General features: G+C 36.7%; 2 protein-coding genes across 3 annotated transcripts; one reads left to right on the top strand and one right to left on the bottom strand.

Annotated features, from left to right (window-relative positions):
* Positions 1 to 9,853: 9,853 nt before the first annotated feature.
* LOC149835098 (autophagy-related protein 101-like) lies at positions 9,854 to 30,930 on the top strand. 2 transcript variants are annotated; one of them, XR_016432817.1, is made up of 9 exons: positions 9,868 to 10,011; positions 10,134 to 10,182; positions 13,196 to 13,232; positions 13,376 to 13,461; positions 28,300 to 28,395; positions 29,463 to 29,625; positions 29,727 to 29,886; positions 30,005 to 30,077; positions 30,572 to 30,634. XR_016432817.1 is itself a non-coding variant. In XM_090011692.1 (8 exons), exons 2-8 carry the CDS (start codon positions 10,150 to 10,152, stop codon positions 30,645 to 30,647), a joined length of 651 nt encoding a protein of 216 aa, XP_089867818.1. In that variant the 5' UTR covers positions 9,854 to 10,011; positions 10,134 to 10,149; the 3' UTR covers positions 30,648 to 30,930. The 2 variants fall into 2 exon arrangements, 1 of the variants encoding a protein (XP_089867818.1); XM_090011692.1 differs by lacking the exon at positions 30,005 to 30,077 and having other exon boundaries at positions 9,854 to 10,011; positions 30,572 to 30,930.
* Positions 30,931 to 32,483: 1,553 nt separating this feature from the next.
* LOC149835097 (putative N-acetyl-gamma-glutamyl-phosphate reductase, chloroplastic) lies at positions 32,484 to 89,559 on the bottom strand. The gene is made up of 15 exons (XM_090011691.1): positions 89,498 to 89,559; positions 89,043 to 89,120; positions 88,729 to 88,917; positions 87,714 to 87,821; positions 86,823 to 86,909; positions 86,610 to 86,660; positions 86,434 to 86,505; positions 85,226 to 85,345; positions 84,256 to 84,316; positions 79,864 to 79,944; positions 61,168 to 61,247; positions 60,953 to 61,042; positions 33,139 to 33,267; positions 32,879 to 33,013; positions 32,484 to 32,794 (listed from the first exon to the last, which is right to left on the bottom strand). Exons 2-14 carry the CDS (start codon positions 89,094 to 89,096, stop codon positions 32,906 to 32,908), a joined length of 1,230 nt encoding a protein of 409 aa, XP_089867817.1. The 5' UTR covers positions 89,097 to 89,120; positions 89,498 to 89,559; the 3' UTR covers positions 32,484 to 32,794; positions 32,879 to 32,905.
* Between the last annotated feature and the right edge of the window lie 23,339 nt (positions 89,560 to 112,898).

Below are 112,898 nucleotides of genomic sequence, written 5' to 3'. Positions count from 1 at the left end.
AAACATAAAAAAAAAATTGCTAAATGTTTCTTGTTGGATAGGTTTGGAAGGTTTTCTATTGGATAGGTTTACATTTTTCCGTTTTGACATTATGCAAAAAGTAATAAAGTATGAGATCTATCCAATGGATGTGACCTCAGCATGGTTTGTTTATGAGAAATGCTAATGGTTTATGATTGGGAGAATCCGGTGGGATCTAATTCTAGGAATTAAATTCCTGGAATTTAACTCCTATAGATTCCAATTTTTTAGTTTGGATTAGTTCATGAAATGGAATTGGATTCCAACACCATTGTTTGTATTCAATTATAAAGATGGAATCCCATTCCTGTTTTGACTTTTAAACATTACACAAGGCTGTCAATAGGCTGGTCTTGCGTCCGGCCTAGGTGGGTCAGGGCTTAGACCTGACACCAAGGTGCTGACAGCGATACCAACCTGGGTTCATGCCCAACTCGACCTAGCATAGATAGAACTCAGCAGTACAAATCCAAACTCGCCAAATACGATATAGAACTGCTCCAACTCTATGGATCCTAATCCAATGTTGATGGTTATAGTTCGTCTCTCTCTCTCTCTCTCTCTCTCTCTCTCTCTCTCTCTCTCAAAACACATAATTCCATCCAAAAATCTCTCAAAACACATAATTCCATCCAAAAAACAAATAAACATTGTATCTTAGGATCCAAATTGAGCAATGTACTAGATTTGAATCACAAGTCCTATTGGATCCAATCCATTTGCACTATTGGTTTAGACTATGCATGTTTGTAGCTTTGTCCAATTTAAACTACTTATACCAATGTAAGCAGCATTCAACTGATTAAAATAATAAAAATACTATTAGTAGTAGTTTTTTTAGATAGGCATGCTGGGGTTTAGGTAGACCCCAAATTTACTATAGGGATTTGAGCTTGCAACATCGCAACACAAGGTGACATGCACTCTCTGCTCCTAGGAAACAAGTGGAAGATATAAAGTTATGAAAAGAAAATACTTTCAATTTTCATGCTAAATTACTAAAGCAAACCTTTATTGTTTTTGAAGAATTGTATTTTAACTTTTTTTTGTTTTTCCACCATAACAATAACTTAATCTACCAACGGAAGTAAATGCATATCTAAAAAAAACTATTATTTTCAAAGCATTTGGGTCATTACAAACAGTTGAACACTGACAGCACTAATATAAACGGTTTAAAGTTAAATTAACTATAAGGTGAATGTTGATTATTATGAAGAGACATACTAATTAATAGAAAACACTATTTCTTGTATTTTTTACAATTTTTTAAAACAGACTTTATAAATATAGTATACATGATCTGCTTAGTAGAAAATGAGCTTTGGATCATGTTTGCAACATGTCAACAGATTTTTGAAATGCTTTAAAAATCAACAGCTCACAATGTAATTTATGCATATTCAGCAGTATATCATCAGGTACCAATGGGGGTTTCGCTTGTCTGGCAGGAGCAGCTAGTGCACGTCACCTTGTGTTGGGATGTTGAAGGTTCAAAACCCAATGGTATAGTTGTATAACTGGTAGAGGTACGCTTAACCCCAGCTTGCCTTTAAAAAAAAAACAAATTGTGACAAAAGATATAAAAACACAATTCATGATTCATAATATATAATATATGATGAATACAACTATGCTTCATAAACAACTAATAATAATAATATAATCTTAGTCTTATAAAGACTAAAGTGTTCATCCATAAAGAGGGATTGCTTTACCCAACACTCTTTTTTTATAATAAGGTAGAGTCCCCAAATTCATCTGGAATGAGAAGAATGAAGCTTTAGCGCTCTTTTTTTTCTTTCCTAAAATAAATGATTGTGAAGTTGGTAAAGTCCCGCCCCTTGTTTTAATGAGAATTAGTTTCCGAGGCCCTCAGAACATTTGCTCTGCCCTTTTCTTTTCGCAGAAACTGAATTGGGTCACCCTTCACGAGAACCCTTTCCTCTGAAAGTAGGGGAGTCCTGTGTATTTTGGGCTCTTTTTCCTCTAGAAAAATGAGTACTCAGTTTGTTTGGTCACGGTGGGGATCGCAGAAACGCCCGTCCATGCATTTTCGCGAAAAACTCCCACTTTTCGTGACAAACAAACGGGCCCTAAAGGATCGCAATGCATGCATATTTTACATTCTAGTGCAACTGTTTCTTTATATTTATGTGGAAAAACTGCCCCTGGGATCAAAGATTTAGTTGTGTTGACTTTGCCTGCGTTGCGTAGCTGTCGTGACCATGTAAAACTTTGTAGGCTTACCCCTTGCCCTAGTGAAATTGATTCAACTTTGGCTTTGAAATATAGGACTCTTTAAAAAACTTCAAAAACACATAACAAAAATTATAATAACTTTAAGTATTTAGAAGGGGCATTACTATTGTTGAAATATTGTAATACAAACAAGATTTTTGAAAAAAAAAAAGAATTCATAATATTATGATTTTAACTTGACTTGGTTTCTTAAATATATATAGTGACGAAGCCACCTTGTTTTCAAAATTTTGCTGATATTTATGTTGACTATGGTTATAAGTAGGGTAGGCAATGGGTCAGTCGACTAGGCCTTTGACCTGGCATGGCTGGTTAAAGCTAGGGGTGGCAATCGGGTCGTGTTGGTGGGTTGGGTTAACGGGTTGGCAGGTCAGAATACCTCAACACAAACACGACCCATTTATTAAACGGGTCAGATGTGGCAAACACGAACACGACCCATTTATTGAACGGGTAACCCGACACGACACGGTTAACCTGTTTAATAAACGGGTCGGATCGACACGACATGATTACACGACACGACGACCCGTTTATTAAACGGGTCAACCCGATAACATAGACACGATAACCGACCTGAGTAACCCAAATAACACAATTAGAAACACAAAAAAAAATACATATTATACTTTTTTTTTGGCAAATCTCAATATGAAATTGTACTACCAACATTAACATAAAACTTTAACATAAAGTCATAAACATAAAGACAACATCAACATAATTGTCTTACAAGTTACAACCATACTGCAAACATATCCATCAAGTTGTCTTACAATCATCAAGATAAACATAAATAATTAAACGGGTTGACCCGCCCGCCTAACCTATTTATTAAACGGGTCAAATGGGTTGGCGGGTTGCCATACCCCTAACACGAACACAACCCATTTACGACATGAACCCGTTTAAGCCAAACCCTAACCCGGCTAAGAAGCGGGTTGGCGAGTCGGGTCAAATTTTGCCACCCTGAGTTAAAGCGGCTCATTGGCAAATACTCAGCCCACAACTGTTCATTAGGTCGTTGGGCTGGTTAGGTATATATATATATATATAATTAAATTAATATTAAATTATTCAACTTTATAAAATGATTAAAACATCTTTAAAGCATGGTTGCATGGTTGTTTAAGGTAATTGAAAAGTCAAACACTTTTTTTTTAAAAAAAAACTTTATAAATTCATTAAATTTATCTTTTTACCTCAAAAAATAATCATATATTTTAAAAAATATCACTGATTTAAAAGTATTTTAATCATTTTAATATAATTTAATTTATCTAATGTTAAATACATCTAGTTTAATGTTATATATATATATATATACACAACAACAACAACGACGCCTTCATCCCAAAACAATTGGGGTCGACGATATGAACCAACAAAGAAAATCATTCTGGGTCTTCCACATGAATCCTTCTCCTCCATTCATTTTTATCCAATGTCATGTCCTCGGTGAGGTTCAAAGCATTCATATCATTTCCTATCACCTCCATCCATGTCTTCCTAGGCCTACCCCGACCTCTTTTAACTAATATATTTTCCCATTTATCCATCGTTCTAACTGGAGCATCATTAGGCCTTCGTCAAATATGTCCAAACCACCGTAAATGATTCTCTCTCATCTTATTTTCAATAGGTGCAACGCCTACCTTTTTATGTATCTCCTCGTTCCGAATCTTATCTTTTATTGTATTTCCACACGTCCATCTCAGCATACACATCTCAGCTACACTCATTTTTTGAATATGATGTCTCTTGGCAGCCCAACATTCTGTACTATATAGTAAAGCGGGCCTAATAGTCGTCCTATAAAACTTTCCCTTCAACCGCAATGGCATTCTACGATTGCACAACACTCCAGTTGCACTCTTCCATTTCATCCACCCAACCTTTATCCTATGATTTACATCTCCATCAATTTCTTCATACTTTTGAATGATAGATCCCAAATATTTGAAAGAATCATCCACCGGTATTTCTTGATCACCAAGCTTCACTACACTCTCATCACTACTTCGTTGCTTACTAAATCGACATTTCATGTATTCTGTCTTACTCTTACTCAACTTAAAACCTCTTGCTTCCAATGTCTGTCTCCATAATTCTAACTTAGCATTAACCCCAGCTCTAGACTCATCAATCAAAACAATATCATCAGCAAACAACATACACCACGGCACATTTTCTTGAATTGATCTCGTAAGCTCATTCATCACTATAGCAAATAGGAAAGGGTTTAAAGCAGATCCTTGATATAACCCAACCGTTATAGGAAAATTGGTTGTCACCCCTCCACAAGTGCGGACATTGGTTACTACTCCTTCATACATATCTTTAATTATACTAATGTACTTGAGAGAAACACCTTTCTTCATCATTGTCCACCAGAGAACGTCCCTAGGTACTCTATCGTAAGCATTCTCCAAATCAATAAAAACCATATGTAAATCTTTGTTCATCTCTCTATTTCTCTCAATAAGTTGTCTAAGAAGATGTATAGCTTCCATAGTTGATCTTCCAAGCATAAAACCAAATTGATTCTCTGATATCATGACAACCTTCCTCAACCTAGACTCAATCACCCTCTCCCAAAGTTTCATAGTATAACTCATGAGTTTTTTACCACGATAGTTTGTGTAATCTTGTATATCACCCTTATTCTTATATAGAGGCACCAAAGTACTCTTCCTTCACTCATTAGGCATCTTATTTGTCCACCAAATATTGTTAAAAAGATTTGTCAACCATTCTAAACCTTTCTCTCCCAAACATTTCTAAGCCTCGATAGGTATACCATCTGGGCCAACTGTTCTTCTTGATTTCATTTTCTTCAAAGCCTTTGCAATTTATTTCTTTTGAATCTTGCTCATGAAGTCACAATTCATCTCATGAAAAGGAATGGAAAAATCTGCAAGATCCTGAGCATGACTTTCATTAAATAGCTTATGAAAATAATTTTTCCATCTCTCCTTAATCTCCTCATCTTTGACTAAAACCCTTTGTGTTTCATCTTTGATACATCTAACCATACCCAGATCCCTCGATTTCCTATCTCTCATCTTTGCAAGCCTATAAATATCCTTTTCGCCCTCTTTGGTATCCAACTTGTCATAAACCTCCTTATATACCTTATCCCTTGCGTTCGCGTTCTGAACTACTTTTTTAGCTTCCTTCTTTGCTATCATATACTTCTCCAAATTCTCATTATCACGACTTTTACTTAGATTTCTATATCACTCTCTTTTAACCTTAATAGCTAATTTGACATCCTTGTTCCACCATGATATATCCTTACCTAGCGGTGCACCGTCTTTAGACTCACCAAATACCTTCTTAGCCACCTTTCTCATGCCACCCGCTATCTTGTTCCACATAGATTCTGAATCCTCCTCGAGACACCAATCAACTTCCTTAACTACCCGCTCTACAAACATTCCTTGTTTAGCTCCTTTCAGTGCCCACCACTTAATTCTATGATCTATCCTATGTCTATCCCTTTTGCGGCATTGTCTAATTCTAAGATCTAAAATTAAGACTCTATGTTGTGTAGCTGCACTTTCGTCCGGTATAACCTTACAATCGATGCAACAACCCCTATCTCTTTTTCTAAGTAGGAAAAAATCTATCTGACTCGTATTAACCCCACTTTTAAATGTTACTAGGTGAGACTCCCTCTTCCTAAACCAAGTGTTTTCTAAGATCATATCATAGGACAAACCAAAATCTAAAATCCTTTCTCCACTTTTGTTTTTTTCTCCTATACCATAGCCTTCATGGATACTTTCAAATCCATCCCTACTAATGCCTACATGCCCATTCAGGTCACCGCCGATAAAAAGCCTTTCTCCATAAGATATCCCTTGTACTACTCCATCTAAATCTTCTCAAAATTGACGCTTAATAGAATCATCTAAACCTACTTGAGGTGCATAAACACAAATAATATTAATAATATCAGTACCTAATACTAATTTAATAAGTAAAATCTTATCACCCTTCCTACGGACCTCAACTATATTATCTATAAACTCACGACTCATAACAATCCCTACTCCATTCCTATTCCTATTTATTCCTGTATACCAAATCTTATATCCATTAAGCATGATAGAATTTTACTTATTAAATTAGTATTAGGTACGGATATTATTAATATTATTAGTGTTTATGCACCTCAAGTAGGTTTAGATGATTCCATTAAGCATCAATTTTGGGAAGATTTAGATGGAGTAGTACAAGAGACATCTTATGGAGAAAAGCTTTTCATCGGCGGTGACCTTAATGGACATGTAGGCATTAGTAGGGAGGGATTTGAGAATATCCATGGAGGATATGGTATAGGAGAAAGAAATGAAAGTGGAGAAAGGATTTTAGATTTTTGTTTGTCCTATGATATGATCTTAGCAAACACTTGGTTTAGGAAGAGGGAGTCTCACCTAGTATCATTTAAAAGTGGGGTTAATACGAGTCAGATAGATTTTTTCCTACTTAGAAAGAGAGATAGGGGTTGTTGCATCGATTGTAAGGTTATACCAGGAGAAAGTGTAGCTACACAACATAGAGTCTTAATTTTAGATCTTAGAATTAGACAATGCCGCAAAAGGGATAGACATAGGATAGATCCTAGAATTAAGTGGTGGGCACTGAAAGGAGCTAAACAAGGAATGTTTGTAGAGCAGGTAGTTAAGGAAGTTGATTGGTGTCTCGAGGAGGATTCAGAATCAATGTGGAATAAGATAGCGGGTGGTATGAGAAAAGTAGCTAAGGAGGTATTGGGTGAGTCTAAAGGCGGTGCACCACTAGGTAAGGATACATCATGGTGGAACGAGGATGTCAAATTAGCTATTAAGGTTAAAAGAGAGTGTTATAGAAATCTAAGTAAGAGTCGTGATAATGAGAATTTGGAGAAGTATATGATAGCAAAGAAGGAAGCTAAAAAAGTTGTTCGAAACGCGAGGGCTAAGGTATATAAGGAGGTTTATGACAAGTTGGATACCAAAGAAGGCGAGAAGGATATTTATAGGCTTGCAAAGATGAGAGATAGGAAATCGAAGGATTTGGGTATGGTTAGATGTATCAAAGATGAAACGCAAAGGGTTTTAGTCAAAGATGAGGAGATTAAGGAGAGATGGAAAGATTATTTTGATAAGCTATTTAATGATAGTCATGCTCAAGATCTTGGAGACTTCTCCATTCCTTTTCATGAGATAAATCGTGACTTCATGCGCAAGATTCAAAAGAAAGAAATTGCAGAGGCTTTGAAGAAAATGAAATCAAGAAGGGCAGTTGGCCCAGATGGTATACCTATCGAGGCTTGGAAATGCTTGGGAGAGAAAGGTTTAGAATGGTTGACAAATCTTTTTAACTTGATTTGGCGAACAAATAAGATGCCTAATGAGTGGAGGAAGAGTACTTTGGTGCCTTTATATAAGAATAAGGGTGATATGCAAGATTGCACAAACTATCGTGGTATAAAACTCATGAGTCATACTATGAAACTTTGGGAGAGGGTGATTGAGTCTAGGTTGAGGAAGGTTGTCATGATATCGGAGAATCAATTTGGTTTTATGCCTGGAAGATCAACTATGGAAGCTATACATCTTCTTAGACAACTTATTGAAAGATATAGAGAGAGGAACAAAGATTTGCATATGGTTTTTATTGATTTAGAGAAGGCATACGATAGAGTACCTAGGGACGTTCTCTGGTGGACAATGATGAAGAAAGGTGTTTCTCTCAAGTACATTAGTATAATTAAAGATATGTATGAAGGAGTAGTAACCAATGTCCGCACTTGTGGAGGGGTGACAACCAATTTTCCGATAACGGTTGGGTTACATCAAGGATCTGCTTTAAGCCCTTTCCTATTTGCGATAGTGATGGATGAGCTTACGAGATCAATTCAAGAAAATGTACCGTGGTGTATGTTGTTTGCTGATGATATTGTTTTGATTGATGAGTCTAGAGCTGGGGTTAATGCTAAGTTAGAATTATGGAGACAGACATTGGAAGCTAGAGGTTTTAAGTTGAGTAAGAGTAAGACTGAATATATGGAATGTCGGTTTAGTAAGGAACGAAGTAGGGATGGGAGTGTAGTGAAGCTTGGTGAGCAAGATATACCGGTGAATGATTATTTCAAATATTTGGGATCCATCATTCAAAAGTATGGAGAAATTGATGGAGATGTAAATCATAGGATAAAGGTTGGGTGGATGAAATGGAAAAGTGCTACTGGAGTGCTGTGCGATCGTAGAATGCCATTGCGGTTGAAGGGAAAGTTTTATAGGACGACTATTAGACCCGCTTTACTATATGGTACGGAATGTTGGGCTGCCAAGAGACATCATATTCAAAAAATGAGTGTAGCTGAGATGCGGATGCTTAGATGGATGTGTGGAAATACAATAAAAGATAAGATTCGGAACGAAGAGATACGTAAGAAGGTAGGTGTTGCACCCATTGAAAATAAGATGCGAGAGAATCGTTTACGGTGGTTTGGACATATTCGGCGAAGGCCTAATGATGCTCCAGTTAGAAGGTTGGAGAAATGGGAAAATATATTAGTTAAAAGAGGTCGGGGTAGGCCTAGGAAGACTTGGATGGAGATGATAGGAAAGGATATGAATGCTTTGAACCTCACCGAGGACATGGCGTTGGATAGAAATGATTGGAGGAAAATGATTCATGTGGAAGACCCAAAATGAATTTCTTTTTTGGTTCATATCGCTGACCCCATAGGTTTTGGGATGAAGGCGTAGTTGTTGTTGTATACCAAATCTTATATCCCCAAGGTTCTATCACTTTTGCTTTCTCACCTACCCATTTGGTCTCTTGTAGATATAAAATATCAATCTTTCTCCTACACATAACATCTACTAACTCTACCAACTTACCAGTTAAAGATCCTATGTTCCAAGTGGCTAACCTAATTTTATGGTCTTGGACTAACTTCTTTACTCCCACCCGTCCAACAAAGTGAGGGAACCCTTGCCTATTTGACACCACACCCGGGCGCCGGTGTGACGCTTCGCTTCCGGGCGACGACCTAGCAACCCTTGCCCATTTATCACTGTCTTCGGGCTTATAGAGTACAGTGCGTCGCTCAGTAGGGAACGCCCCAACGAAATTCTCATATTGGTTTATATTCATAGGGTATGACTAAGTTTTTATGATGGCTGTCATAGGCCTACCGCAACCCTCCTCCTTTATCCGAGCTTGGGACCGGCACTGTATAACTAAACAGTTTTACACAGGCAGAGTTCATATATATATACTGCTGACGTAGATTCCTGGATTAGCCTCTGTTGAACCAGTTTGGATTGGGGAGCAGTCCAAACTTGATTGCTCATGACACATCTGTGGGCCTATGGGGCTGGTGCCCCCACCTCTAGTTATAAGTGTGAGTATAAACGAAGACCCATTTGCGTATGCAGAGGATGGATCCAGATGAGAAAACGTAAAAACCGACGGCCCAAAAACTATTTTGATCTAAATCCTTAAAGTTTACTAATCGGATTTGAATCGATCGAATATCCGACCCAAATCCCTACCATATACATCCCTAGTTGGGAAAGGAAAAGGGAGTTGCCTGCAATTCTCGGGAAAAATCAACGGCCCAAACGCTTGATAGAGCTCTCCTTCGCTTTCCCCTCTCTTGCAGATCGTGTTAAATTCCCGTTCAATTCCGCCGGAATATTCTCCCCACCCCTTGCTTTCTCTCAGGTAAAATTTTCCCTTATTCGCTTTTCCCCGTGTTGGATTTCCACGGTAAGTTGGCTTAATCTTCGTATAATTATCTTCCACATGATCCTTTTTCTCATGAGTTCTCGTTTTTTTATCGCTAGAGAGAGGTGAGGAGCTATGAATTGTGAGGTTTGCCATCTTAAAGAACTGGTACGGCGCGGATCAATTTCTCCTTTTCCTCTTCTCATTCTTTCATGAATTTTTGGGAGTTCTATTTGTGGGTATTTCGAGTTTCTGATTTTGTGTTCGTCTTCGTCAGTTGGTCCTGGTTGTTGAATGACCTTACGTTTAATTGCTGAGCTGAGTAATAATCGAAATTCCGGTGTCGCTAGTGTATCGGACACTTAGCCCAAAATTAATATATAAAGCAGTCAATTTAGGGTTCAATCGACATCACTTGAATGTGCAGCTTCCCATAAATTTCAATGCATAGCGTGTTTGATCCGTGTTATTCAAGTTTTTGTTGTGAATTTTGTGAATGCACAATCTACAATCTACAATTTTTGAAGAAAGAGCACAATCCTGTTTTCTCTAAGGATTCTTCTTCCCGCTTTTTGCGGGACAGGAGTTTTGTGTATCAAAACAAAATTCTGACTCCACTGAATTGGCTTTCAGTTCCACGAACAAAAGAGGACTAAAGTATATATATATATATATATATGTGTGTGTGTGTGTGTGTGTGTGTGTGTGTGTGTGTGTGTGTGTGTTACTAGTCCAGGTTTGAATTTGTAATAGGCCTTTTTCTATATTTAGATCGTTGTTATCATTGTCAATATCGTCATAGTAGGGTCAAATGTGATAGTTGGATTGGTAAAAGTTGCACCAGCCAAGGGATCTTGGAATACTATCTGGGGACTGGGGTCATCTCCAACTTCTGAAGGCATGGTATAGGATCATTTGCTTTATCATGTACTAATGATGTTTCGGTGTCTAGAGCTTGAACACTGCACTCGTGTAGATACAAAGGTTGATGGTTGTGTTGGTGAAAGGATGCACCAGAAAAGGGGGAAACTTACCAAGATTAGTACGGAAAGTTGTGATTTTATGAGAGGGGGTCAGGGTGGGAGGGTTAATCTCCTTGGAAGTTGTAGTCATAATGTCTGTATCTTTTCTAGCATGGAATGCAATAAAAAAAAATGGCTGTTTGAGAAGAAGTGCAAGTGGAAACTTGAATCTTTAGTATTTTTTATGGTGGATGAGTCAAATTAAATCTTTGGTCGATAACACAAGCATATTTATTTGAGGGAGAGGTTTGGTGGGATGTTTAGCATAAAGTTCTATTCATCGCAGGTACTTGTCTTTCATAAGAGCATTGCTGTTAAAAGCGCCCCTTGAGGCGCAAAAGGCGTGCCTCGCCTTGAGACGAGGCCCTCTGCGTCTCAAGGCACCAGCCTGAGGCATGAACAAAGTATTATATTTTTCAGAAGAAGAAGTTTTTCAGTTATATAATTAGTTTTCAGATATTTTTCAGTTATATAATTAGTTTAAGAAGAAGAAGTTATATTATATTTTTTAGAAGAAGAAGTTTTCAGTTATGTAATTATTTTTCAGATAATTTTCAGTTATATAATTAGTTTTCAGATATTTTTTGTTATATAATCAGTTTCTTAGTTACTTTTATATGTTAATCTCATATTTTTTAGTATTTATTTGAGATTTTTGAAGAAGTTATATTTTTCAGTTATATAATTAGTTTTCAGATATTTTTCAGTTATATAATTTGTTTATATAATTAGTTTTCAGATATTTTTTGTTATAACTTTTTTATGTTAATCTCATATTTGTTAGTATTTATTTGAGATTTTCGAAGAAGTTATATTTTTCAGTTATATAATTAGTTTTTAGATATTTTTCAGTTATATAATTAGTTTTCAGATATTTTTCGTTATATAATCAGTTTCTTAGTTACTTTTATATGTTAATCTCATATTTTTTAGTATTTATTTGAGATTTTCGAAGAAGTTATATTTTTCAGTTATATAATTAGTTTTAAGATATTTTTCAGTTATATGTTTTGTTTATATAATTAGTTTTCAGATATTTTTCATTATATAATCAGTTTCTTAGTTATTTTTATATGTTAATCTCATATTTTTTGGTATTTATTTGAGATTTTCAAAAAAGAAGTTATATTTTTCAGCTATGTAACACAGACTCTTCTAACAGGGCAGCACACCCGCATCGCACCTGCACTTAGGCGGGTGCGACACTTGAACACAACTTCCTTTGTGTTAGGTGAAGTCAACCACATTGAGGTCTATTTCTATCCAAAAGTAGATTCAGTTATCCGTAATCAAGTTCATTTTTATCTATCTATCTATCTATCTATCTATCTATATATATATATATACCCTCCCCACACCCCTGCACCCAAGTTTTTTTAAAGTGCCGCATCCGTACCCGTACCCGCACCCGCACCCGCACCCGCACCCGCACCCACACCTATGTGACATAGTTTTTCAGTTATGTAATTACTTTTCAGATATTTTTCAGTTATATAATTAGTTTTCATATATTTTTCGCTATATAATCTGTTTCTTAGTTACTTTTATATGTTAATCTCATATTTTTTAGTATTTATTTAAGATTTTCGAAAAAGAAGTTTTATTTTTCAGTTATATAATTAGTTTTCAGATATTTTTCAGTTATATAATTAGTTTATATAATTAGTTTTCAGATATTTTTCATTATATAATCAGTTTCTTAGTTACTTTTATATGTTAATCTCATATTTTTTAGTATTTATTTGAGATTTTCTATTTTTTATTGGTTGTTGCTTCATCAATAAAACATTTTTTTATTTATTTGTATTTTTAGATATATTTTTATATTTTTTTTAAGTTTTCAATTTTTTTTGAGGCTTACGCTTTACGCCTCGCCTCAGTTTTTGGTGGAGTGCCTCGCTACGCCTCAACGCTTTTCATAACACTGCATAAGAGAATGGTGGTAGTTGAACAATTGTCTGAGAACAGGTGGTAGTTGCAACTTTATCTCATTCTATCTGTATGAACAGGATGCTTTGCATTATTGCATGTATGTCTTAGATTTCTAAAGTCTTCTGATTCTTCTCTTTTCTGCCTATTTCTTACTGTAGACTCTTGCAATGGTGCTCATATGCTGTATGTATGGAATACTTTATGAAATGTTTGATCTGTGTTTGTAGGAGGTGGAGGCAGTTGAGATCCCAGAAGTTTTACGATGTAAGTCACATCATTAGCCCTATATATATGGGGAGTGCCTTTAATATGCATTTGTCTTCTCTGATTACTATGATGCACCTAATTAATGTATGTTCTCATTATTTAGTATTCTGTTATGACAATGTGTATGAAATCTGTTGCAGGTATACTTCACACAATTGTGTTTCATAGAGCTTTAGGGCTCGTTCGGCCAAAAGATGTTGATTCTGAACTCTTTGATCTTACTTATGTAAGTTTCATATTGCCCTGCACATTTCTGTGTGTTTGATCTGAAAGCTAGTTCATTTATTTTACTTGTTTGCATCCTGAGATATGGAAAATATGTGATGAAACTGAAGAAAGAAAGTTTCTGGCTTTCAGATCTATTGGTCGGTATTGTGTATATCATGAATGTTAAAATATGTACACTCATATATATATATATATATATATATATATATATATATATATATATATATATATATATATATATATATATATATATATATATACCGAAATACCCATCAAGGGTATTTCGGTCTTTTCACTGTAATAGGCATCAGCCCATTAGGGTCTGACAACTTGTTTTTCTTTTGTTTTTTTTGTAACTTTTATTCTGTTTTTTTGTACCTTTTGGAGCAGCTCCAAAGTGACTGTTGGAGCTGCTCCCAACAGTCATAAATATGACGGTTGAGCAGCCCAACAGCCACTTTGGGTTGCTCTCTTTGAGGTTCCTGTGTTATAAATAGGCCTCAAGAGGCCATTGTATTTCTTAACTCATTTTTGAGTGTCTCTATGCAATAAAAAATTTGTTAGACCCTGTGTGGGTGGTTTGATGATTCAATCAAGCTACTTGATTGAATGTGTGTTCTTGCATGTTTATTGGATTCAATCCATTTCATTACATGGCATTAGAGCTTTGGTGGTACAAAAACAATTCTTTAGAGGAAAGATCGTGATAGTATTAAGAGGAAGATCGTGAGCTTGACATATACAACGAATCATTGATTGTTGCATCGAGAAGCATGTCATCTCTTAAGCAAGTCTTGTATTACGTTCTCTTTCTCCTTTTCTCTTTGCTCTCTCTTTCTCTACCTTTTTTCTTCACATTGTAAAGAAATGGAGAATGAGAGAGAATAGTCTCTATTCTCGTACGCCTAAATGATAAAAACTATGTGATGCGCTCATCCATAGTGAAACGCAAAATATGAGAAAAAAGACTTGGGGTTCGGTGGATGGCACCAAAAAAGAGCCTAAACTCATTCTTAGAAAATTTGAGAATGAGAAAGAAGTAGCTCTTCAAGGAGAGAAAATGGGTAAAACCGTTTCCGACTATGAAAAAAGATGGAAAGAATGGAGGATGGGTCATTCCAAGATAATTGAATGACTCATCAATAGTGTAGACATTCACAAGTGTTCTAGTTTGGCGAAATTTGATTTCGTTAGTGATGGTTAGAAATATCTTAAAGACATGTATAGTCTTAAAGATATTGCACACATATGTAATGTTCAAAACAAGGTAAGAACCATGACTCAAGGAGAGATGAGCATTAAGGAATACTACAATGCACTCTCTCTTCTTTGGGATGAATTGACTCTTCTAGAGCCAAAATGGCATTGCCCACAAGATGTAGAACTCTGTGAAAACCAAATTAAAACAGAGCATTTCTACCAATTTATTAATGGGCTTAGACCCGAATTTGAAGGAATCAAGTCGGCTCTCCTTCATAGAGGAGGTATATCATCCATAGTGGAAACTCTTGAAGAATTGACTATGAAGGAAAATAGATTGAAGAAGCATTTCGCTTCAAAAGATGAAGAATCCGTGCTTACCATGTCAAAGCCTGGTAATCATACTTGAAGCTACAAACTTTCTCATTTTGTAAAAAATGAGAATGAAAGAAACTCCAACAACTATGAGAGGAATGAAAAGAGGGGTGATCATGAATACCAAAAAGGTTAAAAGATAATTTGTTATCATTGTTACGAACCGAGACATATCAAGCCTTTTTGTCTCAAAAGAAAGAAGGATGATCATACAGAAAGAGTTGCTTCAGTTGAAATGAGTGATATATACGACTCCAAGTGCATTGACTCAACTAATGGATGCGCTACAACCCGTGCTTAAATCTCAAGCTCTCTCTTTTTCGGGAGCAACCATATCTATAAGTAGTAACCATGGTAAGACCTCTTAGATCCTTGACTCCGGTGCTTCTTTTCATATGACACCAAATGAGTTCATATTATCATAATGTAAGTTTAACCCAAATGACTCTTATGTTTCAAGTGTCGATGGAACATTCTTGAAAATCAAAAGTTTTGAATTTTTTCAAAAACATCTAATATTTCACATACCAAATATTAGGGTAGTACCAAAATTAAATTTAAATCTTTTATCGGTTTCTCAAATTACGGACCATGGTTGCAAAGTACTATTTTCATCTAATGATTGTCTAATACAGGATCTCCAGTTCAAGAAGCCGATTGGGCGAGGCCATAGAAGAGGAGATCTCTATGTCGTGGACAATATTGAGTTACCAAAACAATCATTTTGTAATTTTGTGCAAAAGAAAAATATAGAAATTTGGCATAAAAGACTAGGACATCCTAGCGTGACCAAACTACACTTGTTTTATTTCTTTCAAATTATAAAGAAAGAGATTTTGTGTGTGAAGATTACATTCTTGGCAAAATGAAGTCTTTGCGCTTTGGATCAAGACATTTAATAACTAAGAACCCATTTGAGTTAGTACATTCGGATGTACGAGGGTTGACTCCAGTCGTATCCAAAATAGGGGTATCCTATTATGTTGTGTTTGTAGATGACTATAGTAGACATTCTTGGATATTTTTTCTAAAACAAAAATCGGAAGTATTTGAGTGTTTTAAAAAATTTCATTGTTATATTAAGAATCAATTTAAAACTAATATTCAAATCTTTAGAACCGATAATGGGGGAGAATTTGTGTCAAAAGAATTCGAAAATTATCTTGACCTAAATTAGATTATTCACAAAAAATCGTGTCCATATACTCCTTAACAAAATGGACTAGCCGAGAGCATAGACACATTATTGAATCCACTATAATACTTTTTGTGTCTATAAATGTTTCAAAAGCTTTTTGGGCTGAAGCCGCCCTTACGGCAATCTATTTGATAAATAGAATGCCTTTCAAAAATATTGAAAATATCTCTCCTATTGAAAAACTTTTTAAAATAACTACCGATTATAAAAGGTTAAGGGTCTTTGGATGCAAATGTTATCTCCTTACCAATAACAATGACAAATTTTCTCCAAAAGCAATCTCTTGTGTTTTTTTAGGCTATGGCGAAAGCCAAAAGGGATATAAATGTTATGACATTGAAAGAAACAAAATGTATGTTTCTCGAAATGTCACTTTTCTTGAAAATGAAATTGGTTTTTGCAAGGAAAAAATTCAAGAAAGTTGTGACTACTCGTTTTTTTTTTACCTTGTCAATGAACATGAACGACGTGAAATTATTCATGACACACATGAGAGTAGAAATGAAGACATGCATAATGCAAGTGAGAGTGTGAATGGGGGTCCTAATGATAGACCCATCTCACAATGATATACAAACCTATGCTCGACGTACCGAAGATCATCCACCATGTACTTTAAAAAGATATTCTCAAAATTAAGAAGTAGATTCTTCTAGTCTTAGAAAATCCATAAGAATTTCAAAACCCCTGATGTCTTCTTTATAATCGTTGTAAATTTTTAAAAGATTTTTATATGTAAAACATGTGAAAACCAGACATCAAATAATAAAAACCGGTTCTCACTAGTGAATGAGACCGGGTCGAACTCAGGGAACGAGAATATTTCGTATTCAAACACACAATTCTAAACTATTTCTTTATTGCCAAATTATAAAATGTAAAAAGTACGAGAAAAGTAAAAACAACTAACTATTACAACAAATGAATACCCTTCGCAGAGGGCGTAAAAGCGATATTTACAAACCCAATTAAATGCCTAAATTCTAAAATAAAAGAAAAACATCTTCTATTCTTGCACTTCTGTATCACAAATGCGCTTTAGCTCCACTCCTATGCGATCCTGCACAAATCACAAGCACACGAGCAGTACAAGAGATAGAAGAAAAAAACTATACTAAACACAATTTATGCTAATTCAATGCTAAAACAAAACAGGAATTGGGATAAGTAAAATGCAGATGGACGATACTAAAATGCAGAAAATAGAAACTCCAAATTACGAATAGAATGCTAAGGGAGTTACAAAATGATAAAGGTAAAATACTAGACTTGTTATATGCTATTTGAGATTGTTTCGGATCAACTGACTTGGAGTGGAGCGAAAGGCATATGCATGCCTATATGACATTGCAGCATAAACATGAATTTGTTGATTCAATGTTACCACAGCTACATAGCAGATGAAGATGAAGCAATATCAACTTTGAAGATTGGATTTGAACATATAGCAGAGCATTAAAGATGATGCTATTCACCGAGGCATATGCAAATAATATTCATGTTCCAGTTGCTGTGCTAAGCAGATGAACGTGATGCACATATGATGGACAAAAATCAGCTGCTCTACAAACAAGTCACTGAGAATCTGTAAAAACAGAGAATCTACTAATGGAATTATTAACAGTAACTGTTGTAAAAGCAGATACTCTACTGAACAAAAATCAGATCCAATGTCATGCTTCCTTGCATAGGTAATATGCTCAGGTACACAGTGTTGGTGCAGAGAATCATTAAATGCCTAAAGTGTAATTGATGCAGATGCTACTCATTCTGATCCAACTCAGTAGATGCTTCACCGTTGAAGTATCTGTTAATGTTTATAGATGCTGTAATGAGCGGATCTGAGAAGATAAGCAATGCAATTGACACAACACAACAAACACCTTATGCATCCAATGATCAAATGAACTTCAGCCGATCACACTTTGCTAGGCATTGGATGGGTCAAACCACCTCAGATCGGACTCTGCTGTTTAGATAAACAGCCGATTGATATATTTTTTTCTTGCTGGACCGATATACACTAGATCGGCTCACAGTAGAGCACAAAATTCCTGTGAATAAACTTTGCTGGTGAATTCACAATGCTTGGATTCAACTTTTCTGCTGCTTCAGACTCAATTCAACGAAAAAAATTATATCAGATGATCTCAATCACAATTTTATTAACTAATGATCTACATTCAGACTAGAAATTGAATCAACATGGACAATCAAAGCAAAAATTGCTTACAGTGAACTCAAAACGAAATTGCAGGATTAAGAAAACAAGGATAGGGAACCGAAGATGCAGAAATCAATAGCTGAGTTACATTTTTTTCTTTCTTAAAACAGATTCACTAATCTACAACACGATTAGACACAGAGAAGCAAAAGAGTAGAAAAAGGGATTTAGGAAAAGAAGATTAGGAAGAAGAAGAAGAAGAAGAAGAAGAAGAAGAAGAAGAAGAGGAAGAAGAATTACCGTACCTTAGAGGGATTAGAAAAGAGGTGGCCGGCCTCCTCCCGTACGCCGCCGCCGTTGCTGGAAATCTCTCCACCGGAAACAGGGAAGAAGAGAGAAAGAAGGAGAAGGGGAAGAAGAGATAAGGAGAAGTGGAGAGGAAGGAGAAGAAGAGAGGGCTATAGCACAGGAAGGGGGAGACGATTGAAAATTTTTCGTTTTTGGGTTTTAAAAAAAATCAAATCGGTTCACCGGTTTGTAACAATTTTTCTTGGTTATTTTTTTTAAAAATTAAACCGGTTAAACCGGTTTATAACAGAATATTTTCAGCTTTAAAAATCAAAAACCTTATAAACCGGTTTATTATAAAATTTTCAAAAGTTAAAAAATATTTAAAAAGAAACTCAAAATAAAACTATTCTAACTAATATTTTTTTTTCTTCTTCTTTTCTAAAAAACAAACACTTAAAATGAATATAAAACTATTTTTCTCCATTTTTTATTTTTTTGTTTTTATTTTTATTGAAAACTAAAACTAAAATACTATGTTAATATCAAACATTAAAATATGTACTAAAATATACAAATAAAGCTATTTTTCATACATTTTCTGTTTTGAAATCATTTTAGCTCATTTAACGAAAACTAGCATAAACTTGGGTTTTTAAAACATTTTTTTCATAAAATCATGCATATTTTAATGTTAATTTTCCTTGAAATATATGCATGATCAAATACCCCCATGCTTATGTTTTGCTAGTCCTCGAGCAAACTAGAAAAATGCATGAAATGAAAACTATCACCTAACTCACTTTCGTAGGAATCACGGTTGCATTTAGCTCATGCAACAAGCCCTTTCAACCCCTGGGTTACCCCAGTGGACGAGTAAGGTCTCGTGAGGGTTTGCAGTGATGCTACCCACAAACATCTCTGTCATGTATGCAAAATATTACACATCTTCATAAGTAGTAGGTAATCAAAAACTTTATTTTCACAAATATTTCCTGTTATTTCAAAATCACAATATAATTAGAGTCTTTTATATATCACCACAGAAAAAGAATTTCTTTCACTTTTTTAAATATCACAATTATTTATGTTTAATTCTTAGAAAATCCAATAAAAACATATTATTATTTACTTATCCTCACTTATATGTTTTCTGCACAGGTTTTCTCAATCACACTTCTAAGCACTGAACTTTTCTTTCTTTTTCAGTTTTTTTTTCTTTTCACGCTTTTTCTTTTTGCGTATTCATTCTTCTATTATAGCTTGCGTGTGGTCTGCTTTTATGCCTTGTGCAATGTCAATATCTTCTATACTTTTTCAATGCATACCAAAAGATATCAACTAAGACATAAAAGTGACTTCCTTCATTCACCCTTATAACATGAGAGTCAAACATTTTAACTTGTATCTGTTCTCAGCTACTTAGGATCACGAAGTTTTCTACTCTCCTTTTCGAAATGGAATTAAAAGTTTCAACTTACATCTAAGTTCCATCTACTAAGGATTGTGGAATTATCCAAACAACCTAACGCATGCTTCTTTTTTTTCACTTTTTGAGCTCATTTTTACGCTTTTGTTCATTTGCTTAGTTTTTCAAAAATACAACTGTGCATATTCATATTTGCAATTCAAAATAAATTCTAACATGTATCTATCATCATTTCTTTAAGATCCGCATAAACAACTATAATTTTTAGATCTATGTCAGAATTTTTTTTCGTGGGGCTTAAAAATCCTCTAAAAATATCAGATTTGAAATAACATTCATATAAGTTCAAACTCTTTCTTTAAAAACCTACTTTTCATGAGAAATGTGTAAACATGTGCAAGAACGTAAACAGAAATATCAAGGTGTGCAAACTACACCCTCTCCCATGCTTGAATGACACTGTCCCAGTGGCACTCCCCCATGCTTATATGAAACTACGTGAATGCACATGAGAGAAATAAATGAGGGAAAAAAGTAGAATGACCTGACATGAATTAAAAATGCATGTTTTATGAATGTAATGAATGCAATGTATACATGACAAAACATGAAACTCATAGAAAAAGATAGAAAACGAAAAATAAAACCAAATAAAACCTACAAATCCTAACAACAAATGTAATACTGTACAAAATATGGGTTGCCTCCCATAAAGCGCTAAGTTTCACGTCCCCAGCCAGACGGATCCCTGGAAAAACCTTCATCGTCCATGAGATCAATGGACATGAAGTCAGACTCAACCGGGCTCTATGTAGAAAAGAGTGTAATCTGTGACACTACGCATTGTGTTTCCATCCCTTCTACCTCTAAATGTAGTATCATGACTCTCTCGACATGAAGAACAAAGATTAGTCTCATCTGAGAGATTGGTCAAAAATGAGAGTCTAGGACCGACCGACTATCAATGAATGCAACTTCAGACAAGTGGTGAATATGATCTGGCTTGACTTGGTCAAGCACCTTCTGCTTCTGTACCTCTTGCTTACTAAAAACAATCGGTGATCCTAAAAGCTGAAAAAATTGGGATTTATGTGAAGACTGTAACAACTGAGGGCCTTGCCCCTTCTGCTGAGGTATAACGGAAATCGACTCGACAGTGGAAATGATATGGGGCTCATGAGTCGATTCCTGAATAGGATGATACACCTTCCCACTCTGAAGGGATGTATCAGATTTGACTTGCTCATGATGTGAAGCAGTGGGATGCAAGTCAAATGATATGGAATTCTCTCCCTTTGAGACAACAGAATTATTAGATGGGTTCCCCTCGCTTTGCCTACTGAAGGTCTCAACCAGCTATCCCATTTGAGTCTCTAGCTTGGCTATTGACTGCGTATGGGAGCTCAAAACTTGTAATATCCTATCTTGGAAGGATTGACTAGGTGAAGGCTCATGAGAATGGGGTTGAGTATAAGCATGTTGGGCTGGGGGATGAACCTGTGGAAAAATGGGATGCGAGTAACCTTGTGAAGGGTTACTGGGTCTATATTGTGTCTGGGAGGGCTGATGGGATGGGGAAATGGACTGGTTTCGCCAACCTGGGTTATATGATGGTGTAAATGAATCAGACATGAGTTTAGCGAAACCTTGGGCAGCATTCACCTGCTCCTGAACGAATTCAGGATATAGCGGTGCTGCCGGACAATCCGCAACACAGTGTGCAGGGCTAGCACATAGCTCGCACACTCTTCCTATTGGATTTCTCGAGGAATTGGCTAGGAATTGATCTAACTTCCTAGTCAACTGGTCAACCTTGGTACGCAATTCTAACTCGGACCCAACTTCGGAAATCCCAATTTCCCTAGGACCACTAGACAAATATGTAGTCCTATCGAGCCGTGAAGACAAAGCATGATGCATCATGTTTTCACTCAAAGTCTCGAATAGAGACCACACCTCGTCCTCACTCTTGAGCATAAAAGTGCCCCCACAAGACGAATCAACCATTTGATGATGCTTTTCAGTAAGCCCGTCATAAAAATACTGCACCAACTGCCAACGAGGCACCTGGTGATGGGGACACTTGCGGAGAAGATCTTTCAATCTCTCCCAAGACTCGTGAAACTGTTCTCCCTCAATTTGAGAAAAACTGGTTATAGCTTTACGAAACTGATTCGTTTTACCAATTGGGAAGTACTTTTTGAGAAATTCGCGCTGCATTCCTTCCCAAGTAGTAATACGAACCGTCTCAAAAGATTTTAGCCAGTGCTTGGCTTTATCTTTGAGAGAGAACGGAAACAAAGTCAACCTCATAGCGTCGTCTCCAAAATTATTGATTCGCACTGTCGAGCAAATCTCAAGGAATTCGTCGAGATGACGATATGGGTCTTCATTGCTAAGGCCATAAAATGAAGGTAACATTTGAATCACACTGGCCTTAATCTCAAAATGGCTCGCTCCTACATCAGGTCTCGTGATGCAGGAGGCGGGAGTATACGTATTTGGCATGAAGTACTCCCTCAAAGGACGGATCAATTGATGATCGTCAGCCATTGCGTACACCTTGGAGTAGACCGGTGTAGCACACGTCCTAACTTTGGGTTTTCTACCTAACTAACGCACTAAGCGACCAAACCACGCAAACCACAAAGCGAGTAGATTAAAAACAACAAAAACTAAACAAACACCACGTAGTTACACATAACAGAGATTATGCAAAAGAAATATAAAATCTATGTGTACGGTACCAATCGTACACAGTCACCTCTAAGGGGCTCCTAGTAGGTGGGCTGTGCAGAAAAGTAAGCTCGTCTCTAAGATATGCACATACGTGGTTCTAAACCTAAATGCAAACAAACACTTGGCAATAAAGCGAATACTAATATTACGCCGTTCTCCGACAACGGCGCCAAAAATTTGATGTCTTCTTTATAATCGTTGTAAATTTTTAAAAGATTTTTATATGTAAAACATGTGAAAACCAGACATCAAATAATAAAAACCGGTTCTCACTAGTGAATGAGACCGGGTCGAACTCAGGGAACGGGAATATTTCGTATTCAAACACACAATTCTCAACTATTTCTTTATTGCCAAATTATAAAATGTAAAAAGTACGAGAAAAGTAAAAACAACTAACTATTACAACAAATGAATACCCTTCGCAGAGGGCGTAAAAGCGATATTTACAAACCCAATTAAATGTCTAAATTCTAAAATAAAAGAAAAACATCTTCTATTCTTGCACTTCTGTATCACAAATGCGCTTTAGCTCCACTCCTATGCGATCCTGCACAAATCACAAGCACACTAGCAGTACAAGAGATAGAAGAAAAAAACTATACTAAACACAATTTATGCTAATTCAATGCTAAAACAAAACAGGAATTGGGATAAGTAAAATGCATATGGACGATACTAAAATGCAGAAAATAGAAACTCCAAATTACGAATAGAATGCTAAGGGAGTTACAAAATGATAAAGGTAAAATACTAGACTTGTTATATGCTATTTGAGATTGTTTCAGATCAACTGACTTGGAGTGGAGCGAAAGGCATATGCATGCCTATATGACATTGCAACATAAACATGAATTTGCTGATTCAATGTTACCACAGCTACATAGCAGATGAAGATGAAGCAATATCAACTTTGAAGATTGGATTTGAACATATAGCAGAGCATTAAAGATGACGCTATTCACCGAGGCATATGCAAATAATATTCATGTTCCAGTTGTTGTGCTAAGCAGATGAACGTGATGCACATATGATGAACAAAAATCAGCTGCTCTACAAACAAGTCACTGAGAATCTGTAAAAACAGAGAATCTACTAATGGAATTATTAACAGTAACTGTTGTAAAAGCAGATACTCTACTGAACAAAAATCAGATCCAATGTCATGCTTCCTTGCATAGGTAATATGCTCAGGTACACAGTGTTGGTGCAGAGAATCATTAAATGCCTAAAGTGTAATTGATGCAGATGCTACTCAATCTGATCCAACTCAGTAGATGCTTCACCGTTGAAGTATCTGTTAATGTTTATAGATGTTGTAATGAGCGGATCTGAGAAGATAAGCATTGCAATTGACACAACACAACAAACACCTTATGCATCCAATGATCAAATGAACTTCAGCCGATCACACTTTGCTAGGCATTGGATGGGCCAAACCACCTCAGATCGGACTCTGCTGTTTAGATAAACAGCCGATTGATATATTTTTTTCTTGCTGAACCGATATACACTAGATCGGCTCACAGTAGAGCACAAAATTCCTGTGAATAAACTTTGCTGGTGAATTCACAATGCTTGGATTCAACTTTCCTGCTGCTTCAGACTCAATTCAACGAAAACAAATTATATCAGATGATCTCAATCACAATTTTATTAACTAATGATCTACATTCAGACTAGAAATTGAATCAACATGGACAATCAAAGCAAAAATTGCTTACAGTGAACTCAAAACGAAATTACAGGATTAAGAAAACAAGGATAGGGAACCGAAGATGCAGAAATCAATAGCTGAGTTACATTTTTTTCTTTCTTAAAACAGATTCACTAATCTACAACACGATTAGACACAGAGAAGCAAAAGAGTAGAAAAAGGGATTTAGGAAAAGAAGATTAGGAAGAGAGAAGAAGATGCAGAGGAAGAAGAAGAAGAGGAAGAAGAATTACCGTACCTTAGAGGGATTAGAAAAGAGGTGGCCGGCCTCCTCCCGTACGCCGCCGCCGTTGCTGGAAATCTCTCCACCGAAAATAGGGAAGAAGAGAGAAAGAGGGAGAAGGGGAAGAAGAGATAAGGAGAAGTGGAGAGGAAGGAGAAGAAGAGAGGGCTGTAACGCAGGAAGGGGGAGACGATTGAAAATTTTTCGTTTTTGGGTTTTAAAAATAATCAAACCGGTTCACCGGTTTGTAACAATTTTTCTTGGTTATTTTTTTAAAAATTAAACCGGTTAAACCGGTTTATAACAGAATATTTTCAGCTTTAAAAATCAAAAACCTTATAAACCGGTTTATTATAAAATTTTCAAAAGTTAAAAACTATTTATAAAGAAACTCAAAATAAAACTATTCTAACTAATATTTTTTTTTTCTTCTTCTTTTCTAAAAAACAAACACTTAAAATGAATATAAAACTATTTTTCTCCATTTTTTTATTTTTATTTTTATTGAAAACTAAAACTAAAATACTATGTTAATATCAAACATTAAAATATGTACTAAAATATACAAATAAAGCTATTTTTCATACATTTTCTGTTTTGAAATCATTTTAGCTCATTTAACGAAAACTAGCATAAACTTGGGTTTTTAAAACATTTTTTTCATAAAATCATGCATATTTTAATGTTAATTTTCCTTGAAATATATACATGATCAAGCCCCTAGTAGGTTTGTATCATATGATTCCTTTGAACCAAGGTATAGATCATGCCTAATGAACATACACTCATATTTTGAACCACAATCTTATTATGAGGTTAAATATCATTTAGAATGGATTAAGGCCATGAATGATGAATTAGAAGCCTTGAAACAAGCAAAAACTTGGGAAATCCAAACATTACCTAAAGGAAGGAAAACTATAGGATGTAGATGGGTGTCCAATATAAAAAACCAAATGCGACGGAACATTAGAATGATACAAAGTTAGGTTTGTAGCTAAGGGATACAGTCAAGAATATGGAATTGACTACGATGAGACATTTGCCTCAATTGCTCGAATGACAACTGTTAGAACTCTCATTGTTATAGCCTCGATTAAAAAATGGCTCAAATTTTAAATGGATGTAAAAAATGCATTTTTGAATGGTAATCTGGATGAGGAGGTCTACATGGATCCCTCATTAGGCTTGAACCTAGCACATGAAAAAACTCTTCGGTTACGCAAAGCCTTGTATGACTTAAAACAAGCTCTCAAAGCTTGGTATGATAGGTTTAGTAATGTGATAACACAACTTCATTTTAAATCTTGTTTTACTGACATTGCGTTATGTGTTAAGTCTTCCAATGCAGGGATGGTGATCTTATTACTTTACGTAGATGACATGATAATCACAGGAGGTGATACATGGGGAGTTAATCATATCAAAGATGTGCTTAAAGCCAACTTTGATATGACAAATCTTGGCTTTTTGTGGTATTTTCTTGGAATAAAAGCTGCCTACTCACCTTGTGGTTATTTTTTGTCATCTATGTCACATAGGTGCGGGTTCTGGTTCGGGTGCGGCGATGCGGCACTTTAAAAAAACTTGGGTGTGCGGGGAGGGTATATATATAATTTTTAACAATTTTAAGTTAACACTATGTATGTCTGTGCATTTATGTATATATGTATATAATATAGATAAAAATTGACTTGATTAGGGTTAACTTAACCTTAATGTGGTTGACTTCACCTAACACAAAGGAAGCTATGTCCAAGTGTCACACCTGCCTGGGTGCGGGTGCGGTGCCCTGTTATAAGAGTCCGTGTGATATAGTTTGTCATAGACTAAGTATGCAGCAAAGATCATTAAACAATCAGAACTTTCGGATGAAAAACGGGTTGATACTCCGGAGGTCATAAATGCCAAAATGAAGAAAGATGATGGCGAGCATTTATAAGATCTAACCCCCTACAGACAAATGATTGGAGTTTTGTCTTATCTTTCCATTACTCGTTCTGATATATCTCATGTTATTCATTCTGTTATCTAATTTCAACATGCTCTCACTACACTACATATGAGTGTTGTAATGAGAATTGTTAGATATATTAAGAATTCTATTAATCATGAATTATTTTTATTATCCTCTTTCTCGTTAAAAATCATTGCATATTCTGATTTTGACTGAGGAAGGGATGTAAATGATAGACGCTCAACCACTGGTTTATGTGTGTTTGTAGGTGATTCCTTAATTTCATGGTGATATAAGAAGCAACAGAAGGTGTCGGTTTTCTCTACTGAAGCTGAGTATCGTGACATGGCAACAATCACATCTGAGTTAGTATGGTTACGACAACTACTAAAAGACCTTGGGAATTCACATTACAAAACCCTCCAGACTATGCTGTGACAACAAGAATGTCGTCTACATTGCAAGCAATTATACATTTAATGAGAGGACAAAACATATTGAAATGAATTGCTATTATGTTCATGAAGAATTTCTGAAGAAGACCATCACATTGTCGTACGTTCCCGCGGAATACCAACTAGCGCACTTCTTCACTAAAGCGCTTCTGTTACCTAGATTCCAAAAACTCTCGGTTGTCCTACCATGTGTTTGAGGGGGGGTGTTAAAATATGTACTCTCTCTCTCTCTATATATATACACACTGAAATAACCTGTTTTTTCTTTTGTTTTTTTTGTAACTTTTATTTTCTGTTTGTTTGTACCTTTTGGAGCAGCCTAACAGACACTTTGGGCTGCTCTCTTTGAGGTTCCTGTGTTATAAATAGGCCTCAAGAGGCCATTGTATTTCTTAACTCATTTTTTAGTGTCTCTATGCAATAACAAATTTGTTAGACCCTTGTGTGGGTGGTTTGATGATTCAATCAAGTATTTTACTTGATTGAATGTGTGTTCTTGCATGTTTATTGGATTCAATCCATTTCATTACAATGAATTCTAAAACAAATTTGAATTAGCTAGATTTCAAGGAAGCCTATGTGTATCAGTTTGTGTATCATGAAATTTCTTGACGTGAACAGTTAATTCTTTTGAAAATATTTCCAATATTTTTTGAAAATACAAGAATATCACTGTACGTTTTTTAGTATCACCAGCTCATACATTTTATGTTATATAGAGATAACTGAACATCAGCCTTGAATCAGCATAAACACAAATGAAAGAAAATTGTGTGTTTTCATGATACTTCGATAATATGGTGAGAATTTTGCGTATGTTACCAATTATGGGAACATGAAAGAATTTAATCCAAATAGCACTTATTCCTCTTTGTTTATTGTGTTTTTTTCCAAGAAAAAAAGGTTTTCAAGGTCTCTTAGATATCTATTCCCTTTGCCATGAGTTTCTCATGAAACAGTTGTGCCATTTTCTTGTTCCCGTCTGGTTATATGATTCATGTCCGTTGTTTTCTCATGTCTATTGTTAGTGTTATTTACAGTCTGGTTTTATTTGCATTTTTTAATAATGTAACCTTGCCTTGTCAATTAAGGTACAATGTGGAGATGCTGACCTGGAAAAGAAGATAGAGGAAAAGATTGATCAGTTCATTGCATGGGTGGAGAAGCACCCAAACAAGAAAAGCCAGGTGAGTCCTATTGTTATCTTTACATTGCATTTTCAATTTTCTTCGATCTTTGGATTCTCAAAATTCCTTCATTTCATTATGCTTCTTTACTGAATGATAACTAAATTTTAGCTGCTTGCTGAGAAGTGAGAAGCTATGCATTTTTAGTGTTGACAACATTTTTTATGAAGCTCGACTCTGAGTCTCTTTCAGTTAATATGTCTGAGGAGTTTCAGAAAATGAATGCTTGTTTATTGATCAAGAGGCATCTTAAAGAATGATTGAGAGGCCCATCTAGTTATGCCTTCTAGTGCAATTTTCAAGTTTGATCAGGAAAACCTGGGGGTGAACATGAGGCTGTGTTTCCCAGCCTGGGATCAGCAGGCTTGGCCAAGTTTTTGCACCAAGCCTGACACCTGGGTCTAGAGCAGTAGTGCACATACGTCAAACCTTTTTGTTTTTCGTTTTCTTCTTGTCTTTTCTTATGGAAGGGGAGTAGAGATAGTTAACCTAATGGTTTGAGGTTCGCAGAGATTTCGTATTTGTTGAAGGGGGCTGCCTCCATGTCTTTGCATCCTTTGAGATTGCACGTGGTTTCTTTAGCAGATTCTTCATTATTATGCTTAAGAATCCGAATAATTTAGTCACAGGATTATATGTTGGAGATGACATGAACATTGTGAATTATACATGCAGAAAACTAGCTAACTAGTAGAGGATCGTCTTTGAGAAAGCCATATTATGAAGTGGACCTTCAGTTGTCAAGATGGCCTTATTGTCCATTCATTCTCTCTTTTTATGTATCATCATCATCCTTTCTTATTTTCATCTTGACTCTATGACAAATAATCATCAACAGATGGGGGGACATTGAAAGCTTAGTCGTGGGCTTATCCTGTTCTCCTTTTGCTTTAATGCATAGCTGGTGCTATTTCTTGTTTCAATTCTCCTTTTTTCTTTTGTTTTTCTTACTATTGGATTTGACCCAACTTAACTTCTATTTCTTTTGTTTTTCTTACTATTGGATTTGACCCAACTTAACTTCTATGCTGGAGACTTTTATAATGAACTTGTCTTGAATGATGCAGATATCTCTATCCTTCTATGAGATAAAAAACAAACAGGCAACATGGTTCAGTAACAAAATTGAGCGCTTGTATTGGGAGCAGTGGTTTATTTATATGAATGTAGTACCATCAAAATGCCATACTGGAAAATCTCACCATGCCAAAACTCGTAGAGATTCAGCTGGTATGACATGCCCTTTTGTTCCAAGGCTTTTTTTTCAGTTGAATCATTTAATAGGTAGTTCTTCATGTGAACGGACATATTTCCTGTTTGTTTGGTTACAGAGAGTGCAGAAGAAAGAACTGCACACCGTGCTTCTTTGGAGACATCCCTTCGTGAAGTGTTGTTTCAAATTATAAAATTTGTTAATGAAAAGAAGGATCACATTCCTCCTGTTCCAAGTTTGGAGGGTGTCTCATTTCCTTACGAAATTACATTCCCAAGGTAACTCTTCGATATATCTGTTCCCATTATGATTGTTGGTGGTTATATTTTTGCAACTTCATTGCTATGATTGGTTTTCTTTCATGTTACTCTGATGGGACCGTTTTGCTTGCGGTAGGTGATCATTGGTGTTTATGCATGTCTCAACCCATTGTCACCTCGTATACTTGTCACATTCCTGTTCTTGGGAGGTTAGGTCTACACTATTTTGTCTTCTCTTTGTTCAGTCAATATGACGTAGCTTATGCTTCTGGGTCTACTCTCGGCTATTAGCTTTGAATGCTTTAAAGTGATGCCGCTTTTCTGTTTATGTATGCATGAACTATGATCTAATTTATTGTTCTTACCTTATCTCTGTAACAAGGCCCTTTATGCATCACTGCTTTTTATTGCACCTTTTTCTTTTTCCCTTTCACGTTTGCCTGTTTCCATCCCAGTGTGGTGGTTCACTATAGGGAGATGCTTAAAGAATGAAGTCATTTTCTTTGTTCCTTGTTCAAGCTTTAGTTTGACTCCCTATCTTAACAAAAACATGTGTCTATCTAATCAATAATTATTTGTTTTATTTATAAAATGAGATGAACTTTGTTTAGATCTAATCAATATGTATATGTTTATGCTGTGGAAACTTTATATTTTAATCATATGTTGAGGATATGCTGACTCTATGCTCCCTCATAACTAGTGCCTCGGACTCTTCATTCGGCATGGATATGATCAAGAGGATGCTTCAAACTGGACATCCGACCATGCTCAGTTGATCATCTCTACTGGTAACGGCTTCTGCTGGTTTGTACATAATGGATTATGAGAAAACGTGAAAAGGCACTTATTTAGTTTCAAGTTGCCTTGTAAATAATAGTACATTCAGCTAACTAGATGAAATGGACTTCTATACAGTTCCACATCCTCTCTCTCTCATTTGTTTGATAACGGATCTATTTTCGCGCTTCTCCAATAGCAATGGAAAAAGTGCAAATCGCCTTCATGTCTTGTTCAAGAATTTGAATGAACAAGAGCACCAAATAATGTTTTTTTCTCAATCTCCGTTTAGACTTGTTGTCAAGACTATTAAGTGTGTCTTTTTTGCTGGTCTGACATCAGTGAGCCTGGTCTGCAAATTTTTTTTTTCAAAAAGGCCATGGTCTGCAAGTTCTTCTCAAGGTAATTATAGAACCTGGTGCTTGAGTCTTCTTGGGTGTACTTCATTGTTTTCTCGAAGCACCATCCATCATATTTGGAATGCATATTGCCTTTAACGCGTCACTGAATTTAAAATCCTCCATCAAAATAAGGTTTTGCTTGGGAGCCGGTGTTGGAGAAGAAATGAAAGGGTGATGGGAGTGGAGTTATCAACTACTCAAAATAGGAAGATGGGAGGCCATCTCCAATCACATCTCCCAAATCTGGGCTCCCAAATAGCAGCGGGAGGGATTTCCATCACCCTCTCCAACCGACTAATAATCTCACATAAAATGGAAACAAAACCTGTGATTAGTCTGAACAAAAGCTTGATTTCGGGATTCTTTATCTCCAACTAGCAATAAGCTACTTGCGACATGAATTCATTACGTGTATTAACATTGTGGGCTTCTGTGATTAACTTGTGTTGGTAAAATACAGTTTTAAGTTTTAGTCCACCTGTTGGGGACTATTTGTTCTTCATTGCCCGAACATCCAGAAATATCCCAACGCCCTCAATGTCACTATTATTATTGCTCCTAAACACGTCCTCTCCTTCCAACTATAGCTTTTGAACGTAAAGAATCACACGACTCGTGGCTCAAGTTCCTCGCTCAACTCAATTATCAGACAATAGGACATAACCCGAGTTTTTTCATAAAGGATGTGTGGAACCACCCTCGGCATAGGAGACCTAGTCACGCTAGCTCAGCCTGCCATACTTGCAGTCACCTTCTGAGAGTGTAAACCCGTGGTGAACCCCTTGCTTACAAGGAGTCACCCTGTTTCGGCTGAGCAAGGGCTTATCCCTTACCCTCATTTTTCTTTTTTGAGAGGAAGACAAAATCCTTGCCCTCATTGATGCAAGGGGTTTGCCACTCGTGAGAATGGAACCCTGACCACCCGTCTTGCAGCCAAAGCCCCCTCCACTGCAATAAAACCTTGGGGCTATACATAACCCAAGAGAGAGTTAGCAGACGCATCTTTCGGGCGCTTCCACCCAATTAGAGACTACGTGAAGATTCACATAAGAAGACAAACTAGGCTTTGATATACCAGTATAGGCTTATCCACAGAAATTAAGGGCTTAGATCATGGGTTAACGACTGGAAGAACAATTTGACCAGCTTTTATGGCTCAATCATAAATCCTGGAGACCCAAACATGAACCATCAACTACCCAGATCCATCTAACCAGAGTTTCCACCTACCCCGCATAGTAAGTTGGCCAGGAGATACCAGGGGGACTCCGCTCGTCTGGTAGGAGCAGTTAGGGAACGTCACATTGTGTTGGGGATGTTGTAAGCTCAAAACCCAATGGTATGGTTGCATAACTGGTTGGGGTCGGACTAACCCCAACTAGACTATCAAAAAACAAATGTTGGCCAGGAGATTATTAAGCATGTGCACCAATATTTTTAAGGCGGTACAGTCTTGTCTTTTTTCTTTGTTATACCTTAAATTTCTCTCTAACCACCCAGAAGAGTTGAGTTTCATAATGCAGGCAGCTGCGTTGCATTCCCAGTTCGTGTACAAGTCCCTTACTAAGGGTTTGATAAGTTACACATGGCCATTCAAATACTAAGACAACAAAGACTTCTTGACTGAAGAACCAAATCTTATCCAGATCAACCACTTTTTCTTATACTTCCCTGTGCGCCTCTTGGAAGGTGAATGTGCGCTTACCTTTGTAGTTTGTACTGCACTTATTTTACCCCTTCATTTGCTGCTTATAGAGATAAAAAAGGAAATCAGCACGTAAGGATATTCAACAGTTCATGAGAATTAGAAGGCGAAAATTTCAGCCTACCTACATGTTAAGTCTAAATAAATGATCTCATGGAAACAATGGTTGATAACGTAATCCGGTGCTCTCAGGATAACCCATCATCAGATTAAGGTTTTGGAGTGCTTGCCCTGAAGCTCCTTTCACCAAATTATCGATCTGCATTTGAGCGAAGTTCGGTCAAACATGACTACAACACATGGAAACCAAACTACTGGTTGACATTTTATGCATGTTCAGATATGCAAATATACTTGCAACTGGATACCAATATATAAACTTACAACAGACACTATTATTGCTCTTCCAGTGATCCGATCATCAAATACATTCATGAAGCAGTAATTCGATCCTCGGACATTTCGAGTATGAGGTATAGCACCTTTCTCCAACAAAACAACAAATTCTTCACTCTGAAACACGTCAGGAATGAAACACAAAAGTCATTATCTCCATGGCATACACTCTCAATGATGTAACGTCAAATTTTCTACTTCAGTAAGCATGGAGTCCCAAAATCCTCTGGATGCATTGAAGCATGACAAATACAATGTAATCAACGATACAACACAAAAGGAAAAAGCGAGTCTAAAAGGATCCATGGGTAGTAAATACTACAATATGGAAGATAACCATTGGCATACATTCATACTTTTTCTTTTGAATAGAGCAAGCAACTAACATCTCATATTTTCCACAAAATCCACAATTGGTTTTATGTGTTGAGAGGTTCATAGAAACTTCATACTATAGTTGAGCAACGAACTGGGTCCTTTGGGAGCTACCTGAGTTGAGTTTGATAAGAGTTAGCTTCAAGCTTGTTTGTTTGAGTAAGCAAACCAAACTCAAACGCTTCGGGGGCATTTGTTTCAGGCGTGAGAAATAGAAACACAAATCTCTTGAAATTTGTATTTCACATGATAGTAGAATCCTGTCAAATAATTTTCATAAGAGACAAACTTGTTTTTTGCTTTTTTCATGTTAAGTTGGAAACTCACAAGGTAAGGTCGGTCCCACATACAAAAAGTAACTTTTTGCATTTATTATGACTTACAGCAAGAGGTGTGCTCTCATTTTGAACGAGAGAGAGTCAGTTAATCGGTCCCTCATGCAAAAAAGTATGCTTTTGCATTTATGAAAGGAGCCCATTGTCAGACAAGATGGTGGGAAATTTGATCCAGAGCAGGGGGCGGAAACATATGGAATGGATTTCATATGAAACCCACAGTCAACGTTATTTTGGCATTTCCGGGCCCCACCAAATCCCAAGCTTCAGCATGTTTGTTTCACCCGCCTCAGAAAATGTTTATTTTCATATGAAAATAGCATGAAACAAATGCCCCCTTAGGTTTGTTAAGAGTCAAATAAGTGCATTAAGTGTGTGCACTGTTAAGACGAATGTATTATTTGTGTATATATATATATATATATATATATATATATATATATATATATATATATATATATATATTGTATCTTAGTCAACCTAGGTTGACTAAGACTTAGTCAACATATATATGTTTTAGCCTCTTTAATGTTATATGCCATTGTTGCCTCATAATAGACCTGTAATCTAGATTGAGTTATCTTTCTATATAGCTTGTTTGTATTGACCATGCATATGATTGCATCAATTGACATATTGTTGTGCATATGATTGCACTATATTCATTCTAAGTTTTCGTCTACCTTTATTGGATTTGATTTGAAACTTTGTTTTCTTCAAATCGGTACTTTTATATGAACTCACTTATTTGGAAATTGATTTTCGTAAGCTTTTATGGCATCCTTATGGCATTAGTTTTTTGTCCATCACATAATTTTATCTAATGTATCATATTGGCCTTGTTGTTGTTGGGTCAGAGTTAGCTGTTGAGGTGAGTTATGTGTGCACCTCATGTCATCTTATCAATATGGATTCCCAATGGTTATGAAAGATGTGTTGTCACTTGTCTTGGGTCTGATTGATGATTGATTGACTTCTAGATCCATGTTGCTTTTGTTGAACTAGAGATGTTTGTTAGGGTGAGTTGTGTGCACCTCGGTTTTTTGTCAGTTTATAGTTTGGCTCTAACAAACGACAGTTATTTGATCTCTGGTTCTGTGAGTGTGTTGTATCACTCATTTGTTTATTTGGACATTGTTATTATAGATACTTATAATTATGTTTATCTGTGATGGCCATCTATTTTTGAAACCATGGTATTTCAAAAGATTGTTAAAATTGATATCCTTGTTTTTTTTTTTTACATTAGTTTGTTTTCATTACAAGCTCTCCCGTCTCGTGCGTTTCTTCCTATCATGCCTCTTATTTAAGTGTCATTTTATGTAGACGAGATGTTTTAAAATGTAGTGTGTTGTGTAGACTCATTGATATTATTTACAGTTTTACAATCATTTGTGAGGTGACGTATGTGCTGTAATGAAATATGCGGAAAAGCAAAGAGTGCATTAAGCACTTGCAACATCCACTAATGAACAAATAAAAGGGCTAACACCCAAACCCACAAGAGACAACACAACATAAAAATATAAATGTCTCTTATTGAAAAGAGAGCGAGTTCTCTTAAGTGAAAAATACAAGAGGGGTTCACCCCTATTTATACACAAAAGAAGGAGAGGGGGGATGGCCAAAAGGCCTTAAAAGGAGAGCCACCTAGGGGCTCCCCATGTAGTCGTTGGGAGCCCCCAACGGTCACAAATGTGACCGTTGGGGGCCCCATCGACTCCATGGTGGGGCCCCTTTGTGTGAGCAAAAAAACATAAAATAAAAAAATTTAAATTACAAAAACAAAAAGGAAAATAAAAGAAGAAAAACAAGTACCCCTATCGGGTACTTGTGAAATGACTAAAATACCCCTATCGGGTATTTTAGACATATATATATATATATATGAATTACATGTATTTTAACACCCTCCCTCAAGCTTTACGGGGATATAACCAAAAGCTTGTTAAGGAGAAACAAAAAACGGGGAGCAGCAAGGGCCTTAGTGAAGAAGTCCGCCAACTGGTACTCAGATGTGACGTAAGGTAGTGTTATGGTTCCTCTTAGGTATTCATTGTTAAAATATATGTAATACCTATATTTATATATATATATATATATATATATATATATATATATATAATATAGTTCTCATTCACTACCTGATAAGGGGTAGTTTTGTAATCTCGCCCAATAGGGGCATTTTAGACTTTTTCCTTTTCTTCTTTTTTCCTTTTTCTTTTTCTATTTTTTCCTTTTTCTTTTTTGTCTTTTTTTATTTCTTTTTGTGCATTTAATGCACATCCATTGGGGGCCCCAACAAAGAGTCGTTGGGCCCCCAACGGTCACAATTGTGACCGTTGGGAGCCCAACGACTCCTTGTTGGGACTCCCAATGGTCCCTCTCTCTTGCTTTTCTCTAACTCTCCCTCACTCCTCTCTTGCCTATAAATAAGTGGGGTCTCCCCCTTTGTAATGTGTGGCTTCTTCAAGCCCTTTTGTGCATTTATAAGATTTTATGCTTTCTAGCCATTATTGGCTTTTGTGTATGTCCTCTTTTTGGACTTGTTCTTTGATTTCTATGTGTGAATGTCCATTGTAGGACATACATTTCTTTTCCGCATATTTCATTACATGGTATCAGAGCCTTGGTTGTGCTCTTGATTCATATTACTAGTTGTCTTGTTTTATCTCTCTTTGTTTGTCCTCCATTCTTGATTATATAATGGAAGGATAACAAAAGATTGATCTCTCCTTCAAGCTCAATGGTACTAACTACATGATGTGGGCCGCCGCCATGGAGAACAACCTCAAAGGTAAAAAGCTTTGGGGATACGTTATGGGCACCATTAGGGAACCTCAACTTCAACTTACGAAAATTGATGGTGATCAAGAAAAAGCTCTAGAAGGAAATGCTCGCATGAAAGCTATTGAAGATCACCAATCCAAGGTAGAAGATTGGGAAAGTAAGCATGCAAAAATTCTTGCATGGTTCATGAACAACGTGGAGTTAAAGATTTGCGCCAACATTGCTAAATTCCGCCTAGCAAATGAAACATGGTTCTTTATGAAAGGTATGTATACCCAAAAAGACCTTGCTTGTCAATTCTTCATCCAAGAAAAAATTCGTACCATTAAGCAAGGTGAAATGAGTGTAAGAGATTACTATAGCACTCTTGGCCCTTTGTGGGATGAGCTATCCCTTCTTGAACCCAAATGGGTATCAAGTGAAGATGTTGAAATGAGGAGAGAACAAATGGAGAAAGAACACTTTTTCCAATTTTTACATGGGCTTAGGCCCGAATATGAACAAGTTAGGTCCTCCCTCCTTCATAGATCCAAACCACTTCCATTGGAAGATTCCATAGCCGAAATATGCCAAGAAGAAACACGTCTTGGCATGATTAAAGGAGGAGATGAAGTTCTTGCCGTGTCTAAACCCGGCAATCATATGAAAGCATATAAGCCTCCACACTTTGGGAGGCAAAATAACTATAATGGCAATTATAGGAAAGCCATTTGCCATCATTGTCAAGAACCGGGTCATATAAGACCTAATTGTCCAAAGATAAATGAACCTCCAAAAGGTAAAGTTGCTATTATTGAAGAAATCCCACAAAAGAAGGAGGAGACAATGAAAGGGAAAGAGTCCTTCTCCCTTGCTCAACTATCCGAAGCACTACAAATTCTACTCAAGTCGCCATCAACTTCGGGAGCCGCCATTGCCTCTTCTTCTCCTCCAGGTACGCCTTCTTGGATCCTTGACTCTGGAGCATCTTTTCATATGACCCCTATTGAAAATGGACTATCCAATGTATGTAGCAACTCCAAAAATTCCTTTGTTTCCACCGCCGATGGTACCTCTTTACAAGTTAAAAGTTTTGGAACCTTAGATTTTTCAAAAGATTTTTTTGTGCCAAATGTAAGAGTAGTACCTCAACTTAATTTAAATCTTTTATCGGTCTCCCAAATATGTGATCATGGATGTGAAATCTCCTTCTCAACCAAGGATTGTTCTATACAGGATCTCCAGTCCGGGAAGCGGATTGGGCAAGGCCATAGGAGGGGAGATCTCTACTACATGACCCACTTGAAACTTCCTACTAACTCATTTTGTAATCATGTCCAAGATAAAAATATAGAAACTTGGCATCAAAGACTTGGACATCCAAGCTTCTAAAAAATGTACTCCTTTCCCTTTGGAAAGAAATTTTGTAATGAGAAACATTTTGTTTGCAAGAGTTGTATTTTTGGAAAAATGAAATCCACCCCATTTCCAAAGAGAACATTTGTGTCAAAAAGACCCTTTTGAATTAGTTCATTCGGATGTTTGGGGTCCTTCTCCGGTCATATCAAAAGGAGAATACTCATATTATGTTACTTTCATTGATGATTTCACTCGATATGTGTGGATCTATTTTCTCAATCTAAAATCCGAAGTTTTTAACTTCTTTAAAAAATTTCATATGATTGTCAAAAATCAATTTTCAACTAATATCTCCATTCTTCGATCCGACTCCGGTGGAGAATATCTATCAAATGAATTTCAAGAATATTTGGAAACCAATGGAATTTGTCATCAAAGGTCATGTCCTAGGACTCCCCAACAAAACGGTCTAGCCGAAAGAAAGCATAGACACATCTTGGAAACCACTAGGACTCTCCTTATTTTCAAAGAAATTCCAAAATGCTATTGGGCCGAAGCCGCCTTAACCTCCACTTATTTGATAAATAGAATGATATCCTCATCCCTACAAAATATATCTCCATATGAAAAACTTTTTGAAAGAACACCCGATTTTAATAGATTAAGAATTTTTGGGTGTAAGTGCTTTGTCCTTACACATAAAAGAGATAAGTTATCTCCCAAGGCTATCGAATGTGTGTTCTTAGGATACGGAGAAAATCAAAAGGGTTTTAGGTGCTTCGATCCCAAAAGCAACAAACTATATGTATCCAAAGATGTTACATTTTTAGAAAATGAGAACGGTTTTGAGAAAAATAAAGATATTGATGAAAGCGAATATGCTTTCTTATTTGATCTTCTCTCTCAAGAAGATGTGACTCCTCACGAAGAGGATGTTCCTAATGATTTAGAGGATACTCCTCTTAGTAATGTTGAAAATGCAAGTAATGATGTTGAAAATAGGTCCATTCAAACCTATGCTAGGCGTGGTCAAGAAACTCCCATTAGCGCTTTAGAAAAATATTCTCAAAATTCCAACATAGAAGAAACCTCTTTAAGGAGATCTAGCCGGATCTCCAATCCTCCTAATAGGTTTGTTTCCTATGAGTCCCTAACACCTAAATATAGGGCATGCCTAATTGCATTACACTCTTATCATGAACCGTCACACTATAATGAAGCCAAAAACATTCCTCAATGGGTTGAAGCCATGAAACTTGAACTTAGTGCCCTTGAAAAGGCTAAAACTTGGGAAATAACCTCATTACCCACTGGAAAGAAGTCTATTGGATGTAGATGGGTCTTCAAAATTAAAACTAAAAGTGATGGGTCATTAGAACGTTATAAAGCTAGGTTGGTAGCCAAAGGATATGCTCAAGAGTACGGAATAGACTATGAAGAAACCTTTGCTCCCGTAGCTAGAATGACTAGTGTTAGGACTCTTATTGCGGTTGCATCCGTTAAAAAATGGCCTATCTATCAATTGGATGTTAAGAACGCATTTCTTAATGGCGAACTAAGTGAAGAGGTCTATATGGATCCTCCACCAGGAGTATCTATTGGTGAAAACAAAATTCTTAAACTAAAAAAGGCACTATATGGGTTAAAACAAGCTCCGAAAGCTTGGCATGACAGATTTAGTACTGTAATGACTAGCTTAAATTTTCGTTCATGTTATACTGACACTGCGTTATTTGTGAAAAGTGCAGGGTCCTCTGTAGTTATTCTACTACTATATGTTGATGATATGATCATCACTGGAAGTGATGAGCAAGGAATCCATGATATTAAGAAAATTTTAAAAGAAAATTTTGACATGTCTGACCTTGGTTTCTTAAGATATTTTCTAGGTATTGAAGTTGCATATTCACCTCGAGGGTACATCCTCTCTCAGATGAAACTTGCTGCTGACATCTGTGCCAAGTCTGGAATTTCGGATGATAAGAAGACAGAAACCCCTGAGGTTATCAATGCAAAGCTGAGACTGGAAGATGGGACACTTTTTGAGAATCCTACTCCCTACCGTCAACTCGTTGGGTCTCTGACATACTTATCCATCACTCGGCCAGACATAGCTCATGCAGTTCACTCCGTCAGTCAGTTTCAACATGCACCTACAACTGTGCACATGAATGCAGTCTTAAGAATTGTCAGATATATTAAAAACACCATAACTAAGGGAGTTTTTCTTTCCTCTTCATCATCCCTTGATTTAATTGCTTATACAGATGCTGATTGGGGAGGAAATCCCAATGATAGAGTCTTAACCACTGGTTTTTGTGTTTTCCTAGGTGACTCTATGATTTCTTGGAGATGCAAGAAGCAGCATAAAGTATCATTGTCCTCAACTGAAGCGGAATATCGTGCAATGGCCACTACAACCATGGAGCTTGTGTGGCTTAGAAGTCTCCTCTGTGATATGGGCATCGTCATCTCAATTCCTTCGAAGATGTGTTGCGATAACAAGAGTGCTATCTATATTGCAAGCAACCACACCTTCCACGAGCGTACTAAACACATTGAGATGGATTGCCACTATGTTCGAGATGAATACCTAAAAGGAACCATAGCACTGCCCTATGTCACATCCGAGTACCAGTTGGCGGACTTTTTCACCAAAGCTCTTGCTGCTCCTCGTTTCATGTTTCTTCTCAACAAGCTTTCCGTTGTATCCCCGTAAAGCTTGAGGGAGGGTGTTAAAATATATGTAATACCTATATATATATAATATAGTTCTCATTCACTACCCAATAAGGGGTAGTTTTGTAATCTCGCCCAATAGGGGCATTTTAGACTTTTTCCTTTTCTTCTTTTTTCCTTTTTCTTTTTCTATTTTTTCCTTTTTCTTTTTTGTCTTTTTTTATTTCTTTTTGTGCATTTAATGCACAGCCATTGGGGGCCCCAACAAAGAGTCGTTGGCCCCCCAACGGTCACAATTGTGACCGTTGGGAGCCCAACGACTCCTTGTTGGGACTCCCAATGGTCCCTCTCTCTTGCTTTTCTCTAACTCTCCCTCACTCCTCTCTTGCCTATAAATAAGTGGGGTCTCCCCCTTTGTAATGTGTGGCTTCTTCAAGCCCTTTTGTGCATTTATAAGATTTATGCTTTCTAGCCATTATTGGCTTTTGTGTATGTCCTCTTTTTGGACTTGTTCTTTGATTTCTATGTGTGAATGTCCATTGTAGAACATACATTTCTTTTCCGCATATTTCATTACATTCATCACGTACGTAATGGAAGTCCATCTCAATATGCTTAGTACGCTCATAGAAGGTGTGATTGCTTGCAATATAGATTGCACTTTTGTTGTCACAACACATCTTCGAAGGAGTAAAGATGACAATGCCCATATCACTAAGGAGACTTCTTAGCCACACAAGTTCCATGGTTGTAGAAGCCATAACACGATATTCCGCTTCCGTTGAGGACAAGGATACTTTGTGTTGCTTCTTGCATCTCCAAGAAATCATAGTCACCTAAGAAAACACAAAATCCCGTAGTTGAGACTCGGTCATTGGGATTTCATCCCCAATCTGCATCAGTATAAGCAATTAAATCAAGTGACGAGGCAGAGGAAATAAAAACTCCCTTAGTTATGGTGTTTTTGATATATCTGACGATCCTTAAGACTGCACTCATGTGCACGGTTGTAGGTGCATGTTGAAACTGACTGACAGAGTGGACGACATGAGCTATGTCTGGCCGAGTGATGGATAAGTAGGTTAGAGACCCAACAAGTTGTCGGTAGGGAGTAGGATTCTCGAGAGGTGCTCCATCTTCCAACCTTAATTTTGCATTGATGACTTCTGGGGTTTCTGTCTTCTTATCATCGGAGATACCAGATTTGGAACAGATGTCGGCAACAAGTTTCATCTGAGAGAGAATGTACCCTCGAGGAGAGTACGTCACTTCAATCCCTAAAAAATATCTTAAGAAACCAAGGTCAGACATGTCAAAATTTTCTTTCAAAACTTTCTTAATATCATTAAAGCCTTGCTCATCACTTCCTGTGATGATCATATCATCAACATAATGTAATGAAATGGTGGTCTTCAACAAATGCACAAATAACTCACAAACAAGTGTCTATTGGAGACACTACAAGCATGACCCTTGAAAGGGTATAAAAGGAAGAACACTTGAAAAATAAATAATACTTTATTCATGAACAAAATGCTTAAGAAGCATGGTTGTTTACATTGAAGGGGTTCACCCCTATATATACAAAAAAGTGGAAGAGAGAGGAGAGCTCATTTTGAGCTCTCTAAAAGAGACGTTGGATTCCAACGTCTCTTAATATAGCTGTTGGACAGTCCAACAACATTTATTATTATAGCTGTTGGACTATAGTCCAACAACATTTATTATAGCTGTTGGACTGACTACAGTCCAACAACTATTTGCATAATCAAGTTCCAACAGGAACTTGACTGGATCAAATATCTAGTTTCTATTGAACTAGATGCTAAAAAAGAAAATAAAGAAAAATAGAAAAAGAAAATAATAAAAGAAAATATAATAATATTAAATAATATATATATATATATATATATATATTAAAGTTTATATTTTAACACTCCCCCTCAAACTTACGGTACAATGAGCGAAAGTTTGTCTAAGAGGAAGTGAAATTTGGGAGCAGCGAGAGGCTTGGTGAAGAAGTCTGCTAATTGATATTCTGATGTAACATATGGCAGATCAATGGTTCCATGTAAGTATTCCTCTCTGACATAGTGACAGTCCATCTCAATGTGTTTAGTGCACTCATGGAATGTCCGGTTGCTTGCAATGTAGATCGCACTTTTGTTGTCACAGCACATCTTTGAAGCTTGCGTTGTTTTAGCTCCCATATCCGCTAGCAATCGTCTGAGCCAAACAACCTCCATAGTGGTGGTTGCCATGGCTCTGTATTCAGCTTCGGTGGAGGAAAGAGAGACTTTCTGCTGCTTCTTGCACCTCCACAAAATTAAGGTTTCACATAGAAACACACAAAAACCAGTAGTTGAGTGTCTATTATTGGGATCACCACGCCAATCAGCATCAGTATATGCAATTAAATTTAATGAAGATGAAGCAGACAAGAAGAGTCCTCGTGAAAGAGAGGATTTTAAGTATCTAATAATACGCAAAATCGCTCTCATGTGCACAGAGGTGGGAGCATGCTGAAACTGACTGACTGTATGAACCGCATGAGTTATATCTGGCCTAGTAATGGAAAAATAAGAAAGAGCTCCAACAAGCTGTCTATAAGGAGTAGGATCATCAAGAAGTTCTCCATCATGAATTTTCATTTTAACATTGACAACTTCTGGAGTGTCTACTTTCTTATCATCTGTAATTCCAGACCTGGAAACGATATCAAGAGCAAATTTAGATTGAGATATCAAATACCCCCGAGGGGAATAAGCAACTTCAATGCCTAAAAAATATCTTAATAAACCTAAGTCAGTCATTTCAAAGTGAGTTTTAAGAAGAGATTTGATATTTGCAACTCCCTGTTTGTCGCCTCCGATGATGATCATATCGTCCACATAGAGAAGAAGAATAATGATGCCTGCATCAGATTTCTTAACAAACAAAGCAGTGTCAGTTAAACAAGGTTGAAAACCAATATCAAGCATAACATGACTAAATCGGTCATACCAGGCTTTTGGAGCCTGTTTAAGATCATAAAGAGCTTTTTCTAGACGAAGAGCTTCTTTACCCTTAGGGATACTAATACCAGGTGGGGCTTCCATGTATACTTCTTCAACGAGATTCTCATTCAAGAAAGCATTTTTGACATCTAATTGAAAGATAGGCCATGTTCTAATGGAGGCCAAGACTATTAAAGTTCTAACAGTGGTCATACGGGCCACAGGAGCAAATGTTTCTTCATAATCGATGCCATACTCTTGGGCATATCCTTTTGCTACTAAACGGGCCTTATATCTTTCCAGGGTCCCATCACTTTTGGTTTTGACTTTGTATACCCACCTACAACTTATAGGTTTCTTACCCGGAGGAATATCTTGTATCGTCCAAGTATTGGCCTTTTCTAGTGCATCCAATTCTATTTTCATGGCTTCTATCCATTCTATATGATTTTTTGCTTGAGAATAGGATGATGGTTCAACATATGATTGTATTAATGTAATGGCGGCCCTATACGTGGGTGAAAAAGATTCATAAGACACAAATTTTTCTAGAGGTTTAGAGATTCTAGACGTTCTTCTAGGTGAGACTTCAGAGTATTTTTGTAATGCACATGGAAGATTTTGCTCTCTACGTCTTGAATATTGTAGACTAACATCCCTATGGATTTGCTCTTCATTATCATCATTTTCAACAACAATAGGACTTTGATCATTGTCAAGGTCACATCCAACATCACATTTATTGGATTTTGAAGTTGGATCAATTAAAAACGAGTATTCAGTGACATCCTTGGATTTTTCAAATTCAAAGAAGCTTTCTTTTTCCAAAAAAAATACATTTCTTGACACATAATTTGTCATTTTGAAAATCGAAACACCTGTAGCCTTTTTTATTATCAGCATATCCTAAAAAGGCACATGGGATTGCACGAGGAGAGAGTTTGTCATTTCTGTTGGTGAAAACAAAACATTTGCATCCAAAGATTCTTAATCTAGAATAATCTGGAGTTAAATTAACAAGCTTTTCTATTGGAGTTGTATTCTTTAATGAGGAAGATGGCATCCTATTAATGAGGTAGGTGGCAGTTAGGACCGCTTCAGCCCAAAAACTTTTTGGAACTTGATTTGCAATTAGCAATGTCCTAGTAGTTTCAATAATGTGTCGATGTTTGCGTTCGGCTAGGCCATTCTGTTGTGGAGTGTGTGGACATGATCTTTGATGTGTAATACCATGTAAATTGAGATAGTCTTTGAATTCGTTGGACATAAATTCTCCCCCTGAATCAGTGCGAAAAACAGAAATATAATTTTGAAACTTATTTTTAACCATTTTATGAAATATTTGAAAGTTAAAAAGACATCAGATTTATGTTTAAGAAAATAAATCCAAGTATGTCTAGAAAAGTCATCAACAAAAATGACATAATATGTATAACCACCTTTGGAAATAACTGGTGCGGGGCCCCAAACATCCGAATGTATTAACTCAAGTGGTCGTGAGGAAACAAAACTTCTACTAAGAAATGGTAACCTTTTCATTTTGCCAAGAATGCAGTCTTTACAAGAAAAATTTTCAGAATTACAAAATTTTTCCAAACTTGGAAAATATTGAATTTTAGACATATGAGGATGGCCAAGCCTTTTGTGCCATAAATCCAATTCTAATTTCTGAATATTATAACAAAATGCATTCTTGGGTAATTCCAAAAAGTCCATGTAATAAAGTCCTCCTTCTCTATGGCCTTCCCCAATCAGCTTCCCTGACTGGCGATCCTGTACTCAACAACCATGAGAAGAGAAGAAGATATTACATCCATAATCAGATATTTGCGAGACCGATAAGAGATTCAAATTAAGTTTAGGGATATATCTAACTTCTGAGATAAAAAATCTTTTGGATTTTTGAAGATTTTCAAAACATCCTATTCCTTTTACTTCAAGAGATGTGCCATCGGCTGTAAAAACCTTTGACAAACTTGAGTTATTTTTAAGACATTCGGATAGACTATTAACATTTAGGGTCATATGAAAAGAAGCACCAGAATCTAAAAGCCAAGGAAAGTTACCTGGACCGGAGAAAGATGCAACTGTCGCTCCAGTTGAGGCTTCGGTTGAGGAAGATACCCCTTTGAGAAGAGGTTGAAGGATTTCCATCAGTTGAGCCATAGACACAGGTGTATCTTGATCTTTTGACTCAGATTCAACAGATGCAACTCTTTTTTCTTCTCTTCTTTTTAACTTTGGACATTGAGGCCTATAGTGCCCCGGTTCATGACAATGATGAAAAATAACTTTTCTTTTATCAAAGTCGTCGTTTTGCCTTCCAAAATGAGGCGGCTTGTAAGTACGAGTATGATTTCCCGGTCTAGATACAACTAAAACGGAGTCATCATCAACTTTTGGAGTACTTTTTCTAAGTCTATTTTCCTCCATAGTGAGCTCTTCTATAGTATCAACAATAGAAGGAATTTTTCCACGATGTAAAAGGGCCGATTTGGTGGATTCAAACTCCGGCCTTAGACCATTCACAAATTGATAGAAATGTTCCATATCGAGTTGCTTTTGGCGAAGCTCGATGTCTTCGGCACAATGCCATTTGGGCTCAAGAAGAGCAAACTCTTCCCAAAGTTCGGACAACTCATTATAATATTCTCGAATAGTTTTATCTTTTTGAGTCATTGTTCGAACTTTATCTTGTAAATTGCATACATGTGCAATATCTTTAAGGGAATACATGTTTTTGAGGTATTCCCAAGTCTTATCGGCATGCTCAAACTTAGCTAGACTAGAGCATTTTTTAATGTCTATGCTATTGATGAGCCATGACATAATTTTTGCATGCCCTATCCTCCATTCTTTCCATTTCTTTTCATAAGTGGCTAACGCCTTACTCTTCTCTTCTTCCGTTAGAGGAACCTCTTTATCACCCTCTTTCTTGGTAAGAGATAGTTTAGGTTCCAAATCGGAACCATCCACTATACTCCATAAACCTTTTCCCCAAATGTGGTGCTTCATAATCGAAGCCCACATTACATAGTTAGTATCATTTAGCTTCATAGGAATGATGGTGATCTTATCATTGTCATCCATCTTTTACAAGGGTAAGAGAGGAATAAATAGGAGGAGAGAGAAAAAAATAAAAAGAAAAGAAAAAGAGTAGACAAAGGAATAAGAGAGGATACAAAACCAAAATTTATTGTAGCACAAGTTCGCCATTCTTCAAACAAATCTTCTTGAGCCAAGAACAAGGTGATGAAACACCTTTTGTAAATGTGGCACGGAAATCGAGGCAGAAGCACTTCAAGATCTAAGGATTTCGTAGCTCTGATACCATGTAATGAAATGGTGGTCTTCAACAAATGCACAAATAACTCACAAACAAGTGTCTATTGGAGACACTACAAGCATGACCCTTGAAAGGGTATAAAAGGAAGAACACTTGAAAAATAAATAATACTTTATTCATGAACAAAATGCTTAAGCATGGTTGTTTACATTGAAGGGGTTCACCCCTATATATACAAAAAAGTGGAAGAGAGAGGAGAGCTCATTTTGAACTCTCCAAAAGAGACGTTGGATTCCAACGTCTCTTAATATAGCTGTTGGACTACAGTCCAACAACATTTATTATTATAGCTGTTGGACTACAGTCCAACAGCTATTTGCACAGTCAAGTTCCTGTTTGGAACTTGACTGGATCAAATATCTAGTTTCTATTGAACTAGATGCTAAAAAAGAAAATAAAGAAAAATAGAAAAATAAAATAATAAAAGAAAATATAATAATATTAAATAATATATATATATTATAGTTTACATTTTAACACATAAAGTAGTAAAATAACTACTGAAGACCCTGCACTTTTCACAAAGAAAGCAGTGTCAGTATAACATGAACGAAAATTCAAACTTATCATTACATTACTAAATCTATCATGCAAAGCCTTTGGGGCTTGTTTTAAACCATATAATGCCTTCTTAAGTTTGAGAATTTTATCTTTACCAATACACACTCCTGGTGAAGGATCCATATAAACTTCTTCAGTTAATTCACCATTTAAGAAAGCATTCTTAACATCTAGTTGATAGATAGGTCATTTTTTAACAGATGCTACGGCGATAAGAGTCCTAACACTAGTCATTCTAGCAACAGGTGCGAATGTTTCTTCATAATCTATACCATATTCTTGAGAATATCCTTTAGCTACTAATCGTGCTTTATAACGTTCTAATGAACCATCACTCTTTGTTTTAATTTTGAAGACCCATCTACATCCAATTGATTTCTTTCCAGTGGGTAACGAAGTTATTTCCCAAGTTTTTGCCTTTTCAAGGGCACTAAGCTCTAAGTTCATGGCTTCAACCCATTGGGGAATGTTTTTGGCCTCATTATAGTGTGAAGGTTCATGAAATGAGTGCAATGCAATTAGACACGCTCTATATCTTGGAGTTAGGGACTCATAGGAAACAAACCTATTAGGAGGATTGGAAATCCGACTGGATCTCCTTAAAGAGGTTTCTTCTATGTTGGATCCTTGAGAGTATTTTTCTAAGGCGCTCATTTGAGTTTGTTGACCACGCCTAACCAAGGTTTTAAAACCCGTGACTCGAAACTCGACTCGTTCTTTATTGACTCGTGACTCGGCGGGCTAACTCGGTGACTCGGACCGGGTTTTGTTAACTTTTGATTTTAAAAGAAAAACAATATATAATTTGTCTGAAACCATGTTTTTGAGTAAACATAGTATCCAAATGTCTGTAAGAATATAAAAACAACTGCAAAGAGCTATAGAGGTTTGCTTGAATAATTGAATTTGATATCTATACAAGCACTTTGACTAATTCATGACTTGAATTAGATGATTTGGTCACCATGAGTTCAGTTTGCAACTACCTAAGGTTCCTAAAATGGCCAATCATATATGCTAGCTTGTTTTAAAAGTTTTAATTCCCTCTCTAACAAATCCATAAATGTAAAACAGGGATATATGTGCATATTGAAAGTTTACAGAATGCCCAATATCAACATAAATAAGCAATTTTCTCATGTATAAAACTATGCAAGAAATATATTAATGGCACAACTATAAAAAGACTACTAATATTTGAATATGTACAATGCTTGTTCACATAACAAATGGATGATGAAACCTAAATGTGACTTCCCATAGGCACAGTTGACCCACCATATATAGTGAGAATCATTTCTTTAAAATATTTTGCTAGAATAAGTTGATAACACAGGGTGAACAGTAGTTCGAACAACATGGCGATTTTATTCTATGGATTTAAATGCTTTTTTATCTTTAAATGATTTTTATTTTCTTTTTTATACAAAATCTGGGGGTAATCCTTGTTAAAATATATGTACTTGTATATTTCGAAACTGTAATTTGAAATTCAAAAACCAAATTTCAAACATACCAAAACTCGCCAGAGTCAGGCCGAGTCAAGCCGAGTCAGGCCGAGTCAAGCCGAGTCAAGCCGAGTCAGGTCGAGTCAAGCCCGAGTTTTGGCAAACCGAGTTTGCCTTGCCGGGTTGACTCGCTGGAAGGGCGAGCCGAGTCAGCCGAGTCAACGAGTTGACTCGGCGAGTTTTAAAACACTGCGCCTAACATAGGTTTGGATTGGTCTATCGCTTTCATCTATAACATTGTCAAGAGGAATATCCTCTAGGTCATTCAAAGACTCATTAGAGATTTCCTCTTCTTGAGGAGTCTCATCTTCTTGAGATAGAAGATCAAATAAAAAAGCATATTCACTTTCGTCAATATCTTTAGTTTTCACAAAACCATTTTCATTTTCCAAAAAGGTTACATCTTTGGATACATAGAGTTTGTTATTTTTCAAGTCAAAACATCTAAAACCCTTTTGATTTTCTCCATATCCCAAGAAAACACATTCAATAGCTTTAGGAGATAATTTGTCCCATTTATGTGTAAGGACAAAACATTTACATCCAAAAATTCTTAATCTATTGAAATTGGGTGTTCTTTCAAATAGTTTTTCATATGGAGATGTATTTTGTAAAGATGAAGATATCATTCTATTTATTAAGTAAGTTGAGGTTAAGGCCGCTTCGGCCCAAAAACTCTTTGGAATTTCTTTGGAAATAAGGAGTGTCCTAGTGGTTTCCATGATGTGTCTATGCTTTCTTTCGGCCAAGCCGTTTTGTTGGGGAGTCCTAGGACACGATCTTTGATGACAAATTCCATTTACTTCTAAATAGTTTTGAAATTCATTTGATAAATATTTTCCACCCGAATCGGATCTAAGAGTAGAGATATTACTTTAAAATTGATTTTTAACTATCATGTGAAATTTTTTGAAGAAGTCAAAGACTTCGGATTTTAAATTAAGAAAGTAGATCCATACATACCTAGTGTAGTCATCAATGAAAGTAACGTAATAGGAGTACCCTCCTTTAGACATAACCGGGGAAGGACCCCAAACGTCCGAATGGACTAACTCAAAAGGTCTTTTGGACACAAAAGTTCGGTTTGGAAAATGAGTAGATTTCATTTTGCCAAAAATACAATTCTTGCAAACAAAATGTTTCTCATTACAAAATTTCTTTCCAAATGGAAAGGAGTACATTTTTGAGAAACTTGGATGTGTCTTTGATGCCAAATTTCAATATTTTTATCTTGGACATGGTTATAAAAAGAGTTAGTGGGGAGTTTCAAGTTGCTCATGTAATAGAGATCTCCCCTCCTATGGCCTTGCCTAATCTGCTTCCCGGACCGGAGATCCTGTATAGAGCAATCCTTAGTTGAGAAGGAGATTTCACATCCATGATCACATATTTGAGCAACAGAGAGAAGATTTAAATTAAGTTGAAGTACAACTCTCACGTTTGGCACAAAGAAATCTTTTGAAAAGTTTAAAGTTCCAAAACTTTTTACTTGTAAAGATGTACCATCGGCAGTTGAAATATACGAGTTTTTATAATTATTACATAAATCGGAAAGCTCATTTTCAAGTGGGGTCATATGAAAGGAAGCACCAGAGTCAAGGATCCAAGAAGACATACCTGGAGGAGAGGAAGAAGCTATGGCGGCACCTGAGGTTGATGGTATCTTGAGTAGAGTTTGTAGTGCTTCCGATAGTTGAACAAGAGAAAAAGATTCCTTCCCTTTGGTGGTTTCCTCTTTCTTTTGAGTAGCTTCTTCAACGGAAGCAACCTTATTTTTAGGTGCTTCATTCAACTTAGGGCAATTAGGTCTTATATGACCCGACTCTTGACAATGATGGCAAATGACTTTTCTATAGTTGCCATTATAATTATTTTGCCTTCCAAAATGTGGAGGTTTGTAAGCTTTCATATGGTTGCCGGGTTTTGATACGGCCAAAACATCATCTCCTCCTTTAATCATGCCAAGACGAGTTTCTTCTTGGCATATTTCGGCTATGGCATCTTCCAAGGGAAGAAGCTTAGATCTATGTAGGAGAGAAGATCTAACTTGTTCATATTCGGGCCTAAGCCCATGTAAAAATTGGAAAAAGTGTTATTTTTCCATTTGTTCTCTCCTTAATTCCACATCCACACTAGAAACCCATTTTGGTTCTAGTAAAGATAGTTCATCCCATAGGGGACCAAGAGTGCTAAAGTAATCCCTTACACTCATTTCTCCTTGCTTGATAGTCCGGATTTTTTCTTGAAGAAAGAATTGACGAGCAAGGTCTTTTTGAGTAAACATACCTTTCATAAAGAACTATGCTTCATTCGCCATCCGAAACTTGGCAATGTTGGCGCAAATCTTGAGCTCCACATTGTTCATGAACCAAGCAAGAATCTTGGCATGCTTGCTTTCCCAATCTTCCACTTTAGATTGGTGATCTTCAATGGCCTTCATGCGGGCAATTCCTTCAAGAGCTTTTTCTTGATCACCATCCATCTTAGTTAGTTGGAGCTGTGGTTCCGGAATGGTGCCCATAACGTATCCCCAAAGTTTTTTACCTTTGAGGTTTTTCTCCATGGCAGCGGCCCACATCATGTAGTTGGAGCCATTGAGCTTGAAGGAGAGATCAATCTTTTGTTCTCCTTCCATTTCAATCACTCACAAGAGGATAAATGGAGAGAGATACAACAAGAAAAAAATATAGCTACACGACTAGCTATATTAAGAAGAAGAGCATAAACAAGGCTTTGATACCATGTAATGAAATATGCGGAAAAGCAAAGAGTGCATTAAGCACTTACAACATCCACTAATGAACAAACAAAAGGGCTAACACCCAAACCCACAAGAGACAACACAACATAAAAATATAAATGTCTCTTATTGAAAAGAGAGAGAACTCTCTTAAGTGAAAAATACAAGAGGGGTTCACCCCTATTTATACACAAAAGAAGGAGAGGGGGGATGGCCAAAAGGCCTTAAAAGGAGAGCTACCTAGGGGCTCCCCATGTAGTCGTTGGGAGCCCCCAACGGTCACAAATGTGACCGTTGGGGGCCCCATCGACTCCATGGTGGGGCCCCTTTGTGTGAGCAAAAAAACACAAAATAAAAAAATATAAATTACAAAAACAAAAAGGAAAATAAAAGAAGAAAAACAAGTACCCCTATCGGGTACTTGTGAAATGACTAAAATACCCCTATCGGGTATTTTAGACATATATACAACAACAACAACTACGCCTTCATCCCAAAACAATTGGGGTCATTTTAGACATATATATATATATAAATATATATATGAATTACATGTATTTTAACAATGTGCACCTCTTGTGGTTGTAGTTGGTTTGTATTGTCAAGAAGCCTGTATTGCCTCTGCATGGTCACGAGAATGATTATGCTGACATTTGTGTTCAGTTTTGATTACAAGTTTGTTAGTGCATGGTTATTGGTTTGGTAATAGCTGACATTTGTTTTGTGCTCTTGTTCTAGTTGCTAATACACTTGAATTTTGATATTTGGAGGTCTAGTAAAGTGATTGCTTGTGGTGTTAGAACTATTGTTGAAATTTGCAAATATCATTCATTGTGTCATGTGGCATTTTTAAATCTCTCCATAAAATTTTTAAACTTTTATTACTCATTTGCCCTTGTATGGGAAATGGTTATTGAAATATTTTCATACATTTTGCATTGAATATGCTTTAATTGCATGATTAAAGATATTTTAAATTTGTTCCATGATTTGTTGTCTTGCATGATTTACATCATGATACGCCTTGGTTGCATAGGATGCTATATTTTGAGTGTATTTATAGGTTTTGTTTCTATTGTCGAGATTTAAATTGTTATGATAAGTTTGAGACAATATTTGTCATTATTACAAAATATCTCTTGTTATGATTTGTATGTGGGATTTTGAACTTCACCATTATTTCCATTGTGCATTTAACATGGATACTTGTTTTGAAAAACCCTTATTTATGAATATTTTTTGTGTGGGTTAAACTCCTTTTCGAGTTATTTATTCATGGTATTGATGTTGTTTGAAAATTCATATTTCATGCTTTTTATGCATTAATATGCTTTTCTTGATAGAGGTGTATATTGACAATGAATAATGCATATTTTCATGAATGTTTAAGGTGATGAATGATTTATGAGTTTATCTTTGATATATATTATGCACACATCTCTTCTTTTGATAATATGCAATTATGTTCTCTTATAAATTAAGAATTATGATTTCTTAAAATTATCTATTGAGTGAAACTCTCAATGAATATTGTGTTTGAAAATTTAATGACTTTCAAAATTGATGTCAAAAAATTTTCTTACTATTAAATGATTTTGAGAATTGTTAAATTGTCTTATTAAATATATATTGTATTTTTGGCATGCTTGGCCATCCACTCTCCATAATATATATAGCTAATTTTGAAATCATTTTTTATGGTTTATGATATATATATATATATATATATGTGTGTGTGTGTGTGTGTGTGTGTGTGTGTAGTTGGAATGCTTCGTTAGCTCTATTTACAGGTTCTCAAGTAGTGATGATATTGAAGATTCTAAAGACCCTTTGTATAATAGAGCATATGATTGAAGATCAAGAGCACTCTTTAAAGAAACACCAAATAAAAGAACTTGCTGAAGTCAATAAAGACATTTTATGTAATGGATTCATTCTTTTGTAATTGCAAACTTACAGTGAGTCGACTCACGGAAGTTTGAGGAGGGGTGTTAAGATGAATGTACAAATTTTGTGTATATATATATATATTATATTGCATCATAGTCTACCTAGGTTGACTAAGACTTAGTCAACATAGGTTGACTAAGACTAGCCGTTGGAGGCTAGTACAACGGCTAGAAATTCTAGCCATTAGAATAGGTCCAACGGTTAGTCAAACTTGTTGTTGGACCCTTTCCAACGGCTTGAAGGGCTTCCCTTTTTTCCTCTCTTCTTTCTATAAATATTGTGTGTGTGTGTGAGTGTGGGTTGAGAGAATGATGGGTAGTTTTAGGCCTTTGTGTGTTTGAGTGTATTGTAGTGAGGATTTTATGTATTTTTCTTTTATAGTTTTTAATGTTCTTTATTAATGAAGTTATGTTTCATTTTAGTTCTTATGTTTTTTTTTCAAATGTATTATGTTTCGATGAGTGCATTGGAATCTGTGCCATTTCGTGACATGCACGTAGGCGTGCATAGAGAATACTAAATACAAATTTAAAATAAATGTACTAATAAGCTTGAATAAGTTGAATTTGAGCCAAACCCAAGCCTACTCTTAACAAACTCAATCTGAAATAGGGTGTAGGTAACAACCAGAGTTTGGCTCATTTGATGCCATATTAGAGACTCGACAACCGTAAAACAACTCAAACTGAAACTCATGTTGAGAGCTAAGAATCACTACAAGGACAGGTGAGATCATTCTTACTCAGGTAACTATTCAGTGGCTTTCATTGAAAGAAATCGTGGTTCCCTGTTTCATACACAAGAGTAGACACCACCGAATGGGAGAGAGAGAAGAGAAAGCTGCAAGATTTTCCCCAAATGAATATCATCGACTGTGGTATTGGGCTTCACGTTAAATACATGCTGTTATAATTACTAGGGTACAAAAATACCCATCATACAACAAATATAAATTACAATATGCCATTAGTGCCTTTAATGAACATGTGCTAATTAGAGTGCTAATTGTATTCACAAATTGGGATAAGATCCAAACCCAGTCGTGAATACACACTTCTTTTCATCCTCCCTCAAGTTGTACATGGTTTTGAACCATGAACAACTTGTCTTTCAACATCCAGAATCGGTCCTTGATAAGCCCTTTGGTAAACAAGTCAGCAACTTGATCAGTAGTCCGAACAAATTCTGGTTCAATTTCCTTCTCTTCGACTTTCTGTCTTATAAAATGTTGATCAATTTCAATATGCTTGGCACAACTGTGGTAGATAGGATTGAATGACATGTTGATGGCACTTTGATTGTCACATAGGAGAATACATTTAAATATTGATTCTCCTACTACTGTCAACAAATGTCTAATCCATGTTACTTCAGCTGTAGCAACTGCCAATGATCTGTATTCAGCTTCTGTGCTTGATCTGGCAATAGCCCTTTGTTTTCTACTGCTCCAAGATACAAGATTTAGACCAACGAAAATACAGTATCCTAACACTGACCTACGCTCATATGGATCTCCTGCCCAGTCTGCATCTGTGTAAACAAGAAGTTCATGCATGTTATGTTCATTCATACTCTTTCTGTACAAAAGACCATCTCCAATAGTTCCCTTCAAATATCGAAGAATACGTTTAACAACTTCCATATGTCCAATACGCGGTTCATGCATAAACTGAGATACCTGATTGACTGAATAAACAATATCAGGGCGAGTAAAAGTGAGATATTGAAGCATCCCCACTATCCTGCGATATCCTGTAGGATCTTCATACAAATCGCCATCTCTGAAACTGAGTTTCTGATGAAGTACACTGGGTGTGCTTAGAGGCTTGCAATCTTTCATACCTGCTTTGCTGAGAACATCAATGGTATACTTATGTTGGGTAAGTGTCATGCCTTCGATAGTTCTGTCAACTTCTACTCCAAGAAAATATCGCAGTTTACCAAGATCTTTCATCTTGAACCTGTGGTTCAGGAGTTCTTTGACCTGCTCAATGTATTCAGCAGAGTTACCTGTAATGATTATGTCATCTACATATATCAATAATAAGGTAATTGTGTCGTTACATTTGAATATGAAAAGTGAATGATCAAGAAGCGAACGACTAAAACCATATTTCTCTATTTCAAGAGAAAAACTGTCAAACCAAGATCGAGAGGCTTGCTTCAAACCATATATAGCTCTCTTTAATCGACACATATTCTCTGGAGTTCCCTTCTGCATACCCAGTGGGTTGTTCCATGTACACTTATTCCTTTAGAGTTCCATATAAAAATGCATTTTTTACATCCAGTTGACTGATAATCCACTGATGTTCAATAGCCAATGATAGTATGATTCAAATAGTACCCATTTTCACAACCGGACTGAAGGTCTCATCGTAATCTTGTCCTTGCTCCTGGGTGAATCCCTTGGCAACTAGCCTAGCCTTATATCGCTCAAAAGTACCATCCGGCTTATACTTTATTTTGTACACCCACTTGGACCCAACTACATTTCGATCATGTGGTCTGGGAACAATCTCCCAAGTGCCACATTCATGAAGAGCCTCCATTTCTTCATTCATAGCTTCAATCCATTGTTTAGAATTTGCTGCTTGATAGAAAGTCGTGGGCTGATCTTCCTTACCTAGAGAGGTTAAGAAGAGTTGAAAATCCATAGTGAAATTCTCATAACTTACCCATCTATCAAATAGGATGTCGGGATCGAGTGGATCTTCTGAGAACAGAAGAAGAATTCATCTCTTGATTAGAATTAGGAAGAATCCCCTTCTCACGTCGAGAGTAAACAATGCCTTTATACCTTTCGGGAGGCAAGAGTGGATCGGAAATGACACTTTCCTGAGTCGTCTGTACATCATCAGACATGTTTCTCTCATCTCTTTTATTACATTATGAAGGACAAACATCATTAACACTAGAGAAGAGGTCAGAGTTCAACCGGGGGTGATAAACTTCAATTTCAGGAAGGGTGTCAACCTTGTGATCAAAATTCAATTCATCAAATACAACATTCCTGGATATTTTGATACGCTTGCCCACGGGATCATAGCATCTGTACCCTTTATAATCATCAGCATACCCCACGAATCTGCATTTCAAGGCCTTATCTTGAAACTTATGTCGCATTGAACTGTCAACATGAACATAACATACACACCCGAATACTCGCAAATCATGATAATTTGGATGAACACCATGTAAGGAAAGGTAGGGTGATTTGTTTTCCAAGATATTCATGGGCAATCGATTTATGATATGAACGGCTGAATGAAAGGCCTCTGCCCAGAAGGTAACTGGAAGGTTACTATCATGCATCATGCTCATGGCACTCTTGACAATATGGCGATGCTTGCGTTCAACAATCCCATTCTGTTGAGGTGTATGAGGACAAGACACATGCCTACGTATTCCGTTTGTCTGGAGAAATTTAAGTCATTTGAGGAGAATTCACCCCCTCCATCACATTGGAAACAAAGGATATTATCAGAGAATTGATTTTGAACAAAGGAATGAAAATTTTGAAATAACTTGAATGTTTCAGACTTACATTTCATAAAGAAGATCCATGTATACCGAGAATAGCTATCAACAAAAATGAGGTAATACCTGATGCCAGACATGAAGGGAACTGGAGCCGGACCCCAAACATCAGAACAAATAATTTCAAAAGGCTTTGAAGCTCTTTTATTAATAGAATGAAATGGAAGGACATGACTCTTACATTGAAGACAACTAGAACATTTCTTATCATCAACATTTAAATTTAGACTTGACTTGGGAATAAGACTGCTAGAAACAAGCTTTTCAGTAAAACGACTACTACAATGACCCAAACAACCATGCCAAAGATTTGGCTTATTACACTCAGAAAGGCTAAAAACATTTTTAGAAGAAGCTGAAGAAGATGATGATGTGAGCTTCGAAGTGGAAGGATTCTCTTGAAACACGTACATATTCCCTTGTCGCTTTCCTTCAGCGAACGTTTCCCTCGTGTGGAGATCCTTGACACGAACAGAAAAAGGAGTAAACTCAACTAAGGCATTGATGTCATCAACAAGCTTAGAGACAGAAACAATATTTTTCTTGATATTCGGAGCATAAATGACATTTGAAAGAGCAAGGGAAGAAGTAGACATAGGTATGACAAAGTTTCCAATGTGGGAAATACAATGGTGAGACCCATCTCCAGTGACTATACTATTTTTACCAGCATAGGGAACACAAGTTAGGAGCTTACCAACATCACCAGTGACATGAGTGTCTGCACCAGAATCAACATACCAAGTGCCCTGATCATTTTGCTTTAAGTTCAATTCAGCTAAAACAAAGAGTGACAACTCCTTCACTTCATCACTGTTCTTCAATTTATCTGACCCCTTGCTTGTCTCTGGTCGTTTACCTTTATTTTGAGGATTGAACCAACAATTTGCTTTGATATGCCCCCTTTTATTGCATAGAAAACAGGTCGGTATTGGTCTTTGCCTTTGCCCACTAGGAGGAATATTAGGTGTAGGTAATATTCCACGACTTCCTTGTCCATTTCTTTCTTGACTCCCTCTATCTCGAAAATCATATGTACCACGTCCTCGCCCATATGCAACTCTTGTGGCAAGAACAGTGTGTGCTCCACCTTGAGAATGAGTATCTTCAGAAAATCCCTTTAGGGTCATCTCATACTGCAAAAGTTTGGCACGAAGATCTTCAAAAGCAGATAACTCTGACAAACACAATAAGGAAGTAACCATCATATGATAATCCGATCTCAGCCCACTCAAAGTCTGTTGCACCATATCTTTGTCACTAACTGCACATCCCACGATGACCAGCTGATCTGTAATGGTCTTCATTTTGTTTAAGTACTCCATGATGGTCATGGAGTCCTTTCTTAACATTTAAAACTCTTTTTTCAAAAATAATATTCTGGCCTGAGAAACTTGAGAATATGTCTGAACCAATCGATGTCATAATTGCATTGCAGACCAGTCATCTGGAATTGCCAGAATTGCCACAAACACTTCCTGTGATAATGTAGAAGTGATGTAGGCAACCAGCGCCTGATCTCGCTTTATCCAGGATACATATTCTGGATTTCTGACATAGGTAATAGAAGGATCTCCCTCACCATTCTTTGCTTCTTGTGGTATGAACTCTGGAGGAACAAAAACAGAGCCATCCAGATGTCCAGAAAGGTCCTTGACTTCTTATGAATGGAATGATTTGTCGCTTCCAAGTTAGAAAATTGGAATTGTTGAGTTTCTCAGACACGAGTTGACTAAGAAAGTTTGAGGAAAGACCAAACTGAGAGTGAGGAAATAAGTCCATATTCTATCGAAACCAAAAATATAAAAAGAGATAAGAATTAAGAAAATGACTTTACGACAAAGACCCAATTACAGTTGAGATCTAATGAAAATCAGAACAGAAACTTAATATCAAAAATTCTGTTGCAAGCCTTTTGAATGATAAAACTGAGGTAGAAAACCAGAACTATTTACCAAGAACCTGTTATGAATTAGAGTTTGATCAAAGAGACATGTTACTTTAAGATTAACGTGTGTAATTTCAGAATATGAGGGAATACGGATTTATAACTCTGGGATAGAAACAGACAGTGTGAAACAGAGAAGAAGATAGAGAAAGATCAACTAACGTAATATTAGTTAATCAGGACAGACCTGGGATCACTCCAAGATCTGAATCTGATATGCAGTCCTTGTAAAAAAAACAAAAAAAAAAATTAACGTGACCCTATTCAAGCCTTGGAATCACGCAAAGATCAAATGATGTGAATCAGATCTTGCGTGAGTATTTGTGCTGTTAACATATAAGATCACGTGCAGTGACAAGTCAAAAGGGAAACAAAAATATGATAACGTGAAGAAAATAGAGAGGAAACAGTGAAACAAAAATATGTAGAGAAAGAAACATGTAGGCTAATGAAAGAAGGTTGTTCAACAAACAGTGAAACAGAAATATGTAGAGAAACAGGTAGGCTAACTAGAGAAGGAAGAATACTTTATTTGAAGGATTTGATTGATTCGTTGACAGGCAGAAGAGATGATTCGAAGGCAAGTGAGTGGGAAGAGACCTTACCGGATGAAGGAATAAGATCCTTAAGCTTGGATCTGTTGCTCTAATACCATGAAAGAAATCGTGGTTCCCTGTTTCATACACAAGAGCAGACACCACTGAATGGGAGAGAGAGAAGAGAAAGCTGCAAGATTTTCCCCAAATGAATATCATCGACTGTGGTATTGGGCTTCACGTTAAATACATGCTGTTATAATTACTAGGGTACAAAAATACCCATCATACAACAAATATAAATTACAATATGCCATTAGTGCCTTTAATGAACATGTGCTAATTAGAGTGCTAATTGTATTCACAAATTGGGTTTGGATAAGATCCAAACCCAGTCGTGAATACACACTTCTTTTCATTCATCACTATGGATCTGGTCAGACACATTGAAATTTTAGTTTCAGGTCTCCATAGATTTGGTCAATCACCCAATCAATTAGTAACTACAACCAAAGACAATACTTGGGGCCAAGACAAAGTTGACTTTGAATTATTGCTACCAAAAATAGCTTGAACAGCTCACACAAATTTTCGTCGTTGCATAGAATATATTGACAATAATTGAGTTTCAAAATTGTCCATAAAGCAGGCTTAAATGTTTAACATACCACCATCACATTTTACTCTTGCATAAATGTTGCCTATACTTTAAAAGTGAATGGGACTTTTCCAGAAAAAACCATGGATTTGAAATGCTCTCATAGTCAGATACGTGTTTCTAAAATATGAATTACCATCTAGCCAAAAGTGGCACTTGGAACTGGGCCCAGGCAGTCCATGGCCCAGTCCATTCCTGGGATGGTTTTAGGGGACCCAGCCTGGCATGGACTTGCCTTTAGCAGGCAGGCTACAGGCCACACATGACCTAGCCAGCCAGGGCTAGACCCAGGTTCTGAGCCCTAGCAGCCTGCCCCCTCCAAACTGACAGGAAGCTTTGACCAGGCCACAGCCCATTGACAAGCTCGGCAGTCCATTGCCCATCCTTGCCAAAATTGGAGGCAAAGAAGGCATCTGAAGGATTACTGTGATGCAAGAATTTCTAGGCCCATTCAAAGCAAAAGGGAACACAAGGAAAGAAGACATTTCAGGAGAAAAACTACCTCATAGTAGCTACTCAAGCATTGGTACAAGTCCTCTGTTGTCACTCCAGAAGCCATTTCCACATATATGGTTGACTGCATGCCTCGGCTCTGATGAAATATTCAAATATTATGACACAGATTGCAGTATAGAAGTTTAAAATTGCAGCTTAAGAAGGAAAAGAAAAGGAATTTCAACTCATATTGAACAACCCAGTGTTCAAGGCAATTTTTACCATTGGCATTAGATGCGGCGTAAAACTGACTACTACTTTTGAAGATGAGGCATCAGAGAGCCCTTGCTCAATTTCAGGAACTGAAATGAATAATGCATGCAATCAATTTTCCAAACAAACCATGAGATGACGTATTATCAGTTCACAAACGTATTTAGCAGCTAACAAACAAAGACTAATAAAGATCTGAACAAGTAGAATACTAGAACACAAACGATAAAAGACAATTAATTCAAACCTTTTGAAGCCCTGATCTATGATAAAAACTAAAAAGGCATGAACAATGTAAGAATCATGCATGTTTGGGCAGTTACGAATAATCTTGCTTTAGACACAAGTGTGGTCTGTGTGTGTATATATATGGGAAAATATATGGTGGTTCTATACCATGATACCTTACGGCGGTACACACTCTTGTTTGCATAGATCTGGCCATACAGATATGTTTAGCATGGTTTATTTACTATGATAAAAGGTTTTATCACATGTAATACATCATAGGATCCTACTTTTGAGACAGTGAAAATCAACGGCTCACAATTCACAAAAATAAGGGTGGCCGAGAAATGGTATAAGACATCATATTTCAGTCAACTTTAACACAAGGAAATAGTAAATAAAACATGTTAAGCATGATCCAAATGTTAGATTTTGCATTTGGAGAATAGATCTATGTAAAACAAGTGTGTACCACCATAAGTTATGGTGGTACAAGTCACTAAATATAAAAGTCACAAAGTAACTAGCAAATGCACAAGCACTCAAGCAAAGAGCCACTAATGGGCAAAAATACAATAAGCCACTAAGTGGCAAAAACACAAAGTGAGAGAGAGAGAGAGAGAAAATATTGATCTTCTATTGAGAATAGCTTCCAAGAAGCTTGAGAATACATGCCCCTTTATTTATAGACAAAATGAGACCTAAGGAGGGGCTCCCATAGAGTTGTTGGAGACCCTCCAACGATCATATTTATGACCGTTGGAGGGGTCCCCTCCAACGACTTTATGGTAGGACCCCTCCAATGATGAAAAGGAAAAAAGAAAAGGAGAAAAAGAAAAAGGAAAAAAAATAAAGAAAAGAAAAACATATTCCAAGAGGAATATGTGTGTTACATAGAAAAGATTATTTTACCTCTAGTGGGTATTACAAAATATATATATATATATATATATATATATATAGGTAGAGACACACACACACACACACATATATATATATATATATCGAATAAATATATATATATATATATATATATATATATATGTAGATATATATACGAAGTACAATACAATTTAACACTCCCCTCAAACACACGATGAGATCACCGAGAGTTTGCTAAGGAGAAAGTAGAAGCGAGGCGAGGGCAAGGCTTTGGTAAAGAAGTCTACGAGTTGATACTCAGAAGCAACATAGGGTAGTTGAATGATACCCCTTAAGAATTCGTTGCGAACATAGTGACAATCCATCTCTATGTGCTTTGTTCGTTCATAGAAGGTGTGGTGGATAGAAATGTAGTTAGCACTCTTGTTATTACAACACAACTTCAAAGGAGTGGAGAAAAGGATACCCATATCTTTGAGTATAATTCTTAACTAGATAAGTTCGGTAGTAGTGGTGGTCATTGCCTGGTACTCCGCCTCCGTAGATGAAAGAGAAACTTTTTGTTGTTTCTTACATCTCTAAGAAATAAGTAACTCTCCAAGAAAAATACAATAACCTATCGTAGAAATACGATCATCGGGGTTACCCCTGTTAGAAAATGACCCTGAATGCAATAGGTTCAAGAATGAACCCATAAACACGCACATAGAGTGTGAATACACATACCCACTAAGGGGTAACCAAATGCACATAAAGTGCAAACACATAAACTCACAAAGAGGTGAAGACAAAAGGCTAAAAAGAAATAATCTTTATTGAAGGAAGAGGTAAAACCAGGGTTACCGGAAGCGCCTAGCTAAAAGGGGAAGCGCGGAACGTCGCGCTTCCGAAGCGTGGGGGGAAGCGTCCCCCTTTTTTGGGAAGCGCGCTTCCCTTTAATGGGGGACGCGCTTCCCTTTAATGGGAAGCGCGCTTCCCATCACGCTTCCCCCCACGCTTCCCCCTCGCTTCCCCTGTTTTTTTCAAATTTTTTGTATTTTTTATTTTTTATTTTTATTTTTTCCGCTTCCCCCTCGCTTCCGAGACGCTTCCTAGGTCGCTTCCGAGACGCTTCCTAGGTCGCTTCCGAGACACTTCCCGAATCGCTCCTAAGTGGTCCCACGCTTCCTCGCTTCCTAAAATTTTGAAAGTGCCTCGCTTCCCGCTCCCGCTTCCCGTATCGCTTCCTGCTCCCGCTTCCTCAACTGGCAACCATGGGTAAAACTCTACAAAGAAATGAGGGGGTTGCAGCCCTTTATATACAAGAGGGAAAGGGAGAGAGAGGGAGCCATTGAGGCTCCCACTAGGTAGACGTTGGGGAGCCCCAACGTCTACACAAGTGGGGCCCCCAATGATCCCAAGATGAAAAAAGAAAAATACAAAAATACAAAATAAAAAATAAGAAATGAAGAAAAATCCTAAAAATAAAAATAAAATTACATGATGAAAGGACCAAAATATCCCTATCGGGTATTTTGGATACAACAATATATATATATATATATATGATACATGTCTATGTTTTAACACGCCCCCTCAAACTTTGCGTGAGGGAACAAAAAGTTTGAAAAATACAAGAGGAATTTCAAGTCTTCAAGAGTCTTTAATAAAAAACGCCATATTTATAGCATGTCAGTGAAATTGACAATTGTCATCCTTCAATTGGTCTTAACGGGGAGCCTTCAATTGTCTTCAATAGTGATCAGCCCCAAGCACTTTCTCGGATGGTCTATATCAAGGTTATTCTTCCATCTCTTCTTTAAGATCCTGTGACACAAATCAAGAAGCTCAAAGTATACAAGAATATATAATTTTAAAAGAAGTAAGATATATCAACTCATTTTTCAAATGATCATAACATTAAGCATTAAATAACATAACAAAATAATGATGCCCAACCACTTAAAAACATTGAATCAATTAGAAGTAATTAAGGCAAGATTGAATTATGTAATTAGTTATTGAAAGAAGTCTCATATAGACCAACTTTCAAGAACCTATACTTGAAAATAAGCAAAAATGAGAAAAATTCTAATAAGTGCCTAAGAGTAATAGCTATTATAAGCATATGCATACGATATCATGTAATGAATTGATACTAGAATAAGTCACTTATGGACACTCATACTTCAATCAAGTATATTACTTAGCCCACAAGAGGCACAAGCAATTCTCTTGAGAGAGATTTTTCAAAAGGAAATGCTTTAAATGATAAAAGAAAAGATATGAACCTTACACCAGAACAAAGTGTAAAAACACATGCAAGTCCACTTATGGGACAAAGATATATCCTTAGATACAAAAGAACATGTGCACATACAAATTGTGCTATAAAACATGAACATGAGTTAGAAAATCTCATATGCAAATGAAAACCAAATTACATATTCCCATAAATATGGAATTTTGCAAATCTCAACAATAGTTCATCAATTACAAGCAATCACCTCATTAGACCTCTAAAACCAACAAATCAAGTGTATAAGCGACTAGAACAAGAACATGAATATAATGCCACTAACGGGCCAAAGACACACACGAAGGTTTGTATAAACACCTCTTGTCTACATATAATAGTACTTGAAGTGAGTGTATCAACGACTAGAGCAAGAGTACAACAATCAATCATGGGCTAAAGTCACACACAAAAGTGTGAACAAGCATCTCTTGTCTACATATAATGACATCCAAAATCAAGTATGTTCAGCGACTAGAACAAGAGTACAAAGCTAACCATGGTCTAAAACACACACGAAGGTGTGACCAACATTTCTTGTCTACATGAGATGACACTTAGATAAAAACATAGAAGAAGAAAGTCAATTGAGGTAAGAAAACTTGTAAAGACAAACACTAATGCAAATAATATTGACAATTTTAAACAAATTTCGAAACACTATGGTTTCAAAAACAATATATATCCATCACAGGTACTCATAATAAAGAGCATCTATAGTAAAATCAATGGCCAAAGAAAAACCGAGTGATACAACACACTCATAATCAGAGAACATAAAGCAGTCAGTTTGAGTCAAACCACATGTGACAACCAAAACTGACCTAAACCGAGGTGCCCATAACTCACCTCAACAAACATCTCTGATACAACAAAAATAAGGCCAAAAAGGATTGATGCATCATAGTGATGGACAACATAAGTGCCATAAAAGGCAAAGAATACTCTAAAAAAGATATTCTTTAAAATACGCAATGCCATGTGAAAGAATCATTTTGGGATAATCCAAGAATCAAATCAAGTTTTAGCTATGCAATTATATGCACAAGTGCAATTCAATGCAAAAAAGAAAGGCATCTTTTAATAGAGATGATAAAATTCAGAAGTTTGAAAATCTCATGTGAAAAAATTCACACACAAAAAGAGAAGTTTACAAACTTGCAATATTAGAAGAAAATCCAAACTAAGGGATTAAGCTTGTAGAACAGAATGGAATTCTACAATAAGACCTTCTAAAGCTTACAACAAAACTTCCCAAAAGAACCACCAAGATTCTCAAACAACAATCCTTCACAAACCAAAACTTTGAAGGATTTTCACAAACATTCTTCCCACAAGAACCGTGGAAGTCTCACAAATAGTATTCACCAACAAGAACTACAACACTCAAAAATGAGTATGCAAAGCAAAGAGGAAAGATAAAAACTTAATTCAAATGGGAGAAATCCACACTCAAGAATTACTAAAAGCATTCATACATTAATTACACAAAGAGTAACAAGAGTGCACTAAGACACACAAACAAGACTATTAAATGAGAGAACCTCACAAAAAGTGATTAGATTACAAATTTACAAATGAGAGTCAAGTGCATTAAGCAAAGACCAATAAGACTCATTAGTAGTAAAACACATGATTTTCGAAGTTAGAGCCAACTCATAAGTTAGTCACAAAATAATTATGCAAAAAGAGAATGTAACAAGCATTAATCTAGTCAAATAATGGACATGTATAAAGCTTACAATGAGACACATAATTGAAGATAATCATATTTGAGATTTTTAAGAAAAACATCAGTACATAAGAGAGAAATCTCAGGCCAAATAACAAGTCACGATTACTCCTTTTAATAAATAAGGCAAGCGTAGTTTTAAAACAAATATTGCTCAAATATATATGAAATGACTCATTAAGTAAACTTTGTTGATCATATTATAGAATTTTCATGGACGGTCCAATTATATGTCAAGGGTTTTTCCCGAAAACACACAAAAAAGCCATATTCAAGACTTTGAGTGGATAGGCACAAACATGTAAGGAATCTCTAATAAACATCCTATCACTACCCATAATATACAATAGCAATTATGGTTTTTATAGAAAAGTACGCGAATTATCACAATCTTTCATATACTAAAAATTTCAATCTCAACCCAACTTTCTTTAAGAACTTCCCACACATATGTAATTCATGCTTTCAAACAACGTTAAGCATGTAACTTCAAAGTACCAAAGTTATTTTATAAAAATTTAAATTCAAAGAGTCAAAGATTTTATCACAACCACATATGTCCATCAATACAAAGCTTTAAATCACATGTAAGACTTGAAATATAATCACAAAAACTCCTAAAGCCATACACATGAGTTTAAGATTGACATCAAATTATGCTTGGAAGATAAACATGATAAACGACGCATTCAAGCAAGTTTTGAGCAATCATATATCTAGAAAAACAAGATCACCGATTTAAAAATTATCATTTAAAAATTTTAAAACATGCGAATAAGTGAAATGTGATATGCGAAAAAATAAAGGTCCAATAAAAACCCAAATAACACAAGTACTTAATGTGCAAGAGCGAAAAAAGCAAAATCTCAATGAATAACACAAACACTAAATGTGCAAAATACATTTTGATTTAAAAAACATAATGATAGAGGAAACACATGCATATAAATGATCAAGAAAGTAGCTTCATAATGCATGATACTTTTAAGCAAAAGAATACATACCGAATAACTTCAAGAAAGAAAAGAGAAACAACGAATACTTTACCATTTTTCTTGAAGTTTCTTTTGTGACACGCTTCCCGATGCATCGAAAAATAACTCAATCACCGCCTACCTTTGATACCATGTTAGAAAATGACCTTGAATGCAATAGGTTCAAGAATGAACCCATAAACATGCACATAGAGTGCGAATACACATACGCACTAAGGGGTAACCAAATGCACATAAAGTGCAAACACATAAACCCACTAAGGGGTAACCAAATGCACATAAAGTGCAAACACATAAACCCACAAAGGGGTGAAGCCAAAAGACTAAAAAGAAATCATCTTTATTGAAGGAAGAGGTAAAACTCTACAAAGAAATGAGGGGGTTGCACCCCTTTATATACAAGAGGGAAAGGGAGAAAGAGGGAGCCATTGGGGCTCCCACTAGGTAGACGTTGGGGTCCCCAACGTCTACATAAGTGGGGCCCCCAATGATCCCAAGATGAAAAAAGAAAAATACAAAAGTACAAAAGAAAAAAGAAAAATTAAGAAATAAAAAAAACCCTAAAAATAAAAATAAAACTACATGATGAAAGGACCAAAATACCCCTATCGGGTATTTTGGATACAACAAAAAATACACACACACACACACACACACACACACACACACACACACACACATATATATATATATATATATATATATATATATGATACATGTCTATATTTTAACAACCCCCCAAATCAGAGTCAATATAAGCAAGTAAATTAAGATATGGAGAGGAGGATAAGAATAGTCCTTTTGTGATGGTGCCTTTTAAATATCTAATAATCCTCATCACCGCCGCCATGTGAATTGACGTAGGGGCGGTCTAAAATTGACTTGCACTATGAACAACATAAGTAATATCTGGCCTTGTGATAGACAAATATGTAAGTGAACCAATCAGCTGACGGTAAGGAGTGGGATCTTCTAAAGGAGTTTCATCATTGGCTCTCATCTTGGTGTTAATTATTTCTGAAGTCTCCATTTTCTTGTCATCAGTTAGACCAGACCGAGCAATAATGTCAGATGCAAGCTTCATCTGAAATAAGACTTACCCCCTTGGAGAATATGTCACCTCAATCCCTAGAAAATACCTTAGAAAATCAAGGTCAGATATATCAAAATTTTCTTTGAGAATATTCTTAATAAGAGCAATGTCTTTTTTATCATTTTCAGTGATGATCATATCATTCACATACAACAATAAGATAGTAATGTGATCTCCTACAGTCTTCACAAACAAAACAATATCAGTATAACAAGAGGAAAAACCATTAGCAAGAACTACTTTGCTAAATAAATCATACCAAGCTTTTAGAGCTTGTTTGAGACCATAAAGAGCCTTGTTAAGTTTTAGAACATTTTCTTTACCAATATCAAGATCCGGTGGAAGATCCATAAACACTTTTTCACTAAGATTCTCATTTAAAAAAGCATTTTTAACATCAAGTTGATAGATAGGCCATTGTTTGATGGATGCTAAAGCAATTAAAGTTCGTACACTTGTCATCCTAGCTATCGGAGCAAAAGTTTCCTCATAGTAGACTCCATATTCTTGGGCGTATCCCTTAGCAACCAACCTTGCTTTATATCTTTCTAATGTTCCATCACTTTTAATTTTGACCTTTGACCTTATATATCCATCTACACCCAATAGCCTTTTTGCCTAATGGTTGACTTACTATGGTTCAAGTATTTGCCTTCTTGAGAGCTTCTAGTTTTAATGTCATAGCGTCAATCCTATGTGAGTGTTGCATAGCTTCTTTAAAATTAGAAGGTTCATCATAGGAGTGTATCATCATTAAGCAAGTTCTATATATTGAAGAAAAAGAGTCATGTGACACGAATTTTTGAGGTCTACTATTTCTAGAGGATCGCCTAAGTTGTGTTTCTTCAACTTGATCTTCTAAGGAGAGAACTTGAGAGTATCTATCAAAAGCATTTTGGTGTTCATTTCCCTCACACCGAGCATAAACATGAATGTCATTAGGGTTCTCACTATGAGAATCATCAATTATGGGAGACAAACCATCAATTTGATTGTCATCACAAATTAAATCATTGTTAGACTTAGTTCTAGGTACTAAGTCAAATAGTAAAGAGTAATCAACTTCTTCTTTAGACTTTTGAATTTCAAAACCATTTTGTTCTTCAAAGAAGGTTACATTCCTAAAGACATGGAGTTTATTGTTTTGTATATTATAACATCTATAACCTTTTTTATTCTCACCATAGCCAATAAAAGCAGATTCAAGAGCTTTTGGTGATAGTTTATCTTGTCCTTGAAAGAGAACGTAACACTTGCAACAAAAAATTCTTAGTCTCTTAAAATCCGGAGATATTTTCAACAATTTTTCAAAAGGAGAAATATTTTTAAGAGAGGAGGAAGGCATATTGTTCCATCACTTTTAATTTTGACCTTTGACCTTATATATCCATCTACACCCAATAGCCTTTTTGCCTAATGGTTGACTTACTATGGTTCAAGTATTTGCCTTCTTGAGAGCTTCTAGTTTTAATGTCATAGCGTCAATCCTATGTGAGTGTTGCATAGCTTCTTTAAAATTAGAAGGTTCATCATAGGAGTGTATCATCATTAAGCAAGTTCTATATGTTGAAGAAAAAGAGTCATGTGACACGAATTTTTGAGGTCTACTATTTCTAGAGGATCGCCTAAGTTGGGTTTCTTCAACTTGATCTTCTAAGGAGAGATCTTGAGAGTATCTATCAAAAGCATTTTGGTGTTCATTTCCCTCACACCGAGCATAAACATGAATGCCATTAGGGTTCTCACTATAAGAATCATCAATTATGGGAGACAAACCATCAATTTGATTGTCATCACAAATTAAATCATTGTTAGACTTAGTTCTAGGTACTAAGTCAAATAGTAAAGAGTAATCAACTTCTTCTTTAGACTTTTGAATTTCAAAACCATTTTGTTCTTCAAAGAAGGTTACATTCCTAAAGACAAGGAGTTTATTGTTTTGTATATTATAACATCTATAACCTTTTTTATTCTCACCATAGCCAATAAAAGCAGATTCAAGAGCTTTTGGTGATAGTTTATCTTGTCCTTGAAAGAGAACGTAACACTTGCAACAAAAAATTCTTAGTCTCTTAAAATCCGGAGATATTTTCAACAATTTTTCAAAAGGAGAAATATTTTTAAGAGAGGAGGAAGGCATATTGTTCCATCACTTTTAATTTTGACCTTTGACCTTATATATCCATCTACACCCAATAGCCTTTTTGCCTAATGGTTGACTTACTATGGTTCAAGTATTTGCCTTCTTGAGAGCTTCTAGTTTTAATGTCATAGCGTCAATCCTATGTGAGTGTTGCATAGCTTCTTTAAAATTAGAAGGTTCATCATAGGAGTGTATCATCATTAAGCAAGTTCTATATGTTGAAGAAAAAGAGTCATGTGACACGAATTTTTGAGGTCTACTATTTCTAGAGGATCGCCTAAGTTGGGTTTCTTCAACTTGATCTTCTAAGGAGAGATCTTGAGAGTATCTATCAAAAGCATTTTGGTGTTCATTTCCCTCACACCGAGCATAAACATGAATGCCATTAGGGTTCTCACTATAAGAATCATCAATTATGGGAGACAAACCATCAATTTGATTGTCATCACAAATTAAATCATTGTTAGACTTAGTTCTAGGTACTAAGTCAAATAGTAAAGAGTAATCAACTTCTTCTTTAGACTTTTGAATTTCAAAACCATTTTGTTCTTCAAAGAAGGTTACATTCCTAAAGACATGGAGTTTATTGTTTTGTATATTATAACATCTATAACCTTTTTTATTCTCACCATAGCCAATAAAAGCAGATTCAAGAGCTTTTGGTGATAGTTTATCTTGTCCTTGAAAGAGAACGTAATACTTGCAACAAAAAATTCTTAGTCTCTTAAAATCCGGAGATATTTTGAACAATTTTTCAAAAGGAGAAATATTTTTAAGAGAGGAGGAAGACATTTGATTTATGAGATAAGTTGCGGTAAGAATGGCTTCAGCCCAAAAGTTTTTTGGAACACCTTTTGAAACAAGAAGAGTCCTTGTTGTATCAATGAGATGCCTATGCTTCCTCTCGGCAAGACCATTTTGTTGAGGGGTTTTTGGACAAGACTTTTTATGTGTAATTCCATTTAGTTTGAAATAGTTTTGAAATTCCTTTGACATATATTCTCCTTCGGAATCGGACCTAAAAATAGCTATGTTGCTTTGAAATTGATTTTGAATAAGAGCATGAAATTCTTTAAAATTAGAGAAAGCATCGGATTTATTTTTAATAAAATACACCCATGTGTATCTAGTAAAGTCATCAATAAAGATAACATAATATGAATAACCTCCTTTGGATATGACGGGTGCCGGTCCCTATACATCGAAATGCACTAGTTCAAATGGTTTTTTGGAAACAAATTTATTATGTGAATACAAAAGCGGATGCATTTTTCCAAGGATACAATCATTGCAAGTAAATGATTTTTCATTACAAAATTTTTGCAAGAATGAAAAGAGATATAATTTGGAAATGCTAGGATGACCAAGCCTCTTATGCCAAGTCTCAACATCTTTAGTTTGAACATGATTACAAAATGATTTGGATGACAAAGACAAAAAATCCATATAATATAGGTCTCCTCTTCTATGGCCTTGCCCAATCTGCTTCTCGGACCGAAGATCCTGCACATAGCAATGGGTTGGTGAAAAAGAGACACTACATCCAAAATCGGTGATTTGAGAAACCGAAAAAAGATTTAAATTAAGTTTTGGAATAATTCTTATTTTTGGAACATAAAACTCTTTGTTTTGGCCATAAACTTTCTCAAGATTTCCTATTCCTTCAACATCTAGTGATGTTCCATCGGCGGTGAAAACAAAAGATTTAAAAGTATTGAGACTTGGTTTTGATAAAAGAGATGCATTTGAAGTCATATGGAAAGAGACACCCGAATCAAGAATCCAAGAGGACATACCTGGGATTGATGATATTGCGGCACCGAAAGTGAAAGGTGTGGAGAAGTTGATTCTCATGAATTATTGGAGAGCTTCAGTGAATTGTATAATAGAGTCTTTTATGTCTCCATCCTTATGGTTTTTCATTTGAGATGCTTGAAGTCTTTCCAACGGAAGCCACCTTTTTTTTTCAACTTAGGACAATCCGGTCGAACATGACCCGGTTCATTGCAGTGATGGCAAATAATCTTTCTTCCACCACCATTATTATTTTTCCAAAAGTGAGGTGGCTTATAAGTCCTCACATTGTTTTTCGGTCTTGAAACCGCATGTACTTCATCAATATCTTTTTTTAAGGCCAAGAGAGTTTGTTCTTGGCATAAATCCGCTAATATTTCACTAAGAGGGGTAGAATCCCTATGAAGAAGAGACCCTCTTAATTGTTCGAATTCGGGATGAAACCCATGAATAAATTGAAAGAATATCTCTCTTTTCATTTGCTCTTGCCTCATGACAATAGCACTTCCTTCCTATTGAAGTTTGAGAAGGGTGATTTCATCCCATAAAGAGGATAGAGCACTATAGTAGTCTCTAATACTCATATCCCCTAGCTTAGTTTCTCTTATTTTTTCTTGCAAGAAAAAATGTCTAGCAAGGTCTCGTTGAGTATGCATACCTTTCATAAAAACCAAGTTTCGTTTGCTCTCTTGCATTTTGCAAGATTAGCACATATTTTGAGTTCCACATTGTTCATGAACCATGGCAATATCCTGGCGTGCTCACTTTCCCAATCTTCCATCTTAGATTGGTATTCTTGAATAGCTTTGGCCTTCTCTTCTTCATTAAAGGCCTTCTCTTCATTTCCCTCCTTTGTAAGATTTAGTTGTGGTTTTGGAACGGTTCCACACACATAACCCCAAAGTTTTTTACCTTTGAGATTATTTTCCATGGCGGCTGCCCACATCCTATAATTTGTTTCATTCAACTTGAAAGAAAAATCAATCTTTGAATCTTTGTCCACCATTTCAGAAAAGAGTGATGAAGAGCAAAAAATAAGATGATAAAATACATTACTCTTGAGAAGTCTTCAAATAGAGCTTTCACAAGCAAGGCTCTGATACCATGTCACAAAATATAAAAGTCACAAAGTGACTAGCAAATGTACAAGCACTGAAGCAAAGAGCCACTAATGGGCAAAAATACAATAAGCCACTAAGTGGCAAAAACACAAAGAGAGAAAAAAAAATATTGATCTTCTATTGAGAATAGCTTCCAAGAAGCTTGAGAATACATGGGGCATGCCCCTTTATTTATAGACAAAATGGGACCCAAGGAGGGGCTCCCATAGAGTCATTGGAGCCCCTCCGACGGTCATATTTATGACCGTTGAAGGGGTCCAACGACTTTATGGTAGGACCCCTTTAAAATGAAGTGAGGATCTTCCACAAAAGTACTTAGATCCGCAAGAGAGAGTGTTTAAAGAGACACTTGAACATAACCCTTAAAAAGGGTATAATGGAAATAAAAAGAAATAAAAATAATCTTTATTGAAAATGCTTAAGAAGCATTAAGTTACAAGAGGGGCTGCACCCCTATATATACAAGTGGGACCCCTATATATACAAGTAGGAAGAGAAGATCTCTTAAGGAGCTCTCCTTGTAGCCGTTGGACTAGTCCAACGGTTACCTTTCTAGTTAAGTTCCAAGTGGAACTTAACTAGATAAGGTATGTTTAGTTCTATTAGAACTAGACACTAAAAGAACTAAAGAAAAATACAGAAAAATAAAAGTTAAAAAATACATAAATATATATAATAATAATATGAATATTATTATATATATTTTACATTTTAACACTCTCCCTCAAACTTACGGTACAATGATCGAAAGTTTGTCTAAGAGGAAGTGAAATATGGGAGCAGCGAGAGGCTTTGTAAAGAAGTCTGTTAACTGATATTCTGAAGTAACATATGGCAGATCAATTGTCCCATGTAGATATTCCTCTCCGACGATGTGTTTGGTGTGTTCGTGAAATGTTATGTTGCTTGCAATGTGGATCACACTCTTGTTGTCGCAACACATTCGTGAAGCTTTTGTTGCTTCAGCTCTCATGTCAGCAAGCAAACGTCAAATCCAAACTACTTCCATAGTCGTGGTTGTCATGGCTCGGTATTCAGCTTCGGTGGATGAGAGAGAGACCTTCTTCTGTTTTTTGCACGTCCACGAGATTAAAGATTCGTCTGTTATTGAGATCACATCCCCAATCAGCATCAGTATATGCAATTAAATCAAGTGAGGAAGAGGAAGACAAGAAAAGTCCTCGTGAAAGAGAGAACTGGATGTATCTGATAATATGCATGAGTGCTCCCATGTGAACAGAGGTGGGAGCATGTTGAAACTGGCTTGCTGTGTGAACAACATGTGATATGTCTGGCCTGGTAATGGATAGATAAGAAAGTGCCCCGACAAGCTGTCTGTAAGGAGTAGGGTTTTTAAGAAGTTCTCCATCATCAATCTTCATTTTAACATTAACAACTTCTGGAGTGTCTACTTTCTTATCATCTGTAATTCCAGACTTGGAAACAATGTCAAGAGCAAATTTAGTCTGAGATAATAAATATCCCCTAAGAGAATAGGCGACTTCAATGCCTAAAAAATATCTCAATAAACCTAAATCAGTCATTTCAAAGTGAGATTTGAGAAGTGTTTTGATGTTTTCAACTCCCTATTTATCGCTTCGGGTGATGATCATATCATCCACATATAGAAAAAGCACAATAATACTTGCATCAGAATTCTTAATAAACAAAGCAGTGTCAGTAAAACATAATTGAAAACCAATATCAAGTATAACACGACTAATCCTATCATACCAAGCTTTTGGTGCTTGTTTAAGGCTATAAAGAGTTTTTTCTAAGCAAAGGGTTTTACCCTTAGGAATACTAAGACCTGAAAGGGCTTTCATGTACACTTCTTCAACTAGCTATACATTTAGAAATGCATTTTTGACATCCATCTAAAATATGAATCATTTTTTGATGGGAGCTAAGGCAATTAAGGTCCTGACTGTTGTCATATGAGCAACAAGGGCAAAGGTTTCTTCATAATCAATGCCATATTCTTGAGCATAACCTTTGGCTATTAATCGTGCTTTATATCTTTCAAGAGTGCCATCACTCTTGGTTTTAACCTTATAAACCCATCGACATCCTATAGGTTTCTTGCCTAGAGAAAAGTCTTGTATAGTCCATGTAGAAGCCTTTTCGAGTGCATTTAACTCAACTTTCATGGCTTATATCAATTTGACATCATTTTTTGCTTGAAAGTATGTAGATGGTTCCTCATATGAGTGAATTAATGCAATAATTGCCCTATATGTAGGTGAGAAGGATTTGTATGATACAAATTTTCCCGGAGGCCTCGAGACTCGGGATGACCGTCTGGTTGGAATGTCAGGATATCTTTCAAGTGCATATGGAAAATTAGGCTCTTGTCGTCTGAAATATTGTATACTAGTGTCTCTATGAACTTTTTCATTGTCAACATTATGATCAAGATCAATAATACCTTGATCATTATCAAAGTTATAGTCAAGATCATATTCATCAGATTTTGATGTCAGATCTAACAAAAAAGAGTAAAGAGTACTCAGTGACGTCCTTTGGTTTTTCAAAATCAAAGAAGATCTCTTTTTCTAAAAAAGAAACATTTCTTGATACATATAATCTATCATTCTTTAAGTCAAGACACCTATAACATTTTTTATTTTCGGCATATCCTGAAAAGGCACAGGGAATCGCACGAGGAGAAAATTTATCATTTTTGTCCATAAATATAAAACACTTGCATCCAAATATTCTCAGTCTAGAGTAATCTGGAGAAAGGTTCACAAGTTTTTCAATTGGAGTTATATTTTGCAAAGAAGAGAATGTCATCCTATTAATCAGATAGATGGCAGTTAAGGCAGCCTCTGCCCAAAAAAATCTTTTGGGACTTGATTTTCTATTAATAAAGTCTTAGTGGTTTCCATAATATGGTGATGTTTACCAGCCCATTTTGTTGAGGTGTGTATGGACAAGACCTTTGATGTGTGATGCCATGTAAGTTAAGGTAATTTTTAAAATCTTTAGACAAAAATTCTCCCCCTAAATTTGTGCGGAAAATGGAAATATCATTTTGAAACTTGTTTTTAACCATATTATGAAATGTCTGAAAGTATGAAAATACTTCAGACTTATGTTTAAGAAAGTAAATTCATGTATGCCTGAAAAAATCAACGACAAAGATAACATAATAGGCAAATCCACCTTTAGAAATTATTGGTGCTGGACCCCAAACATCCGGGTGTACTAATTCAAGTGGTCTTGAAGAAATAAAAGTTTTGTTCTGAAATGGTAATCTTTTCATTTTGTCAAGAATACAATATTTACAAGTAAATGTTTTAGTTACAAAATTTTCATAGATTTGAAAAATGTTGGATTTTGGCTATATGTGGATGACCTAGTCTTTTGTGCCACAACTCCAACCCATTTTTCTGAATGTTATAACAAAAGGCATTCTTTGGCATTTCCAAAAAAACCATGTAATAGAGTCCTCCCTCTCTATGGTCTGCCCCAATCAGCTTTCCTGACTGGCGATCATGTACCCAACAACCATGAGAAGAAAATGAAATATTACACACATGGTCAGATATTTGAGAAACGGATAAAAGATTTAAATTTAATTTGGGAATATATCTAACTTCTAGGATAAAAAAATTCTTAGTTTTATGAATTTTTGCAAAATTTCTTATTCCTTCTATTTCAAGAGAAGTTCCATCAGTTGTAAAAACTTTTGACACACTTATTTTATTTTTAACACATTCAAATATACTTTTATCATTTGAAGTCATATGGAATGAAGCACCATAGTCAAGAAGCCAAGAGAAGTTACCTGGATCGGAAAAAGATAAAGCAGTTGCCCCGGTCGAAGCTTCAGATGAAGAAGAAGCTCCGTTGATGAGAGGTTGGAGAATCTTCATTAGCTGAGCCATAGAAACTGGTGCATCTTGATCTTTGGTCTCCGATCCAGCAATCGCAACTCTCTTTTCTCTGAGCTCCTTAAGCTTGGGACACTGAGGCTTGTAGTGTCTTGGTTCATGCCAATGATGGCAAATAACCTTTTTCTTGTCATAGTCACCACTTTATTGGTTAAAATGTGGTGGTCTATAAGATCGCACATGATTCCCAGGTCTAAATACAACTATAATGAAATCATCTTCAGTCTTTGGAGTATTCTTCTTGATTCTGTTTTCTTCCATAGTTAGTTCCTCTATAGTATCGATAATAGAGGAAACTTTTCCCCGATGAAGAAGAGACGATTTAGTCGACTCGAATTCCGGTCATGGACCGTTTACAAATTGATAAAAATGCTCCATGTCAAGTTGCTTTTGACAGAGCTCAATATCATCGGGACAATGTCATTTTGGCTCTAAAATAGCTAATTCACCCCAAAGTTCGGGCAATTCATTGTAGTATTCTCGTATAGTTTTGTCACTTTGAGTCATTGATCTAACCTTTTCTTGAAGATTGCACACGTGCAATATCTTTGAGGGAATACATATTTTTAAGGTATTCCCATGCCTTATCGGCATGCTCAAATTTGGCGAGACTAGAGCATTTTTTGATGTCAACGCTACTGATTAGCCATGACATGATTTTAGCATGCCCTATTCTCCATTCCTTCTAACTTTTTTCATAGTTGGCTAAGGCTTTGCATTTCTCTCCTTCGGTTAAATGAACTTTTTTATCACCTTCCATTTTGGTGAGAACAAGTTTAGGTTCTTAATCAGAACCATCTACTATGCCCCATAGCCCTTTGCCCCATATGTGGTGCTTCATTATCGAAGCCCACATTACATAATTTGTGTCGTTTAGCTTCATGGGTATGATGGTGATTTTATCATGATCATCCATCTTTTACAAGGGTGATAAAATGCAGGAGGGAAACAACAACAAAAAATAAAGAGAAGAAAGAGAGAGTAAAAGAAAGCAAACACAATATTTTGTTGTAAACGAGTCTTCTTTTCTCTCCTTCCTTCAAAAGAAGCTTCAAGAGCCACAACCAAGGTGATAAAACACCTTTGCAAGCTTGGCACGGAAAATGAGGCAAGAAATCTTCACAATGTAGGATGAACCTTGCTCTGATACCATGAAATGAAGTGAGGATCTTCCACAAAAGTACTTAGATCCGCAAGAGAGAGTGTCTAGAGAGACACTTGAACATAACCCTTAAAAAGGGTATAATGGAAACAAAAAAAATAAAAATAATCTTTATTGAAAATGCTAAAATGCTTAAGAAGCATTAAGTAAGTTACAAGAGGGGTTGCACCCCTATATATACAAGTGGGAAGAGGAGAGCTCTTAAGGAGCTCTCCTTGTAGCCATTGGATTGGACTAGTCCAACGGTTACCTTTCTAGTTAAGTTCCAAGTGGAACTTAACTAGGTAAGGTATGTCTAATTCTATTATATATATATATATATATATATATATATATATATATATATATATATATTACATTTTAACACCCTCCAATGATGAAAAGGAAAAAAGAAAAGGAGAAAAAGAAAAAGGAAAAAAATAAAGAAAGAAAAGAAAAACATATTCCAAGAGGAATATGCGTGTTATAAGGAAAAGACTATTTTACCCCTAGTGGATATATATATATATATAGGAAGTACAATACAATTTAACTGTACAGTACCACCATAGAAGCACCATATAGGATAGAAACTTCTGGAGGTAAAACCCAAAGCAAAAGAACTGGAGCTTGCATTGTTGAGGGCAATATGATTACAATATCACTAGGCCCCAACTGGAAAGGTATACAAACTTATGGGTACGAACTAGATTATTAGCTTTCAGAGCAACATCACTCACATTAGAAGAGGTCTTCTCCAATGGAAGGCTACTAAATTTCCACAAGTGAATGTGGAAAAGGTGAGGCTGCAAAATGGATTCATGGATTGCAGAAGGGTTTAGAAGTATAATGCAAATGATCGTACTTCATTGAATGAGTAGCATTTCAATCACGTTGCCCATCTAGCAAAATGGATGTGAAAAGTCATTTTTCTGATAGTCACATTTTAACACAAAATGGAGCATCCGTGTGCTTATCAAAATATATTTTAATATTTGAATTTATTGGTTCAAAGTCTGCTCCATGGTAAATGATCCATAATAAACCCATGTATATGGTCAGATCTACATAAAAAATTCATTAGTGAGATTCTACTTGCCAATACCAAATTTGTGGTGCACTCATCTTCAACAAAAACTATATACAAAACACACACACACACACATATATATATATATACATGTCATAAACCATGCAGAAATCCATTTAATTGGACTCAACGCGCCAGTGTAAGCAATAGCTAGTAACTCAATATAGCATAACCTATGCGGGGGTTGAATGGAATGAAAAAAAAATGCATGCATGAATGCACACATGAGAAAAAAAGGGGAGGAAGAAGGTTTATGGCACTGCAACTACAAAATTGAAAAAGTTTATCTAATGTGAATTCAGCCATGCATACCATGACGGTGCTTAGTGATTCCATAAGAGTGTATTCCCTCGGCAATTTCAGTATACAAATTTGCCTCCTTTGCACCACGTCCTACAAGAATGTTCCACAACGCAATCCTGTAAGTTTATTAAAAAAATAAAATTGCATAGTCAACAAAGAAAAGTGAAATTATTAAGTATCAAACACATATTATAAGGGAAATAAAGCCTTAAACATCAAATAAAACATGATTAAAAAGACCAAAAAAAAAACTACAACATCTAAAAGCAAAACAACTCCGCCTGTGTAGTTATACACTGCCGATCCCAAGCCCGGATAAAGGAGGAGGGTTGCGGTAGGCCTGTGACAGCCAACATAAAAACTTTGTCATATCCTATGAAAATGAACCAATATGAGAATTTCGTTGGGGCGTTCTCTACTGAGCGACGCGCTGTACTCTCTAGGCCCGGAGGCAGTGATAAATGTGCAAGGGTTGCTAGGTCGTCGCCCAGAAGCGACGCGTCACACCGGCGCCCGGGTGTGGTGTCAAATAGGCAAGGGTTCCCTCACTTTGTTGGACGGGTGGGGGTAAAGAAGTTAGTCCAAGACCATAAAATTAGGTTAGCCACTTGGAACATAGGGTCTTTAACTGGTAAGTTGGTAGAGTTAGTAGATGTTATGTGTAGGAGAAAGATTGATATTTTATGTCTTCAAGAGACCAAATGGGTAGGTGAGAAAGCTAAAGTGATAGAACCTTGGGGATATAAGATTTGGTATACAGGAATAAATAGGAATAGGAATGGAGTAGGGATTGCTATGAGTCGTCAGTTTATAGATAATGTAGTTGAGGTCCGTAGGAAGGGTGATAGAATTTTACTTATTAAATTAGTATTAGGTACGGATATTATTAATATTATTAGTGTTTATGCACCTCAAGTAGGTTTAGATGATTCCATTAAGCATCAATTTTGGGAAGATTTAGATGGAGTAGTACAAGAGACATCTTATGGAGAAAAGCTTTTCATCGGCGGTGACCTTAATGGACATGTAGGCATTAGTAGGGATGGATTTGAGAATATCCATGGAGGCTATGGTATAGGAGAAAGAAATGAAAGTGGAGAAAGGATTTTAGATTTTTGTTTGTCCTATGATATGATCTAAGCAAACACTTGGTTTAGGAAGAGGGAGTCTCACCTAGTAACATTTAAAAGTGGGGTTAATACGAGTCAGATAGATTTTTTCCTACTTAGAAAGAGAGATAGGGGTTGTTGCATCGATTGTAAGGTTATACCAGGAGAAAGTGTAGCTACACAACATAGAGTCTTAATTTTAGATCTTAGAATTAGACAATGCCGCAAAAGGGATAGACATAGGATAGATCCTAGAATTAAGTGGTGGGCACTGAAAGGAGCTAAACAAGGAATGTTTGTAGAGCACGTAGTTAAGGAAGTTGATTGGTGTCTCGAGGAGGATTCAGAATCAATGTGGAATAAGATAGCGGGTGGTATGAGAAAAGTAGCTAAGGAGGTATTGGGTGAGTCTAAAGGCGGTGCACCACTAGGTAAGGATACATCATGGTGGAACGAGGATGTCAAATTAGCTATTAAGGTTAAAAGAGAGTGTTATAGAAATCTAAGTAAGAGTCGTGATAATGAGAATTTGGAGAAGTATATGATAGCAAAGAAGGAAGCTAAAAAAGTTGTTCGAAACGCGAGGGCTAAGGTATATAAGGAGGTTTATGACAAGTTGGATACCAAAGAAGGCGAGAAGGATATTTATAGGCTTGCAAAGATGAGAGATAGGAAATCGAAGGATTTGGGTATGGTTAGATGTATCAAAGATGAAACGCAAAGGGTTTTAGTCAAAGATGAGGAGATTAAGGAGAGATGGAAAGATTATTTTGATAAGCTATTTAATGATAGTCATGCTCAAGATCTTGGAGACTTCTTCATTCCTTTTCATGAGATAAATCGTGACTTCATGCGCAAGATTCAAAAGAAAGAAATTGCAGAGGCTTTGAAGAAAATGAAATCAAGAAGGGCAGTTGGCCCAGATGGTATACCTATCGAGGCTTGGAAATGCTTGGGAGAGAAAGGTTTAGAATGGTTGACAAATCTTTTTAACTTGATTTGGCGAACAAATAAGATGCCTAATGAGTGGAGGAAGAGTACTTTGGTGCCTTTATATAAGAATAAGGGTGATATACAAGATTGCACAAACTATCGTGGTATAAAACTCATGAGTCATACTATGAAACTTTGGGAGAGGGTGATTGAGTCTAGGTTGAGGAAGGTTGTCATGATATCGGAGAATCAATTTGGTTTTATGCCTGGAAGATCAACTATGAAAGCTATACATCTTCTTAGACAACTTATTGAAAGATATAGAGAGAGGAACAAAGATTTGCATATGGTTTTTATTGATTTAGAGAAGGCATACGATAGAGTACCTAGGGACGTTCTCTGGTGGACAATGATGAAGAAAGGTGTTTCTCTCAAGTACATTAGTATAATTAAAGATATGTATGAAGGAGTAGTAACCAATGTCCGCACTTGTGGAGGGGTGACAACCAATTTTCCGATAACGGTTGGGTTACATCAAGGATCTGCTTTAAGCCCTTTCCTATTTGCGATAGTGATGGATGAGCTTACGAGATCAATTCAAGAAAATGTACCGTGGTGTATGTTGTTTGCTGATGATATTGTTTTGATTGATGAGTCTAGAGCTGGGGTTAATGCTAAGTTAGAATTATGGAGACAGACATTGGAAGCTAGAGGTTTTAAGTTGAGTAAGAGTAAGACTGAATATATGGAATGTCGGTTTAGTAAGCAACGAAGTAGTGATGGGAGTGTAGTGAAGCTTGGTGAGCAAGATATACCGGTGAATGATTATTTCAAATATTTGGGATCCATCATTCAAAAGTATGGAGAAATTGATGGAGATGTAAATCATAGGATAAAGGTTGGGTGGATGAAATGGAAAAGTGCTACTGGAGTGCTGTGCGATCGTAGAATGCCATTGCGGTTGAAGGGAAAGTTTTATAGGACGACTATTAGACCTGCTTTACTATATGGTACGGAATGTTGGGCTGCCAAGAGACATCATATTCAAAAAATGAGTGTAGCTGAGATGCGGATGCTTAGATGGATGTGTGGAAATACAATAAAAGATAAGATTCGGAACGAAGAGATACGTAAGAAGGTAGGTGTTGCACCCATTGAAAATAAGATGCGAGAGAATCGTTTACGGTGGTTTGGACATATTCGGCGAATGCCTAATGATGCTCCAGTTAGAAGGTTGGAGAAATGGGAAAATATATTAGTTAAAAGAGGTCGGGGTAGGCCTAGGAAGACTTGGATGGAGATGATAGGAAAGGATATGAATGCTTTGAACCTCACCGAGGACATGGCGTTGGATAGAAATGATTGGAGGAAAAGGATTCATGTGGAAGACCCAAAATGAATTTCTTTTTTGGTTCATATCGCTGACCCCAATTGTTTTGGGATGAAGGCGTAGTTGTTGTTGTTGTTGTTGTTGTTGTATCTAAAAGCAAAACATAGAACCAGATTAGTGGGAAATTGACCCTTACATGAACCACTTACTCCAGATTAGTGAGTATGGGCTGCTCAAGTGTGTTTTCTATAATGTGAGATTTTTGTGGTTCAAGGCCAGTTAGGGCTTTGGGTTTCTTCGTAACACCGAGTCAAGGGTCTTTGGGTGGGGCTGTAATTTTTCATGCGATGAGTTCATGAATTCTTGTTATGGGTAGAGCCCCAAATGTTCTGTTCGGAACTCTAGCAGTGATCGGTAGATTATAGAGATCAGCATGCATGCATTTTGTGGTTCAACCTGTATAATCTCAGGGGAACTCAGCAGTGGTTTGATTTGTTGTTCACGGCATGGTGGTTAGGCCTACCAAACTCTGTGATCATTATTTTGAATGTGGCACTGCATGGATGGCATTGTGCTACTGTTCACTTAGGGGTGGGCAACAGGCCAGGCCAGTCCAGCCTGCTAATGGATCAGGCCGTTGACCTGGCCTGGCCATGTCATACCTCGGCCTGCTGGCAAATGCTCAACCCACGGCCCGCCCATTAGGCCTGTGGGCATAATTGGCCCTGGCCAGGCTCAGAATATATATATATATATATATATATATATATATATATATATATTGTTTGTTTATATGTATATAAAGATTTACATACACGATCTGTTTGATATTCATTTTCTGTGGGAAAAGTTCCGGCAGGTAACCCCCCCATCCCCCGCTCTCTCCTATTCTTAGTTTGGTGCAGAGCACCGGCACATTACTAGTAAAACCTTAAGCATCTAATAAAACATGATTACAAAGACCAAAAAAGAAACTACAGCATCTAAAAGCAAAACATAGAACTAGATTAATGGGAAATTGACCCTTACCTGCACCACTCACTCCAGATTTTGCATCAATAATAATATTTCTCACTTCAATCAGCCGAGCCTGGAGAAAATCAAAAGACCAACCAATGACAAAATCAAACACAATAAACTCCCATTAACACTTATGTTACATGAGTAGGATAAATCACAAAAGCAAGACAAAAATAATGAGAACAAGCAATCGATGTTTGCCCAGATGCAACAACACGTTGAGTGATTCAATTGGTTATTGTAGATTGTAGGCACTAGATCAACACTTCCATTCAAAAACCTTTTAAAGGGTAACAATGTTGTTGTCATGCATAAGCAACAGAAGGCAAAAACAATCAATGTCAAAGATGAGCACCCCAAATATAACAGAAGAGTATGTACATAAAGTGAACACAAAATGCTCTTTACCTTGATATCCTGCTGCAGATAAATGTTAATAAGATTCAGTTAAACAACAAAACTGGAACATCTGTTTGAATGTGTGGCATAAATCTCAATGAGTCAGTGGAATACTGTAAGCTCCAACCGAGGGAACGATTGCGAAATTTTAGTAGTAACTTTAACCATGAACTCTTAAGACAGACCTACAAACTAAGCTCACTTATTTATTTATTTGAAATGAGACATTTTTATTTATTTCTCGTCACTTTTAAAAAAGTGAGAAAAACAAAAACAGAGCAGAGAAATCTTGATCGATGATCATATCAACCTGAGCAATCAGATCACTCCCACTGATCCACATGCATGCCCGCACACACACACACATGCAGATTTTATTGTCTATTGAGTTCTAAGATGCAAAAGTGACAAAAAGTTTGAATTTCATACTCCAAGTCCCTTTTTGAATAGTAGATTAACTATACTTCAAACTAGCATTGGAATTTGAAGGAGAAGTAATGAAATGCAAAAAAGAGGCAGAATAATTGTTTGCATTATCGCTAGGCAGTCATATAGTGCTTTAGAATGAAAGACTGATAACCTTTAGCAAAGGAACAAGAGGGAGCTGAATAGATGTTGGGTAGCAACCAGGATTAGCAACAAGACGTGCATTTTGGATTTCTTCCCTTGAAATCTCTGTTAATCCATATACAGCTTCTTCCTGATGATTAAAAGCATACCCGTACCAATAAAACAAAACAAAGAGAATATCAGTAGCTTTTCAAGCAACAAGCCTACCAGCCAGAATAAATAAGAAGATTCGCAATGTTCACCACCAGACAAAAATGTGAAGGAATAGAATGCTGTCATACAACTAAATACGGTACAGAAAATGTGAATTAGAAACTCTTAGCAACTTAACTTGCTTTTATGCCTACAGCTCATCCCTATAAAAGAAAAGTACCAAACACATACCAAGTTGAGATAAATATCAGTTGCAATACTGAAGATATAGCAGAACTCCTTAATAAAGAAAAAGACATGCCACAGAAAAATTTTCCTTAAACACAATTCAAACATTTTGGTGAGAAAATATAGAGTTCACAAGCACACATGCATGGACGTGCAGTCGTGCACGATATGAAAATGAAACCAACTACTACTTATAGATGGGAAATATTCACTACACGGGTGACTAGTACTAGATATCCTCCAAAATTGTAGTTTTAGGAAAAAGACGATCCACTAAAAATAGATCCCTATGGAATCATCAAACTCATCAAGCCTTGTCCTGTATACAAGGTGTTGGCTTTACAAGGTTTTTTTCTCCAATCATTTCTATCTAGGGCTGAATCCTAGTCACAAACCATAGAATATGCAAGAACATATTTTGTGTTATTGATAATACATATACTCTAGTAACCTCCCTTAGCTTTTTAATATGGTATTGCTTGTTTAATAGATCAGACCCTACAGATATGGTTTCTGTAGTTTATTCAGTGGAAAACATGTGTTAGATTATCAAATTATAGTGTCTAGGCAGGTTTTAAAGAAATCTAAAAATAATGGCCCTATTGCACCAAAACTTGATAGTAAAAGGTATCAGGTTTTTTCATTGAAATTATTTGATTAAAAGCATGTTTTCTAGTAAATAAACAATAACAGATACACCTAAAGGGTCAGATTAAGCAAAAAACACCTCAAATTCTAACCTTTGGCTACACAGGATGGTATTATACAATTATCAGTGGTGCCAAATATATTTCTCCCTTTATTTGCTATAAACAAAGCCAGAAAGAGCACAGTTACCTGCAATTCTGGTGCTCTGTGAGGCTGACCATACCATTCCTCATATTCATCAATATTACGGAGTCGAAAATCCTGCAATGTGTTATCTTACTATCTTAACTTCACAATAAAGTTCAATGACCAAAACTCATAAGAAATTTGAAATGTTTTCAATAGGAGCTGCAAACAAAGCGTACCGCCGAGAGATCAACAATCTTTATCTCCCTTGGAAGACCCTTAATAATTTCCTATAGTAAGAAATCAATGAAAACAGTCCATTTCATTGCATCAGTTAATAGCCGAAACACAAGGATCAATAAGAAAAAAATTTAGATTTCAAGATACTTCTTCAAATAGTCATTTTCTTTTTCACAAATTTCACCATAAAGTAAGGGAAAATGAAAAAGGACCTGTGTTGTTCCATGTGGCAAACAACAAAATACAGCATCAACTTCAGAGAAGTTAGCATCTTTGACAGCAACCAGCTTTGGCAAGTCCTGTAGTTTTAATCAATAAGTAGCTAAGCATTATTCTCTTACGCATGAAGATGAAGACTTTTCAAGTGATAGATCTGGGTAGTCATGAATACCTAGGTCAAAGAAAATTATATTCTGAGGCTGATTACTTTCATAAAAGATGAAATTTATCAGATGCATAGATATTGGACGCTTGAGCATGTATCAGAATATAGTAGTTAAATGAGGGTAACTTACTGCATATACAACACACAAATTATGCAAGTGTGGCTCATACACTACAGAGGACAAATGTCCTGAGTGTGAAATGACAAGTTGACTCCTTACACTAGCAAAATCAACCATAACTTACAAGAATATTCATACTTTACAGCCTATCCAAAATATAAGTCTCAGTTTCCAGCCACTATGTAAAAAACAGAAGGCATAAATTCCAGTTTTGTTTTTCAGTTCAAATTGCTTATATTTGAGAATGTTTCCTCCTGTTTCATGCAATCATGCCTTTACTTGAAACTATAAGGCTTAACACAAGCAGGCCAACCAGATCATCTGAACAATGACTAGACAGCAGTTCAATAACACTTGCAGCAAGAAGTTACAATTTGAAATCAATCAGATAAACTAGCAGACAAACAAAGGACAGAAATATTGTAAATAAGAAAAAGCTAGTGAAAGTAAATATGGAAAAAAAAAAAATAAAACCATAAAATTCATGGTTGTTAGCCCCAACAAAAATGAAGTCTAAGCTTAGTTTCAATAGTATCTAATTCACATCCTACACATGAAACAACAAAATTGAGAACTTGCATAGTGATTTGCTCTTACTTGTGTAATCAAGTGAGGAAACACTGATCCAAGCGATTGACCAGCTTTTCTGTCAGCAGTCATAACTGTGATCCTAAAGTTTGGATGGTTTGCTAAAAGCCTCACAATCTGTTTAAACAAAAACAACCAAATGGAAGCAAATATTGAGAAATAATCACAAATATAGAATTAGACAATTCTTTAGAATTTATAAATATCTCATTCACATAATCTAATTTAATGACAAGGAATAAAAGACAAAAGCTGAGAACCCAATTGTAAGAAGGTTGTCACATAGAGTCAAAACAAGAATAGATAGAGTAGCCTCTTACAACTGGCAACTTTGAAAATCTAAACCTCACTTAAGCTGCACCATCATAAACTACAGCTTTAGTTTCCTATACAAAAACATCATTACAATCATTCAGATAATTTTTTTTTAAAAGAATGTATATTGGAGAAAAGGATGATTGATATAGCGCATGCCAATGCTTTGCAAAAAAATTTGTATTGGACTACGAACATATCTTTGATAGTTAAATATAAAACAGAACCCTACACCTCCAATATGGACTTGTGTGTATATGCGGGCGTCGGTCAGAGAGAGGCCATTATGAAGCCTTATCCCAACTAGTTTTTTTTGCTACGACACACACACACACACACAGAGCCCAGGATAACTGATCGAGGTAAATTCCTGGTTTGCATGTACCCAATCACCAAAAGTCAAGAATAACCATTGGGAAATATTCGGGATTGCTTGTTTACTGTTTCCGTTTCCTGATGATTGAGAAAAATACAAACAATTTGGGCTATTTTTTTATTAATCTAAGCATAATATAGGCTGTTAATCTGCCACAATTAAAGACAACATTTATTGATATATTTATTTCCCGAAAAAAGCATATAATCTAGCTGATAAAAAGAGATGAAATTAAAGATAATTTCCAAACTGTAGTCTAGCAATTGCAATTTAGTTGGCCGCTTTTGTGTAACTCCATCAGAGACCAATCAGGAAAGAACTTGAGCACCTTACCTCAGAACCTGTGTATCCACTAGCTCCGAGCACACCCACCCGAACTATCTCTGCAGATCTTGTACTTTCTAGATTTGTGGAGGGGAAGGTCTGTGAAGACGAAGCTACTGAAGCTCTCACAAGGAGCATGTTTGCATTCAGCTTCCGAATTTTTGGAAGTGCAAAACGGTCAAAACCCTTCCCTCCATTCTGCTATCGTAAATGGAAAAGAAAATGAGCACTACAGGCAAAATCTTAAAAAATAATGCAAAATTTTTAAAAAAAAAATCACAAAAAAGCACAGGACCCTGCGAATGATATTTTCAGATACCGACCTTCCATGTGCATCCATGGTCCAAACGAACTGATCCGAACGTCACAGAGCTCATTTCCGCAATTTGCAACGAAAACCCCTAGGTTAGATCCAAGAGATTCAATCTCAACAACACTATATCAAACTCTTCCCATCCGAAAAAGTAACCGAAAAGAAGCATAAATAGATTTTTACAGTCACTCGAACTTTCTGACAACCTAGCCCTCTCTCCTCAACCAAAAGATACGTACTCCAAGAAAAATCAAAATGCACGAGAAATAGTTTCAGAAACTCGGAAATCATTCGATTTCGCTAGAAGTTTTAAAAGATCCAAAACGAACAAACGGTATTGCTCTCAATTTTACGGTAAGAATCGATTCCCATGCCTACTTAGATCCAAAAATTCCCAAAAGAATTGGAAACTTTGGCATCGCATGATGGATTAATCATTAGATTGAAGGTTGCGGAGAAAATTACCTTTGGAGAATCGGATTCCGCAATGAGAGACGCACTTTTGCGCCGATTTCGCTGAAATCGAATGGAGCGATTATTAAAACGACGGCCCGATGTTCAAGAGTGCTTTCGTGTTGATGGGAAATTACAATATTGCCCTTTTCTTGATTTGGATTCCGACGTGTAATAAAACGTCATGGAAATCTGGACGGTTGAATTTTTTCTGGCGGTCAAGCGGCTTCGTGGTGGGTCCGAGTTAAGTTGTGCCTGCCTGGGTTTATCTAAATCATAAATACTGTAAAAACACAAAAGTATTATATTTTTTTAATCTTGTTGATCTTACAAACCTATAGAAGTTTATAAAAAACTGAATATATGAATTTCAGATCTCCGTGTTTTTAAACCAGGTTGTATTTCTGATCCGTTATAACATTTTAATTTGTTTTGGCCATAAATTTTAATCCAGGCACAATTTGATGTGTTAGAAGCTAACATCATATGGTTTAATTAATTTTTTAAGTGCAAAATAAAATCTGATCATTTTGATAGTAAAATTTTTACTTAAAGTAGATTTTATTTGAAAAAAATTAATTTTTTAATGAACAAGTCACCTGTTTTCTATCATAATTTTTGAAAATGAAATTGAATTTATAATAACTTTGAAATAAATGGAAAACACTAGATTTTAGCATGACTCTTAACGTGAAATGACCCAAGCAAAATTGGGGTGTCTACACTATTATACCAACCTTATTTTATAAACTAAATAAAAACGCTTGGTTAAAACACTTGTTTTTTCTTAAGGAAACCATAGAATATAGAACATGGAACTAAGACTTGAATTAAAATTGTTTTAGGAATTTGTTAAAACAACGTTAAATCGAGTCTTAGTTCCATATTCTATGTTTTCTTAACTATTTATTTGCATGATTTTAGCAAACTATTGAAGGCCATTATTGCAATAAGGGTGTGCTAGGTTTTAGAGGTGGTCACAAGAGGCAAGGTGGTCGTGGGGCCATCTCGGGTTTTCCCTGGTTTGCGCCAAGGTTCTCTAGGGATGGCAGTGGGGCGAGGCGAGGCTGGGGACAAGGTCTCCACCCCCGCCCCGCCTCAAGATTACAACCTCCATCCCCGTACGGGGATGGATTTTAACCTTCACCCCTGCCTTTATCCTTGTTTCATGTCCTCCATCCCTGGTTCAAACGGGGATGAGGCGGGCGGGGCTATTGCGGGGAAAAGTGGTGGGGATGGGGCGGGGCTGGGATCGTGGTGAGGAAAAGTGTACGTTCATCCCCGCCTTCATCCCCGAACGGGGATGAATTTTAACCTTAGTCCCGCTTCCATTCCTGTTTCATACCCTTCATCCCCGGTCCAAATGGGGCGAGGCGGGTCGGGCCCCGCTTTCCCCCTTAACCGCCATCCCTGAAGTTCTCCGTCATAAAAGAAAAAAAAAACACGGAAGGAAAATTTTCAAATACAGACCAAACTTTTGGCTCTAATTCATATGACCACCAAACTTTTAAAAGTTTTCAATTAGGTGCCAAAGGTTTAGCATTGTTAATCAAATGCCCCTATTCTTAAATGTCTAATGTCTGTTTGCTTTGCTTGACCTTTAATTAGCACTAATTATTGTTTTAAAATTATTAATTTACTCTTCAGCAATTTAAATGCACGTCTCAGCTTTTCTTACCCACCCACCCAAACCTAATTTATATCGAAAGTGATTTTATCCACGTTAGGACCGGTGCAACGGCTGGCCATAGATAAATGAGGTATAAAATAAACTTTTGATTATGAAAAAAATAAAACTCACTGAAGACATAAAATTCACATTTAAAATAAGATGCTTGTTTGAAAAAAGTGCATAAGAAAATATAACTATCTAAACTATAAGCCAAATCCAATGGCCAAAAAAAAAAAAATTGCTTACTATCAAGGATGTCAACGGTTGGATGTAACCAGACATCCTATCCGAATTCAAATCCCATTAGTTGGATTAGTAACCAAATCCTTCTTTTAAGTTGGATTGAGTTAGCATTCAGCATAATAAAAAAAAACAGACGTACAGTTCAATTGTTGTAAGGGCAAAATAGTAACTTTAAATCAGTAGTAACTCCCAAAAGTTTAGTGTGTGTTTGAAAATTTTCCTAGAGAAAAGTGTAAAGATAAGGATGGTCATCTCACTCTTATACTTTTATTTTTTTTATTGAAAAACACCAATTGCCAATGATTATCATTTTGTACTTGGCCTTATTTGTCCAATTCATGTGACAATTTTGCATATTATTGGTAAGGATAGGTGGGTACTGGTCGGACCAAAAAGTCCCCTCCTCTAAAAAAAACTTACTTTTCTAGGCTCCACTCGAGGTTTTCCTTGCTTTGGTGTGGTTTTTTCGTCATAAAAAAAAAAACATGCTTGAGATTAAGGAGACGTTTGCATGTCACGGAATTGTTAGCAGCCATGGATTCGTCTGCCGCAGAAATGGAATTGGAACCCCCTCACGAAAACCGTTTCTACGGAAAACCCATATTCAGTGTGTAAAATGGCATGGCCGATAAGGGTTTTGTGCGAAAACTGTGGATTCCAGTGTTTGTTTTGTCACTGTTGGCACCGCAGAAGCATACCTCCATCAATGCATTTTCGCGAAAACAGCCCACTTTCTGTGACACACAAATGCAACATATTCCTTTTATCCTAGTTGTCAATGACATTTATGTACCAAGTCCTCTAAAAAAAGACATTTATGTACAAGATTGTACTCCAAGGGGTCAAGGGTAAGCCCACTGAGTTTTACTCTGCCAACAACAGTGATCACAAGTATGGTAGACAGAGACAACACAGCTAGGTCTCTGTTCAAGAAGATAGTTTCTCTATGTAAATATATAAAAAAAAAAGTACCAAGATTAACATCACCAATTAATCAACACTAAGTAGATAAGTAATGTTGGCCTTCTTTAAGTGATTGCGTTGATTAAGGGATTTAGTTTATTTTTTGTCACAATTTTTAATTTTCTCAAACGAATCAAAGTCTACAATTGTTTTTGGCAATGTTATCAGTATTGGCCGATACTCGTCATATCAGCAGAAAATCGATACGTCACAAGCCTGAATCGGCAAAATACCAAAAAGATCAATTTTAATATTATTTTAATGGTTTTAACATGTGTCACGTTATGATTGACACAATATTTTTTTATTATTTTTGGGTAGATACAAAACAATTTACTTGAGTATCGGTTTTGGCAGATACAGCTGAATCAGTGGCCAAACAATTCAGGGCCAATACTCACAACATTGGTTTTTGGCATCCATTTGCATTTACTGAATCTTACGATAGTGTTGAGTTCGATAATGACTCATGGATAGAGGCACTATAACAAATATTGGTGATGTTCTTGAAATATCATGCTTTAATCACAATAAATTCACAAATCGATATTATCTTGAAAATCGCAACTTTGAAAAAGTATCATGCAGTTTTTTATTTTATTATGATCGGATGATCCAAATGATAGGATAAGAGATTTTCAAAATTCATAATAAATAAAAAAGGCTATTTTCTTAAAAGAAAAGAATATAAAAATGAAGATCACACAATGAAATCAAACAATATCTCACACAAAGCCCTAACTTACTGGAGATTGTGTTTTTCTTATTTTCTATGTCTGGATGCAAGTCTCCAACAAAGATCTTTAATATTGTGAGAAAAACTAAGTCTAATGTTAATAAATGAATCTAATGCAAAAACAACCTATACGCGGGATAAAACAAATTAAACGGACCAAAAAAAAAGCAAAAGAATATTGCAAGCATGAGGGTCTGCGAGCGGAGATGCCTGTCGACAGATGGCTAAACTTGCAGATGCTGGGGTCTGCAGAATAGCCAAACATAACCGAACGACGCTGTTTGGCAGAATTTTTTGACAGATATTGCCGGATGGCGAAATTCAAACGGCTAAAAGTTGGTGGACGACAGTCAGTGGACAACCAAACCGGTGATTAACAATAGGTTAAATCAATAAGTGAAATAAACCACAAATGATCAAACTGAGACTTTACAGACACGCGAGTTTGCGAACAGTGATCAACGAATGACCAAAGTTTGAAGGATGGCAAAACAGGGATTGTCATCCAACAGAGACAAAAAAACCTAATTGGGTATTCAGGCCATACTTGGACTCTTTTGTCATCATCTTCATTGATGACATACTGATATACTCGAAAAACGCAGAAGAACACAAAGAACATCTAAAAATTGTTTTGAAAACCCTCCGGACATATCAGTCATATGCCAAGTTCTCGAAATGTGAATTTTCGCTTGAAGAAGTCATGTTCCTTGGGCATGTGATCTCGAAAGACGGAGTCTCAATGGATCCTGCCAAGGTTGAGGCTGTGATGAATTGGTCACAACCGAAGAACGTAAGCAAAATCCGAAGCTTCCTAGGATTAGCTGGATACTATAGGCGATTCATTCAAGACTTCTCCAGAACCGTTATGTCAACGACAAAGCTCCTACGAAAAGGGGTGAAGTTCGAATGGAACGAGAAGAGTGAAGAAAGCTTCCAAACCCTTAAAGCTAAGCTTACCACAACTCCAGTGTTAGCCATACCATCTGGAAGCGGAGGATTCGTGGTGTACACGAACACTTCTGGTACCGGGTTGGGTTGTGTGTTGATGCAGCACAACAAGGTCATTGTCTATGCATCACGACAACTGAACACTCATGAGAGAAATTATCCCACTCACGACCTGGAGTTGGCGGTAGTAGTTTTTGCTTTGAAAGTTTGAAGACACTATCTATATGGAGAGCAGTTTGAAGTCTTCACTGATCACAAGAGCTTGAAGTACCTGTTTTCTCAGAAGGAACTCAATATGCGACAAAGAAGGTGGCTCGAGTTCATCAAGAACTACAAGTTTACAATCTCGTACCATCCCGGAAAAACAAATATTGTTGCTGATGCCCATAGTCGCAAGGTCAGGAGAAATCTTTCTAGCCTGGTAAGTCTTGAATGAAAGATGATTTTTGAGTTCACAGAATGACGACCTTTCTTCGACGATCAAGGCGTACTTAAGTTGTCTAGCCTGATGGTACGATCGGAACTGCGAGAGCGAATCATGATTAAGCAAAAAGAAGACTCGCAGTACGGAAAGATGGAGGCGTTGGCGTTGTAAGAAGACACCATTTTTCAGCGCAAGGAGGATGAAAGTATATGGTTTAAGAATCGACTATGGGTGTCGAGCGATCCAGAGACCAGAGAAGAGTTATTGGTAGAGGCACATAAGAGCAAGTATACCATTTACCCGGGCAGTACCAAGATGTTCAAAGATCTACAACACAGGTACTGGTGAAATGGAATGAAGCATGATGTTAGAAGATACGTCGTGAAATGCTTGACGTGTCAACAAATCAAGATTGAGCATCAAAGGCCGGGAGGAACAATGCAGTTGATGGAAATTCCTCAATGAAAGTGGGAACATATCACGATGAATTTCGTGATGGGGTTACCACAAACCCAAAAGAACCATGACGCTATTTGGGTAGTAGTTGACCGACTCACTAAATCGACACACTTTCTACCAATGAGGAAGGGTCAATCATTAGAGAGATTGACCGAATTATACATCCAGGAGATAGTACGACTACACAGAGTACCAGTCTTGATCATTTCTGACAAAGACCCTCTGTTCACCTTCCGACTCTGGGGGTAGTTACAAAAGGCATTGGGAACTAAATTGAAATTCAACACTGTTTTTCATCCACAGACTGATGGACAATCAGAAAGGACCATACAGACACTGAAGGATATGTTACGTGCCAGTATACTGGATTGGAAAGGCGAATGAGACACTCACGTGGTACTAGCAAACACTACAACAGAGCAGTAGATTAGCGACGACCACCTTCCGTCGCTAATCCGTCGCTAATCCGTCGCTAACCATGTTAGCGACGGATTAGCGACAACGCGGCGACAGTATGCTTACGTCGCGAATATTTCGACGCTAACTGGCGACAGAATAATTCCGTCGCCAAGTCCGTCGCTAATTGCGACGGAATAACGAGCGCTATATTCCGTCGCCAATCCGCCGGTACTAAACGGCGACCACGGCGTGGCGACGGATTTAATTCCGTCGCTAAGCCGTCGCTAGATTAATATGAATAGCGACAGAATCATCCGTCGCTAATCCGTCGCAAAAACGAAAAAAAATAAAAAAAAATTTATTTAAAAATTAATTACGGAGAACTGTACAATTTATATTTCCTGTACAATTTATATTTCCTGTAAATAAAAAACAAACCACACAAAAAAATTCATATAACAAGTATCTATAATAATTAATCGTTCCACCTTAAAACTAAGAAGTTTAATTATTTATAATTCAACAATTACAATTAGGAAAAATAAAAAAAATAGAACTTCTTCAACACAGTCCTCTAATCATCGCCAAGATTTTGTGCGTCTTCTTGTTCATTGTCTTTATCTGTCCCTTCAGCTCCACTACCCTGATTATCGCTAGCAGCCTACACAAGAAAAGAACAGTCAGTATTGATAAACAAAATATAATGAAATAAATTACACACTATATGTGATTCTATCATGTGCTCATGTGTGATCTAAGGCAATAAAAAAACTCTATATGTGATTCTATCATGCTCATATGTGTGCTAAGGCAGTCAAAAAATTGAATATGTGATTATAGCATGTTCATATGTGTTCTAAGGCATATAAAAAAACTCTATATGTGATTCTACCATGCTCAGATGTGCTTTAAGGCAAGCAAAAAACTATATATGTGATTCGATCATGCTCGTATGTGTGCTAAGGCAGTAAAAAAATTGAATATGTGAATATAGCATGCTCATATGTGCTCTAAGGCAGGCAAAGCCAAAAATTTTATATGTGATTCTATCATAAATGATATATAACATGTTCATATGTGTTCTAAGGCAGTTAAAAAACTCTATATGTTATTATAGCATGTTCATATGTGTGCTAAGGCAGTCAAAAAACAGAATATGTGATTATAATATGCTCATATGTGTTCTTAGGCAGTAAAAAAACTGAATATGTGATTATAGCATGCTTATGTGTTCTAATGCAATCAAAAAAACTTTATATGTGATTCTATCATGCTCATATGTGCTCTAAGACAGACAAAAAGTTAAATATATATATATGTGATTCTATCATGCTCATATGTGTGCTAAGGCAGTAAAAAAATTGAATATGTGATTATAGCATGTTCATATGTGTTCTAAGGCATCTAGAAAAACTCTATATGTGATTCTACCATGCTCAGATGTGCTTTAAGATAGTCAAAAAAACTATATATGTGATTATACCTGAGAGGGACCTGGAATCGAAGATCCCCTATCCTGAACAGCGGCCTTGATCTCATTTCGGAGAAAGGGGGCGACGGTGTATTAGAAGTAGTTATTCAGTGATTCATTAATGATCTCGCGTACATCATCACCGGAAAGAATAGTCGGCTGCTTGGAGCTTATGTCGGCGCAAGAAGTTGGTGAGCCGTAACTGGAAGAACCAATAACTGGTGAAGTGTTCATATTACTCCCAAACCCGAACACGCGACCTTTTTTGGGTTCACCTGCTGCAGTCACCCATGCTGTAGGATCAAATGATGGATGTTGAGTAGCGTCTTCACCATATCGCTCTACCATTTGTTGCTCATATGCCTCCTACAAAATAATGTTTAAAGTATTCATTAATAATTAATGATAACATTATGATGACTTGCATATATATTGCAATGATTATTAATAGAATTAATACATACCGTTGTCGTTCTCGCCTTCTCTGATACGAAGACTCCCGTGGTCTTCCGTTTATGTGTTTCTACAAACACATCCTTATATGGTACACTGCCTCCTTTTTCTGCTTCCTGCGAAGTTAAATGACAAAAGATTTAGTACACAAATTTGCAACTATACTTATAAAATTAATATTATATATTGATGAGTTACCATTTTCTTTAGGTGGCTCCCAAATGTCTTAGATCCACCTGTGTGTAGATGGGCTTCGGGCATCTTCGATCGATTTTGTGAAGCCTTCGCAGAGCGATTTTTAAATGCATCTCCCGCCCACATATCGCACATTTCATCCCAGTAATCTCTCCTGATAGTAATAGGACCATGGCCCTTCCACAGTAATGGATCATCTACTACGCCAGATGCTTTTTTTGCTGCAGTCTTCATAGTGTGCAGCATGTCTGCAAATCGATTGGCAGCCACCTTCTGCCACACCTTCCTTGCATCATTTTCTTCCACCGTAGTTGCAAAGCGATTCGAAGCCTACAAATATTTTCAGAAAGTTAGTAGACATTGCTTAAATAAATTAAATATGAAACACATTAACTATGAGGAACAACTGTATACCATGAATGAGGACCACAATCTGTCTAATACCTCCTTTGGGTACTCTTTCCATTGAGCAACTGGTCCTGGTAGATGTTGAAGAAGTGAATTCCTAATCTCCCGTACTACTTCTTGTGGCTCAAACCTCGTGCTGCACATGAATTGTTACACAGTAAATATCAATATAAAATATTTAAAAGATATGCAATAATTGAAAACAAAATACTTACGGTCGATTATCGATATACACTATTCGAATGAGTCTTCTTGTGCCAGCCTGTGAAGACCCTGTTTCCTGTGTTGGCTGTTGACTTGTGCGATCAACTGGTGTAGGTGGGTCGTATACAGGCGCAACATCATCTGTAAAAAAATACACACCAAGTTCTCAGAATGTGCATTTGAACTAATCAAGCATCTAATTAGTTATATGATATACCTATCACAGGAGCCCGTGAAGATGAAGGTTGAGCCTGGCTACTACTGGATGAGCGACCACTATAACCTCCACGAACCATATTCTAACAAATAACATATGTCATACAATACATTCAAATAATTCACATCAAGTATTACAATGCATTCAAGTCATTCACATCAAGCATTGCAATGCATTCAAATAATTCAAATCATTGACATCAAGTATTGCACTAATTCAAATCATTCGTTAATTGCATAAATTATAATACATTCAGATAAATTACAATGCATTCGAATCATTCGTATCAAGTATTACAATACATTGAAATAAAATTTTTAATCATTCACACCAAGTATTGCAATACAACTCACATCAAGTATTACAATGCATTTAAATAGAGGTTTGTAGTATAAGATTTTTTTCACTAGCTTGAGAATTCTTCCTCGTCACTAGTTTGACTTTCTTCTTCTTCTTCTTCTTCTTCTTCTTCTTCTTCTTCTTCATTGTTTGCCCATCCACTTGGTACATCATTTGGATCACATTCCTCTATGAATGTTTCATCAGCTAATGGAGATATGACATGCATATCATGCGCAACATCGTGACCATAAGCGAAGTCACAGACATCATCTGATTGATAGTAATCACTGTCTTCAGCTAACTCATCTTCTTGTAACTGATCATACTCGGGGTATAGTTTGGATTTCACCTTGCAAACTGCCCACCATTCATTTCTATCTGACTTTTTTATACTCGGATATGAAGTATAATAAACTTGTTGAGCTTGCGAGGCTAATATGAATGGTTCATATGTTCCAAACCTGGATTTATGATTCACCTCCACAATGCCTGAAGCTTTGTCGAGTCTTGTTGCAGTTGGATCAAACCAATGACACTTGAATACCGTAACCCTGTTATTCATGCCTAAGTAAGTCAACTCCATTATTTCCTCTATAACACCGTAGTAATCATGTTCATTTTCACCGTAGCTGCTACCCTTGACACACACGCCACTATTTATCGTTGATTTGTTTATACCGTAGTCTTTTGTATGGAATCGATAACCATTTACGATATACCCGTTGTAGCATTGCACAACTTTGGTCAGACCATTTTCTAAATCACATATTCCTTGATCTTTAACATCACCATGGCGAACCTACGCACAGACATAAACAATTATTGTGATCACGATCAATTAAGTAACTTAGTGTTGTTTATAAGTACAAAATTTATGTTAGCTTCTTTACCAACTGTTTCAACCACTCCACAAACTTAGTTTCACGTTCTTTTTGTACTTCTGCATTAGTGAGATGTGAAACTTTGCTTTGCAACTCCAGATCAAATCGTCTGCAAACCACAAATACTTATATTACCGAGCCATGTATCCACATATAGAACATAAAAGGATTTATAATTGAGTTGCATATACATATACTTACTCGATGTATGGGTCGATCGCTGAACAATTAAAAAGAATATAGATGTGTGCTGCATCTTGCTCTCGATCTGTCAATAGCCTTGATCGGCAACTACCAAATGCATGCCCAAGTCGTTGAAATATCGACAGCTTGTCAGCTACAGTTACTTGTTCTCCATCATCGTTACGGGGCGGGCATGTGTAACGTGTTGAAATATGAGGTTCGAAGTACATAGATGAGAAATTTGAAATCTCTTCTAAAGTGTACGCCTCACAAATAGAGCCTTCTACTCTTGCTTTATTACGAACCTTTTTTTTTAGGTCGAACATGCATCTGACAAGAATATACATTTCAAATTTTAAATATCTGTCATTAAAGAGACAAATATAAAAAAACATATACCTTTCAAATGGGTACATCCATCGATATTGCACAGGGCCACCAACCCTTAGTTCATATGGCAAATGTATGATCAAATGTTCCATAACATCGAAAAATGCTGGCGTAAATATCTTTTCTAACAGACAAACAGTGGTGATGACAGAGTCCTCGAGATTCTTTACATCTGATACAATGACCTCCGATGCGCACAATGTTCTGAAAAATCCGCTCAACTCAGACAATACCCCCCATATAGGTTTGTCTAACATATCATGGAATGCTAGGGGTATCAATCGTTGCATAAAGATATGACAATCATGGCTCTTCAACCCATATAACTGTCCATCGTCAATCTTCACAGCCCGAGCAATGTTAGAGACATATCCATCTGGAAATCTCAGTTGTCTCAACCATTGACATACATGTTTTATTTGATCAGGTCCGAGCACGTACTTCGCCTTTGGTTTCAGTACTTTGCCATTATACTCTTTGAGTTCCAATTCTGGTCTTTTACATATTAATTTTAAATCCATACGGGCCTTTGGATTATCCTTCGTTTTTCCTTTAATATTCATTACTGTATTGAACACATTATCAAACACATTTTTCTCTACATGCATCACATCCAAATTATGTCGTATCAATAGGGTCGGCCAATACGGTAGTTCCCAAAAAATAGATTTTTTTGTCCAATTGTGTTCCTTCCCAAATCCACGGAAGGGTGTAGGACTGCGGGCATCTGTTAATACATCTGGAAAGTATCGCAATCTTCTTAAAATCTCTATGCCAGACAATCTTGAGGATGGACCTTCCATTTCAGTTGTGCCTGCTGTAAATGCATTCTTTTGACGTCGGAACGGATGATCGCTGGGTAGAAATCGACGATGGCAATCAAACCAACAAGGCTTCCTTCCATGCCTCAATCTAAAAGCTTTGGAATCCTCCATGCAGTACGAACAAGCCAACCTCCCATGTGTGCTCCAACCAGATAACATACCATATGCAGGGAAGTCACTGATTGTCCATAGAACAGCGGCCTTCATGTTGAAATTTTGTTTTTTGTGGGCATCATACGTGGTAACACCGTCATCCCACAGTACTTTTAATTCATCAATCAATGGCCTTAGATATACATCAAGATTTTGGCCAGGTGAGGTCGGACCAGGGATCAACAGAGACAAGAAAAGATTTGGACGTTTCATACACAAGCTTGGTGGAAGGTTGTATGGAGTTACAAATACTGGCCAGCATGAGTATGGAGTTGATCTACCCCCAAATGGATTAAATCCATCTGTACATAGACCGAGTCTAACATTTCGCACTTCCATTGCGAAGTTCTGATGAGTACGATCAAAGTGCTTCCAAGCTTCAGCGTCAACAGGATGCGTGATCTTGTTTTCATCGTGTTGAACTTTATTTGCATGCCATCTCATGTGTTTAGCTGTCTTTGAAGACATATACAATCGCTGCAATCTAGGAGTGATAGGAAAGTAGCGGAGCGACTTGTATGAAACTTCCTTTGATCTCGTGCTACCATTGCCTCTTGTCTTTGGCTTGAACCGAGGATGCCCACATGACGGGCATGATATGTCGTTTTCCTGCTCCTTGAAATACAACATGCAGTGATTTGGACAAGCATCAATCTTTTTGTAACCCATACCTAGAGCGTTGACCATAACTTTCGCACGATAGAAATTTTGTGGCAATTTCTCATCTTTAGGCAACATACTCTTCACAATCATGCACAAACGGTCAAAACATGATTGACTCAAATTATACTCGGACTTCAAATTCATTAGTTGAAGAACTGCAGACAAGATAGTGTGACTCTCACAACCGTTCCAAAGTGGCTCATCAGCATCTTTAAGTAAATCATAAAATCTACTAGCTGCATCGTTTGGTGATTCTTCATCTACGGTAGTTCTTACATCACTAGAACTCATAGCAGAACCCAGTTCTGTTCCTGCAGCATCAAATATCAAATCCGTATATGGATTATCGTGCACCACATTCACCAGTGCATCAAAATCGTTTCTAAATTCTTCTCCATGAAACGTCCAGTTCTGATAATCACTCACAAAACCCTTCCTGTATAGGTGATGTCTAACGCCATGAGGTTCTACAAATCGATTATTCTTACAAATCTTGCAGGGACACCTAATCCGACCTGTGGGATCTACCGTACTGACACTCGCCGTTGCAAATTCAATAAAACTATCGACACCATCCATATATTCATGCGATAACTCATTGTCCACTATCCTACGGTACATCCATTCACGGTTTGCAGTCATTCTGTCGTATGATGTTACGAATAGTATCCTAACGAATTAAGAGAAAAACAATCAGAATGCTACAATGAAGAAAATATCAAATTTATCATGCAATATACTATGTCAAACAATAACAAGAATTTTGATGCATGCATTGATAACTTAATATTTTCATGTGCAAACTATTAATGACATGATACAATCATTTGAAGCATGCTTTTATTATAAAATTTCACATGGAAGTCAAAATCAAATTGAAAGTAACTACATGCAAGCATGGATACAATTACATCAAACATTGCAATACATCATAATCATTCATATCAAATAAATGACAAACATGTACCTGCAGCAAACACACTTCAATATCCCACTAACTACTACCACGCATAGCATGGACTCCGTACTCCAAAAATAAGAACACTTCCATATTCATACATTAAAATCATGCTCAGCATGATCTCCGAACTCCAACAAAGCAGTCCTAGATATCAACAACTAAGTGAGTGTGTGAACAATAAAGTGTTACATTCAATAAATTAAATAACATGTGATGCGCTTGCCTCACTTACTCACCACGGGTATTTACCCGATTTGCATTGTTTTTGTCACTTACTTACCACGGGTGGCGGGGCACAAGCGAGTTCCGTTGAGAAATCTGCACAAAAAAACAATTTTTTAAAATGAAGTCACCACGAAAAAAAAACTGTTCTGACAAGGGGTCGACTCCCCTGCTGTTCCGACAGGGGGTCGACCCCCTGCCCGGGTCGACCCCCTACCGGAAAGGCAAGGGGCAAGGGTCCTCTGCCGAAAAATGCAGGGGGTTAACCCCCTTCCGGAAAACGCGGGGGTTAACCCTCTGCCGGAAAACGCGGGGGTTAACCCCCTCCGTTTTCTGGAAGGGGGTTAACCCCCTGCCGGAAACGGGAGGGGGTTAACCCCCTGTGAACCGGGAGGGGGTTAACCCTCTGCCGGAAACGGGAGGGGGTTAACCCCCTGTGAACCGGGAGGGGGTTAACCCCCTGCCGGAAATGGCAGGGGGTTAACCCCCTGCGTGAAAATGGGGGTTAACCCCCTGCGTGAACCGGAAGGGGGTTAACCCCATGCCGAAAACGGCAGGGGGTTAACCCCTTACGTCAAAACGGGGGTTAACCCCCTGCCGGAAACAACAGGGGGTTAACCCCCTGTGTGAACCGGGAGGAGGTTAACCCCCTGCCAGAAACGGCAGGGGGTTAACCCCCTATGTGAACCGGGAGGGGGTTAACCCCCTGCCAGAAACGGTAGGGGGTTAACCCCCTGTGTGAAAACGGGGGTTAACCCCCTGCCGGAAACGGCAGGGGGTTAACCCTCTGTGTGAACCGGGAGGGGGTTAACCCCCTGTGTGAACCGGGAGGGGGTTAACCCCCTGCCGGAAACGGCAGGGGGTTAACCCCCTGCCGGAAACGGGAGGGGGTTAACCCCCTGCGTGAACCAGGAGGGGGTTAACCCCTTGCCGGAAACGGGAGGGGGAGGGCGTTACCTTTCTCCGGGCGGCGAACGGTGGGACCAGCGGACGGTGGGACCGGCGGACGGTGGGACCGGCGAACGGCGGGACCGGCGAACGGCGGGAGCGGGACCGGCGCAGGAGCAGCGAAAGAAGAAAAGGAAAACCTGGTTGGGATTAGGGTTATTCGAAAGTTAGCGACGGCTTAGCGACGGATTAATTCCGTCGCTAAGCCAACGTAAAATCAAATTCGCGAAAATAGCGACGGATTATATTCTGTCGCCACATCCGTCGCTAGTTAGCGACGGACTAGTTTCCGTCGCTAACGTCGTCGGTAAATGGTGCGATCGTACCGACAAAACAATCTGTCGCAACATCCGTCGCTAATTAGCGACGGACTAGGCGACGGACTATCTTCCGTCGCTACTTTCATAAGATTCAGTGATAATAGCGACGAATATTTGTCGCTCGCCAATCCGTCGCTAACTAGCGACGGAATCTTTCCGTCGCTAACATCCGTCGCTAACAACCTATTTTCTTGTAGTGAAAATTCGCCTACAATAATAGCTACCACGCGAGTATTGGCATGGTGCCATTCAAATCACTGTATGGGCGTCCTTGCAGATCTCCAGTATATTGGGATGAAGTTGGCGAAAGAGCAATTGAGTCGCCAATGATACTTTAACATTACACAAAATAAATACAGAAAATACAAGATCGACTTAGAGCATCACAGAGTCGACAGAAAAGCTATGCGAATTAACGACGCAAAAAGCTTAGTTTCGAAGTAGGAGATGCAGTGTTTGTCAAGGTATTGCCAACCAAAAGCGTTTTCATATTCGAAAAGAAGGGGAAGTTGAGTTCTAGATACATCAGACCTTTCTCGATATTGGAGCGGATCGGTGAGACAACATACCGAGTTGAGTTACCCTCTCAACTTACTAAGATCCATAATGTATTTCACGTATCGATGTTGAGGAAATACATTCAAGATCCGTCACACGTGATTCAGTTTGAGGACATTAGTGTGCAAGAGGATTTGACCGTAGAGAAGAGACTTGTCGAAATCGTGGATTGTAGTGAACGAGTGATGCGAAACAAGGTCATCCCATTAGTCAAAGTGAGATCGAGACACCATGGCTTAGAAGAATGCACGTGGGAAACAGAGGCTGCAATGAAGGACAAGTACCCTCAACTGTTTGATTGATACGTGTCACAAATTTCGTGGACGAAATTTCTTTTTAGAGGGGAAGTATGTAAAACCCGTGAATTTTAAAGAATTTTTAATGAATAAAAATGAACATTTATGTAAAATAACAGGATTTTTATATTATTCTATGCGATATTGATGCTTGAGGGTTAGTAGAGCAAAGCCGGTAATGATTACTAGAAAGAGTACTTGGATCCGGACCCTTAGTGAGATTCGATGATCCGACCTGATTCGCGAGGCCAAATGGGAAAATACGATGGTTTCAGAATGATAGCGTGAGATCCGAAGCACATTTAAGGTGAGAGACTGCAAGGTTAGAACCAATGGGAGAAAATCCACGTGGAAACGGGCAAGATCCACCAACGAGGGAAAACATCTTAATAAAACATAAAGAGTAATTCTTTGCAAAAGTTAACAACAAGTAGTGGTGTGGTGTAGTGGTAGGACGCACGGTTGTGTGGAGCCACAACCCAAGTTCAAAACCCAATGTGCACCCATGTGGAAATGAAAAACCTTGCCTTGTTGCATTAAATTTGTAGCGAAACAGAAAGAGTTAAATACAATTTAATCCACACACTTTGCAACGAAAAGCATTATAGTACAAGTGGTGGGGTTCGTTGCCCCTTTGGTGGAAGACCCTGGTTTAAAAACCCTTGTGCACGAATATCTTTTTGCACAATAGGCTGACGATTTTACCTTGGTGAAAAGGTAAAAATCGTGGGGCTTGTAAACCCCTATCTTCTAGCCCATCTTCCACAAAAAACGTGTGGGAGTTGGCTACTTTTTTCACCTTTTTTCCAAAAAGTATGGAGAATTCCACTAAATGGGGATGAGGGGTACTCATAAAGCAACTAGTGGAGGAAGTTGAAGAGGATTGTGCTAAAGAGAGGATAGGGCGATTTTGAAAACAAATAATGCCTCCACCAAAAACGTGGGATGGAGGTGGAGATTTGAGGTTTTGAAAACTCCCCTAAGAAGGGGGAGTTAAATGAGGGAGTTTATGGTGGGGAGTCACACTAGACATCCCATCTCTCTCTCTCTCTCTCAACATTTCACCTTCTACCTCCTTCTCTTCCACCGTGTGGGTCGACCTCCATTGCTGGACGTGTAGACCTTCGTTGCCGACATGGTGTGCCGTTTCAACAAAGAAAACAAGGTGCGATTATTGTCGTCTCGAAACTTCGAAGAGGTAAGGGGTATTATGCTTATGTGTTCGTATTCAATGCCTTGGGGTACAAATATATGGCATGTTGTTCGCAAAACCGGTATGAAACCATACTAGCCTTGGCTGAAGAAGGTGACTTTCAAACCGGGTGCGAACAGACTTGGACTTAACGACTAGTATAAATCCGTATAGGAAGATCCATGTGTTGAGAGTAAGGTGCTGAAATTGGATCTATGTCATAGGTGTTTGACGTGAATGATTAGGTGAGTTATTGGCCAACACAGTTGCATTCAATACCACCATAAATTTCTTTCCATGTACATTGTTCTAAATGGATATGTTTCCCTAGAGGAAAGGTGCAAAAACAAACATGTTTTTTTTTATTCATACATAGTTAAACAATATTGTCACCTTGTGGATCATGCAGTAAATAATGCAATGCATGCCAAAAATTATTTAGTATAATGACTACCTGAATATAGTTTGAAGACAAAAGCTAATTGATATTTGAATTCTATTTCCAAACATTCTTGGACTACAAACCTAACTTTTCTCACTTCTTATTCTTGTATGCTTGATGTTTGTGTGAATCATAACGCAACAAGTACTTTCATTAGCACATCATGTGCATATTGTATACTCAATAAATTTAATAATAAGGATGCCTTGACTATCACAATTAGAAGCTGATTGGTTTTTTAAAAGATATTTGAATTATATTGGCATTACTAGATTGTTGACCCAGTGATATTTCCTTTTTGTTCCCTCTTATCCCTACCTCCTTGTTATGCTTACTTATTTTTGTCTAGAACAACTATTACTGTTGTTTTCCCCTTTTCCAGACTCAAATCATGTTGAGAAATAGTTGCTTCTCTTAATCAATATGGTTTGTATGCATATCCCAAAGATGTCAGACTCTCATGCAAGTGTCTTATAGCTGCGATCAATTTTATGGTGCTTGCTATATTTTTTTGCATTTATTATAATCTAATCAATTTCTTGCAGTTTTATGATACCACCCTGCCATATGTCATCTATTTCATATTAAACACTATTTTGGCCTTTTACCCAATCTGCCTGTGAAATGCACTTTTTATGCCAAAGGGGTTGCCAGTTTGTGGACTATATCTTGCCCAGATCACGTGCTTTGCTAACACTTTTATATTCTATTTTCTTTTATCTGTTTTCGTATTCATCCATCGCTGAAACATGGGTGGTGTTGCACCACTAGCTGAGGTGCAGCAACAGTAGGAAGAAAACCCACTTTGGGTGTTTGTTGGGCCTTACACACATAAGTGACAGGCGGGCTCCTCAACGAGCGATAGCGACAGATAGAACCTTTCAATGATGATGTCACTTGAAGGTGACAGCTACAAGGCTACGACACGAGGGGGGCTCATGACAGCCGAACTTGTTGTGTTGAGTCTCTGTGACCTTAGTAAGGGCACTTTTGAAGAAATCTATCTATCTATCTATATATATATCTATATATCTATATATATATATTATCAATCAAGCAAACCATGCGACATGGATGACATGGTTGGTGGGTACGAATGTGTATGCCATAGCTCAGAAAATGAATGTTCAAATATGGGCTTCGAGTCGAGCCAAGTTTTGAGAAATATACATAATGGGGCAGTGCTTTTGAGACACCCCAAATGGTAAGATGCATATTATGTGCTTGAACCCAAACATGGGTTCGGGATTTTGGAAATCCCTTGTGGTGCGATGGCTCGCACAAGAGAATAAATGAATAATAATAATAAAAAAATGTGTATGCATAAACATAAAGTTTGCGGGACTCTGGGTATACCTAAAAGACGATATATGTTACCATATTCTCTAGGCTCTGGGTACACTGAAAGATGGTGTATGTTACCGGACCCCTTGTGGTGCGTTGACTCGCACCTGGTTTCAAAGAAATGTTAAATGAAAATATAAATATCAAAACCTTCGAGATTCTGGGTATACTTGAAAGATGATATATGTTAAAGGATTCTCCGGGCTCTAGGTACACCTGAAAGACAGTGTATGTTACTGGACCCATGGTCTACCTTGGAGAGGGTAAGTGGTACACGCTTCATGAACGTTCTTGTTTTTGTGAGAGCTAGGCGTCTCACTGGGTCCCCAGTCCACGGAGTTAGGGGACCAGGACTACCAGTGTGTCCTAGGAGGTAGATCCAAGTCTTCTGCAGAAGTGTCATGGGTGCATCCTAATTCTGTTCTAGCCTCTGGGGAGTTCTTTCTCGGTCACAGACCGTCTCATTTGGATATTTATATGGCTAGTCATACGAGTTATTAATTAATAGACCCCCGTATGGTCTCGGTCCACTATGAGGTCTATGCCTGTGCGTACCCACAGGATAAGAGTAAGATAAACATTAAATAATTTAAGTTGACTGTAAACTTATTCCTGAAGAATTGTAAATTGTTGATATGACATTTGTAGAGCTTGTAGAACTACAACTTATGCTAGTAGGAATAAATGTACCTTTAGTCCAATTACCTTTCGTACTGTATCATGAAGTAGAAAGCATGTTTATTTTCTTAGAATAATGTAAATTACCTGTTAGCTATGACTTTAGATATTTGCACATATTTGTACACAGGACACTGAGCACCACATATAAATATAATGCTTCTTACGCAGACAGGGAAGTTTGACCCTTCTGCTTTAAATGTTTTTCAGGTAGCAACTAAATCAGAGCATCAGGGTGTCGTTATGGATATAGCCAAGCCTTATCTCATTTATTTCAGTATTTTATGTTTGAACTCTGATTAGTAGATTTACATTTCTGTTATGAGATGTAATTAATGGCATTAATGCTTTAAGTAATGAATGATATGCTTTTAGTACTTCTCTGTTTTACCCTGTAATTTGCCTGACACTTGTCACTTCCGCTATTTAAAAAAAAAAATATCCAAAATTTCACATCCAAATTGTTGGGGTGTTAAAAAAATATAATGAATATTGAGAATGAAAAAGACATGAACAAATTGTTGGATATTTATTATGTAGAGCCTGATCCATCAGATATTGAAGATGAAAAGCAAACAAAGAAAGATGAGAAAGAACTAAAGATGAAAAAGAAAAAGGATAATGAAGATAAGGAAAAACAAAGAAAGAAGGAGGAGGAGAATGAAAACTACGCACACTTATGAGGCAAAAGGATTTCTTCCTGCCGATCATGCAAAATTAAATCTACATGCACATCATTCTTCATGTTATCTGTCATGATCGTCAGTTGTATTACACTATACTATGCATCAAGTTGTTATTTACCGTGCCAATTAAAGAAATTACTTATCGTATATGTGTGTTGATAATAGCGATTCACGTGACAACGATTTAATGACAGCTATGATGTTGTGAAGCGATTTCAATATTAATCGCTAAATAAACAATGATTTGAATACGCAAATCGCCACCACAATCGTGCAACAATGTAAATGCCGCACACAAACATTTTAATATCATAATACAAATATCTTACAAATTGACATTAGCAAACACATAATATGTTACAAATCGATATACATATCGCATAATATATTATAAATCGATACAAAAATTCAGCATTCTTAAGTAATCATTGCTTTAGAATTTTGTCTTGTTGACGATAGTGATACAATAGCGATTTATACTTGTTGACGATAGCGATTCACATGACAACTATTTAATTATAGGTACGACGCTTTGAAGCGATTTTCATAGAAATCGCTAAATGAGTAACGATTTGAACATGCAAATGGTCACCTCTTGTCACTACAATATAAATTTCTCATGCACAAGTTTTATACAAATATCTAGCAAATCAACACTAGAAAGCACTTAATATTTTACAAATTGGTACAAATATCGCATAATATATTACTATACCTAACCCTATACCCTAAACCCTTAATATCTTACTAAACCCTAAACCCATAAACTTTAAACCCCAAACCCTAAACCTAAACCCTAAACCCTAAACCCTAAACTTAAACCTAAACCCTAAACCCTTAATATCTTACTAAACCCTAACGCTAAACCCTAAACCCTTAATATATTACTAAACCCTAATCCTTAAACCCTAAACCCTAAACCTAAACCTAAACCTTAAACCTAAACCCTAACCCTAAACCCTAAACCCCAAACCCCAAACCCCAAACCCCAAACCCTAAAACCCTAACCCTAAGCCCTAAACCCTAAAACCTAAACCACAATTGTAAACCCTAAACCTAAACCCTCAATTTGTATTCTGATTGTGTATATCGATTTATAAGCTATCAACAAGAATTTCATATCGACTTAAGATATTCTTTTGATTCTTAATATTGATTTCTATGCTGATTCTAAATATCGATTTTTAAGATATCAGTAGGAATTTCCAAATCAATTTAAGATATTATTTTGATTCTTAATATCAATTTCTATGTTGATTCTTAATATCGATTTAAGATTACCATTTTGATTCTTAATATCGATTTAAGATATTATTTTGATTTTGAATATCAAATTTTAAGATATCAATACGAATTTCTAAATCAATTTAAGTTATTGTTCTGAATCTTAATATCAATTTCTATGCTAATTCTTAATATCGATTTAAGATATTGTTTTGATTCTTAATATTGATTTCTATGTTGATTCTTAATATCTATTTTTAAGCTATCAATAAAAATTTCCATATCGATTTAAGATATTGTTCTGATTCTTAATATCAATTTCTATGCTTATTCCTAATATCGATTTAAGATATTATTTTGATTCTTAATATCGATTTATATGCTGATTTTTAACATCGATTTTTATGCTATCAATATACATTTCTATATCAATTTCGTAAGATATTTTATAATCGATTTGCAGATATTGATTCTTACATTGTGTCAATCAAAAAAGCATTGTGGCTGACAAAGATGTCATTGCGTAAACCACCTAAAATGTAAACCGCCTAAAGGTATATGTTATTTTATTATAAAATCTTTGGCGGTTCCCATAAGCATTAAACTCCTCTGTTGTAAAAGGATCTCCTCGCAATATTTCTCCCTAAATGTTCCATAAAAAATCTTTGTCGTCGTCTGCTTTCGTCAGAGCACCCTTTGTCGTCTCGATGAGTTTCATGTAACCATGTATTTTTATGATTTATGAAGTTACCATGATTTGTAATTAGGTTTGCTAAATCTTATAACGATGTTTTTGTGTTGTGTAGGTTACCAATGGCTTACATTCATAAGAGAAGAAACACTTCGGCATTAGAGGGGATGACTCTTGACTAAATCATCGAACAATATGCTTTGTATGAGCAATTAAAAGAGTACTATAGAATAATGGCACTTGAGAATGATAAAGAAAGGGAGTAATTGCTGGTAAAGTATAGATCAAAGCCTAATTCGTCAGATATTAAAGATGATAATCCAACAAAGAATGATGAGGAAAAAGTAAAGATGAAAAAGAAGGATGACGAAGAGAAGCAAAAGCAAAAGGAGGAGGATAATAAAAAAAAAACAAAGAAAATCAAGGCAAAAGAAAGAGGAGGAGGAGGATAGGGAAAAGCAAGGAAAGAATAAGAAGAAGGAGGAAGAGAAGTGAAGGCAAAAGGAGGAGGAGGAGGAGAGGGAAAAGCAAAAGAAGAATAAAGAGAAGAAGGAAGAGAAGAGAAGGCAAAAGAAGGAGGAGGAGGAGAGGGAAAAGCAAAGGAAGAATAAGGAAGAGGAAGAGAAGCGAAGGCAAAAGGAGGAGGAGGAGAGGAAAAAACAAAGAAAGAATAAGAAGAATGAGTAAAAGAAGCAAATGCAATTAAAGAAGAAGAAGGAGGAAGAGAAGCAAAGATAATTGAAAAAGGAGGAGAAGGAAGAGAAGCAAAGACAATTGAAGAAGAAGGAAGATGAAAGGCAAAGGAAGCAGATTGAGGATGAGGAAGAGAAAGAAAGACAAAGAAAAGGGAAGGAGGACAAGGAAAAGAAGGAAAAATAAAGGCAGGAGAAGAAGGACGAGGAAGAGAAAGAAAGACAAAGTAAGAAAAATGAGGACGAGGAAGAGAAGAAAAGACATAGGAAGGAGAAAGAGGACAAGGAAGAGAAGGAAATGCAAAGAAAATAGAAGGAGGTCGAGGAAGAGAAGAAAAGACAAAGGAAGGAGGATGAGGAAGAGAAGGAAAAAGAAAGGAAGAAGTAGGAGGAAGAAGATAAGGAAAGGGAAAGGGAAAGGGAAAGGAAAAGGAAAATAAAAAAGCAGAGGATAGATGAGAATGAGCAAAGGAAGGAAGAAGTACAAAAGCAGAGGAAGGGAAGGGATGAAAAGGACAAAAGTGTGACAAAGGTACATTAATCGCTATTGTATGTCACGATATAGTATTGTAGGTATTATTATGTATAACAATTACTATGTATAGCGATTACTATGAATAGCGATTACTCTGTATAGCGATTACTGTGATAGTGATTACTATGTATAGCGATTACTATGTATAACGATTTTTGTGATAGCGATTACTTTGTATAGTGATTACTATGTATAGTGATTACTCTGTATAGCGATTACTATGACAACTCTTACTATGTATAGCGATTATGAGGTTACTACGATTTGTACTTAAGTTTGCTAAAACGTATAGCGATGATACAAGCAAATGAAATAACATTTGTTAAAAGTGATTTGATACGCAAATCGCTCCAGTCAGTAGCGATTTACTGTGATAGGTATTATTATGTATAG

Source organism: Nuphar pumila, chromosome 6 (genome assembly GCF_984573655.1).
Source record: "Nuphar pumila chromosome 6, dmNupPumi1.hap1.1, whole genome shotgun sequence".
NCBI lineage: Eukaryota > Viridiplantae > Streptophyta > Magnoliopsida > Nymphaeales > Nymphaeaceae > Nuphar > Nuphar pumila.
This window is presented reverse-complemented; position numbering and strand designations above follow the sequence as displayed.

What these genes read in the sequence shown, in the direction of transcription:
- LOC149835098 (XM_090011692.1), top strand. Translation starts at nt 10,150, where the DNA reads ATGAATTGTGAGGTTTGCCATCTTAAAGAACTG. An exon ending in AACTCTTTGATCTTACTTAT is followed by an intron (nt 13,462 to 28,299) that starts GTAAGTTTCATA and finishes TTGTCAATTAAG; the next exon opens with GTACAATGTGGAGATGCTGA. An exon ending in ACCCAAACAAGAAAAGCCAG is followed by an intron (nt 28,396 to 29,462) that starts GTGAGTCCTATT and finishes TGAATGATGCAG; the next exon opens with ATATCTCTATCCTTCTATGA.
- LOC149835097 (XM_090011691.1), bottom strand. Translation starts at nt 89,096, where the DNA reads ATGAGCTCTGTGACGTTCGGATCAGTTCGTTTGGACCATGGATGCACA. An exon ending in TGCCACATGGAACAACACAG is followed by an intron (nt 86,661 to 86,822) that starts GTCCTTTTTCAT and finishes TTCTTACTATAG; the next exon opens with GAAATTATTAAGGGTCTTCC. An exon ending in CGCCGCATCTAATGCCAATG is followed by an intron (nt 61,043 to 61,167) that starts GTAAAAATTGCC and finishes ATATTTCATCAG; the next exon opens with AGCCGAGGCATGCAGTCAAC.